The sequence below is a fragment of the Plecotus auritus genome (genome assembly GCF_963455305.1).
Source record: "Plecotus auritus genome assembly, chromosome: 9".
NCBI classification, from domain to species: domain Eukaryota; kingdom Metazoa; phylum Chordata; class Mammalia; order Chiroptera; family Vespertilionidae; genus Plecotus; species Plecotus auritus.
This window is the reverse complement of record NC_137783.1, coordinates 99,862,517-100,006,695: the sequence shown is the minus strand read 5'-3', so window position 1 is coordinate 100,006,695 and position 144,179 is coordinate 99,862,517. Positions and strand designations below refer to the sequence as shown.

General features: G+C 42.3%; 4 protein-coding genes across 17 annotated transcripts; 1 reads left to right on the top strand and 3 right to left on the bottom strand.

Annotated features, from left to right (window-relative positions):
• Positions 1 to 4,084: 4,084 nt before the first annotated feature.
• TMEM126A (transmembrane protein 126A) lies at positions 4,085 to 11,368 on the top strand. Of its 3 annotated transcripts, XM_080687130.1 has the most exons (6): positions 4,163 to 4,211; positions 4,682 to 4,781; positions 5,763 to 5,861; positions 8,290 to 8,483; positions 9,517 to 9,631; positions 11,120 to 11,368. In XM_080687130.1, the coding sequence occupies exons 3-6, from the start codon at positions 5,770 to 5,772 to the stop codon at positions 11,310 to 11,312; spliced, it is 594 nt and encodes a 197-aa protein (XP_080543256.1). In that variant the 5' UTR covers positions 4,163 to 4,211; positions 4,682 to 4,781; positions 5,763 to 5,769; the 3' UTR covers positions 11,313 to 11,368. The 3 variants fall into 3 exon arrangements, with proteins under 3 accessions (XP_080543254.1, XP_080543256.1, XP_080543255.1); XM_080687128.1 differs by lacking the exon at positions 4,682 to 4,781 and having other exon boundaries at positions 4,085 to 4,211; positions 11,120 to 11,367; XM_080687129.1 differs by lacking the exon at positions 4,682 to 4,781 and having other exon boundaries at positions 4,167 to 4,372.
• Positions 11,369 to 14,762: 3,394 nt separating this feature from the next.
• CREBZF (CREB/ATF bZIP transcription factor) lies at positions 14,763 to 21,882 on the bottom strand. Of its 4 annotated transcripts, XM_080687126.1 has the most exons (4): positions 20,573 to 21,882; positions 20,283 to 20,360; positions 19,112 to 19,180; positions 14,763 to 17,355 (listed from the first exon to the last, which is right to left on the bottom strand). In XM_080687126.1, exons 1-2 carry the CDS (start codon positions 21,622 to 21,624, stop codon positions 20,345 to 20,347), a joined length of 1,068 nt encoding a protein of 355 aa, XP_080543252.1. In that variant the 5' UTR covers positions 21,625 to 21,882; the 3' UTR covers positions 14,763 to 17,355; positions 19,112 to 19,180; positions 20,283 to 20,344. The 4 variants fall into 4 exon arrangements, with proteins under 4 accessions (XP_080543252.1, XP_080543251.1, XP_080543250.1 ...); XM_080687125.1 differs by lacking the exon at positions 14,763 to 17,355 and having other exon boundaries at positions 18,491 to 20,053; XM_080687124.1 differs by lacking the exon at positions 14,763 to 17,355 and having other exon boundaries at positions 18,491 to 19,180.
• Positions 21,883 to 38,180: 16,298 nt separating this feature from the next.
• On the bottom strand, positions 38,181 to 41,069 carry CCDC89 (coiled-coil domain containing 89). Its single transcript, XM_080642049.1, has one exon. The coding sequence runs from the start codon at positions 40,996 to 40,998 to the stop codon at positions 39,892 to 39,894; it is 1,107 nt and encodes a 368-aa protein (XP_080498175.1). The 5' UTR covers positions 40,999 to 41,069; the 3' UTR covers positions 38,181 to 39,891.
• Positions 41,070 to 43,699: 2,630 nt separating this feature from the next.
• Positions 43,700 to 114,373, bottom strand: SYTL2 (synaptotagmin like 2; the record flags this gene model as incomplete). Of its 9 annotated transcripts, XM_080641741.1 has the most annotated exons (19): positions 43,700 to 44,769; positions 45,802 to 46,007; positions 48,527 to 48,626; positions 53,209 to 53,287; positions 54,814 to 54,984; positions 57,041 to 57,143; positions 58,477 to 58,646; positions 59,947 to 60,066; positions 62,910 to 63,004; positions 71,956 to 72,003; positions 73,459 to 73,512; positions 75,501 to 75,602; positions 82,183 to 82,251; positions 85,706 to 86,506; positions 87,845 to 87,959; positions 88,861 to 88,942; positions 99,266 to 99,401; positions 101,246 to 101,397; positions 114,273 to 114,373. In XM_080641741.1, 19 exons carry the CDS (start codon positions 114,371 to 114,373, stop codon positions 44,624 to 44,626), a joined length of 2,850 nt encoding a protein of 949 aa, XP_080497867.1. In that variant the 3' UTR covers positions 43,700 to 44,623. The 9 variants fall into 9 exon arrangements, with proteins under 9 accessions (XP_080497867.1, XP_080497859.1, XP_080497860.1 ...); XM_080641733.1 differs by lacking the exon at positions 71,956 to 72,003 and having other exon boundaries at positions 78,376 to 82,251; XM_080641734.1 differs by lacking the exons at positions 75,501 to 75,602; positions 82,183 to 82,251; positions 85,706 to 86,506; ... (3 more) ...; positions 101,246 to 101,397; positions 114,273 to 114,373 and adding an exon at positions 73,729 to 73,954.
• Between the last annotated feature and the right edge of the window lie 29,806 nt (positions 114,374 to 144,179).

The following is a 144,179-nucleotide window of genomic DNA, read 5'->3' as shown; positions in this document are numbered from 1 at the left end:
CAGGGTGGAATTTAAAAATCTCAGCTTCTCCCTGGGACATCTAGTGTCTCCAAATTTAAGACTTCCACCTGAGGGAAGGGCCCCCAAAATACTTAGCTCTGAAAGCCAACAGTTTTGTTGTCCATGAGACTCACAAGACTACAGCAAACAAAAAAGCAGTTGTTAACGGGCAGAAACACTCCCTGCAGGTATCTCCCCAGTGCAGAGGGAGCGGGCAAAAAATGTCCGTCTCCCAGTTTTCCCTGAAAAATGTCCATCTCCCGGTTTTCCCCAAAAAATGTCCCTTTCCCAGTTTTGCACAGTTTAAAGGATACTGCCTACCGTCAGGATTCTAATTTAACATGTCTAGGAGCCAACTGCAAGTCTTCCTGGAGACTAAGGAAGCTTGGTAGACACCTCTCTACCTTCTTTCCTGAGGCCACTCCAAGTCACCAGTATCTCCCTGGAAGGAGCTAATACACACATCTGTACAACAGCTTTTGTGCTGCCACCCAAGGGACATATCCCCAGATCTGGCTCTGAAAACCAGTGAGCTTCCACTCACTAGTCCCACAGGACCATAGCAAAGAACCAGTACTTTTTTTTTATTTAAAAAAAATATTTTTTCCCAGAGAGGAAAGGAGAGGGAGAGAGAGAAACATCAATGATGACTGAGAATCATTGACTGGCTGCCTCCTGCACTCCTCCCCACTGGGGTTCAAGCCCACAACCGAGGCCCAGGCATGTGCCCTGACCGGGAATCAAACTGAATCTAACCATGGACTCCTGGTTCATAGGTCAGTGCTCTACCATTGAGCCACCACAGCTGGGCAAGAACCAGTTCTTATCCCAGCTAGTATATCCCCAGGGCTCAGCAAAGAGGGAGCAGGAAAACAAAACAAAACCATTTCCCAATCTTTCTGTAAAAGGGACCTATTCACATATTTTAAATGATACTGCCTGATCAGGTTTCTAACATAGCAAGCACTAGGGGCTACCTGCAATCTGCCCCAGAGAGCAGGGAAGCCTGCGGACACCCCTTACCCTCTTCCTCCAGCCTGCTCCAAGTCCCGGTATTTCCCTGGAAGAACTTTTCAGTTAGATGTAGTCCCACTTGTTTATTTTTGCTTTTGTTGCCTTGGCTTTTTGTGTCAGATCTAAAAAATCATTGTTAAGATCAATGTCGAGGAAACAATGCATTCTTAAACAACCAATAGGTCAAAAAAATCTAAGGGAACTTAGAAAATATCTGGAAACAAAAATAAAAGTACAACATCAAATCTTATAAAAGCAGTACTAAGAGAGAAGTTTGTAGCGATAAACATTAAAAAAGAAGGGTCTCTTGCCCTGGCTGGTTTGGCTCAGTGGATAGAGCATTGGCCTGTGGACTGAAGGGTCCTGGGTTCGATTCCCGTCAAGGGCACATGCCCAGGTTGCGGGCTTGGTCCCTAGTGGGGAGCGTGCAGGAGGCAGCCAATTGACGATTCTCTCTCATCATTGATGTTTCTATCTTTCTTTCCCTCTCCCTTCCTCTCTGAAATCAATAATATATATATAGAAGGATCGCAACTAAAAAATCTACTAAACCTACACCTCAAGGAACTAAAAAAAGAACAAACTAAACCCTAAGTTAGCAGACAGAAAGACATAATAAAGATTAGAGCAGAAATAATTGAAATAGAGAATAGAAAATCATATAAAATATAAATGGAACTCTTAGTTGTTTTTTTCTAACAGATTTACAAATTTGACAAACCCTTAGCTAGACTAAATAAGCAAGAAGACTCAAATAAATAAAACAAGAACTGAAAGAAGGGAGTTTACAACAGATGTCACAGAAATAAAAAGGATTATAAGAGAATCCATGAACAATTATATGCCAACAAATTAGATAACCTGGAAGAAATGAGCAAATTCCTAGAAACATGTAACCCACCAAGACTGAATCATGAAGAAATAAATTTGAACAGACCTATAATTAGCAAGGAGGCTGAAGCAGTAATTAAAATACTCCCAACAAAGAAAAGCCCAGGACCAGAAGAATTAACACCAATTCTCTCCAAACTCTTCTTAAGAATTGAAGAGGGGAAAAAAATTGAAGAGGAGGGAACATTCCCAAACTCAATTCTATGAGGCCAACATTACTCTGATATCAAAACCAAATAAAGACATAAGAAAATAAATATTAATTAATGTTCTTGATTAATATTAATATAAAAATCCTAAACAAAATACCAGCAAACTGAATTCAACAGCACATTAAGAGGATCACATACCATGACCAAGTGGGATTTATACTTGGAATGCAAGAATAATTCAATATGCAAAAATAATCAATGTCATATACCACATTAACATAATCAAGGACAGCATGAGTATCATAATCAATGCAGAAAAACTCAACGCTGTTTTATGTTAATAGATACTCAACAAACTAGGAATAGAAAGAAACTACACCACAGAATATAAGCCTCATATGAAAAGCCCACAGCTAATATCGTACTCAATGGTGGAAGTCTGAAAGCTTATCCTCTATGATGAAGAACAAGGCAATAACCACTCTTGCCAATACTATTCTACATGGCAATGAAAATCCTAGCAAAAGTAATCAGACAAGAAAAAGCAATTGGAAAAAAAAAAGTAAAATTGTCTCTACTCACAAATAACATGATCTTATATATAGAAAAAAAATCCAGGAAACTTACACCTAAAAACAATTTCATCAAAGTTGCAGAATACTAAATCAACACACAAAAATTGTGTTTCACTGCACTAACAATGACAAACCCAAAAGGAAAATTAAGAAAACAATCCCATTTACTATAGCATTAAAAAGGATAAAATACTTAGGAATGGATTCCCTGTCAGGGCATGCCCAGGTTGTGGACTCCATCCCTAGTAGGAGGCGTGCAGGAAGCAGCCAATCAATGATTCTCTCTCATCACTGATGTTGATCTCTCTCCCTCTCTGAAATCAATAAAAAATATATATATTTTTAAAAAGTTCTGTTTTTATTTTCTGATTCATTGACTAGAGAATATTTGACATCTGATAAATCCTTCTTAGCCAAGGAGTTTTAGGGACTCTTCTCACCCTGCTCTCTCGCCTTATGAGGTTTTTCTTTATCTGGAATACCACTTTCTCCTTCGATAGAGCTCAATTATTTTCAAAGCAACCTTGGTAAGCACTTTCATTGAACACTCACGTATTTACAAAGTAATCAGCGAAAATGTTATTTCCCCTGTTTTATAGATAAGAGGCTGCTAGGATGAGAACTGGGACTATTCAGAGGCTTGGCCCAAGACTTTCCTTCTCAATTGTTGACAAATGGAGCCCCCAGGCTCTCTCGCTCTCCTGTTTTTCCTTAGCCACATTCACCCACTCCTGCTTTTATAGCAGTAGGAGGCAGGGCACCAGGGAATCTCAGAGAAACAAGCTCCTTCTCTGCTAGGAGCTGCTGATTATCTTGAGGTGGGACAATCCACCATATTGCAAAATGGCACACGGAGCTAAAGCTCCAAGGGCAAAGAAAATCGAGAGTGCAAAGAAATCTCAGCTCTTTTTTTCTTAATTCAGAGAGGAAGGGAAAGGGAGAAACATCAACGATAAGAGAATCATTGAACGGCTGCCTCCTGCATGCCCCGCACTGGGAATCGAGCCCGCAACCTGGGCATGTGTCCCTAGCCTGAATCGAACCGAGGACCCTTCAATCGCAGGCCGATGCTCTACCCACTGAGCAAAACCAGCTAGGGCTCCGCTCCTTTTTAATATCTTTTTAACCGAGTATCCACCGTATGCCAGGAGCCGTGCTGTTTTCTAATACCCCATGTCCACATCAGGCGATATGTTCTATCGGTCAGGGTTAAGTAACGTGCCCAAGATAGGCGATCAGTGAAAAGGGCAGGTTTAGGGTCACTCGACTTTCCTCTGGAAACTTCACGGTCTACAGGCTCTGCCCTCGGAGGCAGGGGTAAGTGGGACAAATACTCCCCACGTTGCTCCGAGCTTCACCGCTCACACTCCCGGAACCTCTCTCGCTGGGAGCCCCTCGGCAGGAAGTCGCTAAGCTTGCGGCCTGCGTCCCGAGTGCCCAATCAGCGGCCGAGGTCCCGCCCCCCCAGTCACGTGCCTCCAAATATGGCTGCGCCCGCGCGAGCAGGTTGAAGGTTGCGGTGAGCCTTAGGGCCGAGGAAGGCCGGAGCTAGCACCGAGGGCGGCAGGGAGAGCATAAGGTACTGCATCCCGGGGAAGAAGTGCAGGAAGTGCCTGGGTATCAGAAGCACAGCGGGAATGAGATCCCGAGACTGGGTCAGAAGGGGAGGAGAGGAGTCGGCCCTGCGGCGCCTGCCGTCTCTTCACTTTACACCTTAGAAGAAAAGCCCTTATGTTTAAAGTAAGCCAGTAGGAAAAAAAAAAAACACCTGCACTTGAATTTAACCCCGGGTTTACTGCCAATGCATAGGGTATCCTGGGCCTAACTTAATTTTCCGAGGCCCTACTTTTCTCATTGCCTATCTCAGAGCTGTCCTGAGTGACGTGCGATGGCTGAATATTCAGGGAAAAAGTGATCATTCGCCATTGCCCTACTCTGACATGCACCACAACTAGTGCCTGGATCAACAAGCTACTGGCCTGTGGGCCAGATGAAGCCTGTAGTGTCTGTATGACCAGCCAGCTAACAATGATTTCTTGTATTTTTAAGAAGTATTCAACAAAGACTATTGGTGACCTGCAAAGCCTAAAATACTATTTGGCCCTTTAGAGGAAAAGTTAGCTGACCTCTGCTGTAGTGAAATTGTTGGGTATGTGTCTTCTACTTACTAAATAATACCAAATTCCCTTCCAAAGTGGTTTTCCCAAACTGGATATAATTTATGCTTCCACCTGCAACACGATTTACCCTACATTCTTGCCAGTAATTGAAATGGTCAGGGTGGGTGGGTGTGTGTTTTAGCTAACTTAAGTCCACATATTCCTATCACTCTGGTTTTAATTTCTATTTCCCTGATTATGAGGTTAAGCACATTTTTATGTGCATTGGCTCTTTAGCTTCCCTTTCAGCAAAGTGCTTGTTCAAACCTGTTTTCAATTTTTCTGTTGGATTGCTTGCTCTTTTCTTGATTTGTACTTTACACATCCTGGGTACTAACTACTCTTTTGTCAATTATATTGCAAACATTACTCACACTAGCTTATCTTTATGGTGTCTATTGATGAACACAATACTAGTTTAGTATTAATTTTATGTTTTTTGGTGCTATTTGCAAATTAAGAATATTTTTAAGGGTTATAAAAATAGCCTGTATTCCTAGAAGCTCTATCCATTGCTTTTCATGTTCTGATTCTATTTCACTTAGAATTCATTTTGGGAAGGGGGAAGGTATGGTGTGCTGCAGATTATGAATTCAATCTCTATATCTAATTCTCTTGAAATTATTAATGGTCTTCGCCAAAACCGGTTTGGCTCAGTGGATAGAGCGTCAGCCTGCGAACTGAAGGGTCCCAGGTTCGATTCCGGTCAAGGGCATGTGACTTGGTTGCGGGCACATCCCCAGTGGGAGGTGTGCGGGAGGCAACTGATCGATGTTTCTCTCTCATCGATGTTTCTGACTATCTATCCCTCTTCCTTCCTCTCTGTAAAAAATCAATAAAAATATATTTAAAAAAAAAAAAAAAGAAAAAAAGTAATTATTAATGGTCTTCAAAAGGCTTTTTATAAGCCCTTTTGTTGTTTTTTTCTCTAGATATACATTATTGAAAAGTGATATTTTTAATTTTTTAAGGCTCAAGATGGAAAATCATGAATCAGATGATACTTTCAAGAAAGAACACATTTTGGACATCATAAACAGAAAAATTAACCAACTTCCAGAAGCAGAAAGGTAGGCTCCCATCTTAATTTAAAACTTATCTTTTATTAGGTGAATATTTATTATCTCAAATTTACTTGGTTTCTGTGTAAATAACATAGAATATCAGAAGGAAACTGAACGTTTTCTTGCCTTGAGAAAACTAAGGCCCAGCACAACCATTTAGCTTGAAGTCAAGGCTAGAATCATATCTTTGGACATATATAATTATATGATGGTTCTAATTTTTCCTATTTGGCTTAGAGTATAGTCAAATGTACATGTGTGGACTCATTAAAATATCAAAACTTTAAAATAGCTTTTAATGTCTTTAATTCATATTATCATTATGCTGACCATAATGATAGAGGCCGTTTAACACACATAGCTAGACAAGGAATCTCAAGAGAATAGGATCATGGTTAAAAGATCTTTAAGGTGTTATTAAACAGAAAAAGGCTATGTAGGAAACATACTGGTCTGTGAAGACAACAGAGTGAACTACAGTAGTTTCTTTTTGGAAAACAGATTTAAGGTAGAAAAGACCAAAAGGAAAACACATAGTAATCCTGGTGCATGGTGATGGTAGGGTGGTGGCAGTTGAGATAAAAATTGAATGGGTTTGAAGTACAAAGTAATTTTACACACCATATTTTTATTGCCACTTGTTAAATTTGGTCTTGTATTTTATGTGTTTAGTTCATATGTCTAGTTATTTTGTGTATCTTATAAAATGTCATAAGTGGCTAGTTTTATAGGCACTTTTTTGGAAAATTGACTGGTAAAGGGTCTACCAGATAATTTTGTACTTACTGATTTATTAACTAAAAAATATAACTTAAAGCTATAGTAAGTTAAAATCTGGTTGGGAGATAACAAACTTTGCTATTCAGAGTCCAGTTGTACTTGATTTACATATTTATTATATTTTACAGTAATATATAATTCATATTAAAATATGTAAAAATATGTGGGCAAATTATTTACTTCTGAACATTCACTCCTATAATTAAAAGAGAGATGATAAATATTGAACAGGATTGTTATGAAGATAAAATAATATTTTAGAGAAAGTGTTGAGATTTCTAACTCTTACAAATACATTCGTGTTTTTTGTTGTTTGGTGGGTTCTTCTCTAGGCTCTCATCACTCTTTAAAAATTATCTTATGTACTCTAAGTTACTAAACTGCCTCTCTCCTGCTATTACCATTTATTAAGACGTGTTTTATCTCAAGTTTACATGTCTTTCATCCTCTAATAATAAAACTGAAGACAGTGAAGGTTGATGGTAAATGTTTTTGCCTTGAGCGGCAAGTCTGCCTATAGTAACATGATTGCATGAAAGGTTAAGAAAAGTAACACCTTACAGAAGCTCTGTTAGGAATTAACTAGGAAAGCTGTGCTAAGAGTATTAAATAAACATAGAAATCAGAGGGATCATTGTGTGGCTAGTTTGGCTAAGAATAATGGAATTAAGAAAAATAAATATATTAAAAGAGACTTTGCGTCAAGGGATGGGTGCACGATGCAGTGTGCAGATGGTGTTTTATTTACAGATTTCAAAACCGTACACTTGAAATCTGTATGGTTTTATGAACCATGTAACTCCAATGAATTCAATTTAAAAAAAAAGAGTAATGAGAATTTTGAGAGATCGGCACCACTGTGTTGTAGATGGCAAGGTAAGGTGGTAAAGTTTAACGGTAGGTTGAAGAGTTTGGCCTACTTTCAATATCCAGCAATAATTTTAGGCATTATTTTTTCCAAAACGAAAGGATGCTCAGAACATGTGTTTTAAATTCATCCATACCATAGCTTAAAAACCACTTCTTATCTCAAAACATCAATTTATTATTATTTCAATGGGTTGTTATAAGGTACCTGGCATAGGTTATTCCTTAAATGTTAGTCCTCTTCCAATCCCTGAATCCTGAAGCTAATGCTTTAGGGAAGAACGAACTGAAACGTTATCTTTATCTCTTTGAATGCCTTCTGTGTGTCAGATGCTATTGAAACCAAGAGGGATTTGTATCCATTGTGCTCAACTTGTTTACAGTGGGGAACACTAGTGGAGAACTCCTTATAATGTGTTGTGCTAGAGAAGGAGAAGTGTTGGGTATTTTGGGGGCCGGGAGGAGAGGCATCCAAATCAGACTCTTCAAGCTCTTCCTGGCTATCTAAAGTTGAGGGAAATTTCTATACTAATATCCTTTGCAAAATCACAAAGGATTCTTAGCAAAATCTAAATGTATCACTGTACCCTTAAGTGTTACCAAATTCAAAAGCCTTTTAGAATAAAAATTGGTATGGAAAACATTTTAAACGTTTTTGTTGTATGGAGCTATAAGGGATAAATGCTGTATCCTGTTAAGTCCTGGTTCTCTAACATGCCAGAAATGTTGGGAGCTCCCTAACACAGTAGAGCTGAAGAAATTACTATTTTGTTCTTCACCCACTCAGGAATATACTTGAACATGGATCAGCATATATTGGACTTAATGCTGCTCTCTGTGGCCTAATAGGAAACAGTCTTTTTCGACGCGTTTTAAATGTGACACAGGCTCGTATAGCTGCTGGTATACCAATGGCAGTGATCCCATTTTTGACAGCGGACGTATGTTACAAAACTGCTGTAAGTTTACCACTGAGTACAGGTAAATTCTATTTCACTATCCCCATAGTTTGATTTGGTATATATTATTTGCACCTTATATTCTTAAAATGGCAATTCATATTAGCATGGACTACCAAAAAAGTGCACATACATGGCAGTTCTAAATACTTTCCTTTATCTAACTTATCTTTCCTACAGTGCTTAGAATAAAGAATATTTTGAAACTTAATTTAAAAAAAAAATGTTGACTGCCTTGGTTTTTTAAAAAAAAATTTACAGAGAATTCCTTAAAGGGAAAAAGTATTTTTATGGGAATAGTAAACCTCTCGAAGCACTTCATGTACATACAAGAATTGTTAAATGTATGGAGATTTGATTTCCTTTTGACAGTTTACCATACTGTATGTGCCAAGTGCTTTGAGTATAGCTAATCATGAAAAAGGTTTTAATAATTTAAAATAAAAGTAGTACTACAAGTGGTGGTGGAGAGTGAGGCAGCTCATTTAAATTCTCTTCTGCTAAGTGCTGCTCTGAATTTGTTTAAATTGTATGACTATTTTGCTTGAATCCCTATAATCACTGTGGAAAGAACTTTTATGACATAGGGAAACTTATTGCCTAATGAATTGAACAGACTGAGGAAAACATAAGTTACAACTTACCTTTCTATTTTTAATATACTTTATACTAATTTGGAAATGAATAATTTCATAAAGTCACACTATGTAATGTAAAAATATAAGATGAAGTATAAATTGTAAAACAAAATGCCCATAGGTTAAAAGAAGTTTAATACAAGTGCAGCAAGCTGAATGCAGCACAAACCGAAATTATATTCAGTCAAGTTCAGAACAAATTAGAGAATTTTTCCTAGGATGGTTATCAGTTATTCCTAGCTATTTTACGTTATCTATACATGTAATTATACCTTTTAACATGCCTTGCAGAATTACATTTGCTCTATCACTGCCTGAAAATTGAGTCTGTGATACATATAAGGGGACCTTGCATTCTTTAAGTCGTGTTTGCTTGACTATCATGATCTTCATCACCACAACCAATTTGTTTTCTAGGTGATTTGCATTGTGAAACCTGTACCATAATACGAGGTGGATTGGTTGGACTTGTTTTTGGTGGTCTGTACCCTGTTTTCTTGGCTATTCCTGTGAATGGTGGCCTAGCAGCCAGGTAGGATTTTTTGTTTTCTCATAATCATTGAAAAACTTTATAACATATAAATGATTACTTAGAAAATATGTAACTTAAAACAGCAAATACATTTTCTAAGGCATTGTTACCTTTTGATTTGAAAAAGTTAAGACTTTTTCTTATAAATAAATAACTATTCTCAAGAATTTGAAAACAGTTCTTAAAACTTACCACACTGTACCTCTTGGGTGTATAGTTCAGGTTGGTAAGCTTAATTTACAGTTTATGTTAATTTAGAACTTACAAAGCTACTAATAATACTATTTCTAGCTGTAAAACCATCCTATCTAATAAAAGAGTAATATGCAAATTGACTATCACTCCAACACACAAGATGGCTGCCCCATGTGGACACAAGATGGACACCACAGGATGGCCAGCAGGGGAGGGCAGTTGGGAGGGACCAGGCCTGCAAGGGAGGGCAGTTATGGGCAATCGGGCTGGCAGGGGAGCAGTTAGGCATCAGTCAGGCTGGCAGGGGAGTGGTTAGGGGGTGATCAGGCTGGCAGGCAGAAGCGGTTAGGGGCAATCAGGAAGGTAGGTAGGCGAGCAGTTGGGAGCCAGCAGTCCTGGATTGTGAGAGGGATGTCCGACTGTCCGTTTAGGCCCAATTTTACCGGGATCGGGCTTAAACGGGCAATCAGACATCCCTTGAGGGGTCCCAGATTAGAGAGGGTGCAGGCTGGGCCAAGGAACACACACCCCCCCTCCCCCGTCACAAATTTCGTGCACCGGGCCTCTAGTCCTATATAATAAAAGGCTAATATGCAAATCGACTGAACGGCAGAACGACCAGTCACTATGATGCGCACTGACCACCAGGGGGCAGATGCTCAACCAGGAGCTGCCCCCTGGTGGCCAGTGTGCTCCCACAAGGGGAGCACTGCTCAGCTAAAAGCCCTGAGCCGGGTTCATGGCTGGCAAGTGCAGTGGTGGTGGCGGGAGCCTCTCCCCGCTCCACAGCAGCACTAAGGATGTCCGACTGACAGCTTAGGACCTCTCCCCTGGGCCATCCCCCAAGGGCTCCTGGAATGCAAGAGGGTGCAGGCCAGGCTGAGGGACCCTTCTCTCCTCCCGTGTCCTCCCCCCCGCCCCCCGTGTTCAGGAATTTCATATACTGGGCCACTAGTGTTATATATACAATGTTCTTCAGAATTTGAGCACTTCCACTAAGAGCATTTCCATCAGAATATGTCTAACTATAAGGCTTCTACTTCAAAATAATCGTTTTTCTCCAATGAACTCTTATATCAAGCACTCTATGCTCTATGAGCCTCCATTGGTGAACTGGAGAAAGAAGCAAAAAAAAAAAAAAAAAAATCCCCAAAGAGACAGTTTTGAGGAATAATAGTAGTAATGCCTTAATCTTTAAACTATTTAAGACTTCTGAGATTAATATATACATTGTATATTGGTTTGCCACTTGACACAATGATCTTTTCTAGTGAACTGTTTTTAATGTTACAGGTATGCCTCAGCCCTGCTACCAGAGAGAGGAAACATCTTAACCTACTGGATCAGAATTTCTCAACCTATCTTTAGAAAGATGTTATTTCCTGTTTTGCTCCAGACTGGGTTTTCAGCATACCTTAGTTCTAGGCAATATAAACTACTTATAAAGGCTCTTCAATTACCTGAACCTGGCCTAAACATTGAGTGATTGTTAAGCAAATGTGTACACAAAAATAAAACTGTAATAACCAATGTCTTCTGTATGAACATCTATCTATACCAGGGGTGGGCAAACTTTTTGACTCGAAGGCCACAATGGGTTCTTAAACTGGACCGGAGGGCCGGAACAAAAGCATGGATGGAGTGTTTGTGTGAACTAATATAAATTCAAAGTAAAGGAGCGGAGGGGAGAGCAAGAGAACCCTCTGCTCTTTCGGCTCCGCGGGCTGGATAGAACAGCCGAACGGGCCGGATCCAGCCCGCGGGCCGTAGTTTGCCCACGGCTGATCTATACACTGAGTGGCCAGATTATTATGATCTCTGAATGCATAATAATCAGAGAGAGAGAGAGAGAGAGAGAGAGAGTGTGTGTGTGTGTGTGTGTGTGTGTGTGTCAGCCTGGCCAGGGCAGGGGTAGGGGACATTGGTGGTTGGCCAGCCTGCCTGCTGGTCAAACTCCTGGTCGAGGGGACAATTTGCATATTAGCCTTTTATTATATAGGATATATAGAGTGGCTGGATTATGTGTTCAGAGATCATAATAATCTGGCCACTCAGTGTATATACAAAAGCCTAAGTGACCAGAACAACCGGTCGCTATGACAAGCACTGACCACCAGGGGGCAGACACAACGCAGGAGCTTCCCCCTAGTGGTCAGTGCACTCTCACAGCTAACCTCCCCCCTGCCGGCCAATCTCCTGTGGTCTCTTCCCCCCGCATCTGGCAGGCCCCGATGGTCTGATTGGGGCTGGCCCCTGAGCCGGGATGGGGAATTGGGGGTGGGTGGCAGCGGATGTGGCCCCTTTCCCAGGAGGGCAGGGGGCTGGCTCCCTCCTTGGGGCCAACAGCCAACCTCCCGTGCTCTGTTTCTCCCCCCTGCCAGCAGGCCCTGATCAGCCCACAACCTGCCCGCCAAGGTGGAAGAAGGGGAAGGGAGGGAACTGCACGGTGGTGGGGTGCTGACAATGGTGGCGGCAGTGTCTGTTCCTTCCGTGCCCAGCCTGGCCCTGATAGCCGGCCAGGCCTAGGGACCCCACCCGTGCACGAATTTTGTGCACCACCCTCAAGTAGACTTATAATTTATCACGAGGTACAACTCTGATGAGACCTACTGAATAACACTAAAGGCTACCCACTTAAACAAGAGCATAACTTCTCTAGTTTGCCCAGTAGTGTCTTCACCACACTTGCTCTATGCCTTTAAATTAGGCAGAGTTTGATCTTTAACAGAGAAAAAACAAAAACAACCATAAAACCGTTTACAGTGGACTTCATAAAGAATCCAATCAGGAATGAAAATGGGGGGTGAAGTGGGAATATCAGTACACCACCAAATGTTATTTATACTTCATTTTCCTAATTCATTGTTTCCACTGGTATTAATCCAAACTCTTGGAACATTTTCACTAACCTTCCTCACAGAGGGATCAATTCCAGTATTCTTTACAGATGGTTATTCAGGCTCAACTTGAGCTCATCTAATGATATAGTTACATGCTTCAAAAGTCACCTATTTATATCCTTGGAAAGCTATAGTCTTAGAAGACAGGCTGATCCTACCTTTGAAGTTCCCATCTAGTATGGAATAGTTCTTTGGAATCAGACTTGAGCCTTTGTTTAAGCTCTGTGATGCTAAGCAAGTTAGCCTCTCTGGCCCAATGCTCATCATTAACCTCACTCAATATTGGTATTACATAACATGTAATTTGCCTAACACAGGCACTCACATGGTAACCATATTCCTATTGCTATTGGTTTTATTTTCTAACCTGGAATCAAACCCTGACCTAGTTCATGGGTACATGGGAACCATACCAGCTGGGCCCCTTCCTAAAACTTATCTCAATTCTTTAAATGATTTTCTTTGGGACAGCATTTAAATCAGTATTATTCAACAGAACTTTGTCATGTTTTATATCTACTGACAATGTTAGCTACGAGCCATTGAGCACCTGAAATATGACTAATGCAAATGAATAACTTGTAAATTTTAAGTTTTTAGCCACATGTGGCTAAGGCTACAGTATTGGACAGCACCTATCTAGACCAACACTTTTCTGATGAAACAAGCCAATTGTACCAAACAAAATATTAAGTGATATCACAGATCGTATTCACAAGTATCTTAACTATTCCTTCCAAATACTGTATTTGTGACAACAGTTGTGATGTTATCTTACTTAAAATTAAATAAAAGGAGAACATAGTCTATCATCTAGAAAGAGTACCTTCATGAAATAGGTTTTCAGTGTCTCTAAAGAAAGCAATGCAGCTGAAGATTATTTAAGTGAAATTTTAAAATTACATTTTCAATTTTTCAGAAAGCAGATGATTTATCTTTAACAGGTACTTAAAAGGAAAAACGTTACCTGTTCTACAAGCTAAAATATCAAGATAAAGCTCTGACCCCAAATTATGTATTTCATCTGCATTCTGTCACTTTTATTTAAAGCAGAGTTCTGTCACAGTGAAAACAATAGATTAAAAGTTATTGCTGACTTCAAAAACAAGAAAGCCAAATTACTAAATTGGACTTCTTAAAAAGCAGAGAAGGGTATAATCAATTTGGATAACTTAAAACCCACTGATGCAACTAAATTAGTGCAAATTGTTTCCTTACATATCCTTAAACATTCCCACAGTATTTATTGCCAAGCATACCATCTATAATAATAAAAGCATAATATGCTAGTTAGACTGGATGTTCTTCTGGAGGAAGCCAGGAAGCCTGGATCCAGGCTGCCAGAGTAAAGTCGGTGCTGGCAGCCAGGGGAAGGGAAACCTACTCTTGCACAAATCTTGTGCATCGGGCCTCTAGTCTATAAATAAATAGAAAAATTCACAATGGTTTCAGGATCTCTTTCTAATATGTCCTTTACATCATGTATTTCTTAAATCATCTTTTCAATTACACTGAGTGGCCAGATTATTATGATCTCTGAACGCATAATAATCTGTCCACTCGTGTGTGTGTGTGTGTGTGTGTGTGTGTGTGTGTGTGTGTGTGTGCATGTGTGTGTGTATCTGAGAGGCCCGGAGCATGAATTCATGCATGGGTGGGGTCCAGCCAGCCTGGCCAGGGGGAGGGGACATGGGCAGTTGGCCGGCCTGCCTTCTGGCCGAACTCCTGGTCGAGGGGACAATTTGCATATTAGCCTTTTATTATATAGGATATACACTGAGTGGTCAGATTATTATGCATTCAGAGATAATAATCTGGCCACTCAGAGTAATAAAATGGGCAACATAAGCCAAAGAGCATGTTATTTCAAATCTTGCTATAAATCTACCTTACCAAAATTTTTGGTCCAGGAATATGACATGAATTTGCATTATAATTTAAGGAAAGTCATTTGTAGCCAAGACCTAAAGAACACTACCTCAGTCAGGATAATCATTTTTAATAGTTCAGTGACAGCAAACTATTTAAATCCGTCTTTTACAATTTATTATTTGGCTCTAAAAGGAAAGTATTCATATATATACTTAATATAAATTTGTAATATAAATTTAGTGTACTATAAGTACACGGAAATCCAGAGGGGGAGGTCTAGGAAACTGACCTCAATGGGTATATAATAGGAAAGATACAGAATTTGGAGGCACGTTCTAAAGGAAGTTGGCCCACCAATAAAATTCAAGTCTGAATATTAGCAGAAGTACACAAATGTTCAAAACACCATTTGTGACTGCACCTATGTATACCAACAGTTTTAATTTTTTTTAATTGATTTTTTACAGAGAGGAAGGGAGAAGGATAGAGAGTTAGAAACATCGATAAGAGAGAAACATCGATCAGCTGCCTCCTGCACACTCCCTACTGGGTATATGCCCGCAACCAAGGTACATGCCCTTGCCCGGAATCGAACCTGGGACCCTTGAGTCCGCAGACCGATGCTCTATCCACTGAGCCAAACCGGTTAGGGCAACAGTTTTAGACTGTAAAATTAGAATAACTAAAAATTGAGCAAAACATTCTCATCAAAACAAGTAATTATGGCACAATAAAATTTTAAAAATTATTAAAGCCTGCTGTGTACTGGCTTCTTTTAAAAAACTTGGGGAAACAGCTGAGTAAGAAAATCCTGACTGCACAAATTGGGGAAAAGTAAAAAACTAGTAATAAAAACTCCATTGTCAGTAACCAAAGTAATGAGAAAGGAAAGTTAATGAGCAACTTTCTGTATCTTAAAAAAAAAATTGTTTTTCGCTAATTTTACATTATGTTCCTAATGCAAAGCTACTTTCTGAATCAAATTTAAAATACCTCCAGGTTTAATTCTTCTTCACTTTAAAACAAAGTAAATGACCATTTGTAATCTAGATCAGAGCTCAATCTGATAAGACAACAGGGAGTAACTGGTGAACAGAGTATTGAGGTATTAAAAGTTCAAATATGTGAAATGTATTGTACTGGCCAAACAAAACATTCTGTAAGTTTCTAATGAAAAACCTCCCCCTTTTTAATTCCTGGCTTAAGTGGTTAACTATCCAGGTTGTGAAGAAAAAACACAGTGAAATATAAAAATAAACATTTGGGAGGGTCTCAAAACTGTATTGATAATGTGTCTGGGAAAAAAACTAAAAACTTGAAAATATATTACTACCTCATTATCAGATTGTTTAGCTTAAAAACGTAAGTTAGTAAGACCTTAAACTAAACCTTCAAAATGCTCAACTTGGTAATCACATCTTTTAAAAAATAATTACTCATTAAAAGTGAATTATTCACTGTGTTCCATCAAAGCAGAATAGTTGATGCCTAATCATTGGCTGTAGAATTACAGTTGGCTATACTATTGGTACTGTAAAAACACCTATCAGTCACTTTAGAAGCTACTGGGAATAGTCTGCTGCCAGGCATAACAGACACTGAATACACTTAGAATACAAGGAACTGAGTAGATTTAATAGGTTTTGTATAATACTATGTAATAAACTGTATAGTAGTTATAGTAAATTATTCTGGAAAAAAAAGAAATAAGAGCTAATGTCCTACACCATTTCCCACATCTATCATTTGCATACTTCTCAGATGTAAGATAAGATAGCATAGCTAGGTCTAGACAAGGTAAAAGAATGTATTAACACAATCCAACAAAAATGAAATAAAACAATCCAGAGTTTTGAGTGTTTTTTTCACACTGTAATAAACTGGAGAAATGTTTCAATTAAACAAAACAACCCCATATTCCATGAAAAAAGCCACTCCCATCATCCAGAATACTAAAAAGCCCTTGCATAACACTAGAGAAATTTTAACTTATATGAAATAGTAGAAACTAGTATACCATTCATTAGAAAACTCGAAATATTAAAAAAATTTTGTGTCAAGTACTCAGAGAAAGCACAAGAAGCCAAAACCTCAGAATCCACACATCCTGATATTACCCTGAATTTCAATTTACTACCCACACATTTTATCGTAAGTCAACTTTTTCAAAGATATACAGACAATGCTTCTATTTAAAAAGATTACTCTTTATAGTTAAGGACTTTACATTAACTTTCATATTCTATTGGCAAGATCTGTCTGTACTTCAGATTATCTTTCATGTTCCAGGAAATACAAACTCATGATATGCCTGTGATTTCTGATGGCTTGTTTATCAATTCTATTCCACTAAACATAATTCCATAGAATGTGCTCTTGATTATGTAAAGAATCTAGTACTCCTAGATGAAACATTATAATTCTCTTCTCCAATGGTTACAATTTTTAAAAAGGTATGCGAAGAACTGAGTATCACTCCTTTGAAAGACCAAAAAAAAGTATAATTTTGTTCCAAAATTAACTTAGTCTCATGTATTTCTATTAAGTCTTTCAAGGATTCCAGAGAATCTTTTCAAATCTCCATTTCTGGAAAGTGAAACCACTATAGAAGTAATTTGGGAACTTGAAAATGGCATTCATTTTTTTCAGCAGATGCCAAATTTTTGACAGACATGGCTCCCACAACTACTTTGTTACCATCAGTCCAGTCAGTTAACAGGTTGTAGGAAAAGATTCGCTTTTGCAGACACTGCTAAGCTGTTCAAAGAGAAGAGAGAGAGATTAATTTAGTGATTATAAAATGTACAAATATTTAAAATATTTTGAAGACTTTTTGTCGGCTTATATCAGAGGTGTGACTACATTTTAACAAACACGGACATTTTACTTAAGTCAGGTCAAGGAAGTGCAGAAATTGTAGTCAATATGATAGAAATAGTAGGTCAATATGATGTGTTAGTTCAGTTAATGTATGAATACCTATCACCATCAGAAGACAAATATTAAAAAGCAACATCTGTAGTCTAGTTCTATATAATTTTGCCATAGAGGCAAAATTTGGAGGGAAAAAAAAAAAGATTGCCCAAATACTATTTTCATCTATTAAATAGAACCAAACCAGAAAATTTCAAAACAATCCATATATTCCAGAAATCTCCTTTATACAACTATTATTCACCAGAACACAATTTTCTAAAAATAGTAAGACAACAGTTTCATATTAATCATAACTTTTTTAATTAACAAGTAGTGAATAGGACACTTTTAAGATATTTTTTACTACATACTGAAATAAACAGATCTGTTGTAAATTCAGAAACTCAAGACATTTACAGTAAAATGTGTTTATACATAAATATGACATTTATTTAAAGCCCCTGTTAGATAGGTCCTAAATACATGCAATACCATGTAAAACAAGACTATGAAGTTGATGTAAAAAATGACAAAAATCACTGAGTTGCCAAAATTAGAGGGGAAAAAATGAAATGGAAACTAAGAAAAGACAGTTAAAACATAAGTAACCTAACAAAGCAGCTTTAAAAATAGGTGATACTAATCTCCACTTTCAAAAGTTCTTAATCAAGTATTTTCAAAAACTGCCATTTATAAAATGACATTCTAAAAATCTACACTTGGAATTTCAAAACATCCCTATTCAGAAAGCTCTTGACTACTATTTTCCCCAGCCCCAACTTCAAATAATCCAGGAAAAGCACTGATGTTAGGAAGAAAATATTCCAAGGAATGGTATAATTTTTAGAAAAACGCACTTACTGCTTCCAGAACCTTTAAGACCCACAATCAGCATTAACAACAATCATTTTTCCTATTCTCACCCATTATTTTTCAATGTCATATTAGAGATGAAAAAATTCTTTGAGCCCATAACTGAAAGATCAACAAACCTGGTTTTATTATGACACCATATTTTTGTCATTGGTACTGCACAAAATTATATACAAAGAAATATATACAAAATGTTCAAGTATTAATTAAATTTCAATTCAAGACTTCTGTTTCAAAAATCTACATTTAACATATTTCATAATGATAGCACAAATTAGTCATTTTAAATAATTTTCCAACTACTTTTGGTTTATATATATATATGTATATGTATAATTCAGTAGGCACTAAAAATCCATGCAGCTGCATCGTGAGGGGCTTGCTCCTGCACTTAGGTATAAGCAGATTCATAACTCCAGGCTGTGAGTTTGGCTACTACCCATTCATGCTCAAGTGCAGTAGATGGTTTTACAAAATTGCTGTGATGCACTGGAAACCAGAGTTAAGTCTCAACTAGTATTATCTTCTTAGAAACAAAACATTTACAGTTGTGCAAGAACAAGGATTCCATTTTCATAACCAAATAACAACAAAATAAAACATTTTGTGTGTAAGATAACTTACATCTTTGGACTGCTGGAAAAACTTTTTAATCATGAACATTTTAAAAGAAAAGACAGCAGAAGCCCTGATATTACCTCTTTTTCCTCATTTCTTATACTACCTTTTAAAATAAAGCAGGAAATGTGGCCAGCAGCTGGTCCCGTCTCTTCTGCCCCAACAGCTGTATCCACTTTAGCACAAAGAAAAACAAGGATGCTAAATAGGTATATACTTTATCAAACAGTGATGTTTCACAAAGAATTTTTCTTTCTTTTTTTTTTTTTTAACAAAGAATTTCTTAATGCCTGTTACAGTGAAGGCCACCATAACTCAATTTATACAATTGGACAATAGACAATAGAGGACTTCAAGGGAAGAATATATCTCATCTTTGGAAAAAGTGTCAATCATGTCATTAAGTAGTCAGCACCACTCTTTTTTTAAAATATCTTTGAAATATGGAAAATAAGATTCTTTGTGAAGCCTCACTTTACATGTTTTCATTCACATTTCACAACCTTCAAAATCGAATCATACATAAATTTAACCTAAAATTTTAATACAACAAAAATAAAGGTGTCCAACAATTTATTCATACTCAGTGATAGGGTCATCACTGTGCTGGTCCTCAAAGAAGCATTTCATTTAACCATTCTTAGTCCTCCTTCAATTAACTAACACAGGAGTCTGATATGCATGTTAATTTCCAACTTCTCTAATAGTGAGATATTAAAATCTGTTAACCTGAATATTGTAGTTCTAGATCTTCTACTTAAAACTAAAAGGCATTATTGAATATTTAAGAGTTATTTTGTTGTCACCTCCAGCAAAATAACTATCACCTTTGTGCATGCCCCGAACACTTATTTGTCAACCTCTGAAAAGTTGCTCTAATACTGGAATTCCAATTTGCACCTTGTACAACTCGGAACTTCCATCCAACTTCACCTGTTTCACTGTCTCCAAACTGTATCTCTATTAGCAGCTTTCAGTGTACAGTTGGAATCGATGTCATCCAAGGCCATGTCCACACTGGGGACAGAAGAGCTAGGTACACGCAAGTCTGAACAAGGGGACACATTAACAGCTATTTCAACCATAAGAAGCATCTTAAATACATTATTGACCAGCACAAGTCTGTTTCCAGGGTGGACAGGGCCCAAATTACATTCCCCTCCCGCCTTCCAAAAAAAGAAAAAAAATCACACACACACACACAAAATTGAGATGTTGCCCATTAAAGTAGACTAAGCAGCAGAGCATGAGCGTTACGTGAAGAGATGGAACCTTACCAGGTGGTGAGGCGGGAACCACTGTTCTGTAACCCCTACAACGGAGCCTGGCAGGAAGGAAATCACCTAAAAAAGAAACTGTCAAGAGAGATTTAATAGTCACATGTTATCATTGGGAGTTGGTTACAGTGTCACATTCATGCTTTTAGCTAAACACTTAACGATTCAATATTACTTTTTTTTTTCCACCTGAAATGTGTCCAGTGACGATGTCCCACTAAGGTGTTTTACATGGTGTAAGGGAGTTGAAAGGGGAAAACGCGGATAAAGAGCAGATTACTTGACCCTACATTTTAAGAGAAGACGACGCCTTCCGGGCGCACGCCGAGCAGAACTCCACCGACACCTTATCCTTGTCCACATGGAGACACACTCCTCCCGCCGAGTCGTCCTCTTCCAGCAGGTCCTGCTGCTGCTTTCCCACAGGCAAAGCGTAGTCATGGTCCCCGGCGGGCGAGTCTCTGAAGAGCGAGGTGGTCAGCCGCAGTCCCACGCCGCTCAGCCGGCTCAGCAAGCGAGCCAGGCCGGTCTCGTTGGCCAGGACGGCCCGTAGGTAGCGACTCTCCTCCTGCAGTGCCTGGACGCGCTTGCCCAGCTCCCGATTTTCGGCCCGCAGCTCCTGGTTCTCGGCGGCCAAGCCCCGCACTCGACTCTCCAGCCCCATCACGTACTCCTTCTTCTTCAGCCGATTCAGACGGGCAGCAGCCGCCGCCGCCTTCCGGGGGCTCTTTGTCGCCGCCTGGTTGTTGTCGCTGCCGCTGCCGCCGCCTCCGGGGGACTTTCTCCGCCTCTTTTCGCCGCTGCCACTGTCACTGCCGCTGCTGCAGCCTCCGATGCCGTTTAACAGCCTCTGCAGCAGGTCAGAAAAGCGCTGCATCTCGGCAGCCGCAGACTCGTCGTCGTCGTCCCCTCTCCATAGGCCGCCGCTCTCCGAGCCTCCGCCGGACGAGAGGGGCCCGGGCGAGCTGAGCCCGGGTTCCAGGTGCCAGTCCGGTTGCCGGGGGTCCAGCAGATCGGCCAGTTCCAGCCCGGACAGGAAGTCCATGTCCTCCGTCTCCTCCCCGGGGACACCGGCGATCGCCTCCTCCTCCATCTCCTCCGGCGAGGGCGCGCGCCCCGCCCCGCCGCCGCGGCCCCCCCTCCCGTCCTCCAGCTCGGCCTCTTCGCCGCGCGGCTGCTCGCGGCAGGGAGATCTGGAGTCCGCCGGCTCTTCCTCCGCCGCCGCCGCCGCCCGGGTCCGGTCCGGGGGCAGCGGGCGGGTGGCGGCCTGCGTCGGGCTCTCGCTGCGGGCTGGGGAGTCGGTGCCCGAGGCCGCCAGCAGTTTGGTCAGGCTGTGCCTCATGGGGCCCGGCGGCCGGCCCACGTAGGCCCCGGCCTCTCAGACCGGGCCTCGCGGGCCCCAAGGACCCCAGGCCCCAGCGCGGGTAAGCGGTGAGCCGACCAGAACGAAATGAAGGGGAAGGTCCGAGTCGCCTCTCGCCCCACTTGGCTGGCCGACCCCCCACGTCCAGGCGGGGGGAGGGAAGAAAGACCCAGGCGGCGAGGCCCCACGATGACTCGCCCTCGCCACCCAGACAACGGCCTGGCCGGAAGGCAGCGATCTCGCCCCAGCCCCGCCCACGGCGTTTCGCGCTCTGGGCTCTAGTATCGCGAGAGTACAGGGAGGTATGGAGTGGGAGTCATTCCTGATTTCCAGTGATGTCATGTTAACAGCGGCAAAAAAATCAACAAAACCCCGAGTTTATTGGGGGGAAAAAAATGTCTGTCTGTATTCTGGCTTACACTTCCAGTGAAACCACTCTGTCTCAGAATTGATCTTCTAGGTAACAACTTTTTAAATATATATATTTTTTACTGATTTCAGAGAGGAAGGGAGAGGGAGAGAGAAACACCAATGATGAGAGAGAATCATTGACTGGCTGCCTCCTGCACGCCCTGCGCTGGGGATTGAGCCTGTAACCCAAGCAGCCAGGGCCTGTGCCCTCCTGGTTCAAAGTTCTGCGCCCAGCCACAGCCACACCGGAGGGTACCAACTTTTGAGTAAGTTTAAAGTTCTCCTGGACTGCTTTTAAATTTAAGACTGGTGGCCAGATTCTTCTTGACATTACGCCTTTCCCCTTCCGTTATAATTCAAGATCTTTTCACTCCAACACTTACAGAGTACTAAGAGAAAAAAGGTAAATAAGTAAGGCATTCATATATAACTTAATTTTTCCAACTTTTCCTTATAAAAACTTCCAAACATCCAGAATATAGTACAGTATTCACTCTAATTCAACCCAATATCCAGACTAAACAATTAACGTATTGACATATGTGCTTTACCTGCATATAAGTGTTTGTAAAACATAATTATTTTTGCTGACTCAAAAATCCCAAAATTGTAGGTGAGACACACCACCCCAACATACTTCAGTATGCATCTCTTAAAAAATAAGGACATTCTCTCTTATAGTTATAGTACCACTATCAGGTCTTGAGAAAATTAACAGTCATTTGTTAATACTATCTGCTACCCAGGCCCTATTCAAATTTTTTCAGAATAATCTTTTATAGCAAATATTTTCTTTTGAGTCTGGATCCAAACAAGAGTCACTTACTGCATTTGGTTGCTATGTCTTTGTGGGGCCTCCACCCCCCATTTCTCTTTCACTTTTTAGTTTTTTCTTAATATTGGTTTTTTGAGGAGACAAGGTCAGTTGTTTTGAAAATGCACCACATTCTGGATTGTTTCCTCATAGGGTTGTTTATCTTTGTTCCTTTAATCCCACAAGGTATTTGAGATTGGAAGCAGTTCCTAAATAAATTAGAAATAAAACCATTTAAATTTTTAACAAGGCCACTTATTTGAAAACATAGGTGAAATAGGAAGGAAGATAAGGAGTTCTTAAAGAGGGAAAGGTTAGCCGAAACCGGTTTGGCTCAGTGGATAGAGCGTCGGCCTGCGGACTGAGGGGTCCCGGGTTCGATTCCGGTCAAGGGCATGTCCCTTGGTTGCGGGCACGTCCCCAGTGGGGGGTGTGCAGAAGGCAGGTGATTGATGTTTCTCTCTCATCGATGTTTCTAACTCTCTATCCCTCTCTCTTCCTCTTTGTAAAAAATCAATAAAATATATATTAAAAAAAAAAAAAAGAGGGAAAGGTTAGTGTCCAAATAGCAGAGACATAGAGGGAGAGTGGAGAGGAAGGGAAGGAGTGGGGGGGGGGGGAAGAGAGAGAAAGAGAGAGAGATTTTCCTTTGTTTGTTCATGAGTAAAGTATAAGTGTATGAATTCCTTAACCTTTCTTCCACTTCTTAGGTTTTCAACTTCTCTAGGGAATAAAATAGCAGATAACCTCAACAACAACTACCTTTTATATGGCTGTTTCTTAGATGAATAGAAAGCAAGCACAAGGAAAGCTGGACACTGATCAGTCCCCAATATCCAGAACAGTACCTAGTACAGCTTAAGCTTCAATAAATATTTCTTGAATAATTGAATGAACAGGTCTCCAGTTTGGGCTGAAGGCATAATACTTAAGGCCAATTAATGAAAACAATTATGCCAAGGACAAAATAATTATGATCTATGGTAGCTAGAAAAATAAATAAATGGCCTCCATGTCCCTTTTAACCTTCCAACTAGGAAAGATTTTATTAAAATAGAATACTGTACAGTTCAAGGTGATATATGTTCTAACCTGCCTTGAGGTACAGGTGTTTTGTGTGACTGGTAATCCCATCCAACTGCATTTTCTCCTTAGGAAAAATTCAAAATCCTGGATTGATCTATTATATTTTCCCCAAATTACAATATTTTGGTCTAAATATACATGGCATAAGAGCCTTTGTAGTTGGTCTAAGAGATAAGTAGAAAACTGAAAGAGAAGGAAGTTTTTTAAAAAAAAACATTTAATCATTTTTATTTATTTTTTGTTTGTTTTTGTTAATCCTCACCGGAGGGTATTTTTCCATTAATTTTTATTATTATTATTATTTTAATAAATCTTTATTCAGATTATTACAATTGTTTCTTCTTTTTCGCCCCCATAACTCCCCTCCACCCGGTTCCCACCCCACCTTCTGCCCTTACCTCCCCCACACTGTCCTCATCCATAGGTGTATGATTTTTGTCCACTCTCTTCATGAACCCCCCATACCCCTTTCCCCCTGAGAATTATCAGTCCACTCCCTTTCTATGCCCTGATTCTATTATATTCACCAGATTATTCTGTTCCTCAGGTTTTTAATCACTTGATTTTTAGGTTCACTTGTTGATAGATATGTATTTGATGTTCATAATTTTTATCTTTACTTTTTTCTTCTTCCTCTTCTTTAAGAATACCTTTCAGCATTTCATATAATACTGGTTTGGTGGTGATGAACTCCTTTAGCTTTTTCTTATCTGTGAAGCTCTTTAACTGCCCTTCAATTCTGAATGATAGCTTTGCTGGGTAGAGTAATCTTGGTTGTAGGTTCTTGCTATTCATCACATTGAAAATTTCTTGCCACTCCTGTCTGGCCTGCATAGTTTCTGTTGAGAAATCAGCTGACAGTCGTATGGGTGCTCCCTTGTAGGTAATTAACTGTTTTTCTCTTGCTGCTTTTAATATTCTCTCTTTGTCTTTTGCTCTTGGCATTTTAATTATGATGTGTCTTGGTGTGGTCCTCTTTGGATTCCTTTTGTTTGGGGTTCTGTGTGCTTCCTGGACTTGTAAGTCTATTTCTTTCACCAGGTGGGGGAAGTTTTCTATCATTATTTCTTCAAATAGGTTTTCAGTATCTTGCTCTCTCTCTTCTTCTGGCACCCCCATAATTCTGATGTTGGTACGCTTGAAGTTGTCCCAGAGGCTTCTTACACTATCTTCAACTTTTTGGATTTTTTTTTCTTTTTGCTTTTTTGGTTGAGTGTTTTTTGCTTCTTTGTATTTCAATTCTTTGACTTGATTCTTGTGTTTCTCTAGTCTGTTGTTGGGTCTCTGTATAATATTTTTTATTTCAGTCAGTGTATGTTTAATTTCTAGTTGGTCCTTTTTCATATCTCCGAGGGTCTCGTTATATTTATCAGCCTATTCTAGGATATTCTTGAAAAGACTTATAACCATGGTTTTGAATTCTATATCCAATCGTTCGTTTTCCTCCATTTCTTTAGTTTGTGATCTGTTTCTTTGTCGCTGCATTTTCATTGCTTCCCTGAGTTGGTAGGGTAGCTTTGTGTGCTAGGTTTCCTATATGGCCCAGTGGGTCGGCCTCCCCAGTAAACCTTAGGTGGATACTCTTGGTGCACCCCTTTGTGGACTGTGTGCACAGCCTTGTTGTAGTTAAGTCTTGATTGTTGTTGGTATCACTGGGAGGAATTGACCTCCAGGCCAGTTGGCTGTGAGGATCCGCTGTGTCTACGCTGGGAGAAGTTCGGTGCTAGAGACAGCCTTATAGGATTAGACTTGCCAAATTGCAAAAGCCTCTGTGCTCAGCTTGGATGGGGTGGAGTCTCAAGGCAGAGCAGACAGTCTTGGCTTCCCGTCAGCCTTGCCCTTGCACGCGCGCTCCCTCAGACCTCTGCCTTCCCCGGATCCCGAGTCTCCGCCCGAGAGTCCACATTCCCCCCGCAAGAGCATGGGTCCCCAGGGGCTCGCCTGGAACTGGGGTTCAGTGCAGTCAGAACTGGGGTTCAGTGCAGTCAGGAGCTTCCGACTCCCTTCTGCTAGAGAAAGCCTGTGGCAACCTCTGCAGTCTTTGTGCACACTGGCGCACGCGCCTCCAGACCCTTGCCCACCGGGGCTTCCCTGGGTCTCCCCCGGGACTCCGAGTCTCCGGGTGCCTTTCTCTCTACCTGACAGTCCAGACTCCCCCTGTATGAGCCTGGGTCCACAGGGTTCCGCCCGGAACTGAGGTTCAGTGCAGTCGGAACTGGGGTTCAGTGCAGTCGGGGGCTTTCTTCCCCCTTCCGCCAGAGAAAGTCACCAGGCTCTCAGCCGCCCTTCCTCTCTGTGTGCACAAAGACCCTTTGCCATACCTCTAATTCTCTGTGAGTTTTTATCTTTCCTTCTAGTTGTAGAATTTTCACTCAGCCAGCTTTCCTGTGGTTCTGGATGGTGTCCGTTCTGTCTTTTAGTTGTAGTTTTGAAATTGTTGTGCGAGGCAGCAGTTTAGGTGCTTACCTATGCCACCATCTTGGTTTCTCCGAGAAGGAAGTTTTTACAAGGTAGCCTCAGAATACAAAAAAACAAGTGAAGCAAGATTACTCCCAACCCGGCTGGTATGGCTCATTGGTTGAGTGTTAACCCAAGAGTCTCGCTGGTTCGATTCCTAGTCAGGGCACATGCCTGGGTTGTGAGCCCCATTCTCAGTGGAGGCCATGCAGGAGGCAGCAGATTAATGATGTTTCTCTTTCATCAATGTTTCTATCTTTCCCTTTCTCTCTCTCTAAAAATCAATAAAAACATTTTTTTTGAAGCATAAACCTTCAGAAAAAAATTTATACATATAAAGTTTCATATATGTTCTAATTTTCCCCCAGTTGGTTATTTATTGGGGAATGGAAGTTACTTGTTTTGCTATAATTATTAAATAGTAAAATTATTACATTTGTTATCATGGGTTCTGGCTATAATATTAAGCTTAAAAAGGCTTCATTAGCCTAAAGAATACTAATATTTAACTATATGTTTTAGAACTTCTTTAATTACTTCTATTTATATTTTATTGGTTTTTAAAATATTAGTGACAATTTATTTCATTTTGATCCAAATAGAATTTACTCTGATACAAAAATGTGACATAGGAATAGAATTCGTCAAAAAGTGATCTGCCACAATAAAATTTATTAAACAACTCGTACTTGCTCTACTTGGTTTCCAACATGTATGTCATATATCAACTTCTTACACGCAGTTGGATCTATTTCTGTTGCTTTTTCTTCTATTCATTGATTATTCTCACCATTCTGGAAGCAGTTTTATAATATACTAGAGGCCCAGTGCACAAAATTTGTGCGCTCAGCCCAGCCTGTACCCTCTCCAATCTGGGACCCCTCAGGGGATGTCTGACTGCCAATTTAGCCCCAATCCCCGGGACTGGGCCTAAACCGGCAGTCAGACATCCCTCTCACAATCCAGGACCACTGGCTCCTAACTGCTCACCTGCCTGCCTGCCTGGTCACCCCTAACTGATCCCCCTGCCAGCCTGATCACCCCTAACTGCCTCTGCCTGCCAGCCTGATCGCCCCTAACTGCCCCCCTCTGCCAGCCTGGTCACCCCTTACTGCCCCCCCTGTTGACCTGGTTGCCCCCAACTGCCCCCTCCTGCTGGCCTGGTTGCCCCTCACGTGCCCTCCCCCCTGCCAGCCTGGTTGCCCCACATAGCCTGCTTGTTCAGTCATTTGGTTGTCCCTCACTACCCCCCCTGCCAGCCTGGTTACTCCTCACTGCCCCCCCTGCTGGCCTGGTCGCCCCACACAGCCTGCTGCTCAGTCCTTTGGTTGTCCCTCACTAACACCCCTGTCGGCCTGGTTGCCCCACGTAGCCTGCTGTTCAGTTGTTACTGTGAGGGCATCCTGACCAATTTGCATATTACCCTTTTTTTAGTATAGATTTAATATCTCTTAGGATAAGTCCTTTGTTAATCTCACTTTCTCAGAATTTTCTATCAATAGGTGAATATTTATTTTTCCAGAAATTCATAAATTTTCCAAGTTCAAAAAAAGCTGGAATTTTATGGAAATTGCATTAAATTTATTAATTTATTTTTTTCAGTTACTTAATGCACTTTTTTGCTACTGGAATAGATTATTGTTTTCTTTATATTTTTTTTGTTTGTTTTGTTTTCTTTATATTTTATAGTGATTGTTGCTACATAGGAAAGCTACTGATCTTTTTGTTAAATTTTTTTAAAAATATATTTTATTGATTTTTTACAGAGAGGAAGGGAGAAGGATAGAGAGTTAGAAACATCGATGAGAGAGAAACATCCATCAGCTGCCTCCTGCACACCTCCTACTGGGGATGTGCCCGCAACCAAGGTACATGCCCTTGACTGGAATCGAACCTGGGACCCTTCAGTCCGCAGGCCGACACTCTATCCAATGAGCCAAACCGGTTAGGGCTTTTTTTTGTTAAATTTTTAAGCCCCCTGAACTTTCTTAATAGTTTTTCTTTTAATATATTTTTATTTATTTCAGAGAAGATGGGAGAGGGAGTGAGAAATAGAAACATCAATGATGAGAGCAAGTCATTGATTGGCTGCCTCCTCCATGCCCCCCCACTGGGGATCTAGCCTGCAACTTGGTCATGTGCCCTGACCAGGAATCGAACCATGACCTCCTGGTTCATAGGTCGATGCTCAACCACTGAGCCATGCTGGTTGGGCAATAGTTTTTATTTTCATCTGATTCATTCATATTTTTCTGGTAGACAATTATGTCATCTTATTGTACTAGTACATAAGGACAATTTGCCTACTGTCTAGCTATTGATTTGAGATGGGTATTTTTATTAGATTAAGCTCAGTTATAGGAAACAGATACCAATCCAGCTATTTTAAGCAGAAAAAGGTGTAATACAGAGAATGGATGCCTGCAAAGTCATTGAAAGGACAGGAGGAGTGGGCATTAGGCCAAGGACAATGTGGCCAAACAGGCCTGATAAGGAATGGCTACCTCTGCCCCGGCTGGGAAAGGAGTAAATAGAAAGCTGGAATGCTGGTTTCAAGAGCAATGCTGCTGCCAAAACTCCCGGTCCCATATATTATGTTGCTGCCTAACAAGTTACCCAAAACCTTAAAAAAAAAAACACAAATTTTTGCTGATCATGTGACTTAAAACAACAGTATACATTCATTATCTCCCAGAATTTCTGTTGGTCAGAAATTTGTAATTGTCTTAGCTATGCAGTCTGGCTCCAGAATTCTCATGGAATTCAGTCAAATTTTGGTCGGGGCTTCAGTCATCTGAAGGCTTGACTCAGGCTAGGGGGTCCACTTCCAAGGTGGCTGGCAGGTTGGTGGAGAGGAGGGCACCTCAGTTCCCCCTCCATGTGGGTCTCTTCCCAAGCTGTGTGAGCATCTACAGTACATGGTGGTTGGCTTTACCCAGAGACCAAGGAAGCTGCAGCAATCAATGCTTTTATGATCTAGCCTCAGAAGTCACATATGATCACTTCTGTAGACTCTCTTGGTCACAGGAGTCAGACCTTATTCACTGTGGAAGGGGACTACACAAGAATGTGAATACTAGGAGACAAGAATCATTAGGTGCTATCTTGGGAACTGGCTACCGTATCCCATAAAACTAGCGAATGCACATTGGGATGCTATTGCAGAAAAATGTCCCCCAAAATACGTCTGGCAACAACAGCCAAAGCAAGGGAAAAGGGCCCCTGCCTTATTTGCATCTTCCAAATATAACTGCAGAGGAGTCTGCAAATACGGTTTGCTTTGTGTCTCTTTGTTTTAGCTTTTCCATTTCTGCAATACAGGAAAGCACATTACGTAAAAGAGGGATTAAAATAGATGATAAATACCAACCCATCAAATTCTCCACAAAGACCATGACTTTATGGTACTTCAGCACTCAGATGTACATTTATAGAATATTCTATAGCAGAGAATTGGAGCAGCGATGGCGGGGAATGAAGCTGAATCAGGGTTGCTGCTTTGCCGAGTGGATACAGCAGAAGGCCAATAGTGTTTCAGAGGGCAGAGTGCTAATTTTTTGAAAAGAAAAACTGTCATAGATTTAAACTGATATTTTTTATTCAAATTTAACATTAAATGACTCTCATTCTCTCATTTGTATGTATATGTAATATACTTTTAAAAATAGTTTTAATAATGCCAATATTACAACTAACCATAAAACTAATCAATGAAATTTACTACGATTTCTTTGTGGTTCTAATTCTCCTTAGAATATAACCCATGAAAGAAATTCATCAGCCCGGCTGGCGTGGCTCAGTTGGTTGAGCATTGTCCCATGCACAGACAGGTCACTGGTTCTATCCCCTGTCAAGGCACAAGCTCGGGTTTGGGGCCGGATCCCAGGTACGGGTCCTGCAGAGGTGGCCAATTTATGTTTTTCTCTCATCGATATTTCTCTCTCTCTTTCCCTCTCCCTTCCTTTTTCTCTAAAATCATATTCAGTAAAAGTGTTGTTCTCTAGAGTCATTTGAATAACTCTTTTCTCTATATGGTTACACCAATGTGAAATTCATACCATGTTCTAATCATATCTCTCAGTACTGAAAGTTTTAGCTGCCTGATTTCCTCTTCACCCAGTAAGACCTTAGTTAAGGTCATCCAGGAAGTGACAGGATTTGGATTCAGGCAGTCTGGTGCCAATGCATGCCTTCACACACTGCACTAACACCTTGACTAGTTCAGTGATCATAGATCTGGGTTTCTTACTGGATTTGAATGGGGATGGGGTGGGGGGAGGGTTGAGCCAGATTACAAAGGCTCACATATTTATGGAGGTAAATATGGATGTGAGTTAATGGGATTAATCTGGCCACAGAGTCTCTCATTAGAGTCTACTGTGAGTGCTTATCTTGCATCCTGGACGATGTGGCTCTTGGGAGAGGCATATTTCTTAACCAGGAACAGGTGGCTCTGTGAAGCCTTCTGAGCCACTGTCCTCTCATGTTTTTCTCATCTCTTCTCTTGTATGATTCTTACACATTCTACAGACTTTAGCCTAACTGACACTTCTAGGAAAAGCTTTCCCTAATCTCTTCTGCATTATGTTGGGAAACGCTGTTGTGCACTCCTATGGCATCCCATCTTTCAGCTTTTTTCTCTCTCACTAGGATGCAAATTCAGTGAGAAAAAGGTCTATCTTGCTCACATTGTGTCCCAGAGCTTAGCATAGTGCCTGGCCAATAATAGGCTCTCAATAAATATTTGATAAATCGGTAAAACATATTATAACAATAAATTATTAATTAAAAGTGAAAGATCAGAATGGCTTTGTCTGCCCTACCTTTACCATCTATTGTTTGTCTGTTAGGGCAAAATCTAAACCAACACCAAAAGTCTAAAAACTTGAAATGAGAAATTGGCTTTCTAAAATCTAAAATTTAGGTCTTACACAAACTTGTGAAAATCCACAAGAAACGTTAATATATTTAAATCTTTAAATTTAGGAGAGAGCTACTAATCATTCGGAGGCACTTCTTAGGGTAGAGAAAGATGTTGCCATTAGCCATACGTTGTTAAACATTTGTGAAAGTGGCAGCTTCCAGCCCAATGGTCTGACCCAGTTATGTCAGGCCATATTTGGCTCTACTAATAAGTTTTGTCTACTCAATTCTTGGAGAAAGAAAAAACTGTAGGCTTTCTGAGGCCATCTACTCAGAAATAGAGCCTACTAGGAAGTTAAGCAGTTACGTGCAAGATTCTTTTATTTTTGTTTTATCTTTTTGAATAGGAAATATATGCGCATGGTTCAAAAGTCAAATGATATAAAATGGTATACACTGAGGAGTTTTCTTTCCATTCCTATTCCTAACCACCATAGTCCCCACACCTCACATCACTGATAACCACTTTTATTATTTATTTTAATAATAAATAATAAATTTTAAGATAAACACATATTTTCTTAAATATGTATTTATTTTCTCAATATGGTTATGCAACTACCGTGTTTCCCCGAAAATAAGACAGTGTCTTATATTAATTTTTGCCCCCAAAGACACGCTAGGTCTTATTTTCAGGGGATGTCTTATTTTTCCATGAAGAAGAATACAGTACACATTTATTGTTAAATGAAAATAAAGGAAATTTATTACCTGTATACGGTACGGTAGTACAGTAGTTATCAACACAAACCAGACAAACTGTGAATCCTACAGTATCAAGAATTTACTCATTTATTCAATGACAATCATGTCATCATCTTCTGGAACATCATCATAACAATCCAATTCCTGAATTTCCTGGTGAATTTCTTGTGACTCCATTTCTTTCAGAATCAGTGGGCCAAATCTCTCATGTTTAGCAATATCACTGTCTTTAAATGAGTATTTTTTGTCAAGGTAGCCTGCTCGCAGTGCATTTGCAATGCAACTGTCAGTGATTTTCTCCCATGAATTCTTCACCCAAGTCACAACTTCTTGCAGTTTAGGTTTCACAAAGTTTCCATGCTGATTTCTCTGCATTCTATTTTCAATGTAGTCATTAATTTCCATGTGCAAATTGTCTTTGAATGGCTTGCTTATTGCAATATCAAGAGTCTGGAGATAGGCCGTCATTCCTGCGGGAATCATTATCTGATCTATTTTTCTTTCGTGAAGAAATGTCTTCATGTCTTTAGCGCAGTGAGTGCTGGCTACATCCCAGACTAGCAGACCTCTTTGGCTCCCTCGCATAACAAGCGGCAGCATTAAATCGACGCACTTCCTTATAACTGCTTGTGTGGCCCAGGCTTTTTCAGTTTCAAGAATAAAAACGCCCAAAACACGTTCAATCTTTTCCTTCTTGCCCTTAGAAATGATTAAAGGTGAGATTTTAGTGCCATCCAGACGAATTGCCAAAATACAGGAAACACGTGCACTTTCGTAAGCAGTGGAGGGAATGTACGCTAAGGAGGTACCCCGCTGTTCAATTTTTGTTTGAGGTGATTGGCCCATAAACACTGCAGTTTCATCCATAGCAATCATGTTGGAAAGATTGTATTTAGAGAAGTCAGCATCATCAATAAAGGACTTGAATGCAAGTGCTCGCTTAATAACTTGAGTATCTTCCAACCTAAACAATGTTGTAGATCTTCTTAAAGACAGTTCACTTCGCTGAAGGAAATTATCCAGCCAGTGTTGTGATGCTTTGAATTCTTCGGGGGCTATGTCAAACTGTGGTGCCATTGCAAGGGCAAATTCTTGAATCTGAGCCCTATTCACAACCAAAGCCTTTTCTCTCCTGTCAACAACCCATTCACAGATCAGGTCTTCCAGCTCGGAAAATAATGGTTGCCGACCTGATCCACACTTGCGCTTTTTAGCATTTTCCTTGTCCACTTGTTCGATGAGGTTACCATACTCTGCTCGCCATTTTTGGACCAATCGGATACTCAACATCTTCTCTTTGCAGAAAGCAGTAAGATTTTGGCCCCAAGAGTCTTCCACGATTCCTTTCTTGTACTCCACAGAGTAGCTTTTTCTTTTTGCGCTTATTTCTAGGGGTAAAAAAAAAAGGAATTGGGGTATCAAGGTGGGGGGAGGGGGATCACTCAAAATGACACGGGGGATCAGAGGGGGGAATCAAAATGGCACAGGAGAATCAGAGGGGGCATTATCATTTTAGTAACCCCTTTTGATCCTCCTGTGTCATTTTGATTATCCCCTCTGATCCTCCTGTGTCATTTTGATTGTCCCCTCTGATCCTCCTATGTCATTTTGATTGCCCCCTCTGATCCTCCTGTGTCATTTTAAGTGATCCCCCTCCCCCACCCCTGTGCCACTGAACAACTTCACCAGACATCCCCCCTACCCCTTTATCAGACATTTACCCCCTGGGGCCTGCCTGGGGACTGTCATTGGGCTTGCTGGGGCCTGGATCTGGGCTGGAGCAGGGTCTGCCACTGACTGAGAACCTTCAGTCATCATGAAGGCGGCCGCGAGCATCAGGTAGTGTCACCAGAGACAGACCAGCACTCACCACCTTCGCCGCGTCCAGTCCGCTCTAATCCTCCTATTCTTCTACACGCATCTGCGAAAGTCTCCTCCTCTCTCCCGCCCCGCGCTCACGCTCACTCCGACCTCCGCTCCGCCTCCACACAGCAGTGACTTCAGGACTCCGCTTAACGTCACTGGTTGCTGGACGCCAGTCGGGGCGGCCTTAGCGACCAGTTTATGGTAAATTAATTTTCATTCTGAGACAGAGCCTGGGGGCCTTATTTTCTTTTTCTTTTTTTTTTAATTTTAATAAATCTTTATTCAGATTATTACAATTGTTTCTCCTTTTTCCCCCTGTAGCTCCCCTCCACCCAGTTCCCACCCCACCTTCTGCCCTTACCTCCCCCACACTGTCCTCATCCATAGGTGTATGATTTTTGTCCAGTCTCTTCATGAACCCCCCATATCCCTTTCCCCCTGAGAATTATCAGTCCACTCCCTTTCTATGCCCCTGATTCTATTATATTCACCAGATTATTCTGTTCCTCAGGTTTTTAATTCACTTGATTTTTAGGTTCACTTGTTGATAGATATGTATTTGTTGTTCATCATTTTTATCTTTACTTTTTTCTTCTTCCTCTTCTTTAAGAAGAATACCTTTCAGCATTTCATATAATACTGGTTTGGTGGTGATGAACTCCTTTAGCTTTTTCTTATCTGTGAAGCTCTTTATCTGCCCTTCAATTCTGAATGATAGCTTTGCTGGGTAGAGTAATCTTGGTTGTAGGTTCTTGCCATTCATCACATTGAAAATTTCTTGCCACTCCCGTCTGGCCTGCATAGTTTCTGATGAGAAATCAGCTGACAGTCGTATGGGTGCTCCCTTGTAGGTAACTAACTGTTTTTCTCTTGCTGCTTTTAATATTCTCTCTTTGTCTTTTGCTCTTGGCATTTTAATTATGATGTGTCTTGGTGTGGTCCTCTTTGGATTCCTTTTGTTTGGGGTTCTGTGCGCTTCCTGGACTTGTAAGTCTATTTCTTTCACCAGGTGGGGGAAGTTTTCTGTCATTATTTCTTCAAATAGGTTTTCAGTATCTTGCTCTCTCTCTTCTTCTGGCACCCCCATAATTCTGATGTTGGTACGCTTGAAGTTGTCCCAGAGTCTTCTTACACTATCTTCAACTTTTTGGATTTTTTTTTCTTTTTTCTTTTTGCTTTTTTGGTTGAGTGTTTTTTGCTTCTTTGTATTTCAATTCTTTGACTTGATTCTTGTGTTCCTCTAGTCTGTTTTTGGGTCTCTGTATAATATTTTTTATTTCAGTCAGTGTATGTTTAATTTCTACTTGGTCCTTTTTCATATCTTCGAGGGTCTCGTTATATTTATCGGCCTTTTTTTTTTTTTTTTTTAATATATTTTATTGATTTCTCACAGAGAGGAAAGGAAGAGGATAGATAGTTAGAAACATCGGTGAGAGAGAAACATCGATCAGCTGCCTCCTGCACACCTCCCACTGGGGATGTGCCTGCAACCCAGGTACATGCCCTTGACTGGAATCGAACCCGGGACTCTTTAGTCTGCAGGCCGACACTCTATCCACTGAGCCAAACCGGTCAGGGCTTTATCGGCCTTTTCTAGGATATTCTTGAAAAGACTTATAACCATGGTTTTGAATTCTATATCCAGTCGTTTTGTTTTCCTCCATTTCTTTCGTTTGTGAGCTGTTTCTTTGACGCCGCATTTTCACTGCTTCCCTGAGTTGGTAGGGTAACTTTGTGTGCTAGGTTTCCTATATGGCCCAGTGGGTCGGCCTCCCCAGTTAACCTGAGGTGGACACTCTTGGTGCACCCCTTTGTGGACTGTGTGTATAGCCTTGTTGTAGTTAAGTCTTGATTGTTGTTGGTATCACTGGGAGGAATTGACCTCCAGGCCAGTTGGCTGTAAGGATCAGCTGCGTCTATGCTGGGAGAAGTTCGGTGCTGGAGACAGCCTTATAGGATTAGACTTGCCAAATTGCAATAGCCTCTGTGCTTGGCTTGGATGGGGTGGAGTCTCAGGGCGGAGCAGACAGTCTTGGCTTCCTGGCAGCCTTGCCCTTGTGCACCCGCACAGACCTCTGCCTTCCCCGGCTCCCGAGTCTCCACCCGAGAGTCCAGACTCCCCCCATAAGAGCGTGGGTCCCCGGGGCTCGCCTGGAACCGGGGTTCAGTGCAGTCAGAACTGGGGCCCAGTGCGGTCAGGAGCCTCCGACTCCCTTCTGCTAGGGAAAGCCTGTGGCAACCTCCGCAGCCTTTGTGCGCACTGGCACGAGCGCGCCTTCAGACTTCTGCCTTCCCCAGCTCCCGAGTCTCCGCCCGAGAGTCCAGATTCCCCCCACAAGAGCGTGGGTCCCCAGGGGCTCGCCTGGAACTGGGGTCCAGTGCAGTCAGAACTGGGGCTTAGTGCGGTCAGGAGCCTCCGACTCCCTTCCACTAGGGAAAGCCTGTGGCAACCTCCGCAGCCTTTGTGCGCACTGGCACGAGCGCGCCTTCAGACTTCTGCCTTCCCCAGCTCCCAAATCTCCCCCCGAGAGTCCAGACTCCCCCCGTAAGAGCGTGGGTCCCCAGGGGCTCGCCCGGAACTGGGGTTCAGTGCAGTCAGAACTGGGGTTCAGTGCGGTCGGGGGCTTCCTTCCCCCTTCCGCCAGAGAAAGTCAGCCAGGCTCTCAGCCGCCCTTCCTCTCTGCACGCACAAAGACCCTTTGCAGTACCTCCAATTCTCTGTGAGCTTTTCTCTTTCCTTCTAGTTGTAGAATTTTCACTCAGCCAGCTTTCCTGTGGTTCTGGATGGTGTCCGTTCTGTCTTTTAGTTGTAGTTTTGAAATTGTTGTGCGAGGCAGCAGTTTAGGTGTTTACCTCTGCTGTCATCTTGGTTTCTCTTCCGGGGGCCTTATTTTCGGGGGATGCCTTATATTTCACTCAGAAGGAAACCTGTGTGTAGGTCTTATTTTCGGAGGATGTTTTATTTTCGGGGAAACACGGTACCTCCCTCCCCACCCCACTCCCAGTGTTCTTCCAGACACGCCCTTACTCCTCATCTAACGAGGAGTCCCAGGAGCCAAGTCCTCTACTGGACTGCAACTCAAGTATCAGGACCCAAGATTCCCTTCCTGAATGACCCTCCACCCGCTTCCAAGACCCGCTTGGCTTCTGCCCAGGAGCCTCCTCTTCCTCCTTGAAGGCTGTGCACAAAACCTGGGTTGGAGAGACCACCCCCAGAAGGCAGATTGGCATGAGTGGGTGGAGCTTGAATGGGCAGGTGTGGGGGTGGGGGAGGGAGGGGCACTGGTAGCATGCATACCAGGCCCCAGGCAGGGCAGCGGCACCAAACCTGGGTGGGAAGAGGAAGGCTGGTTTGTGGCTCCAATTTGTGTGCTTGCCCCTCTCTTTCTCCTTCTCTCCCCCTAATATAAGGGGCCAGCCTGGCTTTATATACCTATAGTATGTTCACAGCCTACGATAGTTCTACGTGTAGTCTTGCTTCTCTGAACCTCCTCCCAACTACTTATGGTTTCCCCAGATATTCTGGACATTTCTATAAACCTCCATGACTTTCTCCCTTTCTCCCAAACCTTTCTCCCTTTTCTCTACCTGATGAAATTCTACTACTAGTTATCTACCAACCAGTTGGTATACCAGCTCCTGTGTTAGTGATGACTGCAAATCCTCCCTACCCTCCAACCCTTAACCCCAGGCAGAATTAGCTGCTCTACATGTGTGTGTGTGGCAGGGGGCAGTGAAGGGGAGGTTACCCAATGGGATCTTATAACACCCCCTGTGGAAACATACCATACTGTATGTAATTGCTTTTTGCCCCTAGACTAGACTGTGTGGAAGCTCTTCCTGGGCAGAAAACATGGTTCTTCATGCTTATCCCAGTGCCTGCCCCCAGAGCCTGGCACTCAGTAGACAGTCGACAAGTCTTTCAGTGTGGTAGTGTCATCGGAATCCCAGGTCCATCCAGGGACCACGTGGCTTCGGGCAAATTACTGAATCCGGGTTTCCTTTTTTTTTTTGGAAATAAAAATGAACATAATTACCTTCTTGAATGGCCCTAAGGATGAAATGAAACAACCATTCCAAGTACTTCAGCATAATAATAAATAGTATGGGCTCAATAGAGGATAACCATGATTAAGTTAGCTCCTATATTCTGATCCTAGGTAATGTGTAAGAGGAAGTAAATAGTCCTTCCAAGCCAGTGACGTGGTTCCCCAAAATTTGTACTTAATGTTGCAATCTTAATAAAACTATGAGAAAATCATTTTTTTAAATGCCCGAGGTAAGGATGAGGCTTGAAAATTGTTTATTAAAAAGGTACCAACGGCCCTAGCTGGTGTTGCTCAGTGGTTAGAACATTACCCCTCAGATTATAGGATCACATTCTGGTCAAGGGCACATACCTTGGTTGCAGGCTTAATCCCTGGCCCTGGTGGGGAGTGGGGGCGACATGTGGAGGCAACATCTGTCTCTCCCCCTCCCACTCTCTCTCTAAAAAAAAGGGGGAGGGAATGTCCTCAGGTGAGGATTAACAAACAAAAAGGTATCAAGTAATATTTTTTAATAAATCCAAAGCATTAGGAAACTCTTTGCACTCTTGACACAAAATGTGTGAGAAAATACTATATTACAATGTTTTGAGAGGTTTTCACAATAATGTTTATCAACTAAGAACGGGGAAATAAGGAAGCATAAAGTGTATTTTTTATAACTATGTCTTTAAGAACTTTATATAATTATAACTGTATTTGTTTTTATTACTACATACTTAGCTATTCCTATAAAAAGGCTGTAGGTATACCTATATACATTCTGTTTAGATGTTTTAAAAAAGGAAAAGGCAATTGCAAAACAACATGCCAGTAAAAACAAAACAATTATTATTAAGTTGCTGTATGTATCATATCTAGTCTGCTCTCACTTGTTTCTCCAAATTCAGGACTTTTGCCTATTAGTATACTGTACAATATTAAGTGAATTTGGTGCTATTTGCATTCTTGTACCTCTAAATCCTGTTTTTATTAAGGAGAAAGAAAACCCCCAAAAATGGAATGTGATCTAAGCTTGTAGGAAAAATCAAAGTGGGTTGATTACACTTATTTGAATCTTATTTTTAAAAAGTCTCACCTGAGGATATGTTTATTAATTTTTAGAGAGAGAGGAAGAGACAGAGAGAGGGGGTGGGAACATCCATCGATTGCCTCCTGTCTGAGTCCCAACCCTGAACAAGGATCAAAACCGAAATTTAGGTATGCTATTACCTAAATGATCCTGACAGAGAATCAAACCCACATGGAATGATGCCCCAAGCAAGTGTGCCCTCCGGCCAGGACCACTTATTTGAATCTTATTGCTCATATAGCCTGATTATAATAAAGTTTGCTTAATGATCTCAATCTTTGTCTTCCAAGCTAGGGCAAATAAAACAAAAAGGATACTGCTGTAAAGCTGGTGAAGCAAGCAATTGTTTGGCCTGTTATAAAATCAGACACTTTTTCTCTGCAAGTTTTCCATGCTCTTCGTATGCTATTAGCTGTCATAGCTTACAGTCGCAACTATGGGAGACTGCACACCTACAGTTTGCAAACCTATTATCCACAAGGGCTAATTATACTAATTCTTTTCACAACCAGCACATCTGATTGCCCATTATAGATTCACTTAAATCTATAGGAGCTGCTAATTTAAAATCTTTGGCTATATGAAGATATCTAAGGTTGAGAATATATATATATTATGGGAGAGCTAGAGATACTAATAGCAAACTTAGGAAGATTTTAAAGGAGTAAGACAAAATCTGGCAAATCGTGTATTCTAAGTGGCAGGAATGAAAATTAGTGTTAGTCTTACAAAGTTAACAATATCATAGTAAAGTAGCTTTTCTTTGAGTTGCCTTAAAAATATAACAAATTGAAAAACATCTTGACTCTTGCCAAGGCACACATATTTGAATTCTAAATTGGAGGCGAGAGGAAGCAGAAGCTTCCTTATGGAAAGAGATGGCGGAGTTTGGCATTGAGTTCTTTCTCCTTGCTTAAAAGATCCAGGCTGTGCTTTTTGAAGGCTTCTGACTGCAGCCTGAGCTCCTCGTAGGCCTTCTGGATCCCATCTATCCTGCGCTGGAGTTCCCGGACTCTCAAGTTACTGTCCACAGCCACCGCCTCTTGCTCAAACCGCTCTAGCGCTTGTCGCCTGGCCACCTCTGCTGCCTCCAACTTCTCCTCAAGCTGGCGGATCTCCGCTTGCTTGCTCTGAAGCACTTTGCCCCTGTCCATGGATAGCTGGAGCAGCTCCTCCTTCTCCCGCGTGACCATCTGCAGCCTGGCCTGCAGCTCCTGGCTCAGGCTGCTGTGCGCCTGCTCGGCCTTCACCATCTGCTCCACGGCCTGCTGGTGCTGCTGCTTGAGGCTGTGCAGCTGGCTGTGCAGCTGCTCTGTCTCCTTGGTGTGGGCGCTTGCCTGCTGGCTCTGCAGCTCCAGCAGCTCCTTCTCTCGGGCCTGTGCCCGGCAGGCATCCTGGGCACACCTCTGTTTCAGAGTCTCCAACTCCTTGGCCAGGACCTCGCTCCCGGCGGTGAGCTGCAGGACTTTGGCCTCCTGGTCCTTCAGAGCCTGGCTGAAGAGGTTGTTGTTCTCCAGCCTCAGCTTCTCATTCTCCTCTCTCAGCTTGACGTTCTCGCTCTTGTATTGGTCCTTGAAGCGGATCATCTCCTCGTGGTTGGCTGCCAGGGTCATGAAGCGATCCTCCAGCTTCCGGGCATGCTCGCTCTTGGCCTTCAGCTTCTCGGCCTCCAGCATCCCCTTCTCCTCCAGCTCTGTGTTGAGCAGCTCCAGGATCTGGCAGCGCTCCAGGGCCTCGTCGGCCCTCCGCTTCAGGATGCAGATGAGCTGGGACTGCTCGTGGATGCGGGAGCGAAGCATCGCCTTCTCGTTCTTCTCCTCCTCAGACAGGCCCCGGAGGTTTGCCAAGGCTTCCCTCAGGCCATCCATTTCCTTAAACCCCATCTCCTCTTCCTGGTTTTCCAGTGTTTTGTTTTGCGTATCTAAGGGTTTTTCAGAGGGTGGGGTGTCCATCCATCTCGAGAGCCTTCTCATTCTCAGGCACAGGTGCTCTCTCCACCATGGGCTGACTCCACACTCTTTCCCCCTCAGCTTTCAAAAGCCACCGTGTTGCTAGGGGCTCCGGGCACTGTCCAGCAGCAGTTTCCCCCAGTATGGAGCCCTACGATTGGTGGGCAGGTCTTCAGAATGCGGTGACGTAACAGGGGGCCAATCTGGCGGGGCTATGCTTGCCTTTCTAACCAATCACAGCTCTCAGCTCACAGCCCAGGGTCTGGCCTCTGCTGCACAGAGGAGAGATGACAACCCTCCGGGTTTGCAGCCAGCATCAGGGCAAGAAACCTGACTCCACCTCATCTGGTTGAAGTAAACAAATCGAGCTGGCAGCGACTGCTCCTCCCTCCTCTCCCCACCTCAACTGTCATGAGGACAGGTTACTCCTGTCTTTGGAAACACAGTTGGCTCCTTTGAAAACTGCAGTCTATATATACAAAGCAGCAGTGGTACGCTGAGAGCCGGGACCCTAAGTGCCTTGAGTTTGCATCTGTAGTGCTCAGCACAGTTCAGCAAAAGAGCAAACCCCAATGAAATAAATACTCTTTTTTTTAATTGGATATTCAGCACTCTCTGTTTTTACTCACTAGCAAAATAAGGTTACAGAAAGAAGCTTAATGAATGACATAGAGATGGCAAACATCCAAACAGAAGACAAAGAACCAAATGAAGCTTACCGTCATATAACGTCCATTTCAGATGAATTAAGTAGTTAACTGTAAAGAATAAAATAAAGCCTGTCCGGTATGGCTCAGTGGTTGAGCATCAACCTATGAACCAGGAGATCATGATTCAACTCCCCCGTCAGGTTACATGCCCAGGTTGCAGGCTGGATTTCCATTGTGGGGCATGGAGGAGGAAACGGATCAATGATTCTCTCTCATCATTGATGTTTCTATGTCTCTCTCCCTTCCGCTCTGAAATCAATTAAAAAAATAAAATAAAATAAAAATCAAAGTATTAGAAGTGGAAACTAGAAAAAATAAAGGAAACCATAAAAGTTCTGGGCCAGGAAGGACTTTCTCAGCTTAAACACTGTGTAAAAGACGAGTAAGGAAAAGCTTACTTTGACTTTGTTGAACAGTTGTATATAATTTTAAAAAATTGGGCCCTAGCTGGTTTGGCTCAGAGGATAGAGGGTCAGCCTGCAGACTGAAGGGTCCCGGGTTTGATTCCAATCAAGGGCACTTGCCTGGGTTGCGGGCTCAGTCCCCAGTAAGGGGCATGCAGGAGGCAGCCGATCAATGATTTATGTTATGTCTCTCTTCATTTATGTTTCTATCTTTCTCTCCTTCTTCCTTCTTCTCTGAAATCAATAAAAATATATTAAAAAAATTGTGACCTATGAGGTGTATAACTTAAAAAATTGACCTCTTAGGTCTATCCACCCTCTCCTTCCTCTGAACTTGCCTGGCATTTTACTCCCTAGCCCTAACCAACTACGGAAGGTCCCCTAACCAGCCAGCTCCCTGGCTCTGTCTGTAGGTGTTCTCTTTGCCTGGAATGCCTTTTCCCACCTTGTCCCGTGTTGCTCTAGTATTTGGCTCAGTATTTTTTAGTTCAGAATCACCTCCCCTGGGAAGCCTTTCCTGGCACCAACATGTGAAATTGACCACACACCTCATTCAATGCACCCACGGTAGCCTATTTGTACTGCTAATGGAACATGTCAAAACCTTATTGCATTCACTGTTTACCTGCTTAAATATATTTATTAAATATATTTAATAAATACTGTTTACCTCCCCTTATTAAATGCTGAAATCATTAAGAGCAGGGACTGTGTCTGTTTTATCCTTGATGACTAAACCAGTGCCTAGCACACTGAGAAAACTCAGATAAATGTGTGTTGAATGGATGTTAACTGCCTGGCCAGTGTGGTTCAGTGGTTGAGCATCAACCCGTGAACCAAGAGATCACCAGTTAGATTCCTGGTCGGGGCACATGCCCAGGGTTGTGGGCTCAATCCCCTGTAGAGGGCATGCAGGAGGCAGCCGATAAAAATTAGCCCTCTTTCACTCTTCCTCTATGAAAGCAAAAAAAATATATTTTAAAAATTAGACAATAATGTGTTTTCTTCAAAGCTTTCCAATTACTTTTAACAAGTACGGCCTTGGAAGCATAACCAATGGACACAAGACACTGGGGGAGGCGGGGGAGGGCATGTGCCAGGGGGTAGGAGAGGCTGGGGGAAGGTCAATGGGGAAAAAAAAGAGATATATGTACTATACTTTGAACAATAAAATTAAATTAAAAAAAAAAAAGTAAGGCCTCGGCCTAACCAGTTTGGCTTGGTGGATAGAGCGTCAGCCTGAGGACTGAAGGGTCCCAGGTTCGATTCTGATCAAGGGCATGTACCTTGGTTGCGGGTATGTCCCCAGTGGGGAGTGTGCAGGAGGCAGCTGATCGATGTTCTCTCTCATCAATGTTTCTGACTCTCCATCCCTCTCCCTTCCTCTCTGTAAAAAAATCAATAAAATATATTTAATAAATAAACAAGTAAAAAGTAAAGCCTCTAATAAAATAGCCAAAACTGCCCACTTAGAGGAAATAATGTCTAGTGTTGCAATAAATACTGGAGAAATATTAGCCTAGCAGAATTTCTTTAGCCTTGCTAGGGAATTTAGATTTTAGGATCCCTAACATAAAGTATTTCATTTAAAATAAGAAGTCAGATTAATTTTACAATACATTTAAGTCATAATAATTTATTTTAAGGATTTTTACAAAATACTTTATGAAAATTATACATATATAGGAAATGCAGTATAATTTAACAATTTACATTCTAATTAAAACATTGTTGCAAAGCATGTCTGTGACCACTATCGTGCTTCTTTCATATAGTAGAGTTATAAGAAAAACAGAATGTTATATATGCAAGGTTTTTGTTTTATATATATTCTATTACAAAATACAGGCTTGAGAACTAGCTTAGGAGAAAATTAAGCCAAAAACTGAATTCCACTTATGGCCAGAGGGTGGCACCAAAGCACATTCGAGACTGTTTGAACACTGGGAAAGGGAAAGCAGTTTCTCAAGACAGAAAGTACATGCAGTAAACTCAGTCTCGCCCTAATATGGAATTCCATATTTTATAGAGATTACAGAGTAAATAGTTTTCTTATGGTCAAATTCTTTGTCATCACTGATATTCTTCCCCACTCCCCCCAGGAGTATCTCTGTCACTGTTTTCCACAACCTACGTATTTGCAGTTGCTGAAAGGAATTTCAATGGTCAAGAGGCAGGCTTTGCTAACTGTAGCACAAGACTGGTGTGAAGCACATGATGGAAAACTACAAAACTTCTCCTGTTAACACCCCACATTTAATAATTTTTTTGGGGAGGCAGCTTCTTCTTTGAAGCAACAGGTTGGATTTTCCTAGCTTTCTCCAATATCTTCTTTAATGTTGGAGTCACAAGTACGTTATACATTTTGTTTTATTTAAATATCGTGGGCCTATAACCAAAGAGGCACATGCAGGTTGACTTTAAAATGAGTGTCGTCAGATAGGAGGTGCGGATCTTTGTCCACATGGTCAGATTTTCAAGATCAGATTCCACCTGGTTAGTAGTTTTCAGTGGAGGAGCCAATGGACTTTGGGCTCATTTGGAAATCTTGGCAATCAACAGCATTCTGAGAGGCAGGGTTGCTTCAATCCAAGTGTTGGGGGAATTTACCATCTTTTCCCAGAGAGCAACTTCCTCTGAAGTGGAGTCCATCCAGTCCACTTCAGTATCATAACTTTTACCTGAAAAAAAGCTTTGCATTAAAAGAGGGAGTGGGAGGGAACTTGTTATTCTTTTTTAAAAATATATTTTTTATTGATTTCACAGAGGAAGGGTGAGGTAGAGAGAGAGAGAAACATCAATGATGAGAGAAAATCATTGATTGGCTTCCTCCTGCACGCTCCCCACTGGGAATCAGGCCTGCAACCCGGCCATGTGTGCTGACGGGGGGTGGGGGGGAAAGGGGCCGGGGGGGGGGGCAGTGAACCAAGACCTCCTTTTTCATGGGCTCAACAACTGCCAGCCGGGCAGTCATTCTTTAATTATAAGCACCAATGGAAGTCAGCTAGGAAGCGTTTTAACGTCACTAGGAGGGCAGATCTGGGACTCACTATAAGAAAGCACTGTTGAACCATCTGAGATGAGTACTCTATTCCCAGAGTAATGGTTTCTCTTCTCAGTCATCTAAAAGCTAGATGACAACTGTCACAGGCATGGGGGAGTGGTAGGAAGGATTCTCACCTTGGGTTAGAAGTGACAGTAGATAATCTCTGAGGAAGCGTGACTACAGCTTTAGTGTTGAGCAGACTCAATTTGAATCTCGGCTCTGCCACTTACTCTGTTACTTAATTTCTTAGAATGCCAGCTGTTCTGGAGATAACATTAGTAACTACTCATCAAATTGCTGTTAGGATGAAGTGAAATAACGCAAATAAAGCACTCAGCACAGTGACCAGTGCTCCGTAAACGTTAGTTACTATTATTATTCAAAGCACTTTTAGCTAGGAAGGGCCATATGTGTTTTTTTTTCAGGAAAGAGTAGTGACAAGAGCTCTTCTGTTCCCCCCACAATAAGTTAAGCTCTGTGTGGTGAGATACTGCGCCCTGTTAATCTTCATATCCAGAGCCCGCAGCACACAGCTGGCACTCCTTCACTCACTCATTGCATTACCCTTATCAGAAATATCTGTTTGCATTAGGAAGGAGCAAAGCAACAAATCTCTAGCGTCTCCAGAAACATTTGGCTCACAGATTAAAAATGTAACACATATTACCGGTTCCAAAGCCGATCCGAAGACCTCCCAAAAACTGGTTGGTTAATTTGTAATGGTCCCAGACGGTAAGCTCCACGCAGGCTTCCGTCAGATCTTCAGGCCTGAACCCATCGTACACCATGGTGTGGTTGAAGACAGGGTTGGTGGTCTTCCCCACAGCTCTTGTCCTCTGGCGACTTTTCCGACTTGTATCTGGCAGGATGATACTACCAATGGAAACATGATTGTGAGAGCATTTTAATGAGATAGTGGACGTTTGTGCTTTCCATGCACTTCAACATAGCTAGCTACTAGTGGAAGGAAGGGAAGGGGCGAGTGTACAGAAACAGCACTGATGGTGGGAGCCGTCATGCAGGAAAGACGGCGCATTCGAGCGGACAAGACTTGCCTTGAACCCTGACTCTGCCACTCACTGGCTGTGTATTGCAGGGAAAGTTAGTTAACCTTTCAGACACTTGCTTCCTCATCTGTAAGATGGGAGTGGTAACGCCTACTTCATAAGGTGAGTATTAAAATTACATATTGAGCAAACGACTTAGCTCAGTTCCTGCATTTAGTAAGTGCTTACTATGTAGCAATTATTTGAGGATTCCTTTAAAATTTGGAAGCACAGTCTATTCCTGATTATCTGTGATAGCCTAAGGCAGTGGTCGGCAAACTCATTAGTCAACAGAGCCAAATATCAACAGTACAACGATCGAAATTTCTTTTGAGAGCCAAATTTTTTAAACTTAAACTTCTAACGCCACTTCTTCAAAACAGACTCGCCCAGGCCGTGGTATTTTGTGGAAGAGCCACACTCAAGGGGCCAAAGAGCCGCATGTGGCTCACAAGCCGCAGTTTGCCGACCACGGGCCTAAGGAATTAGTCTTGTACAGAATTGAAAAAGAAGAGAAACCTGCCCCATTTGTTAGATTTGATTTTGGAAATAAATTATATATTTGTAATCATTTACACTTAATTTGTGGTAATAGCTGAATTAACTTTTAATCTATCATGCCCCCGGTAAGGGCAACAAGGTCTGAGACTAGTCTCAAAATAGGAAACTGACTGGAGTTGAAAAATTTTACCAGCTGACATCTATGAAGAATGTGTTGCCTTTTTGTTTTGTTGATGGTTTCTTTTGGTGTGTAGAAGCTTTTCTGGTTTGATGTAGTCCCATTCATTTACTTTTGCTTTTATTTCCCTTGCCTTTGGGGTCAAGTTCACAAAATCCCCTCTGAGACCAAGGTCCATGAGTTTAGTACTCATGTTTTCTTGGATGTATTTTATTATTTTAGTCTCATATTCAGGTCTTTAATCCATTTTCAGTTAATTTTTGTGTATGGTGTCATATCCCTATGTTCATTGCAGCATTGTCCACAATAACCAAGACATGGAAACAATCCGTGTCCTTTGATGAATGATTGGGTAAAGAAGATCTGATACTATTTATACAATGAAATGCAACTCAGCCATGAAAAAGAAAAAAAGATGAACTATTGCCATTTACGACAACATGGATGGACCTTGAGTGTATCATATTAAGTAAAATAAGTCAGGTGGGCCTGGCTGGCATGGCTCAATGGTTGAGCACTGACCTATGAACCAAGAGGTCTTGGTTTGATTCCCAGTCAGAGCACATGCCCAGGTTGTGGCATCAATCCCCAGTGTGGGATATGCAGGAGGCAGGCAATCAATGATTCTTTCTTATTGATATTTCTATCTCTCTCTCCCCCTTCATCTCTGAAACCAATAAAAACATAAAAAAAATAATTCAGATGGGAAAGAATAAGAACCATACAATTTCACCCATATATGGGATATAAAACAGAAAGCAACATACAAACAAGCAAAACAAAATCATAGTCACAGGCAATAGTATGGTTGTTTTCAGAGGGGAAGGCAGGTGGAGGGGGAGGATGAAGAGGGTAAAGGGGGTCAAATATATGGTGACAGAAGGAGAATAGATTTTGGGTGGGGAGCACGTAATGCATTATACAGATGATGTATTATAGAACTGTACACCTGAAACTTATATAATGTTATTAACTGTTACCCCAATAAATTTAATTTTAAAAAGAACATCTAGAGGGAAAATCACAGATAATGTAATATAAAATTAAATAGCTACAACTGGACTTCTGGTAGAATCTATCTAGATAAAATTAGTCAGAGGGAGTTAGGATGTCACATTAATATCTGTTTAGCTACTATTTAGATACCAGGCATTTATATGTATAACAAAGAAAAAGGTTTGCCACTTAAGAACCAAAATTGTCTTAAATTCTTACGAGCTATTAGTACAGCTCTGCTTAGCAAATACTTTTCCAGATATTTGTGGCCTGATGCCAAAGGCCTTTTGAAAATGGGTCACAGAATAGGTGCTTCTCTAAGGAGCCAAGGGGTGTGACAACCCACTGTTAGAAACTGCATGAAGTCTTTAGTACTGAATATTGTTCTCACCAGTAGATGGGCCTCCTAGAAGACATTACATATCTGAGTGTGTGGTCTCTGGTTTCATTTTTACATATGTCCTCTTATCTTTATGATTTTAAAACTATATGTAGCCTTGGGGGAGGGGGTTCATGTCACAGATTCCCCTAGTTCATGGGGTCACTGTCTCAAGTTATTTCATTTAAACTATGAATGATGAGTTTCAGCATCATAGATATAGAGAACTAAATCAACCGGCAAAGGCCAGACTACTGTAGAACTGCGAAGGCAGACTTATCAATGCTGTTACCATTTTACAAAAGAATTCAGATGGCTGCCCCTTAGCATTGGTAGATCAAGGCATTCCTTCACCCAGATGTGTACTTCTCCAGTTGTAGGAAGCTTTTTACCTATATTAGAAAAAAGAGAGAAAATAAAATGTTAGTGCTATCCCTCTCTTGGCAATACTGCATTTAAAGATGCCAATCTAAAAATGGATTAGCACACATCTTAGCTATTGTAAATAATGCTGCTATGGACACAGGGGTGCATATATTCTTTCTGATTGGTGTTGCTGGATTCTTAAGAAATCAGAAAGAATATATGCATTCCTATGATCATAGCAGCGTTATTTACAATAGCTTAGATCTGGAAATAGCCCAAGTGCCCATCAGTAGATGAGTGGCTAAAAAAAGTTGAGGTACATTTACACAATGGAATACTATTCAGCTAAAAAAGAAGGCGCTCTGACCCTCTGCGACAGCATGGATGGTTATGCTAAGCGAAATGATCCAGAGAAAGACCAGTATCACATGATCTCACTTATATGTGGAATCTAATGAACAAAATAAACTGACAGACAAAATAGGTCCAGACACACGGATGCATGGAACAGAATGACAGATCTCAGAGGAGAAAGAGGTGGAGGGGATGGGAAGAGTTAACCAAAGAACATATATGCATAACCCATGGACACAGACAATAGTGTGGGGAAGGCCTGGAGGGGCATAGGGGCTGGGTGAAGGAGGTCAAGGAAGGGAAAAATGGGGGACCTCTGTAATACTGTCAATAATACATAAGTAAAAAAATAATAAAAATAAAAAATAATGCTAGCTAGTATTTGATGATATGATCCTAATAGTTTAAATCTATACATTCCTTTTTAAAAAATATTTTTATTGATTGCAGACAGGAAAGGAGAGGAAGAGAAAGATAGAAACATCAATGATGAGAGAGAATCACTGATCGGCTGCCTCCTGCACACCCCCTACTGGGGATCGAGTCTGCAACCTGGGCATGTGCCCTTGACCAGAATCGAACCAGGGACCCTTCAGTCCGCAGGCGGATGCTCTATCTACTGAGCCAAACCAGCCAGGGCTATACATTCTTAATTATATATTTTATAGTCTGGCTGTACTGAGCTCAGACAGCTCTATGAAAATAATTTATATTTATTCCAAGTACAGAGTATTACATCATTCTTGTCGGGTTTTGCTGGCTCCACAGGATCAGTTATAGATATCAAGCATGTGAGTCATCCACTTATACTTACATTCAAAATATCTCAGTAAAATGCACATACCTTTCAAACACTGATACCAATGTCAATTGGTGCCGACATATTAAACATATTACTGTAAAGCAACCAGAACAGGTACTAGCTAAGAGAGAGTCATTCTTTTTGTTAAAAGTAGAGTGTAAAAAGTTAAACATTTGCCCTAGCTGGTTTGGCTCAGTGGATAGAGTGTCGGCCTGCGGACTGAAGGGTCTCAGGTTTGGTTCCGGTAAAGGGCACATGCCCGGGTTGTGGGCTCAATCCCCAGTAGGGGGTGTGCAGGAGGCAGCCGATCAATGATTCTCTCTCATCATTGATGTTTGTATCTCTCCCTCTCCCTTCCTCTCTGAAATCAATAAAAAAATGTATTTTAAAAAGTTAAACATTTTATAAGACTATTATATAGATACACATAAAAGTGAATTATTATGGAGAGGGGATTACTGAGAAGTTGGTTTAGTCTGAAGTTGTCTGGGTTGGGTGCACCTGGTCAGAGGAATACTATCACATTTTTCTGGATGACTTAACCTATTTAGTCAACCAACCAGGCATCTATTATGTGGTCAGCCCTATTATAAAGAATGGCATTGCATATACAAGGAATACAAGAAAGACTAACTCAATAAAAACTATAAAAATGTACTAAGGAATGAAATGCCAAGTTATTACTGTAATGTTCTAGGAGATAATGTGATCAGTGAGGGGGAATATAGTCAGGAAAGTCTATATGGGGGAAATAGGACTTCATCTAAGACTTAGATAGGTTGAAGAGAAGGTTAGCCAACACAGAGAAGAGAGACTACATAGTAAAAACTCAGGGAAGGTGGAGCCCATCAGAACACACAGTCCCCCAGCTCCCACCACCAAGAAATGGTAGTGGAGAAAATGCGAAATGAGATTGGTACAATTTCTATGCATGTTGACCATAAATGATAGGATACAAATTATACATGAAAGAATCTGCCCTTTAGAAAGATCCAGAAGGAACAAGATGGTGGTTTGGCAGCCATTTGACCTAAAGATATGTTTGCTTTCCCTCCAATTCTTTTTTCTTTTTATTTAACTGAATTAGAATGCCTTTCTTTAGCTCAGTCACTGCCCTCACCATCCATTATGTCTTTCATCCCACTAGCTTCATTGCCTGGTTACTGAAAGCGTTTGTGTGTGCAATCCCCATTTCAGCCATAGTATTCATACAGATTTTTTTTTTCATTTTCCTCATTTTTTTTTGGACTTTTGAATTTCTTTATTGATTAAGGTATCACATATTTGTCCTCATCTCCCCATTCCCATCCCAAACCCCTCCCCACGCATGCCCCCACCCCCTGTTGTCTGTGACCACTGGTTAGGCTTATATGCATGCATACAAGTCCTTTGGTTGGTCTCTCCCCTTACCCCCACCCTCCCCTACCTTCCCTCTGAGGTTTGACAGTCTGATCGATGCTTCCCTGTCTCCGGGTCTGTTTTTGTTCATCAGTTTATGTTGTTCATTATATTCATACAGATTTTTAAGGAGAATAGGGGAACTTGCTTGAGAAATGAAAGGGGGGCTGGCATTCATTTCCTGCCTATCTCTTGCTTCTTAAAGGGGCTGCAGACTTGAGGCCCTAACATCAAGTATTAATAATCTTCAGGAAAGATTACAATGAGTAATTCAGGAAAAAGCTTCCTCTCCTGATGACCTTGAGAATGGAAGACCAATGAGCTCTAATTTCTTAGGGGTTCATATGAATTTTTCCAATTCCCACTTGTGAAAAAAGAACACATTCAGGTTCCATTCTTATCACAACACTGTCAATAGGTCCAAATTCTGAATACAGAAAAGGTCAGACACATAGTGCAGATACAAACTTTTGGGAGAGTGAGGAGCAAGTTAAAATAAAGACTGAAAAACTAGACTGGAAAAAAAAAAGAGAGAGAAACAGAAACTAGAATGGTGGTTACCAGGATGGGGGTGGGGGGAAGAGGGGATAAGGTTTTGTAGTTCAATAAGGTGAACCCTGAGAAGGAAAAAATAGACACCTACTAAAAAGGGCTTCTGGTGGCAATTTGGGCTCCAATAAAAAACAGAGCCTAGCCTTGCCAAAACCGGTTTGGCTCAGTGGATAGAGCGTCAGCCTGTGGACTGAGGGGTCCCGGGTTCGATTCCGGTCAAGGGCATGTACCTTGGTTGCGGGCACATCCCCAGTGGGGGGTGTGCAGGAGGCAACTGATCGATGTCTCTCTCTCATCGATGTTTCTAGCTCTCTATCCCTCTCCCTTCCTCTCTGTGAAATATCAATAAAATATATTTAAAAAAAAACAAAAAAAAAACAAAAAAAACAGAGCCTAGCCAAAGGGCCTCTCACACAAACTGCACTTCATGGAGAAGCCTCTGTGCTAAACCACCTGCCTCTGCACTAAATTGCCTGCCTGCCATCTGAGCCAGCCCTTAAAAAGATTGCCTAGAATCTTATTTCAATCAATAGGTAGAGGGTATCCCCCCATACAACCACAGCTGTGCAATTCCAGCCAATTGGAGTGGCTCTATTCCAACCATTCAGGACAGTGCCTTTTGGACCAATCAAACTATGAGGATTTGGAGTCCTCATTTGCATGAGGACAGACCAATCAGGGAACAGGGATGGGGACTTCTGTCCATATAAGCCAGCTTCCCTCTGGCTCAGGGAGCACCTTTCTCTTTCCACAAAAGAATGAAGACTATGCCTCCTTGGCTTAGCTCAAACACGGGAGGCCCCAGAGTTTTTCTACTGCTGTCCTGCCATACTGTATCACAATTGACTCTGTTTTTTTTTTTTTTTTGTTTTGTTTTTAAATATATTTTATTGATTTTTTACAGAGAGGAAGGAAGAGGGATAGATAGTCAGAAACATCGATGAGAGAGAAACATCGATCAGCTGCCTCTTGCACACCCCCTACTGGGGATGTGCCCGCAACCAAGTTACATGCCCTTGACCGGAATCGAACCCGGGACCTCCCAGTCCGCAGGCCGACGCTCTATCCACTGAGCCAAACCGGTTTTGGCGACTCTGTTTTGTAGTGAATAAAATTTCCTTCTTTACTGCACCCCAAATTGGGGATTCCTGTGGCGTTGAAGTGGCGCAAAGACCAACAGTTGACAGTGGATATGGAGTTTCAGATACATACAAGATGAAAACATTCTGGAGATTTGCTTCACAACAATGTGAATCTACTTAACACTACTAATGTCACACTAAAAAATGGTTAAGATGGCACATTTTATGTGTTTTTATCACAATAAAATATGAGAATTTTCTAGTTTACAACTGTGAGTTGACTTATTTGGTCTATACGATTACTAAGTTAATAAATCTATTTAGGGCTTCACCTTTGAAAATAGCATAGAACCCAAAGAAACCCTGGGAGTGTGGGGGATGAGGAAAGGGCATAAATCTGGACAGAAAATCATTACATACCAGGAATTGGCTCTGGGACGTACTGGAGAGCTAATTTCATTTTACCTCTGTTTTCTGCTTCAAGGGCAACTGGTGCTGTCTGAAAAAAAGAAGGAATGTCAGCAGATGTAAGACACAAACTATTTACTCTGTTTGTTGGTACTCTGTTATAGGACCTTATCTTCCCCATTTCTGGAACAATGTATCACTCCTGAGTGCCCTGGATTAAAATTTCCCTCCCCATCAGAGCTAGACTATTGTTTTTATATCTGGGAGAGTTCTACTGTGCATCTTGGAAAACTTTGTAGGGTACCCAGAACACGTTTCAAGGCCATTAGTTTCAGAGATAGTGGAGAAATCAGAATGGCTTTCTTGGAGATGTCTAAAGTGTTGTGGGATGCCTTGGTTTTTATGAAAACACATAGATTTTGTTAATCATTCATCCAGCACATAAAACAACTTATTTGTATTCTCTTTCTCTGAAGGAATAAGAAGAGTGTGGGAAGGTGGGTGTGGGGAGAAAGCCAAATATTACATTTTCAAAGTTGCATTAACCTATTTTAGACCAAATGAGTAGATGTCTGTAAGAATAACAAAGACTCGACAATAATTTTAAAATATATATCTATTATTTTCAAGTATATGAGAAATAGTTTTACTTTCAAAATCTTGTCCTTTGGAGCCTTATTTCCAAAACATGGCTATTCATCAGAAACATAAGATAAGTTAGTTAAAAATGAATGCTTTTGACATCTTCTGAGGAATTCAGATCCAGCAAGTCTTGGGTAGGGCTAGAAATAAGTGCTTCATGTGATTTTGATGTAATATTTAGGAAGCATTTCTTAAAATAAACTTTTCTTATGTGGATACTAACTAATGATTTGTATGAATTGTGTATATGTATCAACTCCAGCTATGATGAACTAGTTGGGATAACATCAACCCGCATACTGAGAACAATAAAAAAATCAATTATAAACTCTACTTGAAGGTACTAAAGAATTATTAAGATAAGACGCAAATGGATAAGATATTGGAGCCTGACATTTTTCTCTACTTTCCACTTTGAGGCATTAGCTGGTTTTTAAGTAGAGAATAAAAAGCCTAGCAGAAAGAGACTAAGAAGCTAAGAAGGGCTTTCGGTAGTCTCAAAGGGCTGGGGAGACAAAAATTGAAATCCATGGCCGGCTAAGGAGGAATGGCCTCTGATAATGTCACATAACTCTGATTAATATATTTATAAAGATAATGATAAGATGGAAAATTTTAGCAGAGAAGAGGCAGTTATAAAAAAGAATCAAATGAAAATAGAAACCTGAAAAATACTATAATTGAGAACTTGTAGATGGGTATCACAGATTAGACATAGCAGATAAGAAAATTATTGAACTATAAGATAGGTTAGCAAGAAATAGCCAACCTGAAGCATACATGGGGGAAGGAGGGGGAAAGAAAATATAGAAGAGAGAATAAGAGACATATGAGACAGAGTGGAAAGAGAAAATGATCCCAAACGATGGATAAGTATCCTGAATGAAAATTCAACTTTATAGGACCTTTCTCCTACACACCAGGCCTCAAAACAACCAACCAACCAACCAACCAATCCAAAAGTGCTGAACTTACCTTCCGCTTCAGAGGGTACCACTTCAATTGTTTATTCTGTTTGTTGTCCCAGTCCCAAGTTTCCAAATCAAGTTCCACTTCCCCAAGAAAACTATTGCGTTTAAATGTATCCCGATGCCATACAGACAGGTTCAGCTTCTGTGTCTTTAAGATTTGCTTTTCGATTTTATACTGCAGTTCAAAGAAGGAAATTAAAGGGGTGAATGATATTACTTTATGCCAAAGTTATGACATAGAGATGAAGAGAAAAGTCATCTGTGCAGATCAGATTTTCTCATCTGTTAGGTTTCAAGTCTTAAGAATACTGCAAAGTCATCTTATTTTAAGTGTCTTGTTTCAAAGAGCTAAAATCCATCTTTCACAAAAGTTGATTTTCTTTGCCCCTTTGGAAAAAGCAAAGCATGGCTCAAATATCATAGCTGGTAATAGCTCCTTAGAAACAAAAGCCAATTATTCAATTTTTTACTGGATGTTTTTATTTCTAACTAGGTATAACATAAATCAAACTCATTCTAAAAATGAAGTTTAATCAATGGTCTGTTTTCTACCTAAGGACAAGGTATATTTTAAAAATATTTTACTTTTTAGAGCAGTTTTAGATTCTCAGCAAAACTGAGTGAAAAGTAGAGAGTTCCCATAACCCACCTATCTCTATATACACACAACTTCTCCCACTTGATATCCTACAAAGATAAGGAGTTTCTCAAGAAAAGATAGACTTGTTTTTTCCTGCTTCATATGGTCCAGTGAAAAATATTTGGCATCCTAAAACTTTTTCATCTAAAATGACAGTCAATCCTTGATTATATGTAATCATGGAAGGGATAATAGTACTTTTAATCTAAAAATAATCTCTATTTGGCTTTATGATGTACTACTTGAATGCCCACTTGTTATTCTCTGAGTTTACTATTTAAATTATCTGGCTTTTCCTGAGTATAGGGCTGAAGTAGCTGACCTAGAAATAGCTAGGGGACTGAGGTATATCATAGTCAAATTGTAATTAAAAACTTGCTACAGAAAACTCACCCATGGATGACTGAGAATTAATTTAACTCTACTTTTCTCAGAGGATAACCAAATAGTTGGACAGAATTTTCAGAAGGAGGGTACTTCTATTTGTAGTTTTACATTTTCTATTACTCATGACTAAGATAGCATGATGCAGTTTGGTGGGGGGAGGGGGGAGAATATGGTATTTGAGCCAGGTATACTTTCCATTCTTATGCCCATCCATCTATCCTTCCAATAAACATTTGAGTACCTTTTTCAGACACTGTACTAGTAGTCAACATTTATTAAGTGTTTAATGTATACACATCTCATCCTGTATATAAACTCTTTTAACATTTACAACTACTGTGGTAGGTAAGTAGGTAGGTACTATATTACCTCCCTTTTGCAGGTGTGAAGTGCAGGCAGGCTAAGTCATTTACCCAAGGGCACATAGTTTATAAACAACATAGAGTTGGTCCCTGCCCTCGGGGAACTTACAATTTACTGGGAAAGCAGACAAACCAGTAAAGTGCTGAGAGTTAATATAGCCTACTGTAAAACAAGAAAACAAGGCAGCAGACAGCAGGGGAGTCTGAGGGGTATGGGCAGCCGCTCATAGGAAGAGGCATTTAAGGCTGTGGGAGGTAGTTAGAGATAGAATGTGGGGAAGAATACTCCAGCCTAAGCAAACACAGAGTCCCAGCAGTGTGAGAAAATGTAGTTCTTCCAAAGAACAGAAAGGAATCAGGGTATCCTGAACAAAGACTATGACCGTGAAGAGATGAGGCGGGAGCTCAGGTTGTGAAGGGACTGGTGTGCAGGGTAAGGATGGAGTTGACCCTAAGGGTAAAGGGAATCCTAAAAGCTCTTAAGCAGAGAAATACCACGATCAGAATTATGCTTTTTAGATCATTTTGGTTGCAATGCTCAACTTCATCAGTTGCGTATCCTTGAGCAAGTTACTTTATTTCTCTAAGCTTCATTTGCCGCATCTTATGAGATACAGATAATAATACCCGCCCAGCAGGGTACATAGGGAGTGAATGAGATAATGCGTACAACATTCATGGCATATCATCTCATACAAAGCGGTTTCTCAGAAAATGTTGATTCTTTCCTTCTCCTCTCTGGGCAACTGACTTCATCTGTAGAGATACTACTTAAGAAGATATGGCTAGATAAACATATAGGTCACCATTTAGGATTTTCCCAATCTAGAGTTCATAGATACCCGCAGTATCTCGTTATACACAGGATTCAAAGTTTTCTTCACAACAAATGTTTTCTTCTTGCCCATTTTGCCCTTGTCTGGTAACAGGTAAGTCTTTACATATCTAAAAGGAGAAATGAACAGACAAGAAGGTCAGAGAAAATTAAAAGTGATATTTCCACCTCTGCTTTTAAAAATGCATTGGAAATTGACAGAAATAAGTCTTTCATAATGAGAAAAGCAAATGTTCCACCAACACCTTTATACTAAAAGTTTAAAGCTATTTTAGTGGAATTGGTCATGAATTCCTTTCTTTTGGCCTTACGTCAGAGCGGGGAGGGGAGTCCTACAGACCTCTAACAGTGCTTAATTCCACTGGCTTCCTTTCTATTAAGAAAGGCTTTGGTGCTTGCAGAATTATTATTATTATTTTGTTAATCTTCGCCCAAGGATATTTTTCCACTGTTTTTTAGAGAGCGTAGAAGAGAGAGGGAAAGACAGAGAAAAACATCAATGTGAAAGAAACACATCAACTGGTTCGTTGCCTCCTGTACAAGCTCGGCCAGGGCACAGGACAGGGAGGAGCCTGCAACCAAGGTATGTGCCCTTGACCCAAATCAAACCCAGGACCCTTTCAGTCCACAGGCCGATGCTCTATCCACTGAGCCAAACTGTCTAGGGCATTGTGGAATTATTTTTAAAAGTTTTTGTGACTGTTTTTTGAAATAAAATTAATCTTAGCATGCACCTATTCAAGCCATATTCAATGTGGAAAAAAAAAAAGGATGTTGGGCTCAGTTGTTTTTGTAACAAAAGGAAAAAAGATTGGGCTTATGCTAGCAAAATAATTATGAATCAGACTTCTGCATAGGGATGAGTGGGGAATACCATTCCACTTTTGCAAATAAACTGAAATGCAATTAAATCTATGATCTAAAGATGAATTGGTAATCCCCCCTACAGTGCTTCTGCAGGATATAATTTCAATATGGAAACTACCTCATTTGAGAATCTTAACTGATTCTGCACCACTGAACATTAGGAAGTATACCCCACATGTTCCTAATTTTGGAGGCAGTTTTGAGAGTGCCGTGGAAAGAGACCAAGGTTCCAGCCCTCATTCCTCATTTTGCCACTGACTGTCTGAATTTACATAGACAGGCTGCTTATCTTCTCTTGCCCTTGTTTCTTTATTGGTCGAAAGAAGGACCTGGACAAGATGACCTCAAAAGTTCCTCCCAACCTGAAACATTTTGGGCTTCTCTGACATTTCTGCAATTTCATAAGTTTGGCATGTGAATATATGAAGTAAATAAGACAGCATTCCCCCTGCCACCACTTCTTTCAAACATTGCTTTTCACAGAGTCTTACACATCCCCTCCCTTCAATTCCATTCTTTCCTTCATGATTTCTACAAGATTCACTAGGAGAAAATAGTAATGTCAAATGTACTTACGGGTCTGAACGTTGTTTTCTAATGTCTGCGGCGGCTAAGTCTTTACACTGGGCCACAAAGATATGCAGCTCCTTCAAAGAGTCCACATACTCAACTGCGAACTGGATACTTCCTTTCACCTCCAGATTGCCAAAGTCTCCACTGTAAACGCTCATCACACTGCCGCTCACCTGAGAGCATTGGAAACATGCAGGGTTTGTCTCTATCTCATGCTTGAACTCAACACAGGGATCATGGCTATAATTCTTGCTTGCCATTATTTCACGAGTTTGCATATAAAAGCAGCTAATTTGATATGGCATAAAGACCTGCCAACACAGATAACCTGACGTGATATACACGACATAACTAGTGTTTTTAAAAAAATTGCCTCTACGAGACATAGGTGAGAAGTGAAATGCAAAGTTCCATAGATGCTGCTGGCTCCTTTCGCAGCAGGGTGATTTTAGGGTAAGGGGTTTCCAGAGTTCCATTTTTAGGCATGCTTAGTATTTAAAATGTTAAAGAAAGGGGATGTGAGAAACCCCAGGCACACAAATCACAGTGACACGTTGCTCTATCAAATTTCCAAGGCACTAAGAAGGAATTTTGCTATGTTACCCATCCGCTGAATCCAGGAAAATGCTTACTGAGCCATACGCTTTTAGAGGTCAGGAAGGGTAGAAAATGGATGATTGATGAAGGGAGTTTAAAGCCTTCCAAGACCATGTATTAGATTGTTGTCAGCAGAAATTCAACTTAAATAGGTTCTAAAAAAGCAGTCTGAGAAATGTGAGGCTATTAAGTATTTAATCACAGGTTTATCATTTGTTTAGCATAGCTGGCAAGATATGTGCATGTGCATGTATATGTATATCAGGGAAATATCTGGATTAGTGTATGCAGATATATTTACATATATATATATTTCTACACACATGCTACATGCACACAGAACTACCTCACTTTATGAAAGAAGTTCTTTGTGAAACAACCACACTTAGGGAGCTTTGCTTTGAAAACCCTGTTCAGAATCCTTTTATAAGGCAAAGAACCACCTCTCCTATTCTTTTATGTGAATCCGTACTTTTACCCAACAGGCTTCCTAAAAAAAGGGAGATACAATTCTATGTCTGCCAATGGTATATAAAAGTGTATCTGATACAAGCAGACTTGATCATAGTTACCCATTTTGCACAGAAAAATTCAGTGGTTCATTTTGTTGGTAATCTAGGTTTATTTTTATAGTCCTTACCTTCAAAAAACCATATTGATTTGTAATGGATATGAACCTTTATGCTTAAAAAAAAAAAAGAAAAGAAAAGAAAATGGAGAATTTAGCTAGCCAGCAGCTAATGGTGGGTGAGAGAAAAAGCTCATGCCCTTGGAATCTGAGAAACACAACAGGAGGCCATTGTACAGTAGCAGGAGCGTGGCAGAGCGAGTTCGCAGAAGTGGCGAGATATTAACACGGAGCCTTTGTTTACATACAGAAGACAAGGACGTCATGCCAGAGGAGCTGCTAAGATTGGTTAGAGAGCTTGGGCTCTTCTTGTGCCTGCTGAGGTGGTAACTGCTTTCTGACGCTGTGTCTGTTTCTCTGTCATCACTCTACAAAACATCATATAATATATACACAGTTTAAATTCAGAATGAGTCCAGATCAGAATCTCTGTTTAGACAAAGGTAATATCTTGGTATCGCATTGATCTATGACATTTCTCAAGGTCCAGGGACACTAGTGCTAATTGCCAGGGAATGGGATTCAGGGTGGGCGGGCTGCCTTGGACCTCACCTAAGAAGGAGAGCAGAGCTTAGCTACAAAATAACAGTGATTTTTCTTTTTTCACCTACAAGGGGCCCTGAGGTGCATCAGAAGACAGTACTACTGTGAGCTGCTCGCTGCTCTCTCAATATAACATACTTATGTTTCTTTAAGAACTTTACTGATATATATGAGAAATTAACTTTACTCAGACAATAAAAGCTCTAAGTTTTACTGTCAAGACATAAAATGTCATGCTTAATTCCTCTCATTATTAACATAAACTTAACTTCCCTAAAAATCAAACTAGGACAAATAAATGCTAGTCTTCTCTGTTTCAACAAAAAGTGAGTATTTTAAAAATCTGAAGTCACCTCTCATGTATTTCAATAGTGATACTGTGCTTATCTTTTTGCTGCGCTAGGGAAGTATATTAAATTATGCATTCTACCCACATTAAATTTTTAACACATTTAATGTGTGCCGGGGGGGAATAACACACTTAATGTGGGAGGGGGTGAATAACAACACGATACTTATTATATATGTATATATGTCCCAGGAAATATTTACTTGGGTCAAGAAAGAAAAATGGCAATAATAAATTTTATTATATTTAGGTCTAAAGTGTATTAGATGGTAGTTTTTTAAAAATTCATGATTCAGAATGATCTCCTTTGGGGGTTAGAGAGTTTGTGGGGCAGTTCAGTGGCTTCTGGGATTAGAGCAGCACCTTTATGGAGTAGTTAGTTCATGCTGACATATTCCAGGGCCATGCAATTATGTATTAAATAGTGCTGATTAAGAAAGGAATTAAAAAAACACACAAAACTTATGACTTATATGGATGAGGAAAAAAAAACCTCAAAGATCAAACAAAAATCCAAACCTTTACAATGTCTCTGTTGTCACACTCTCCTCCCACATGCTTACAGTCCATTTCCCTCTATTACAGCATGTACGACATTTGATCTAGTATATCAGATCATTAGTGAATTATTGGAAGGATGGGACCCTGTCTTGTTGACCTGGACCACGAATTTTCACATAGTTGGCACTCAACACATATCATTGATGCTAAGCCTCAAAGGGACCGTGGACAAAGGAGCAAGGCCTGATTTCATCTCCACTTCCTATAACATTCCGTCCAACCCCATGTCCTTTGAAAGGTAAAATGATACAGCTTAACTTGGCATGTCCGATGCACACTCAAATGATTTGGACTCTTTTGTGTGGAGCCGAGGAACAGGTTAAAACTAAAGGAAGGACAAAAATAAAAAAACCAGGAACTGGTATTATTTGCCTCTCAAGTTATTATATGATTAACTCATATGACCAATCAAGACCAGGAACTTCATGAGGTGTCTACCGTTGGCTTCCAGCCAATGAACTAGGTTAAAAAAATGAGTGGTTCTTCCCAAAGTAAGTGTAATGTGGGCTCTGAAAAATATTCAAGACTGACTGACTGTAGATACAGCTCATCTAAGACCCAAGACTGGTGCCCACAAAGTGGGGAGGCAAGGTGTAATGTACTAGTTAGTATGTGTTATCCAGAGCTTTGCTCACATTCTGTCTATGAATAAAATGCATGAGGATGAAGCTTTATATTTCTCCATCAAAAATCAGACCCAAACTGCTGATAGTAATAGCTAACATGTATTGGGTACTCACCATGTGTCAGGCACGGTGCTGTGAGCTTTCCTCACACTATATCACTGACTTCTCGCAACTTAATGAGGGAGGTACTAAGAAACTAGATTCAGGGAAGTTAAGGAACTTGTCCATAATCACACAGCAAATTAGCAGCATAGCCAGGACTGGGAATGTCTGACTCCAAACCTCTGACTCTGAATTACCTGGCTACAAGAACTTTAAGTCTTAATTAAGTCAAAGGACCTGAGTTACAGTTCTACTTTTTAGTAGCTGTTGGATTTTGAGAAAGTTGCTTAACCTCTCTGAGGCTCCCTCTTCTTTTATAAAATGGAGAAAATAGTACCACATTTAGTTAGTGAGAGTTAGGTAACAGAATCAATATCAAATGCCTGGCACTTCCTAGGTACTCAATGAGTAGTAGATAATAGAATAGTCATGTTAGTAGTTAATAGCATGGGAGTCAGATCTGGGCTCCAGCCCTGGTTCAACACCTTTCTAGCTGAGTGAGGTTACTTCACCTCTCTTAGTCTGTTTCCCCATCTGAATATCTGGGGATAATGATATTGCCCACCTTCTAGGGTTGTTGGAGGATTAATAAGATAATGTATATAGATATCCTTAAAGTTCACTCTGTCATTTTTTACTTTACTATTTTAACAAATGTTTTCAAGTGAGTCATGCAACCAAGATTAAGTTTTCACAAAACAACTGTACTCTAAACTACAAAGGAGTTGTTAGTCCATGCTAACATATTTCTGCCTAGATTCCTTATTTTGTACCCACTCTGAAACAAAAGTCACATTCCCAAATCTATGCAATTTGACTTCACTACCAAAAGGAGTTACTGTTTGAATCAAATGAGACATGCCTTGCCTTTTTCCAGGATCAACAACACTACCTCTATTGATATGAAAGGCAAGGGTCAGTCCTGCTGACCTCCAGTCCCTGCCATGGCTGAATACACACACACCAATCTTGGCAGAACAAATCCACTTATTTGGTTCCATTTTTCTGAAGGTACAAAAGATAAACTTGCCTCATCTTGGAGAAATGCTGGAACAGACTTGCTCATCCTTTTGAGTTTGTCGGGGTGGGAAAACTGATTATCAGGCTGTGAAGGCACTGTGGAAACTAAACAGCAGCATTTCTGTTCAAAATTATCTTTACAATTGTCAGACAAACACAGGCATAGGTTGAAAACACACTTTTCTTCCATCAGTGAACAGAGATGTTTCTGTAAAAAGGTTAAAGGCACCGTACTTCACATGCACAGGACCATACGGTAAGCAGCATGCAGTTTTCATAAATTAATTATATAGAAAAAAGAGCAAGGAGTTAAACCAAGTAGAAAATAAAAAGTAATTGAAAAACAAATAGTTTTTCTTGAACCTGGAGCTGGATTTGAATTATATTAAAACATGCTGTCAATGAGAATTGGTTTTAACTTATTTTTTCACATCAGTTTTGAATCCCACAATCTATAATTTAGTGGTTCATCTCCTTGAGATATTTATATTTTTAACATGCTTCAGGCTAAAAAAACTATTTCATCAGACAGCAAGGATCTTTGTACACAACTCAGTCATAAACGTGTCCTGGACGTTGAGTGTCTAAGACAGTGGTTCTCAACCTTTCTAATGATGCGACCCTTTAATACAGTTCCCTCATGTTGTGGTGACCCCCAACCATAAAATTATTTTCGTTGCTACTTCATAACTGTAATTTTGCTACTGTTAATGAATCGTAATGTAAATATCTGAGTTTTCCGATGGTCTTAGACTCTACAGCAGCGGTTCTCAACCTGTGGGTCGCAGCCCACAGGTTGAGAACCGCTAGCAGGGTCACCTAAGACCATCGGAAAACACAGATATTTACATTACGATTCATAACAGTAGCAAAATTACAGTTATGAAGTAGCAACGAAAATAATTTTATGGTTGGGGGTCACCACAACATAAGGAACTGTATTAAAGGGTCGCAGCATTAGAAAGGTTGAGAACCACTGGTCTAAGAGAAGGTTTGTTTGTTTTTTAGCGAGTGTGGAGAGTACCATGAAAGATCATTACAATTTCAAAACTAATTACTCTCTGAAGATAGCAATTATTTTTTTATAATTTTTTACTTTTCAATTATAGTTGATGTAAGTTTCAAGTATACAACCCAGTAAATAGACATTTATATAATTTTTGAATTACCCTAACAAATCTAGTATGCATCTGATACCATAGTTATTATAATATTATTCACTATATTCCCTATGCAGTACTTTGCATCCCTGTGACTATTCTGTAACAACCAATTTGCACTTCTTAATCTCTTCACCTTTTTCACCCAATCCCCCATTTCCCCTCCTCTCTGGCAACCGTCAAAATATTCTCTGTATCTATGAGTCTGTTTCTAATCTGCTCGTTTGTTTATTTTGTTTTTTTAGATTCCACATATTAGATACCTGTCAATTCAAAGAATTTTCAATAGAGATACCCAAGGCCAAGTTTGAATGATTCAAGTTAGGATATTCTAAGAATTTAATATAAAAATGTAGAATACAGTTTCTTTCTGATATAGTAAACATATGTATGGAAGTCACAATAGGATGACAAATTCTATTCTTAATTTGTGTAACTCTAGTTAGAAAGCTATTTTTTTCCTTTGTCTAAGAATCACAATGTTGAAGCTATTTTTGTGGTGAATTTAGAGCTTTTATATTTGAATGAGTTCACATTTTTCAAGATACTTCGAACAGTGCCTGGCACATAGTAGGCCCTATACAAGATTTGATAAACAAATAAATATTATCTGAAAGAGATTCTTTAAGTTAACTTTACAATGTGATACAAATATATTGACTTTATCATTGAAAGCTATACTAGGAAAGTGAATAAAAATCAACTTATAGTTCTATACATAACTCAAAAGGCTCAAATTCAGCTCTAAGCATTAGCTAAATTTATTTTTAGTTAAATGAAATCTAATTGAAGGAAAATGAAAACTAAACTACACATATTAAATATTTGCTTATTCACATAGTAGTTCTCACCTAGCCTTAGGCTTACAAATGTATCAAAAAAACATTTGTGGTATATCACAAGATGATAACCACTTTAATCACTTCCCATTAAGCAATAATGTGTATGTGTGTCTATTCGGTGACTATCACATAAGCAGTGTAAGATTAGGTCCCAGGAGGGCAGAGGAGAGCCCAAAGACTATGCAAAACCTTTTTATCACAACACTGCTCCCTATTATTTTCAAAGTATATATCCACTACTCAAACATACTCACATTTATTGGTCTTTAGTTATTTATGTTTTGATCATATATTTCATTTTTTTCAGGAAATCATTTTTAAAAATTTTTTTAAGTTTTTCAAATTAAAGTTGACATTCAATATTATATTATTTTTAGGTGTACAGATCATATATTTCATTTTGTCTTGTGTGGTAAGAATACATTCTTCACTAGAAAAAAAATTGGAAAATATCATAAAAAAGAGAGAATTGGCCTGGCTCGTGTGACTCAGTGGTTGAGTGTTGAGCTATGAACCAGGAGGTCACAGTTGGATTCCTGGTCATGGCACATGCCCAGGTTGCAGGCTCAATCCCAAGTGTGGGGTGTGCAGGAGGCAGCCAGTCAATGGTTCTCTCTCATCATTGATGTTTCTATCTCTCTCCCCCTCTCCCTTCCTCTCTGATATCAATAAAAATATTTTTTTAAATAATTTTTTTAAATAGAGAGAGACTTGATCCAGAATTTACCCCATGATTAGCCTATTTGCCTTAACCAATAACCAAGCTCATCAGGAGGCCACAAATGAAGATGTAGATACATTGGTTATATAGCTATACCTATATATACATCTACATCTATATAGCTGTGTATAGATACATCTCTATACTTTGTTTTCACTCCTCAGGCTAAATGTTGAACAAAACAGCAAAATGAAATCAGATGCTGTTTTCAGTATCTGCCAGTTCAAAAGCATCAGGAAAAGTCTCTTTACCTGCCACCCCTGAAGGACAGAGGTCTGGTTTCCTCTGCAGCAGCCAGACAGAGACTAACACCAAGGACAAGAGCCTGGACTGCCTTTTCCCCTGGGTGGTTCTTAAGAATTTGTCAGACCGTGTGCTAAAGCTCAGCACCTTCACCTCCGGCAGGAGGACCTCGTGAGCAAAGTTTCAGATTTCAGACAAGATGTCACTGCCTTCTAGCATTGGCACTTTGTTCCTCTAATGGCTCTTTCATTTAAGCTGCTCTTCTCATGAGGACTTAGGAGCACATCCAAAGAATGCTGGGAAACTGTTATTAAAAATCCCCTGGACACCTGGGGGCAGGCATGTGTATCATCTTCAGACTTCCAGTGCCTACAATCATGACACTGACAAACTGGGGAGCTAAGGAGACACAAATGCATATCCATATGCTTTGCTAGGCCCACAAACACCTTTCAATTATAGTCACAGTTAAAATGTTCAGCAATCTTAAGATTGAATGGAAAAGAGTGAAGAATCATAATCTTTGCTTGGTGGTGAATATTAATTAGCTGATGACATTAACCACTACAACTGAACATTTATTTCTTAAGATTCAGATGTTCAGGTGGAGAGAAACAAGATGGTAGAGTGTTTTTCAATCGGGAGGATATCTTGGCTACAGAGGCCTCCCCTGAGAAGAAAGGGATCCCAGTCCCACACCAGACTCCCAGCCCAGGGTTCCAGAGCTGGGAAGAGAAGTCCCCATAACTCTGGGCTGTGAAAATCAGCAGGGATTGTGCCTGACTGACATGGAGGCAGCTGGACACCCAGCAGTTCCTCTTAAAGGGCCAGCACACAGACTTACATGGTCCCGCTTCCTCTGAGTTCCAGTGCCAGGGGTATCGGGGCAGGAACTCGGGGGCAGCTTTCTCCCAGACAGAGGTGCTATCAGGGGTCATTGTTCCTATGCTGACACCTCCCTCATTGGAGAGCTGACCTGTAGCCATATCTAAGTTTCCAGCATCATGGCCCACACTGTTTGCAGCCCTCAATGCTCACTCCACCCTGCTGATTTCCTAAGACCCCACTCAATTTGCAGCCCCACCCAAGCTGTTTTCAGCTTCTTTTCCATATGAATGGCCTGTCCTGGCTTAGGCTTCAGTCTTTTCTAAAATCTCTCAAATAAGCAGCAGCAGGCATTAGCATGCCCCAAACCTATCAATAAGAAGCCAAAGACCCTGCACTAGCACCAGCCTGCCTTGCTTCACAGCTGGGCTTTGTCTGGGCATGTCTAAGCCAAATACAAATAGCAGGCATCTGCAGATCTCTCTGTAGCTCCTACTGGGTGGCCCCAGGCAGTGGCTGACTTTGCAACTTCCGGAAGACTTCAGAGCCAGTGCACCCTGTGGACAGCTTCAGGCCATACCAGATTACAGCTCTACATATCCACAAGCAACTTGGCTTGGAGGTCAAGTACTCCCAGTGACACCAATAGCAATCAAGGCTCAACTACAACAAGAGTGCACACAGCCCACACAGGGGTGCACCTAGAGTGCCTAGCTCAGGTGACTGGGGAGGCTGAGCCACTGGAAGAAATGGAAGCAAGGAAACTACTGGATACAGAGTTCAAAACAATGGTTATAAGCTTGCTCAAGGATCTTAATGAGAGCTTCAAGGGACTTAGTGAGACTTTCAAGGATCTTAGGGAGAATTTCAAAGATATGAAAAAAGACCAGTCAGAATAAGCACACATTAACTGAAATAAAGAATAATTTACAGGGATTCAACAGTAGATGATTCCGAGAATTAAATCAACAATTTGGACTATGAGGAAGCAAAAAACCCTCAATCAGAAGAGCAAAAAAATCCAAAAATATGAAGATAGTGTAAGGAGCCTCTGGAACAACTTCAAGTGTACCAACATTTGCATTATGGCGATGTCAGAAGGAGAAGGGAGAGAGTAAGATATTGAAGACCTATTTGAAGAAATAATGACAGAAAACTTCCCCTACCTAATGAAAGAAATAGACTTACAAGTCCAGAAAGCACAGAGAGTCCCAGAGAAACACAAAGAAGCCCATACTAACACACATCATAATCAAAATGCCAAGGGTTGGAGAAACCAAGATGGCGGCATAGGTAAGCACCTAAACTGCTGCCCCGCACAACAATTTCAAAACTACAACTAAAAGACAGAACAGACACCATCCAGAACCACAGGAAAGCTGGCTGAGTGGAAATTCTACAACTAGAAGGAAAGAGGAAAGCTCATGGAGAAGGAGCGGCAAAGGGCTGAGGTACGGAGACACGTGCGCGCAGAGAGGAAGGGCGGCGGAGAGCCTGGCTGGTTTTCTCTGGCAAGAGGGGGAAGGAAGCACCCGACTGCACTGTACCCCAGTTCCGACTGCACTGAACCTCAGTTCCGGGCGAAACCCCGTGGACCCAGGCTCATACAGGGGGAGTTTGTACTGTCAGGTAGAGAGAAAGGCACACGGAGACTCGGAGACTCAGAAACTCAGGGGAGCTGCGGTGGCAGGGGTCTGGAGGTGTGAGTACACACAAAGACTGACTGTGGAGGTTACCACAGGCTATCCCTAGCGCAGCCTTGGGCAAACTACGGCCCGCAAGCCGGATCCGGCTGTTCTATCCGGTTCTCTTGCTCTCCCCTCCGCTCCTTTACTTTGAATTTATATTAGTTCACACAAACACTCCATCCATGCTTTTGTTCCGGCCCTCCGGTCCAGTTTAAGAACCCATTGTGGCCCTCGAGTCAAAAAGTTTGCCCACCCCTGCCCTAGCGGAAGGGAGTCGGAAGCTCCTGACTGCATTGAACCCCAGTTCCAACTGCACTGAACCGCAGTTCCAGGCGGGTGAGCCCCTGGGGACCCATGCTCTTACAGGGAGAATCTGGACTGTAAGGCGGAAACTCGGGAACCGCGTAAGGCAGAGGTCTGGAGACTCGCGCGCAAGGGCAGGGCTGACGGGAAGCCAAGACTGTCTGCTCCGTCCTGAGACTCCACCCCATCCAAGCTGAGCACAGAGGCTTTTGCAATCTGGCAAGGCTAATCCTATAAGGCTGTCTCCAGCACCGAAAATCTCCCAGTGTAGACACAGCTGATCCTCACAGCCAACTGGCCTGGAGGTCAATTCCTCCCAGTGATACCAACAACAATCAAGACTTAACTACAACGAGGCTGTACACACAGTCCACAAAGGGGTGCACCAAGAGTGTCCACCTCAGGTTAACTGGGGAGGCCGACCCACTGGGCCATATAGGAAACCTAGCACACAAATTTACCCTACCAACTCAGGGAAGCAGTGAAAATGTGGCATCAAAAAAACAGATCACAAACGAAAGAAATGGAGGAAAACAAACGATTGGATATAGAATTCAAAACAACGGTTATAAGGCTTTTCAAGAATATCCTAGAAAAGGCCGATAAATATAACGAGACCCTCGAAGATATGAAAAAGGACCAACTAGAAATTAAACATACACTGACTGAAATAAAAAATATTATACAGAGACCCAACAGCAGACTAGAGGAACGCAAGAATCAAGTCAAAGATTTGAAATACAAAGAAGCAAAAAACACTCAACCGGAAAAGAAAAAAGAAAAAAAAATCCAAAAAGTTGAAGATAGTGTAAGAAGACTCTGGGACAACTTCAAGCGTACCAACATCAGAATTATGGGGGTGCCAGAAGAAGAGAGAGAGCAAGATACTGAAAACCTATTGAAAGAAATAATGACCGAAAACTTCCCCCACCTGGTGAAAGAAATAGACTTACAAGTCCAGGAAGCGCACCGAACCCCAAACAAAAGGAATCCAAAGAGGACCACACCAAGACACATCATAATTAAAATGCCAAGAGCAAAAGACAAAGAGAGAATATTAAAAGCAGCAAGAGAAAAACAGTTAATTACCTACAAGGGAGCACCCATACGATTGTCAGCTGATTTCTCAACAGAAACTATGCAGGCCAGACGGGAGTGGCAAGAAATATTCAAAGTGATGAATAGCAAGAACCTACAACCAAGATTACTCTACCCAGCAAAGCTATCATTCAGAATTGAAGGGCAGATAAAGAGCTTCACAGATAAGAAAAAGCTAAAGGAGTTCATCACCACCAAACCAGTTACATGAAATGCTGAAAGGTATTCTCTAAGAAGAGGAAGAAGAAAAAAGTAAAGATAAAAATTATGAACAACAAATACATATCTATCAACAAGTGAATCTAAAAATCAAGTGAATTAAAAATCTGATGAACAGAATAAACTGGTGAATCAGGGGCATAGAAAGGGAGTGGACTGATAATTCTCAGGGGGAAAGGGGTATGGGGGGGTGCAGGAAGAGACTGGACAAAAATCGTACACCTATTGATGAGGACAGTGTGGGGGAGGTAAGGGCAAAGGGTGGGGTGGGAACCAGGTGGAGTGGAGCTATGGGGGGAAAAAGGAGAAACAATTGTAATAATCTGAACAATAAAGATTAAATTTAAAAATAAAATAAAATGCCAAGGGTTAAAGACAAAGAGAGAATCTTAGAAGTAGTTACATACATGGGAGCATCCATATGACTGTCAGTTGATTTCTCAACAGAACCCTTCCAGGCCTGAAGGGAATGGCAAGAAATATTCAAAGTGATGAAGAGCAAGGACCCACAACCAAGATTATTCTACCCAGCAAAGATATCATTTAGAATTGAAGGTTAGATAAAGAGCTTCACAGATAAGAAAAAGTTAAAGAAGCTTATCACTACCAAACCAGTATTACATGAAATTTTGAAGGGTATTCTTTTTTATTATTACTATTGTCTAAAGTTTTACATATGTCTCCTTTTTCCCCAATTGCCCCCCCCTCCCAGCCATTCCCACCCCGGGCAAGCCCCCACCGCCCCAGTGTCTGTGCCCATTGGTTATGCTAATATGCATGCATACAAGTCCTTTGGTTGCTCTCTAACTGCCCCCCCCCTTACCATTTGTCTCTGGATGAAGGGTATTCTTTAAGAAGAGGAATAAGAAGAAAAAAGATAAAAAAATATGAATAATAAAATGGCAGTAAATACATATCTATCAACAACTGAATCTAAAAATCAAAATAAATGAACAAGAAATCTAATGTACAAAATAAACTGATGAATGAAATAGAACCAGAGGCATGGAAACATGAAACATACTGACTGATGAATCTCAGAGGGAGGGGTGGTGGGAAGAGTTTAACCAAAGATCTTAAATACATATATGCATCACCTATGGACACAGACAATAGGTTGGTGAAGGCCTGGGACAGGGCAGGACCTGGGTGGAGGGGAGCAATGGGGGAGGGGGGCGGCAGGAGGAAGGCATCTGTAATACTCTTAACAATAAAGATTTTTTTAAAAAGATTCAGATGTTCACTTGATTTACATATTGAATATATACTATTTGCATCCAGTTTTAAACCTCAGAGCTTAAATCCTGTACATCATAAAATTTGCTTCCACAGGTATAGAGAGGCATATACAACCATTTGACATACTAACTGTCAAGTACAGTTCTTTCTTAGATCCTAATAAATTATAAATTACTTCATATCTACAGTCTTGTGTAAAGGCCACAGAGATCCAATACTCAAGATCATACTGCAGGACACATATGTAATACCTTAATCAATAAAGGAAAAAATACAAAAAATATATATAACTAGCAAAAAAAAAAAAAAAAAGATCATACTGCAAAATAAAAGCCAAGTGATATTGGAAGGTGCTAACTTCATTTTAAGCAAAGACACAAAGAACAGAGAGAATGCCAAAAGGATAATATCCAGCATTAACATACATATATATATATATATATATATATATATATATATATATATATTTATATATATATAATAATTTTAAAAAATATATAACCTTTTCTCAGTAGAACCACCAATTAATCTTTCAACACAGACAGTAGTAAAATGTTTTTAATACCACCCTTGCCAGAATGAAATAGTTTTTTTAAGCTGCAAGAGTTTAGTACCAACAATAAAGCTGTGTTATTAATGAGGTTAGTCATTTCAGTATATTTCACACCAGGTACAGTGGCAACATATAGTCATTTGTGAGAAAGAACCTGCTACTCACTTCCTGGCATGCGTTCATTTGTATCTGGTTCCTGATCTGCTTTTTGATCTGCTCAGAAGAGCAACATCGAGAATAAATACCATTTTAACAGAAGGATGAGAAGAGACATGAAAGTAAAGCTCAAATGTCAGTTTCATGGCTGAGATAGCAGAATACACCCGACAGGCTTTCAACTTGCTTTCATCCCTTCCCCCGTATGACTCTTCGTTAGCCTTCTTAATGTCTCCTGTTCAACTAGAAGTCCTGCATCCAGCATTGGAGCTGTTTAGAGTCTTTCCTCAGTTCACTAAAAGCCACAGCTTTTAAATTGGAAAGAGCACTGGACTAGGAGTAAGGAAGCCGAGATTCTAGTCCCTACGCTCCCATGGACTGACTAGGATCTTAGACAAGTCACCTAATTCCTCAGAGCTTTTCTTCACTGTAAAACAAAGATTAAAACCCCTGCCCCACCTACTTCTTTCTTTTTAAAATAGATTTTAAAATTAATTTTTAGAGAGAGATAGAAAGGGAGAGGGAGAAAGGAACATCAATTGGGTGACTCCTGCACACCCCCTCCTGGGGATCGAGCCCACATGTACCCTGACTGGGAATTGAACCTGCAACCTTTCAGTGCACGGAAGGATGCCCAACCAACTGAGCCACACTGCCCAGGCCCTCCCCCACCTATTTCAATGAGGTTGTTGTAAACATAAAATGAGAAAGACAAGTCTGTTACATAAAAGTCAGAAATGACCTCTAAGGATCTCTTGCTGCTTTTCTATGGGAAAGCTCGGTGAATATACATTTTTATTATTATAGTGAAGGCAATTTAGAAAACAAAATTCCAGCATACAAATATAAATTACACATTCGCATCAATGCTGAGCTATAAATATCAAACTCATTTCCATCCCCCCCCATAAGGCATTATTAACCCTGTTCATTTTATAGCTGAACCAAATAATACCTGATCCACTGACAAGCTTCGAATCTCTGACTCCTTAATGTCCAGAATCAGTTACTATTCCCCTCCATCTATTCGTAGTTATTTACATGAGAGGAGGCAGGATCCCCACTTTTGTTCTGGGACCCTTCCCTTTGAATTTAAAGCTTTACTGGGTATGCCCAGAAAGATCTATATGTGGAGACATAAGAATCAAATACAAGAATAATCTAACCCAGAAACCCACTGTACTCTTCCTGCCTTCAAAGGGAGTTTTGCAGGTCAGAGTAGCAAAAATCAGCTCCTACTCATGGAAATACAATTTCCTATTTATAGAAACCCTCGCTTCCCAAGGGTCTCTGAGGCGATCCTCACAATGCTCTCACCAGCAGAAGCCTCGGGAATACAAACAGTTAGTATTAAAGGCACCAAATCAGAACCGTTTTATAATAACTTAGGCACCATTCATCACATAGTGCAAATGACGTATCTATTTTATCCAACCCCTGTGTCCCGGTGACTGCCCAAACCACCCAAAACCTAACACACAGACAGACATGCAGATACACAAAGATATTTACCATCTTCAGCACTACGTACTAATTCTTCTGGCAGATTATCTATTTTTGCTTGATCTGTTCAGGAGAAATTAACAAACGGTTAACACGGCTGACCCTGGGCGAGAAAGAACAATGAGATTGTCCCTGAAAGCCCCGGGAGTTGGAAGCAATTAGTCAAGATGCAGTGAGGGGTGCAACCAAGATGTCTCTCCCCAAATACTTTCTCTTTAGATTAGCTACTTGAGCCAGTGCCATAGCAGGAGCTCCCATTTCAGCTCCGATGCAGCTTACATCAGCACACTGCTGCACACGGACTCCCGAGGGTTAGGAGGTTAGTTCGGAGCAAGCAATCGGCGGGCAGCAGGAGAAAGCACGGGGCTGCAACAGCCTCTCTATTATTCTAGAAAGGGTAAGATGCTAGCCATGACTAACACCTTCCCAAGCGCACGGTCACTAACAAACATTTCTGTGCACGCCATCACCATTTGTGTACGCCCCTGGGAGCCTTGCTTGGGAAGCCAACTTGAAGAGATGTGACTGGGGACCAGCTGCTAAGTGGAATCTTGGCAGGCTACAGTGAGTGTGGGTATCGGTATTTGGAAGGGAGCGCAAGAATACCCGTCCGCTGGTGATAATTTTTTTTTTTTTTAACCCTACACATTCTTGAGTACTTTAAAGCTGCACCATGGAAATAGCCCCATGTTTCATAAATGAGAGGTTTGCCAAATTGAACAATTGTTGCTAAGTTTTGTTGATGTTTTTTTTTCTCCTCTCCTCAGGGCCCAATCACCAACATCCGGAAGAATAATCAGGGCTGTCCTAACAAAGGATCGGACTGCCTTCCCTGCAAGCATTCAGGCGGATGTGGGGGTTGGCCACCTGTTGAAGAGGCTTTGGAGGGAATTCCTGTATTGGGGGGAGTTTGGAATGGGTGACCTTCAAGGTCCCTTCCAACCCTGAGATTCCAAGATCTTTGGCAGGGTTAGGATTGCATGCCAAATTGGGAATACTGCCTTCGGAGCCCTGGGAATATCTGAATTTTTAGAAATTATTTAGTGGAGTGTCCCTCTCCCCACCCCCACCCTCGCTTTTTCTTTTCCTTTTTAAATTCTGACTTCTTAGTCTCAATTGCAGATGCATAAAAAGTATTCTGAACATAACAATGGTCCATTTTTGATCATATGAATTTGACAATGGTTAACTTTCACTCAATAAATTTTCTCATGACCATCTGTAATCCTGAGGGTGTATTTTAGCTTAATAACAATAAGAACAAAACCCCTAGAAGTCATTATTTCTACATCCTTTTGTCTGCCTCACAAGTCCCTATATTCATTACGTGCTATGTTAGTACTCGAGACATCCTTCACCCATTAAAGCAGCAGCCAGTGGGGTACAGTATGCCTCAAGTGTTGCATGTCTTTGGGCTTAGAGTTCCAGTATCAAAAAGAAATGCATGAAAAGAAGGGATAAAAGAGAAAGGAAAATCCTTAAAGCCAGGAACTAATTCATCTTCATATCATGCAAAATTCATCAGACATCCAACACTGTCATAAATGCTCTTGACAACATTCTGTTGATTTTGGGTCCCGGCTCTGCTGTGAGGTACTAAGCTAGTTCCTTTGCCTCTCTGAGCTTCACTGTCCTCGTCTATAAAATAGGGCTAACAACTTATCTTTCACAGGGTTTACTTATGCCAGATAAATAAAATGATGCATATAAAACACTTAGCCAAGTCTTGGCACACGTTACTCAATAAATGTTAGTTATTACTACTAGAATCACTAGCTACCACTATCTTTTAAAACTTGCTGTACTTGAGTAAACACTCAAACTGGGATTCTTCAATGCAAGGAAACCTGGTGTTCCAGGAACCAAACCTCAGGCATTACTTTAAAGGCCGAGTTCCAGCCTCTTCGGCTCACTTGGGAAGGTCATTCTCCTCTGCTAAGCCCCCTTAGGGGTTTCAGTGCACAAGAGCATGCAGTGAGGCCACAGAGGAGCACACAGGCATTTTTAAGCTTAGATGGGGGCACGGGCAGTGGGGCAAACTGTATTCTCACTTGATGGATCTGATGAAATGTCTTCTAGACTTTTGGAAGGCATTTTCCTAGCAGCACTCCTTTCCAAAGTTTTCAAAACAGGACTGGGTTCTTCCTCTGAACCTGTTGTAAGACAAAACCGATGAACACTGCACAATACCAAAAACACACACCACCAAACTCTTAATAACCAATGGATATGAAAACGGTAGGTTAAAAGGAGGCATTATGCCATACGCCTCTATACTTTTGTTTACTCTATGAAACACTTCACAGAAGAAAATAAAACTTCTTCATGAATAGGAGGTCCTTAAAAAAAACACCAAAATGATGTTCTTGGTCAAAAAATATTTGCAAACATAAATCATTCAGAAACAAGACTGCCACATTAATAGAAATGTGATCTTCCAGTCTTCCACACCTCTATTTTAGGCACATGATTTGTTCTGTGCCAGGCTTTGAATCTTTCCACTTCATTTCTAGCTTTTGAAGATTGCCACAAAATGGTTTTAGAAGCATTAAAAAAATTAGCTGAAAACCATAGAAGGCAGGATCCAGATGTTTAACATCTGCGTATAATCGAATACACAGATGGCTGAATTCTCCAGATCAACAGATGTAGGCTTTTTGGGTTTCATGAGCTCGTAAAATTTCCATCAAAATATTGAAAAATGACATGAGACAGTCAACTTTTTATTTTACTAAGGCATTTTAAAAAGAGGTGGTTGTGGCTCTATCACCTACTAATGCCTTTTCTTTATAAAAGGAGGACCAAAGGAAAGAAAAAGAGCATAACCTCAGAATATATATATATATATATATATATATATATATATATATACATATAACCTTACGAGAAATCTCTCTAGACAGTCCTTAATTGTTCTATTTTCATAGTAAAAACTCCATCATGGATGACCCCTGTCTGCATACTGTCATTTATCACTGCTATATTCTCAGTGCCTAGACAAGCGGTTGGCAAGAGGCACTTCAAAAAAATGTTTGCTAAACCAATGACTAGTTCCATTAATGAATCAATAAATTTGGAACCATTTCTCTAGACAATACTTTACGGAAATGCATCCCAGTTCCGCCCAATGTTAATAGGCTTTCTACAGCAAATGGATTCTAAGATGAATTAGACTTGGATGCTCTGTGTTCAAATTTAAAAGGGTTCTCATTACAGACCTTCTTGGAGACTTTAATGCTAATAATGTGCAGTCTCCCAGCATTTCCAAAAGTATCTGACCACAAAACTCCCCCTCAGCTCCCTTCCCCCCGCCCAAGGAGCACATAGAGGTATTGGTTAGTTGAGAGCTGAACCACAAGTCAGAGGTGTCAGGCTTTTCACCAAAATTGTGGTGCCTTTGTAGCCAGGTTCCCCTCTACTCTCACCTTACTCCACCTACTTGTTTTAAAATATAAAACTACAACTATGCCTTTTTTGTACCTCTTACATCACTTACAATTTTAAATAACTTCTCTGGGCTCTGTCCAGGCTGTTGTTTAATATTGTTATTTCATTTTTAGATTGACTTTTTGCTGTTTAGCCGGTTATGCTGGTATACTCTAAACACAGCTATACACACTAGGCAACAGTCTCCAACGTCAGTGCAAATGTTATAAGCTCTCCCCTTCCTGTGGGTCAGTTCACCATAGAAACTCATTGGGGGTAGTTTAGTAAAGGTCTACTTCAGGTTTAACATGCTGACTTACACTCCTTCATATATCTGGTTTCAGAGACTGGTATTTCACTTCCCCTTTCTTACCAGAAACACTTGTTAAAGGGGCTTCAACTTGATGAATTAGGGCTAAAGATGGATTCTTTGGTCAGTTTTCAAGAGGCCCTACAGCTACTTGCCAAGGAGCCCAAACTCACAAGTCAGCCACTCAGAAAAGCTTATTTATTCTGAGACTGAAGGGAGCTAGAAAATGAAAAATCCTACTAAACTACTAGGAAGGTGATCAACGTTACATGTGCAACTTTGGTTAACATGTCCTGCTAGGGAGCATCTGTTATCATTTCATCACTCTAATCAGGTAACTTCTCATTCCTATTTGCTCCTGGGTTTCTTGGCCAAAACGCCTGTGTTGATCAGAAGAGCAAAACTGAGACAACCCTATGTTTTATCGCCTGGCTGATACCAATACCCACAATTCCCCTTGGATGAATGTGGCAGTCGATTAAGATCTCCATCCACTTAGCCAAGGCTGGAGCCAAAGAAATTGTTCAGGCCAGGCAATGCCCTTGTGTGGGACCAGGTGAAGTCATTTGACCAAAGTCATACTCTAGAACGGGAAGATGCTGAAGATAATTGAAAACGAGAGGGAGAGCGTGGCAACAAAAAACCTCAGCACAAAGTATCTGAGGAAAAGAAAGTTCCAACTTGCACTTTGTTCCTGTTATTTAGCCACTACTGTGGTAAACTATTGCTCCGAACAGGGAAATTTGTGCTCATCTGTGGCAATTTCTTGCTACAAATCTTAGTAGAGACCTCTGTTTGGATTGGCAATTATGAAAGAAATTCTAATTACTTCCAGGAGGAAAACTAGCTTGAATGTTAGAGGTAGCTTCTAACCCTGCCCCCCCCCCCCAATTCTTTAAAAATATTTTTGAAACTTAAAAGTTCCATTGTTGATTCACGAGAATAAAGTAAAATTTTAAAACACTGCCCTGTGGGTAAAACTCTCTCTATGTAACTTATTTGATTAAAGATTATAAAAGGAAATGTAGTTTTTACGAAGAAAGACTAGGGAGAACTGAAGTGATAAGAAGAATTTAGCACTATTTGGCAGTGGCAAATTAATTCCAATTTAGAAAGCGCTATCATCCTTTACATAGTCATTCCATAAATCAACTAAGTAACCAATGGGTTAAAAACGTCAAAATGCTCACTGGAGGTATTTCTCCAGCTTTCTGCATTAGAACCGATGTTTCCATCTGAAAAATCAGAGTCAGAGACACCTTCTTTTTCTTCCTCTTTCTCTTGTCTCTTGTAAGGTGATTCCAGAATCAGTTCGACTTTACTTGTCTTTGTAGAATTTTCCTTGTTGGTCAGGAGAGGAACAGGTTGTCCCTTTCTGGACACACTAATTGTTTTGGGACCCTCTTCGCAGCCAGGCTCCTGAAAAGCCCCTTCTCGAACCCTGGCAACTTCAGTTTCACTCTCCCTGGGCTCTGGGAGCTTTGTAGTAACAATGATCCCTATTTCATGGTCCACAGAAAAGGTTCCAGGGATCTCAGCTCCACGCTCATAACCACAGACATCTACTGACAAATCACTCACAGCTTCTCCTCTCAACCCTTTATCCCAGGGGTTGACTCGAGACTTGAACACATTACTCTTAAGCTTCATTTCAGAGGCCTCTTGGGTTCTCCCCAGAAACCTGGCTTGCTCTGACTTGGAGGTCTCCTTCTCAGGAGTTCCTTCCTTCCCTGACACCTGGGGCTCATAAGGAGGAGCTTCAGATGTTTCTCTAAGGAGTTTCTCAAAACCAATATCAAAAGCACTCTCAGTTATTGCTGGAGCCTCAGCCTTTTGTACTGTTTCTTTTATTTCCTCGGGATGGAATCCAGAAGCAGCTGGCCTGGGCACCTCAGTACAACCTGCTAACTTGGATGGAGAGTGCATCCCTGTGTTGCTTTCAGATTTAGAGGAGAGAGTTTCAGTTGTTTCCTTCAGCAGTTTCTCTAAGCTGGCACTGAGTTCAAGGAGCTCTGACTTAGGTCGAATAATTGTTTCCCTCACAATTTCTGTCACTTCCTGAGGTAACTCTTTGCTGTACTGAGCGACAGTAGAGCCAAATGAGGAAGGGATTTGTTTGGATAGAGACACCGGGGCAGCTAAATGAGAGGCAGTGTCATGAGATTTATCAGGAACTGCTACGCTGAAGGAGTAAGCATCCTTTCTGACTGGAACTGTAATGTCCACTGTAGCTGACGGTGGGGTAACTCCGGGAGAATTTGGGAGGCTACCTGTTGCTTGTACTCCTTCAGGAAATTCTGCTTTTACTTCTCCAGGAACAACTTCCCTCCCAACTGGATAAGGCAACGTAGCTTCCCTAAGCAGCTTTTGTAATACAACATTTACATTATTCAAGGCAGATTTGGGTGGAACAACAACTTTTTCCACAGTCTCCAAAACTTCCCTTTGAGGAGGTAGTGCCTTATCCTGGGGAGCAAGATGAGCATTGCTGGAAGAAGGCATATCTTGGGGAGATTTGGCCTCAATTCCCAAAGAATCCTTTCTGTGAAGATGGGAAGATTGGCCCACTGGGTGAGAACCTCCTGCAGCCATCTGACACAAGTTTTCCGAGTTTAGCTGGTACTCACCACTTTCCTCTTGTTGGGGGAGAGCTGTCTTTCCGAGAGTTTCTTGCCCCCCTGGAAAAGGAGCGATGATCTCTCTCTGATGGGCTGATGAATTGTGACTCTGTTCTACACCTTTTTCAAAAACTCTCCTCTCTCCAGGCTCAGAGTTGATCCTCGGGGTGATGGGTCCCAACTTAGTTTGCAAGGGAGAGGGTAAAGTCCCAGTTCCTTCCTTCAGGAGTTTATCTAGACTGGCAGCCCAAATGCTTGGCTTGACCTTTGGAGGAGCTACTGTTTTGTCTACCTGCTCATTAATGATGTCCTGAGGTCCTTTGGCTGCTTCCTCAGTATCTGTCTTCTGAGGCCATGTCCCATTTTCAGAAGCACCTGGTTCAAGCACTTGTTTTCTGTGAACTTTTTCACCAGAAGGTTGGATTGCTGGTGACGAAGCTTCTGAAAGTAGCTTCTGTAAGCTGTCATTAAAAGTGTCTTTGTAGTCTTTAGACATAACACGTGTTTTCACTATGAATTCTTGAATCTCTTGGTCTGAGCAATCCTTTTCTTCATTGAACACTGGAGTAACCAACCATTCCATATTCTTTTGCACATTTTCTTTTGATGACTCATTTCCTGGCAACTGATGAGTGGACTTTGTGGGTGGTTTCAGTGGAAATGTGCTTTCATGTGGTAATACCTGGAGTGTGCATTTTGAATTTAATCCCTCTATTTCCTCTGTTGCTGGAAGTGTTGGGGGGCTTAGAAAGGTCTCTATTTCATGGGCATTTTCTCCTGAAGATTTGAGGTCATGGAATTCTTTGTGTTTCCGGCTATTAAAAGGCACAGAATCTTTTTGGCTTGTTTTGGTGGTATTTTTCTCAACATTATTCTGAATGTTTGAGTTGGCTCCTAAGTCCCAAAACTTTCTTAAATTCTCAAATTGAGAGTGATTATATACCTGTTCTGTACTGGGTTCATCCATTCTTTCTTTTAGGGACATAACTTTAAAGTTGGGATTTGTTTCAGCAATTAGTGATCTGTCTTTCTCCAAAGCAGCATGTATTTCACTCCCAACATTTGAAGGATGCTGCAGTACCGGCAAAGAGATGTCTCTTCCAGAATGCGAACTGTCTGCCACTGGCACTCTTTTTACAGGCTCATTTATCTTATTCTGAAACAGAGACACTTTATCTGATTGGTCAGCCGAAGGGTAATTTTTGGATGGACCTGATATTTGGGTCCCAGTCTCTTTAGGTTTATTTAAGGAGTAAAAACTGGAGAGATGAGCTACTTGGCCATCCTCATCTAGGACCACTTTTTTGGCAGTGACTTGATTATATTCATTCTGGCCTGTAGATATATTGTCCATGGACCTCCCTGGCTGATAGACTTTAGCAGAAGGTTGTCCCTGGCTGTGTGAAGATTTAGGTTCCCTGTGAGTGAATCTGGCTGCAGCATTCTCACCTTCCCAAAAGGATATTCTGTCACTCACTCTTTTGTATTTCTCTCTTTGCACTTGGTTCTCGGGAACCTCACCAGCTTCTTGTGGTAGTTGGACCTCAGGCTTCTTCTGAGGAGACTTGTTGCTGGCAGCCCCAGGGAGCAACTCAGTATTCTCTGGCTCTACCAAAGCTTTCAGGATGTGAGTATCTCCTCCTTTGTTCTCTCTCCCTGCCTTCGTGTTGTCTTTTGAACTTGGTTCTTTGACGATTTTTACAGAGTCAAAATTCACTTCTGAGTTTCCTCTCTCTTTTTCATAAACATGAAGCTTGGGCTCTTCTTCACCTAAGCTGCCAACATCCTTAATGTTGCATGGAACTTGGCCTGCTGCATCAGATTTACTGAGAGCACTGTAGGGATAGTTACTGGTTCGGTGAGGTATCCCATTTCCTGCGTCTCTGTTTTTTGAAGCTTGGCTATAGTCCATAGTTTTACTCCCTTGATTTGGACTGTAGGTTTCAAATGGTTGCAACATGCCTGGACCTTCCTTGCCTTGTTGGGACAAATTAATAGATTTGGGTTTCATATCCACATTACTATCTTGGCAATTTCCAGGAGGCAGCACATGTCCCTCTGTCCGGAACATCGGATCAGATCCCATAGGCGTCAATTCAACATTGGTGGATAACAGAGCCTTTGAGCCATTGTCTTTTAGACTGATATCATCTGTCACCAAGGCAATAGCAGCCTGTGATTTTGAGTCTGCTTTTTCTTTGGGCTCTATTCCTCGGGGATGTTGGAGAGGTGACTTATTGTCATCTAAATGAGAACTTCGGTTAAACCAGTCTAGGACTTTAGATATGGAATCATCAGTTGTCTTTCTTATCTCAGTGGCATGTGGACCAGAGTGTGAGAATGTCTTGGCTTTTAGAGCTTTGAGAAGAGGAGGCTTACCTTGCTGATGGTCTCTAGAGCTGCAATCTGGCACCTGAGGAGGCTCAGGCTCAACATGAGACCGTTCATCTGCAATATAGAAATGCTTTTCTAAATAAGAAAAGAGAATGCTTAAAGAATTATTATTCAACCACTCACAGTATCTTTAAAAAAGGCACTTTGTATTTACATGTTCCACACTACTAGTTTTTTATATCAGCCTTTTTCGGAGTTTATAATGTAAACCTTACTAATTAAAATATTCTGCCAGAGATGCCTCTGACACAGTAAAAGAAGAGACATGTAGACTACTGGAAGTATGAGGTATAGACCACAGTGGGAAAATTTCTTTGAAGTCTTTGGTTTATTTTAAAAATTCATGTAAATTTTGTATTCTGCTCCATGTTACATTTTATATATTCATTTTCTCTCACTCTCAAATATTTGCATAAAACTGACCTTCCAGGAAGATACAGGTTGATTTTATGACTCCACTTTATCACAGTCATAAACTCGAGGGTTTATACCCAAGTTTGAGGAACATAGACTTAGGAGATTTCAAGAGTTGGAAAAACAACTTTCAAGGAAGATTTAACAATGAGTTCCCTCCAGAATACTAGAATGGAATGATGAGGATATTTGCACTCCTGGGTCACATTCCTGATCTATTAAACCAGAATCTCTGAAGATAGGGCCCAGGAATCTTTACTAATAACTATCCCTACTATTGTCTTACATGCTGGAGTTTTAGGACCATGATCTCAAGAATTCCCTTCATTATCCCCAACTCCCCTCCTATAATTTGTGACTTAGAAGTAGTTTTTATGAGCCAAATAAACTAAAATGAGGACTGATGGAGAATGTGATCTCTATTTGATGTTGGCTAACCAATGGCTAAAAGGTTAGAGAAAAATATTGAACTTCTTTCTAAGCCATCAAAAAAGCAGAGAGAGTCCTTTCTGAGCTTTAATCACAGGGCACAGGGTACATTTAGATAAGGGAACTCAGACATTCTTCCTCTTTAGTTAAGATTCAGGTGTTTCTGCCTTTCTCCCTCTTCCTTATCAATGCTAAGTTAAGTAATGCTTGTTCCTGAAAATTATGTGAGCTGAAGTTTTATGAAGTCAGCTACATTTAAATGCACTAGAGGGCATATTAGTTAATAAAATTATATTTTTAATTTTATTCATCAACTGGTTAAATATTAAAAAAAACAAAGTCTTATACAATAATTGGCACATAGTAGGTATTGGTTTGCTTCTTTACCTACACTTTGCACTATTAAATATAGTAATAATTGTGAAGTTTATTTGAGAAATATATAAGAATTCTGTTTGTTTAACAGAAAACTACTCAAATATGAAAAAAATATCCGTAATATACTGTTGCCAAAAAAAGAATTCCAGGCAGTATAAACATAATTAAAAATTATATTCATGCCTGAAAATTATTGAAAGGCTCTACAACGAAATGTTAGCAATAGTTAATGGGTAATGACATCATAGGTGATATGTTTTATTCTGTGTGCATTTTTTCTTCTTTATTTTTTAAATAAAGTGAGTTACAGGGAGTGATGGTAAGAGGAGCCAATTTTGCTTCTATCCCTTCATTCCTGGATCCCATATATTTTAGCTATTGAGGTATTGCACCATTTATCAGCTGCTGGTTCTGTCCATCCTAGGGCATTTCTCCTTTTAAAATGTTTTACAATGAAAGTTTATGACTTTTAAAATAAGAACAGTTGTTGTAAATATTGGATGCCAGGTAATGTTTTGTTTCCTCTAAGGAATTCTTTTGTTTTGTGTTTTCTCCAGGATGAGTGTGATGTTTACTTCCTGAAGCTCAGAGCTACAGTCAAACCCTTATAATTTGCAGAGATTTCCCCCTTTTTTTTTTTTTCGGTCCTGATTCTTTTTATGCTCCATTTTTTACTTTATATTTTTGTGGTAAGCAGGAGAAAAGCAGGACTTTGTTTATAAGCTCTGAGGCCAGAAGGCCTGTCAAACTGATGATGCCTTCCTCCCAACATTCATGGTCAGTTTCTATTTAAAAGTCAGAAAGCACAAATAACTAATTAATATAAAATGTCGAAGATATTCTTTGAAAGCAGGTGCAGTCTGAAAAACAGAAAAAGTTTACCATATTTCATCTATGGGTTATAATAATGGAAAATATTGCCAAAGAAATATCCTTCATCTTTTGAATAAACATTTAAGTATCATCCAATTATTTGCTAATAATTACTCAAACTTTAATAATTTCCTTTAATATGAATTCCTTTATTTCTTGAAGAAGCACCTGTTGAATTTTTAATTTAAAAAATTCTGTTCTGTTCAAATGATTTTAAATGTCCAGGGGTAGTGGTGGTGAAAATGCTTTGACCTTTAAAATGTAGTTTTCTGAACAACTATGAAAACTGTAGAGCTTAGCAAAAATGACTCAGGGTTAACTTAATACTGACTAATAAGGAAGAGTGCGAGCTGATGGGTTAGAAACTTGACTGTTGTTACTGTAACTATTCCTGACAATAAAGAAATAATCACAGCCCTGGCCAGTTGGGCTCAGTGGATAGAGCAGCGGCCTGCAGACTGAAGGGTCCCAGGTTTGATTCCAGTCAAGGGCACATGCCCAGGTTATGGGCTCGATCCCCAGTGTGGGGCGTGCAGGAGGCAGCTGATCAATGATTCTCTCTCACATTGATGTTTCTCTCTCTCCTTCTCCCTTCTTCTCTGAAATCAATAAAAATATATTTTTTAAAAAAAGGGAAATAATCACAGGGCTAGGTGAAGACTTATTGAAGATGGGTGAGAGTACACAAAATGATTTTCATCATTGTTTCTGTTTTTTAAAGCATAAGAATTATGAAGTAATCATATGAATATGGGAAAGCTGTTTGAGGCATCCCCTGAGAGTTGTAGAATATTTGAGAGAGAGCTAGTTAGCTATTTGGCAGGAAAGGCAACATTCTTATTGCCTCTCAACTCACACCAGCTGGAAGAGAAAGTTCCAGCTGAAAGTTTGGAGCTTTTAAAGGACAAGAACAAATGGCTAGAGGCCCTGTGCAGGCCACAGTAAGTGCTCAACGTATACTTTCCTATCCTTTGAGGATAAGAAATTGAAGTTTCTCTTGCGATAAAAAGAGAAACCAAAGTTGGGTTAGATGGTAATTGACATTTGAATTAGGTAAGTAATAATAATATATATACTCCATAAAAAAAGTTATTAGCATATCTTTAAATCTCACCCTGTATAAAAACCTTGATATAACTCAACACATGGTAACCTGTTTAAATAATTAATATGATTACAGTTTCAGGTTAAAACATAATGGGCCAGAAACTGTGCTATCCGGGTTCTTTTCATTATTAGGTGGTTGAGGAAAACCTACAAACCCATGAAGAGGTATAAGCATCCCCTGGCGGCATCTGCCTGAATTCCAGCTGGAATGGCCAGGGGCCAAATGCAGCTTCTACAAGTCTGGCCGGCCTAGCCGTTGCAAGCCCACTGGTCAGTGCTTAGAACCTGGTAGTGACAACTCTCTTACCAGCAGGGCTTTTGGACAATTCCGATTCAAGCCTTGATAATTCTGATTTAGCTTTGTGTTCACTGATGGTGGGTGAATTCTCACTGGACTGTGGTCTTGCAGGTAAAACTTCTGAGGGAGAAGGCTGCCCGTTACTTGGGAAAGGACCAGAAGTCTTTGGCTGATGTGTTTCGTGTTTCAATGCACTCGGGCTTGAGGCTGATCGAGGTAAAGGCAAAGGCTCTCTGTATTGTGAGGGTATAGGGTCCTTCCAGAACTCATCCTTGTCCCCGACATCTTCTGTTCCATTCTTCAACCTGTTGGATTCTAAAACACTGAACTCTCCCACTTCCCGGCCTTGGATGAGCCCAGGACTCCGGGGGAGCTCCTCCTTCACCGCAGAGAACCTCACGTGCTTCAGTGGCTCCTGTGCGCTGGAGGAGGACTCATCTTCTAAAGAATGCTCCTTCTCGGAGATCCTCTCGTGGATGGTTAGGCCCGGTGACCCAATCTTGCTTTTGGGTTCAAAGCTCTGGTGGAAACGAACAGTGTCTGAGTCCGTGCTGCTGGAGCTGGAGTTGCGCTTCAGGATCCCTCTCGGAGGCCCCCTGGCCTTCAGGGAGTCTGTCCTTTGTCCAGGAAAGGACTGGTTATCATCCTGCTTTAGATCATGCGATTTGTAGATCATTTTCCTGGCTTTAGGGATTGGAGGTTTGATGTGGGACCCACTCTCAGGGCCTGGAAAAGTCTGCTTTGGTTTTTCTAACTTTTGGCTTGAAATATCCAGGATTGGTGACTTTTCTTTGGACCCTGATAATTCACCTGAAAATGTTAACACATTAGGCTCTTTTCATTATTGGTGGAGAGTAATGTATAATTTAAAATACCTATCATAAGCTTTATGTATATTTAGCAAAAGTATTAAAATATTAAAGACAATAAAGTATGTGGTATAAATGCCAACCTAATTAAAAAGCCTTTTTAGCATGCATGTACTTCATTGAACTGTACACTTAAGATTACTGTGCTTTACACACATACTTTGTGGTAGTTTATACTCAATAAAAACGTTTTTACAAAAAACAATTAAAAAAATTCCTCATGGAGGCAAAGGAAAAACACAGAAGTCACTTAAATAATTTATACATGAAAACCAGAAATATGAATGCAAACAAAACAAAACTCAATACCTAGAACAAAAATCTACTTTGTCAAATGTTAAAAAAGGTAATGTATTCCAGTGACTTTTTTTCTGTATAATATTTTATGCTATGTACAGTATTCCCAATGGACAGGGCAACATACACTAATATTGCCAAGGCTGGTATGGCTCAACTGGCTGGAGTGTCATCCCATACACCAAAAGGTTTTGGGTTTGATCCCTGGTCGGAGTGGGTACTAAAGGCAACAGATCGATGTTTCTCTCTATGTATTTCTTTCTCTCTGTCTCTGTCTCTGTCTCTGTCTCTATCTCTCCCTCCTTCTCTTCCTCTAAAAATCAATGAAAACATATCCTTGGGTAAGGATTAAAAAAAGAAAATACAATAATATTATAACAGGCTAACTGAAAGTTCTAACTTCACTTTCAATTGGTAATTTTCTACCCCTTGTCCAATCTTTAATGTTTGTGAAATTTTCTTACGGTTACTTTGTCTAGCATTTCCTCTTAGGAAGAACGGTAAAATTCCGTAAGAGGCAAACTTAAACTAGTTAAGTCACAAACCTGACCTAATGCTTCTGAGGGATTGGGCTCATGATTACAGGTTAGAAGATCATGACATTGGCAAGTGGCCTTTTTCTTTTGAGGCAAACTTTACATTTTCAACAGAACTGTGCCTGCATATGGTAGACGTCCAATAAATGCTGTCAATGAGTGACTGACAGACTCTGGTCCAAAAATTTCCCAGTTCACTGAGGGGGAACCCGAGGCATAAAGGTTACACCAGGGTGAGTTCCAAGACTGGAACGCACGAACCTCCAGCCTCTAAAGTTTCTGCTTCCTTCCCTCCGTCAGGAAACCAATGGGCATAGCAGAATAAGAAAACCATCAGGACCTTCCACCTTTGTCTAAAAAGTTATTTTAGTTAAAGGAACTCTGAGAATTTCCCTTCTCACAGATAACACTGATAAAAATATCTAGTCCATAAAAATAATATTTACCCCCTTTTGAAGTCTGAAAGAAACCAGTCCTTCCATTTCTTGACTGCTCGTTTTTGGTTTGTTGAGATAAGTGATCTTCTGGCAACTTGGAGCTATTAAATGGATTCTTCCTTTGCTGGGGAAAAACATTGTTTATTAAACTCATTTTCAATGTCATAACAGCAACTCAGTGTTAGCAAATGCTTCTTAGCTCCAATATTTGATAGTTTTATCCAGTAAAATCTATCTGGCATGTTTGAAAAATGTTTACCCTGGTTAATCAGGGTAGCATAAAACTATTATATAAATATACTCAATACCAGAGTTCTATAACGTTAGACCAGAACCAGGCATTCAAATCTGTATTTCACATTTGACCGAGGTGAGAAAACTTAGGCCTGGATATATCAAAGAGCTGGTCAAGGTCAAGGTAAACCTGAAACTCTAATAAGGGCAGGTTCCCTCCAAGTGCTCTTTCTACCAGTGAGACTCTCATTGTGCTAGAAATCTGTACTAAATATAATTGTAATTGAATTTAAAAGAAGCTTATCAAGATATTTTGAAGTACTTATAGTCACTACTATAATTATCAATTCTAATGAAGAATGGGTATCAGTAAACAGAATTTTTAAATTAAGACTAAATATCAATGTTTACCGTATATAGTTTCATAAATTGGCAATTCCCTCCCCCAAGCTGACCTCTAACAGAGAGTCAGGAAGCTATGAATAGGAATAAGAACTCACATGGCACTAACAAGCCACATTCCATAAGCTTAAAACAAGCAGCCCCCAATAGCTTCAAACTTTTTATTCCCTAGGAAAGAAATTTGGGTCTTCAACATGATATACCAATAACATGGTATTCATTAACTTTCCCAGCACAAGAATGACTTCTATGTTAAATAGTAAACATTATCTGTATCTGGTACAAAAAAGGATACTATAAAATCTTCTTTATTTCATATTGCTTTGATAAAATGAGAAAAATGGCATTCCTGCCAAAAGTAAGATTTCCGAAGTCTGAGCTCAGTCTACCTTAGCTGAAGAGGTAGTGGAGTTCCTGGAGTTTTCCTGGGACATATCAATCATGGTGGAAGCTGGATCTGCCATGCTGGGACTGCAAAGAAACAATGATGCAGAGAATAAAACCTCACCCTTTGTGGAAGCATAAATCATTCCTCTAAAGCCAAAAGCTATTAAGACAGGAGAGGAGAGGAAGTTTGTAAGATCAAACTGGCAGGAAGGGAAAGGGAGTTGAGCTTAGAAATAATTAAGCAGGGAAGCAAAGGAAATGGCAGAACAGAAATGAAAGATCAGCATGAGACAAGACAAAAGAACCCAGTGGAAGTCCTGAAGTTTATATCACGGTGCCAGGCGCACAGGGATTCACCATTTAAATTTGTAGAAATGAACTTGTCTCAAAGTCAGGAGCTAACATCAGATGCAGACAAAAGTGAGCAAGTGATCTCAAGGAGGGAACATTGTTGCTGAAATATAGCTCCAAAGAGTTTTAGGAAAGGATTATTTGCCTTCTTGAGTAGGCCCTGAGCATTCCTGGTGCTAGGCTGGATTTAGATATCAAAAACCCACTTCCCCACACCATGGGTACAAGACAACTCAAGTCTTGTTGCAGTGAGAGGGCAGCTGCTGTTGGCCAAGTCTCTGTCTGTTACCTGGGTCCCAATTTGAGCTGGGCATGGGAAGCGAAGCAGCCATGGGGGCAGGAGACCTCCCTCAGAAGAGGTGAGGGTTCAGGCCCCTGCAAAGTTGGGGGAGTGAGGGTCTGTGCCCCACATCTGTTGACCCCCAAGTTCTCTCCTGATGGCCCCTCTGCGACTGTGCCTGTCTTAGGTTGTTCCTTCCCTGAGGAATCTTACCCGTCTCTGGCTAACCAGCCATCCTCCGGGGCCAAGCAGGGTGATGTGAGGTTCAGTTCTGTCTCCTTGGTAGCCTATGCCCCCGTGGCCTCCACGCCCAGCACCTGCCTTGGGATCCCCTCGCCTGCTGGCGGGGCCCCAGCACTAATCACATATCTTGGGGAACCCAGGTTTCTTCTCCAGGGAAGGCCCAGCTCACCCCACTAGGCGAGAGACAGATCCATGGTTCCAGCCACCACGAGGCTTCAACCTCAGCATGAACAGAAAGCTCAGGCAACAGCTGTGGGCAATTGGATTGTGAGAAGAGGGTCCCTCTTGGCCAAAAGGGCAAGAGGATTTACAGGGTAAAATAAGATTGTTGTTAGAGTACTAAATTTGACAGTAAAATAGTAGTCAAGTTCTCAGACTAATTTAAATTGGCTAATTGAAATAAGCGAATATTCTAGAAAAATTAATGGTACTGGACAAAAAGCTGTTCCTAAAGTGGTAACTAAAATTTTTATTGGTAGTTCATCTCATGGCAAAATTGTGTAACATGTAATGAACCTAAAACAGTCATATTTTAGTAAAAAAAATTAAAATTTAAAAGCTATCAAGACTACATTATAAAATTTCCAAAAGCCTCCTAATATTTAAATCAAAAAAGGGGGAGAGTAGAAGAATATCGTGTAAGGAAAAATATCCTGTAAGTAAATTACATCTAGAAAATTTTTACTTTAGAAAATTAACTTTCATTTGTAATGCTAACAGCAAGACACCCATGAAAAACACACATGGTGTCAAAACAAGCCAAAGGAAAATCATGTGGGCAAAAAATGAAAAAGGATTCCAAGTCAAACTTATAGTAGAGATTCCTTTATTAACTTTTGGTCGAGAATATGTTTTTATATTTTCAGAAAACAACTCCAAGACCATGTGGATTCCTGCAACAGAGAGGAATTGACAGGACTGCTCCAGCCATGAAGACAGAAGAGAAATAGTCCAGAGATGGAAGACACTGACGACGCCTTGCCATACTAGCAGTCAGCAGCTGTGCGTTGCTGCAGGTTGCCCAGGACCAAACCAGAGAGGGTCAGACCTGCATTACCACCATTTGTCCACCATCCAGAACTGAAATATCATTGCTGACATGTACACATAAGGAACTGTTTGACATTGAAATTGGGACTCAAAAGAACTGTTGGCCCAGAAAGAAACTCACTACAGACTGATTCATTTGCCTCTCAGCATAACCAATATTGCTTGTCTCACTTTCGGTTCTTATAGGTGTATTTCTAGTATCACATGATCTCACTCATCTAGGGGAAATAATGAACAACATAAACTGATGAACAAAAACAGACCCGGAGACAGGGAAGCATCGATCAGACTGTCAAACCTCAGAGGGAAGGTAGGGGAGGGTGGGGGTAAGGGGGAGAGATCAACCAAAGTTCTCTCCTGGTGAGGCAGCTCTGTTCTGATTTACAGACTTGTATGCATGCATATAGGCCTAACCAGTGGTCACGGACAACAGGGGGGTGGAGGCATGTGTGGGGAGGGGTTTGGGATGGGAATGGGGGGATGAGGACAAATATGTGATACCTTAATCAATAAAGAAATTTTAAAAAATAAAGAATGAGAGGGGGAAAAAAAAGAGTTTTAGGGCCTGGTTCTGTAGGCCAGGGCCACAACAGCAGTGCTTACTCTAACTCAGGTAGCAAACATCAAAGAGAAGATGCAGGTGAGACAAGTGACTCAGAAGAAACAGAAGGAACAGCAGATCTAAGGGATTCTGTGCAGGAAGGCTGAAGGATTTGAGCAACTTACTGAGAACTTTCGGCCCAACCCTCCAGGCTAGCCAGGTGAGTTCTTATTCATATACAAGAGGGGCAAGGACAAGCACAGATCCAGAAGAGGATGGGAGGTTAGAAGCCTGGAGATGGCTTAGAGGAGTGGGAAAGATTCTCTAGACCATGATTCCCTCCTGGAAGGACTGGACAGACCCAGGGTGAGAGTAAGGTGGGAGTGAATGGAGAAAAATGAGTTGAGCAGTCTCTCTCCTGAATAGCCACTCCCTTCGCTATTTAGTAAGAAGGGCAAAAGAGGGTCACAGTGACTCTGGAGGGGGAGGAAAACCACCTGCTCAGACTTCCTGTTCCAGTGGCCTTGCCGCGGGCATAAGAGGTGAGGTCACTATTGGCCGAAACCACGTGCCCTATTAAACTCCACCAATTCTTAGTGACATCAGAGTAAAGAATATGGAAAATACCACTGAGGGTGCTGGCTTTCCACCATGCAGCAAAGGAACTGGAAGCTGGGGAGGGGAGCAATTGGCCCCAAGGCTACAAAGCCTTGCTCAAGATTATTGCCATGAAAATCATGGGCTAGATGTTCCTGCAGCTTCATTTCTTTTCCTTCCCTCTGCACTTCAACTGTTATTTTTGTGCAGAGTTAGACCCAAGAGCAGGCTGAAATTTTGAGGAAGCCATTCTTCCTTTTGTTACCATCCTCATTGTTCCAGAAAGGAATTACAGCAGATGAGGCAATGCATATAACATACATCTGATCACATGAATGGAGAGGGGGAGGATGGGGAGGGGAAGGAAACGGAACAAGAATAAGAACTTATAATAGAGCCAGAAGCAAGGCTAATAGAAAAACACATTATAGGAGGCTATTCTTACAATAGGTGGGCACAAGCTTGAATCAACTTCTTTAGCAGCCAATGTGAAGCAGAAATCTGGTCACTTATAGAACTCACAGTTTCCATTCGGTGGAAAACAATAGCTCAGGACTAGAAAGTAATTTCTCTTGAGTGTCATTGTAAGAAGCCAGTGAGTGTTGTGAGAGACCTTATGCTCAGTTTCTCAGAGGGTTTTGTATCATCTCCCTTAGTAAATAAAGCAGTCACATAATAATCAGACAAACCGAGCCAAGTGCTGATGGTCAGGGTCTCCATGGAACACCCAACTTCTCCAACTACCTTCTTCCTTTCCACTCACCAAGAACAAAGGATAAGCAGAGCCTCTAATTCTCCTTGCTCTGCTCCCTGAAAACCCAGCCCTGAGTGACCATCATGTTGTCCCCTCCTTCCCAGAGATAAAACCAAACTCTTACTAAAGTCTATCCAGCTATGTATTTTATGTCTATTCTGCAACCTCACCCTGCATATACATATCTTCTCTCTCATAATAAACTGGGAGATCCCTCAAGAGTATCTTGACTACCCTTATATCCCTGTAATGCCTTGTATAGTGGCTGGTACACAACTGGTGAACGACTGAACAAATGAAGGCCAACTGAGCCAGCCAGTGGCAGGCAAGGCAGCAGCAGACAGGTGACCATGTTTTGTTTTGTTCTTGAGATCCAAGTTATTTGCCAAACTACAATGAGGCCCATTATTTAGGTTTTAAACAAAATGTCTTTGTCCTGCTATTCAGAAAGCAAGAGAGAGGAAGAAATGAGGCATTCAGAACACATGGCCTGACACTAAAATACCAGAAACACACAAAATTCACTGGGTTACCTTGTAGTTGGAATGGGAGAAAATGGGATGAGTATGGGATACTTGATTAGCTTAATTTAAAAAAATTAAAAGAAGAGTGTAATCCTCAAGTTCTGTCTCTTAAAATATAGCTATTTCCTAGATTAAGCTCTGGCTTTTCTTCTCTCAAGGAATACAGCAATGGTATGTTCGCCTGTCTTTTATTGGTCAACCATCACAACAGTAACCCTCTTATTCTCAATTTATCTTTGCAACATCCCTATGAGGTCTATATCCCTCACCTCATTTTACTTGTGAAAAAACTGAGGCTTGGAGAGGTTAAGTAACTTGCTTAATGTCACAAAATTAGTTGTGAAAGAGTTGGGGATTTGAACCAAGTGTGTCTGACCCTGACCCCAAAGACAATCATCCTAACAACGAGGCTATACCTCCTATTTCTTGCATTAGCAAAGCAGTGGTATATGGCCAGAGGACTGGAGTTACATCTAGGTGATTCTTTCTTCCTAATGACTCTTACATCTCACCTCCTTTATTTCTGTCAAGTATATCAATCTCACATCTGACCTCTGACTCCAGAATTCCACTCTCCTGAGCCATTCAGCATTCCACCACTAAGCTGCAATTGTCTAAAGCACAATGGTGACTCTGTCTCTCTTCTGCTCATCACCTTTCCCTGGATCCCCAAGGCCTGTGGAACCAAGTCTGAACTCCCAAAAAGGAAATGGAGATGTTCCACCATCTCCCCAATATAACTTCTCATCCCTTCGTTCTGTTGACCCTTCCTGCCAGACAAAGTGGTCTATACACGCACTGTCCGCAAACCTCACCTGCCTCTGCTGTCTCCACCCAACCTGTCCCTCAGCTCCTCCCTCAAGTGCGTGCTCTGTTCTCTTTGCCCAAATCCTTGCTTTCATCTCCCAGCCCACTCCAAATCTCACCTTTGTAACACTGCTCCAGTATCAGCCCAGCTGGAGATGGGTCTCCTCATCTCAAATCTTACAGTGTTTTGGATTAGGAATTCGCTCCCTACCTGGCACTATTTGTTTTCATGTTAACAGATATTCTAATACAGATGCATTTATTTTTTATAAGAGAATATAGTCTCTTTATAGCCAGATACTATGTTTTTTGGGTATTAGAATCCCTCTCGGAGGGCAACAGACTGTGCCCGGCATATAAAAGATATTCAATACATTCCACAAGATGAGCTTTTTAAACTGTGAAGCATGCCAAATTCTACACCCTATGCTCTATAATTTCTTCCCTCAGGCACCCTTGAAAAACTCCCTGCAGTACTAAAAGGAACACTTACACCAAACTGTTTACTTTGTTAAGCTGATTATTAAACTATTAGGCTATGAACCTTGGCATTAGGATTCCCCACCTAAAAGTGTCTACATTTTAATGCAGGTCTTTGAAGACTTAATTGAAAAAAATAATAGTGTCAGGTACTGTGGCAGGGACTCGTGGGGAAGAGGTAGGGCTTTACAGAAGTCTTAACTCACCCCGCACAGGCACCTGGCCACTCCATTGGCTCCTGTGTCCAGCCAGCAAGTGCTCCAACTTTCAAACTTTAAAAAGCTTTTGAACCTTAACCAACCTTTCTCTCTAAAACAGGGAAAAATAACAGCACACATCATACACCTTCTTATGAGGTATTTTCCAGCTTAAATATTAACAGAAGACTGGAATCAGAAGCAGTCCTCAAAGTCATTTTCTTCCGTGTGTGTGTGTGTGTGTGTGTGTGTGTGTGTGTGTGTGTTGCTGACCTCTCCCTTTGGACCATGAGCTTCTTAGAAGCTAACACTGCATCTCATCCTAGTGCCCAGCACTGTGCCAGCACACGCTACACACAATCAAGCTTTAACACATGAATCAACACATGAAGAAACGGCTCAGAGGTAACTCGAGGGAACAAAATGGGGAAATATGCTATGCCAAGCCTTTCAAGACAGTCTTTTTTTTTTTTTTTTTTTTTTTTTTTAAATATATTTTATTGATTTTTTACAGAGAGGAAGGGAGAGGGATAGAAAGCTAGAAACATCGATGAGAGAGAAACATCGATCAGCTGCCTCCTGCACACCCCCCACTGGGGATGTGCCCGCAACCAAGGTACATGCCCTTGACCGGAATCGAACCCGGGACCCTTCAGTCCACAGGCCGACGCTCTATCCACTGAGCCAAACCGGTTTCGGCAGTCTTTTTTTTTTTTTTAAGTAAAATTTTACTTCTTTGGTGCTACCACCCTTTGTGCTGCAGTTTATCTACACAGGTATTCTCATCCAAGCACAAGGCACTCTGACGTCACAGTGAAACTATTCCTATCGCAACTGATCTGGGTAAATCCAAGAGCCTGGCAGATTAAGAAAGATTCTTTTAGGAGCTCAATGTAAATGACTCTGTGGGGCAGGCCTCCAAGAAATGAAACGGTCACATCACTGGATTGCAATCCATCCAAGGACAAAAGATCAAATGCATTGTCCACAGATAGGCTCATCACAAAAGAAGCTCAAAACTCCCATCCACACAGGCTTACATTATTGAAAAGTCAAATACTCCTTCGAGTGGAACGCATGTTAGATGGCTTCAAGGGAGGAAGGAGGCTACCAGGCAACTGAGGATGTGAGATGGAAAGGAGGTGAGAGGAGGAACCAGAAGAGGAAAAGAACTGGGAAGCTTACATCAGGAGTAACAAAGGAGGGGCTTCTCATCCCAGAACAGGCTACCTCCATAGTCGGGACACATTACACCTGGCTTATGGGCAGGGTCCTGACCACAGGGGAAGAGCACCTCACACTGTTATTCTGTCCTGCCCACCCGGCTCAGCCCTGCAAATTATCACGTACATGTTCTACAATTGTTTTTTTCTTGGGTGGGCGGGACACGACGTGCCATCACGGACCAGTGCCAGTCATGAACTGTCTTTACTGGTTCACAATTAGATAAGTACAAAACTGAAAGCATGCTGTGATAATTAGAAATATAATTTTTAAAAATGCACAAAAAACACTGGCTCTTTACCACAGTTTGTGCCAACACTGCCCACAGTCTAGCCAAGGGCATTGACCAGAACCAGAACTGTGAGAGTTTGGAGTTCTCCCTTTGCCACCCTACACGAAATCTCGTTCTCTGCTCCCTGTTCATCAGACCTGTCTGCTTCCTGTGTGGCAGGTGCAAACAAAGATGAGTTCCAAGTGAGCACAGGTGCTTCCAGGGGTTGAGCACATGCTCAGTACCCACAGTGCTTTCATTCTCCACAGGCTGAACCCCCCCCAGAACTGCACCCACAACAGAAAGAAGGAACTCAGCCCCAGAGACCATTAGAAAGCCTCCTTCAGAAACTACAACACCCGGTCACTGCTGCCTCACGCTCCCTGGCTCCCGGCTAAGAAAATATTGACAGGTATTGAGTCATTCTATTGAAGTTCACTTAGTCTAAAAGTGTGGGCCCCAAAATACACTTAACACACCCAGTTCCCAAAGGTTAAAGTATAGGTGAGAAATGCTGCAGGAACCTGATACTGAGTAAAGCAGTGGTTTCTGACAAGGAAAGGAGGAAGTAAACAACTGCTCAGGCTACAGTTCTGGGTGATCACCACCCACGCCATGCACTGAGCAAAGCATGCCAGGTTCATCTAACATTTTTTTAAAATATATTTTTATTGATCTCAGAGAGGAAGAGAGGGAGAGAGAAATAGAAACATCAATGATTAGAGAGTCATTGATCGGCTGCCTCCTGCATGCCACACACTGGGGAGCGAACCCTCAACCGGGGCATATGCCCTGATCAGGAATCGAACCGTGACCTCCTGGTTCATAGGTCAACACTCAACCACTGAGCCATTCCAGCCAGGCTCATCTAACACTCTTATTCTCACTTTCCCAACCATCCCTCATCTATGCTATAATAACATAATTATCAGACCACTTGGAAATTGCCAATTTTCTTTCTTCCTGAGAAATGCTAAGTGGTTCCCCAACCTCGTTGCATTTAACGTCACAACATCCTGGTGAGGCAGCTCTGTTCTGATTTACAGACGAGACCCAAAAGACTCACAAGACCCAAAGGTCACACAAGGAATGCGGCAAACAATGGAGACACAGGCTTGGAAACGCAATAGCCTCAGATTGAGGAAGAGGAGGGTAATATTCACCAGCCCACGTGGGGCCATGAGTAAAACGAGTCGGACTATCAGGCAGTGGTACCTCTGTTCCCCAGGCCCTTTGAGCTGAAATGAGTTACTGGGAGAAGGACAGGAAGTCTGACCCACATAAAACTGCAATGAACTAAGTTTGTCTCTGAAACTCCAAAAGTTTCTCCTTCTGTGGCACTTGTACCCCTTCCCTTAGTCAGCGCTGTGGTGCCCTCCACCCCATCAAACCAGGCTGTTAGGAGCTGCTCTGAGCTTCTTGTGGTTTATCTAAATGGCTGTGTTCTCACTCTCAGAATTTCCATCCTTTAAGGTCTCATCTCTCCCTAAGGAAGGAAGGAAGGCCTAACCTCATTAGGGGTGGTTGCAGGTGGTTGGTAAATGGGGTGTCACCAAAAGGAAAGGAGTATGGTATTCTTCACAGCCTTTCCTGAGCTTCCAGAAGTACCTGTGTGTGTAAGTGACAGCCCACACTTCCATTCCTTGAGCATCTACTATGTCCTGTGGGTTAGGGATTCTACATTTACTTGCTAATTAAATTCTCAATAATCTTGGTAGCAAACTATTATCATTCCCATTTTACAGCTGAGAAAACAAAGGCCCAGGAAGTAAGTCACTTCCAGTGCAAGGTCATAGAATCAATAAGTGGCTACTGTTAAGGTGTTTTAACCTCTAGCCAACATGAACTCTACAGACATCATGAAACATTACAAATCATCCCAGAGGAGAAGCAGTGCAGCCTCCACCCGTGGAAAACAAAGTGAGTCCTCTCCAACAGGGAACTGGATAAACAGTGAGTACCGTAATGGAATCAGTGTTCCATTACCCATGTGACATGACCTGATTCATGACTCTGAAAAGCCTTCGGGTGCCTATATTGTAGACCCCCTCCCTTGCCTATAAACTATGTTGGGAACATCCCCATTCCTCCGGTGCCTCAGCCTTGGACCCTGACTCAGTGAGCCCCACCAGCAAATTCATCGACTTTATCCCAGTTGGAGACTCTGAGGTGAACTGCTTTCACTGCGGAGCTAAAGATAAAATGGAACTGCCCTCACACCAAGGGGTTAACAACTATCCCTCCAAGGGACAAACATCAATAATGGCCATCCCTCATCTATGCTATAATAACATGATTAGCTTTTAGGTATTTAAGGATTTTTAATCATTATGGCTCAAAAGGTTTTCGGCAATGTGGCCCCACAACCAACCAGCAATTTCACAGGAAGGATGTACAAATGTACATGTTAATTGGCCAGATGACAATATGTATGGAAAACATCAAAAATCAAGACTGAAACATCAGGACAATCTACATCCTTAACAGGCATTTGCTGAACACCTACTAAGAGTGCCTTCCACACACATTATCCCTAATTCTCACCATAGCCTTTCCTGCTCTATATTATCATTCTTCTCAGCAGTTAAGAAAAGAGACTCAGAGAGGTTAAATGACTTGCCCAGGGCCAAATGGCTAATAACTGGCATGTTCAGGATTTGTATTCATAGCTGCCTGGTTCCCACGCTTGCGCTTCTCCAGTGTACCCAGCTACTATAATTTGCTCATAATTCATCTTTTTCCTGAAGTGACTCATTCCCCTATATTCCTTTTAGAGTACCTCTTCATTCTACTCTGAGGAAAAATCCTTACTTGGTAAAAGTAGAAAACAGTTATTGTTGGTGCTGAAAGGAATCACCACTTGATATTTCAATTTTATTTAATACTCAGATTTGTTAGACACTCTGGAAACTGGGAACAGCAATACTCAGGCTTATTTACATTGGGGCCCAGAATTTACCGGATACGTCCCTTGCCCGTGCCCATGAGGCCAGTCTAGCACTTGCACGAATAGCCCGCTCTTTTGCCTGTACAGCACACCAAGCCATGCATCCCACACACACCAGCTCTCCCATGAGCTCCATCTTACCTTGGGCTTGCCGGTCCTACATCTTCTTCTGGCTCTTCCACAGCACCGGCTAGCTCTGGGGGAAGGAAAGCATCTTTGTTGACATTATTCACCCAGCTTTCCTTTGCCCTGTTTTCTCTGTCCTTACTCTGCTCAGCTGAAACAGGAAACAATAAAGACAGGAAGGTTATCTCTCACCTCTGTGGCCTACAACTCTCATATGGGCACTTATCACGGAAGGCTGGAACCTGAACTTCAGGCCTTCCCTGAGTGCCTAGGCAATCACTAATGTGTCGGCGCATTAGGGATCAGAATTACATCTGCAGGAGAAGTCAGTAGATTCCTCTGGTGTTAGCTCCCTCTCCACCCAGCAGAGTCTCCTACGTGCAATGTGTAGGTAACTCCAGAGACAAAATTCTGACTGCCTCTGGGTGAATCTGACCTGAATTGGGGCCAAGACTGAATGTGCATGGCCACGGGACACCAAGGACAGGGAGTCCTCGTGGGAACAGAAGCACCATCATTACCAAGCACTTACTGAATTTACAGTGTGCTTGACTTGAGGCAGGGCTTTGGGGTACAAAGGGGAACAATCACTTTTAGTCTAGAATGCCCCTCCCCCCAGTCTCTACACACCCGAATTCCACATATTCCTTAATACCCAGCTCAGATGCCAGCACCCCACAAAACCTCTGTGCTCCCTTTTCAGGAATAACCTCTTTTACCTCTGACACCCAGGGCTCTTGACCTGCACCTCTCAGCTAATTAGCACCAAGGGAGTGATGAAGTTCTTTGCATGTGTTATCCTATGAAGAAGGAGTGACTTTCCAAGTTCGCAGATTTGGAAATTGAGAATCACAGAGTTCAAGAAACTTACCTAAGGCCACATAACCAGTAAGTGCCAGTAATACTTTCATCTGTGTTAAGAAGATGAAGTAATATAAAGGCTCCCAATTTCCAAATACACTCACATTCCAGGGTCTCTTTATGTTAAAAATCTAGTTTTTTCAACTGCAAAATGGAGTCCACAGGACAACCTGTACTCCTCAGGATTTCTGAAGGTCCGGATCGTTTGAAAATCAAAAGGCCTGTGAGCAATGCACGGCACATACTAAGCAGGCAGCCCTTACCTGCAAGGAGTGTGGCTCTTTCTTTCAGACAGATTGAGAGCCCAGCTCTGCCATTTGCCAGCTATCTGCCCTTGGGCATATAAAACTTTACATACCCCTATATATAGAATGGGGATGATAATACCTACCTTACAAGATCGCTGCTACAATTAGAAAAAAAGAGCGAGTAAATGCCTGTCACATATTAGATGCTCAAACGGTGATAGTTATTTTCCTTATTGAGTACAGGCTAGGCTAGATGTAGGCAGGGGCTGTTCTCAGGGATAAAGATTTACATCGACTAGCCCAGAGTTAGAGAGTAGGCACCAGGGAAATATTTAATGGACTCAACAGGATGCTAAAGAAGCTCTCAAAATACTGTCTTTAGAGTCCCTTAAATAATGCATTTGATTGATTAAAGAAGTATCAGAGGTCAAGGTCATTGAACAGGGAGGCTAATCTCTTACTGTCTAGGCTCCCATGGTATTCAGGTTCTGAATCTTCAGAGGAGGAGAAGGAGGAGGAGTAAGAGGGAGAGGAGAGAGAGGAGGGAGAGGAGGGGGAGGAGGGGGAGGGGGAGGAGGGGGAGGGGGAGGAGGAGGAGAAGGAGAAGATACTTATAAATCTCGGTTGTCTATGCTACTCTTCCTCACCATGGCATCTGAAGAACTTCCTTTTTCCTTCGACAGCACCCTAAGTCACTCAGCCCCACCCTCACCCATCCAAATGCAGGGCAAGAACATTTTGAGCTTGAGGGCTACGCATTATGAAAAGTGTACAATTACATAATGTTCCTCAGCAGATTTTCGTAACGATTCTGACACTTCCCATTTCCCACCTCCTCCTTCCCAAACAAACGCTGGCTCTACATGTACTAGCCACGTCAGCTCACCTGCTACCTGTAGCCTCTTCTTCCTCATGGATGCTCTGATGATATCTGTGCCATGGATTTTGTCTCTGTGCCTCTTGGCCTTGGCTTCATAAAACCATTGGCCACTCATATTCTTCAGCTGCTGGTCATCCTTAACTTTTTCAGGCAAATGTCTACAAAAGGAGAAGAGCTTTACTTTGCTGAGAACCCACAGAAAATAAATGAGTTCACTGAGACACTGCATGAAGCAGTTTGCAAACGTACAGTCAAAATGAGCTCTCGATGTCTTAGAAGATTCCACAAATCTCCCGGATGACTAACAAATGCATGTACCCCGTTGACTGAGAAGTCAGGGAAACCAGGGCCAACATTTTTTAAAAATTCAAAGATTTAATCCATGATCCCCAGAGGATGCCTGAAATTTCTCAAGGGCAGATCCACTTTTTGGCCACAGTCTTCTGTGTCCACTGTTCAAATGCAAATAACCCAGGCGGGGGATGATATATTAAGCTTCCCTAAGCCTTGGTATCCTTATCTGTCAAAAGGGGTTAATAATAGTAAACCACCTCAGGGGGTTGCTATGAAGATTAAATTAGTTTATGCATATCAGCCACCCTCTGCACATGCCTGGCACCTAATAAACACTCAATGACTAACTGGTGGGATAGTTATCGGCTTATCAGTCCTTTCCATTTCAGTGAAATGAGTTTATCAGAGATTTTCCTGGAAGCTTGTGGGGGATGGCGCATGATGTCTCCGGTTAGGGAAATGAATGCTGAAAAGGCCGACTGGAGAATCAAGAAAGATCAAATTTATGGGGTCGGGAGTGGAGAGTGGAAGCGGAGGCACAGGCAAATTCCTTTTATGCAAATACTGCTTTGAAGGTTCCACAATCATTCATGCTTACTGAAAAGCTAAAACCTAAAGAACAAACCAAGTACTGCCCTCCTGAAATGTCCCTAATTTACACCGGCTGGAAAAATTATGTTCTGCTTCACAAGTCTTTCTGTATCTCTCTATCCACCTCAATAAAATGAGAATCACAAAAATCTATATTTTCTTATTCATAGAGATGCACTTAGAATCAAGTGGAATAAAAGCCTTAAGGAGACTTTGAACTCTAGGAAGATAATGTGCTACATAAATCCAAGAAGGTTTTATGCTTATTATCCAAGATAATATGCATACTTCCTCAAGCAGTAAATCTAAGTTTTAGCCAGAGAGTGTGTACAGTGGCCACACCACCCTGATGGCAGGGCTGTGCATGAGGGCTGCACACAGGCATCCCTGGGCGTGGGAGAAACAGGAAGGGCAGTTGCCCTGGGTCTAGCAAGGTCCTTTCCTCTCTCCCAAGTGTGCCTGGAGACTGCCTTCCCACCCAGAGTCCAGCTCTCTGCTGGGACTTCCTCCCCTCTCCCAATTCCCTAGGAAGAAGTGAGCCCAGCCCAAAGAGGCCCAGTCAGAACCCTTGGACACACACTGTCATGACAGCCGGTCCCCAAATCCTACAGGGACAGTGTCATCATTTTGTGGTTCTGCATCACTAGAGAGGTCATGGTTTTTATTAAATGTTTCTGATAGCTTCCCATTGCCTAGGTTTTCCGCAGAGCAAACGACTCCCCTGGGCTGCTGATGGAGTTTTTGCCTTCTCCTCCCTAAAAGACCAACTTTGAATTCAAGTCCAGGAGAAGTCCTTCCAGCTTTCCCTGTTAGAGAGTGAGCCCCCAGGGGCAGGGCCTGAACATCATTGCTTGGTGTCTGAAAAGCAGTGGGTACTTATTCAGTGCTGTGGAGTGAAGGTATAGCATATGAGGCCCCCCTCCCTGACCACCTGGCTTCAGGCTACCTTTTGGGATTCATTTTCCAGCATTTATCCCCATGCTCCCCCTTGCCAGCACACTGGACTTCTTACTGTTCCCCAAATTGCTCTTTCATGACCCCTGTAAACATCAGAAGGAGGAAGGTGTGGCAGAAGGACTATGGGTTTTGGAGTCTCCCCAAAATTAGGTTCAAATCCTAGTTCTGATTTGTTCTGCATGAGACTTCGGACAGGTTACTGAACCCTCTAAGTGTCATCTTCTTGTTTTGTAAAGTTAGGGGCAAATAAGATCTCTTCTGCAGGGCTTCGGGGATGAGTAAATTAGGCGTTTACCGGACAGTGCCTGGATCTTGGTAAGAGTCATTAAGTGTGAATTCTCTGTGGATGTCTTTCCTTCACTTCTCCGTGCAGCTCCCATACTGCCTCACCACAAAGCCTTCCTCGATTCCCAAGGGCACAGTGCAGCTGGCCATTCTCCACGCTCCCACCGCACCTCCAGGACAGAACTCACCCCACTGCGTTCCAATGATCTATTTGCACATCTGTCTCATCCGCTAATCTGCCAACTCTGCAAACTCCTTTAAGGTGAGGCCCACATCCTAATCACCTTTGCAATGCCGGCACCCAGCACAGAGCCTGACACAGAGATGACAGCCCAAGACTGTTTGTTGAGTGAATGAACTAATGAATAAATAAATGCTCAGCAGCCACCTCAGTCTGAGTCTGAGTCAGGCTGAGATAAGAGAGATCCTGCCACTTCGGGGGTGAGTGAACCAGACTCCATCACAGGGGCAGTGCCTTCTGCTGAGGAGGCAGGAGAGCTCACCTCTCAGCTATGCAGGAAAACGCATAATGAACCATGGCATCAGTCATCATCTTTTTGAAAAAGACCACAAGCCCTCCTAGCATAATAGCTCAGTTTCTCCTCATGAGATTTATTCACCTATTTTTCTTGTTCAACTGAAATGCATTTTGTAGGGTTCTTTGTGTAATTCTTGATTTCTCCTGCCTAAATGACTATCTATAAGCCTCTTTCATGCTAAGCTCTCAGGACACAAGGGGAATCAGGCTCACTGAAACATGTGGCCCCAGAAAAGCTGGTAGCTACTAGAGTAAGGAATTAAGGTTGGGTTTTTGGCTCATTTCTTTTGTTATTGTTTTTTTTTTTTAATTTTTTTATTGCTTTTTACAGGGAGAGAGACAAAGAAAGATCAATGTAAAACATCCATTGGCTGCCTCCTGGGCATGTACCCTGCCTGGGAATTGAACCGGCAATCCCTCGGTACACAGGACAATGCCCAGCCAACTGAGCCACACTGGCCAGAGCATGGCTCATTTCTTTTAAAGTGGCAAAAGAACAGCAAATTCTTGATGCATTGGCTGGGTAGCTCAGTTGGTAAGAGTATCATCCCAATACACCAAGGTTGTGGGTTCAATGCCCAGTCAGGGCACATACAAGAATCAACCAATGAATGCTTAAATAAGTGGAACAACACATCAATGTTTCTCACCCTTCCTACCCCCCCAACTCTGGAAAAAAAAAGAGTAAGAAATTCTATCAAGTTCAGTAAGTGCTATTTATGTATATCTTAACATGATAAACTGCTAGATTTAATCAATTTCTTTTTCTATCTCAGTCATTTGAAATATTTTATAGATGAATTCATATGTGTGACATCAAAGCCCAAGTTTTATAAAGATGTAGATTTTAAAAAACCAAACACCCACTACCTAGGTGATGCTGTTAAAATCTTCTCTACCTGCCCACGCCGATGTCTCATTTTTCCTGAAGTCTAACCAACCAAATTAGCATTTGATTCTCTAATGTTATACCATTTAGTTGAAGTGGAAAAGGGGTAAGTTTCCTGGACTCACTTTTTTTTTTTTTTTAAATATATCCTTATTGTTCAGATTATTACAGGTGTTCCTCTTTTTTTCCCCCATAGCTTCCCTCCACCTGATTCCCCACCCCACTCCATGCCCTTACCCCCCGCCACTGTCTTCATCCATAGGTGTAAGCTTTTTGTCCAATCTCTTCCCGCACCCCTCATACCCCTTACCCCCTGAGAATTGTCAGTTCACTCCCATTCTATGTCCCTGATTCTATTATATTCACCAGTCCATTCTGTTCATCAGATTTTTTATTCACTTGATTTTTAGATTCACTTGTTGGTAGGTATGTATTTGATGTCACTTTGTTGTTCATAATTTTTATCTTTACCTTTTTCTTCTTCTTCCTCTTCTTAAAGAATACCCTTTTTACAGCATTTCATGTAATCCTGGTTTGGTGGTGATAAACTCCTTTAGCTTTTCTTGTCTGTGAAGCTCTTTATCTGACCTTCAACTCTGAATGATAGCTTTGCTGGGTAGAGTAATCTTGGTTGTAGGTTCTTGCTGTTCATCACATTGAATATTTCTTGCCACTCCCTTCTGGCCTGCATAGTTTCTGCCGAGAAATCAGCTGACAGTCGTATGGGTGCTCATTGTAGGTAACTAACCGTTTTTCTCTTGCTGCTTTTAAGATTCTCTCTTTGTCTTTTGCCCTTGGCATTTTAATTATGATGTGTCTTGGTGTGGTCCTCTTTGGATTCCTCTTGTATGGGGTTCTGTGTGCTTCCTGAACTTGTAAGTCTATTTCTTTCACCAGGTAGGGAAAGTTTTCTGTCATTATTTCTTCTAATAGGTTTTCAATATTTTGCTCTCTGTCTTCTTCTGGCACCCCAAAAATTCGGATGTTGGTACGCTTAAAGTTGTTCCAGAGGCTCCTTACACTATCTTCATATTTTTGGATTTTTTCTTTTTGTTTTTCTGGTTGGGTGTTTTTTGTTTCCTCATATTTCAGATCTTTGGTTTGATTCTTGGGGTACGTTGATCTACAGTTGAGTTTTTGTATATTCTTTATTTCAGACAGTGTATGCTTAATTTCTGACTGGTCCTTTTCCATTTTTTTGGTATTCTCATTAAGATCCTTAAAGGTCTCACTAAGTTCCTCAGCGGTTTTTAGAAGATTCTTGAGTAACCTTATAAATGTGGTTCTGAACTCTATGTCGTCCAGTAGTTTGCTTTCTTCCATTTCTCTCATTCGTGACATGTTTCTCGGTCTCTGCATTTTGCTGCTTCCTTGTGTTGATGGAGTGGCTTTGTGTGGTAGGTGACCTATAGGGGCCAGTAGCTCAGCCTCCCCAATCACTTGAGGTGGACGCCTTTGGTACACCCCTTTGTGGGCTGAGTGCAAAGTCTTGGTGTAGTAAAGCCTTGATTGCTGTTGGTACACTGGGAGACATTGACCTCCAGGCCAATTGGCTGTGAGGACCTGCTGTGTCTATAATGGAAGAACTGCTGCGCTGGAGACACGCTTATGGTGCAGGACTTGTTTCAGTGGGGCTTTGGTGCTCACTGAGTCTGCCTCTTGAATGTGTCACTTATGGATATGAGGAGTTGAAATCTGGTGTCTCACTCTGACCACTAGGTACACTGGCTTCTGGATCTCCAATGGGGTGCAGGTCAGCTACTGTCTGAGGCCACCCAGCAGGCGCTACAGCGAGAACTACAGTTTTCTCCTCTTTGCTTGGGGTTTGGAGGTTTTGGAGCTGTCTGACCCGGGCTGCAAGTTTGCTAGGTTAAGCTGCAATAGGGCAGACCATTCATATGCTAAAGCCGCTGCTTGGAGCTTGGGTGGATTTGTAGGTTGTGCGGGGCGGGGTCTCAGGGCGTCACTAGGCTAGGGCGTGGCAAACAGCGATGGCTGCCAGAAGTTGGCTCTGCGTCTCCGACCCTGTCCTAGCTTCCCGCGCCCCGCGCCCCAGCACAGTAAACAATTATTCCTGCGCGCAGCCCTGCAAGCAAGCCTCCCTCAGTTTCCGACCCCACAGCAGACAGTCCAGCTTCTCCCTGTAGGAGTTTGGGTTCCCCGCGTCTCCCCAGAAACTGGAGTTCGGAGTAATCGGGAGCTTATCTCCCTTCGGGTTGAAAACAGCAGTGCTCCCGATTTGCGCGTCTCCGTACCTCAGCTTTTCCGCGCTTGTGCACCCCTCAATGCTGTTTGCTCTTTCCTTCTAGTTGTAGAACTTCTACTCAGCCAGCTTTCCCGTGGTTCTGGGTGATAGACGTTTTGTCTTTTAGCTGTTGTTGTGAAATTGTTGTGCGAGGCAGCAGTTTAGGTGTTTACCTACGCCGCCATCTTGAATCCTCCTCTGGACTCACTTTTTATATGTTACTGTCCTCTCCCCACAAGCACGTTGTGCTTAGTGAGGCGCTGCGGATAGAAAAGATGCTAATACTCACCCAGGGGCTGGTGGGCAGATGTGAAGGAGGAGACGAGCACTCAGAGCGGAGACGAGCACTCAGAGCAGAGAGGGCACCGTCCTGCTTTCCTCCAGGCAGACCGCGGGTCCTCCCCACACTCCTTCAGCTAATACATATGAAGCCTGTTTTGTACTAGGTCCCATGCTTGGTACTTTACATGCATCATCTCATTGAATCCTTTCAATCTCACCATGATGTACAAAGACTTTAGTCAACTGCCAAAGACAGACATCTTGCCTCCTCTGTATGTTAAAGGCCGTATCTGTTTGTCTGTTCATTCACTTCATTCATTCATTCATTAATCCCCTGTCATATACCAGGCCTATGGTTGGAATTATGCATTAAAAAAATCAATCGATGGCCCTAACTGCAATGTCAGCTCCTGTGGTGCAGAGAGAGTGTGGGCACTTTCCGAGGAAAGCCAGGAGAGCTGTGAAGCCCTCCAGCCTGGCCTCAACACCTTCCCATGAGCATTCCTTCCCCCTTTTCCTCCTCTAATTACAAAGCACACCCCAGCCTCCAGCTATTCATCATGATGAGGCAAAGGCCTAGCATCAGAGGCAGGACCTGATTGGTATTATCTAGTCAACTGGATAATAAGAATCAGCAGGCTGGCCAGAGAGGCTGACTGGGCCATTTTCCAGCATTCAGATATGTGACTTGAAAGTACTCTTAGATATTTATTTTGAATGTGAGAGCTAGGAGGGACTTTAGATAGTTACAAATGGACCCACTTTATAGATAAAACAATGGAGGCCCCCAAAAGTTAAGAGCTTTGCCCCAAGTCACACAGAACTGGGCCAGCTTGACTCCTGGCCAATGTTCTTTCCACCACCCCAGCCTGCCTCTGGGAGCCAAACATGATTTTGGCTTCTAACATGGCTATCATGCTTCACTCTTTCTACAGAAGAATTCAACCTTTGATAGAGAATCTGAAAACCAACACACGTGAAAATGAAATGCACTGCAAATGATCCTTATTATGGCAAGTGAGAGGCAACGCGTGTCCCCTGCGTCACAGACACATTGCAGATCCCCACAATATGCTGAGATACAGCACAGCTTGGGGGAAGCACAGGCTTTGTCGTTTGATAGCAAGGCTTCAATCTCACAGGGCACTCAGTCTCTCCCACCTGACTTCCTCATTGCCGAGCAGGTTCAGCTACACTGTTATGCAGGTGAAAGGGGAAAATGCATGGGAAGCTCTGTGTACAATGTAGTTCCGTAACAAATGTTGGTTCCTTTCCTCTTTGCTTTGACAGAAACCACCACCAGAGGTCCTGGGAAGCAATGGCAACTGCCATCATTTCAAAGAAACTAGGTCTTAAGGATGCAGCTGAGAATCGTAAGATGTGGTTGCGGTTGAGATGGTATCGACTATGAGCACGCCCATTACCATAGATGTGGTTGTGTGTGCGTGGGGTAGAGGACGTGGTGCTGGTGGTGCTGGTGGTGCAGACGCACACGGGCAATGATTTCCTGCTGGCAGTGTGACGCAAAGCCCAGGAAACACCACCTCTGGAGTGTGTCATTTTCAAACCATAAAAGACTAAAATTACACATGTGTATATGATGGTACCTCTTAAAAAGTAAGATGGGGGAGGGGTGGGGAAGAGAGAAAAAGAATCCATCCTGATGTCTGCCTCACTGCTGGCTTGTGAAATGTCTCCAGCCAGTCGTTAGGGAAGCAAGCTGGGTAGAGATGCATCTCTTCTATCCGCAGCTCCTCACTGTGGCCACACATGCTAGTAACTGGGCTCAGCCTGTGTGGCCACAGGGAGAGGGGCAGCATGAAAGACAGTTGTGGTGGCAACAGTGACCCAAACTGTCATCTTCCAACTGTACCCCAGAGAACCACAGTGGAGATTCCCTTGGATTCCAGTCCATGTTCTACCATTAACAGTTGAGTGATTTGGGAACTGGACATTTCCCCTGTCTGGCACTCATTCTTCTCATCCATGAAATCAGGATGGGAAGTAACATGTAGACTAAATCATCTCCCAAGTGTCTCTGATGAGCTTGGATGCGAACTATTCAAAGCACTGGCTATCTCAGGCATGGCAAGCAGATTTCAGTTTGAATGCCAAATCTCATCTATGACCATACGGAAAAGGATTCTGAGGCAGAGTCTGGTTTTAATGAGGACATGCATTAGTGATGTCCTCATGGTTATAGGAGGATTATACTCCAAAGTCTTTAACAAGTTAGCATTGGAAGAACTGTCTCAATGTTAGAGGCAGGTTTGACTTTATAATGTTTTACTTAAGCTAATATTATAATTACATAATTTAATTTCTAAAGCCATATATCAAGCAGAATGACTGGGGCATTATAAAATCATGTGTAGGGAAACAAGGTTGAGATTTTAACTTTGCAATTGACAATCCATTGAATATATAAAGGCCATTACATGGTAAATTCCTTGAAGACTGAAACCATGTTTCAATCATTCTAGAATTATCTTCATATCATTGTGCAGAGCAGTTCCCCATACTTAAGAGGTACTCACTTAAATTTCACTGCATTAAATAATTGAGTTTTTAGGAATAATTTCCTCCTAAGGAATCAGACTACTAACCAGAGACTTGTGTCCTTTTTCAGAGGTAAGGGGGAGCGGTGAAAGGGAATTAAAACATATTCATCACCTATTATGAGCTAAGAAGATTAAGAAATATTTTACTTAATCCTGGCTTTAATCCTTTAACTTTGGTACTATGGTCATTCCCAGTCTCTGAGTTGAGGCCCAGAAAAGTTAAATAATTTGCCCAATAAACCATAGTTGATCAGTGGTGAGAATAGTCTGTTCTGACTCCAAAGCCCATGTAGGTAAGTTCTTTCCTTGTGTCATGATGAAACCCTTACTGTTCTTCTGAAACAATAGTAGCAATGAACAGTATGGGGCAGAGGGAATAGCACTGGACTAAAAACTTTTCTTATTATGGCTTTGGCACTGACTAGCTGTGTGACCCTGGGCAAATCACTTCCCCTCTCTGGGCTTTACCTTCTTTATCTATAAAGTGACTGATATGGACCAAAAAAATCTCGTTCCCAGAACTGTCAAGCTGTAACTCTGATGGAAGAGTCAAAAACAAACAGCTGGTGGATGGTAAGGGGGCTGGAAAACAAAAGCCTATTGAATAGCATTTTCAGAAACTAGACACCTAGCCCTGGCCGGGTGGCTCAGTTGGTTAGAGCATCATCCCATACACCAAAAGCTTGTGGGTTCAATTTCCAGTCAGGGCACATACCTAGGTTGTGGGTTCCATCCTGGTCAGGGCGTGTACTACGGGAGGCAACCAATCGATGTTTCTCTCTCACATTGATGTTCATCTCTCTCTCTCTCTCTCTCTCTCTCTCTCTCTCTCTCTCTCTCTCTCTCTCCCTCTTTCTCTAAAAATCAACTTTAAAAAACCACACAAACCAGAGACCTAGTTCTGGTTCCACCAGCCAAGGTGCAAAACAACCTCAGAACCATCCTCATAAGTCCCTTCAGTCCCAAAGGAAAGAGGGGATCAGAGCATGATTCCTCTTGTGTGAAGCAGGTTGGGCCTCTTTCAGTGCCCACAGGCTATAGGCTCATGCCCACCTGCTCCCCCTGCACAGCATCACTCCTCCCCAGGCCCAGAGTCCTGGACCTGCCCATGGCCTAGTCGACATGGACCTGACCAAAAAGTCCCCCAGAATGGTGGTGGTAGACAGGGCTTGGCTTACACCAGGTTTCAAGCCTTCTTCCTATCAGTTTTCAAAAGCAAAAATCAAGGGCAGCACCAGTAGCAGCTACTGGGGCACCGTCAGAAACAGTGGATGGAAGGAGGGTCTACAAACCCACTGTTACAAAGGGCTCAGTATTTCTGCTGTAGCCATAGACTGGCTGGTGCCAGAGGCTCCACACTCATGCCCCTCACAAGGCCTGGGCAGAACTATGCATTGTTGAGGATATTTTCATCAACTACTGAAGGGGCCCAAGAAACACCTCCACTCTACTCACACAGAATCACAGAGCTACAGGGAAGACTTAGCAGGCTGGAATTCCAGGGGCCAAGAAAATACAGAAGGTTGGGGGGAACAAATCTTTCTTGCAAGGTGGCTGGGTATATAGAGGAAGCAGAATTGCAGACCACACCTAACACTGTGGAAGTGGAAGGAATTGAAGGAACTTGCAGCAATCCAATATTCATAATTCAGGCTTCCTGAAGTAGGAGGAGGACCTGCAGCTTTCTCCATCTTGTCTTCTGAGAGGCTAACAGAATTCCCACTTGCTAGTATGCTTTAAGAATCAACTAATATTTTCTCTGTGCTGCCCCCTCCCCTTACTTCTAAAATAAAATGACAAACAAAATAGATCCAGAGACATGGAAGCATGCAACAGGCTAATGATTCTCAGAGGGAAGGGGGTGGGGGTGGGAGCAGATTCACCAAAGAACTTATATGCATACTAGAGGCCCAGTGCACTAATTCGTGCACTGGTGGGGTCTGGCTGGCCTGGCCCCTGATTGGGGCCAATCAGGGCCAGGCTGGCTGAGGGGAGGGGCTGTGAGCGATTGGCCAGTGGGCCCCGACTCCGATTGGGGTGGGGGGGGCCAATTGGGGGCATGGCCAGACATGTGGAGGGGCTGTGAGCAGTAGGCCGGCTGGCCCCACCCCCGATTGGTGGAGCTGGCTGGGGGGAGGGGCTGCGGACTGATCAAGGTGGTGGGGGCTGATCAGGGGTGGAGGCTGGCCATGAAGAGGGGCTGCGGGCGGTGAGCCAGCCGGCCCCACCTCCAAATGGGGTTGGGGGGCTGATCGGGGCCAGCGGCCTAGGGGCAGGGCCAAGGGTGGTTGGACAGCCCTGTCCCTGATCAGAGTTGGGGGGGCAGAGCTGACTGAGGGGAGGGGCCACGGGCCGATTGAGGTGGGGACCCATCGGGGCCAGGGCTGGCTGGGAGGAGGGGCTGCAGGAGGTTGGCTGGCTGGCCCTGCCCCCTATTGGGGTGGGGGGGTTATCAGGGATGTGGCTGGCCAGGGGGAGGGGCTGTGGGCCGATCGGGGTGGTGGGGGCCTATCGGGGGCAGGGCCAGCCAGGGGGAAGGGCCATGGGGGGTTGGCCGGCCACCCTGCCCTTGATCAGGGTGGGAGAGGCCGATCAGGGGCGGGGCCGGCTGGGGGGAGGGGCCCCCCATCAGACCAATATGCTGGCTGCAGCGGGTGTCATAGTGACTGGTCATTCAAGTTGTTGGCTTTTTATATATATAGATGTGCATAACCCATAGACACAGACAATAGTGTGATGAAGGCCTGGGAGGAGCCAAGGTGAAGGAGGTCAATGGGGGTAAAAAAACAAACATGTGTAATACTTTCAACAATAAAGATAAAATTTTTAAAAAGAATAATAAAATAAAATAAAAGGGGTGTAACAGTCCCACCTGGCCACAACTCAGGTTGCTGTAACATGAGGATAACATTCATGAAAGAACTTTATGAACAGTGAATGGGTACTGCATTAATGCTACCAAGAGGCTCTGATGGCTGATCAGTGTACTAGTAAACCTCCTGACCCTTCTGGGGAAACAGCTCAAGTTCCCTGCTGAGAATGGTGAGCAGTGGCCCATCCAGAGGACTGGGAAGAGGAGCATGACAAAGAACGAACCCCATTCTCATGATCTCCACTACCTACAGCCACCTCCTGTCACCATCACAGTTCAGTGCGCTACCTCACACCAAGACACCACCCCCTTTTCCATGGCCAGGCCCCGGGATGGCCTGTCTGCTATTACTTTCTCAGGACGAGGAGGTGGAGTTAGTGAATGGGTACCTGAAGACCAGGATTTGATTCTCACTTCGGACACCTATGGACTGTCTGAGAGAGGGCAAGTCACCTGACCAGTCTCAAAGTCAATTTCCTCACACATCAGAGTGGGTGAAATTAGAGCCTCCCACCTCCCCCAACTGCAGAAGAGTTCTGTGAGCTCAGAAGAAAGAATGAGCATGCAAGCTCTTTGCAATTCGTTAGGCACTGTCTCTATGTGAATTAGTGGTAATGGCCATAGTCAGACACTCTGGAGTGCCTAAGTGACTTTAGCATGTTCACTGATAAAGCATCACATCAGTTAGGGTCAGAATATGGGAAATGATGTGACTAAATCCATTATTCACGATCCTTGTGGGCCAGCAAATAAGAACACGGCTTAAGCTCCTTTGGGAGAACTACTGAGACGGGGATCCTGCAGTTAATACTAACCTATGTTCAGGAAGCCTTTCGCTGCCTCCAAAGCCCAAGATTACAGGCAAGGGTGGCAGGGCCTGGGCTCGAGCCTGCTCCCTCCACCACGTGGGCGAGTGAAAGTGGCAGAAATGTTGACGTGGACCATTTGGGCTCCTCCCAACAAGGACAGTGTGTCACAGCGGCCACTCCTCCTTGTGGGACACAAATGAAAAACTGGCTCCCGCAGGGCCAATTTTAATTGCTCTTTAAACCAACTTGAACTTTTCTGAAAGTATGCAGGAATGCGAGCTACTTCTCAATTTCTTTTCTTTTAAAAACTGTATAAATTTCAAATATTTCTAGTTTGGTTTATAATTCAGTTTTAAAAAGTGTATTTCACACACACAAAAAGAGATATAAACATACACATACCCGTATATGTGGATGTAGATGTATGTGTTGTATTTATTTTAGTTTTAATTCAGTGTTTAAAAAGTTCAAGGAATTTAGTTAGGTTTTGAATCAAGACTCTCTTTCTGGCAGGAGTCCTGTGGGATAAATTAAGAGATACCAAGGAGGAAAAAGTTCCATGCAGGAAGTAAACCTAAAATTGGAACCCATAAATTCAGGCTCCAAGTCAGAACTACCACTTATGGTTGAGGGGGGAAAAAACAAAGTGTCTCATTTTAGGAACACTGGCCCTCCATCCCCCTCCCAGGAGGGCCTCTGGGGCCCATTACCTGACTCTCTCATCTTCAACCCTCTTCAGGGCAGCATCCCGCTGCAGGACCTTCATGATGGTCTCCTGCTCCTCCTCTGTCAGGAAGCTTAAGTCGATCATTTTGAAAGGCATGTGCAAAAATAATAGTTACAAATCCAGCTTAAGATTCTCCAGGCTAAACAACTCTGACTGGAGCCCGGATGATTAAAAGATGCAAAAGTGAAATGCAATGATATCTTGCTCAGTTCTGCAGCAAACGTCCTGTTTTGGCTCAGCAAAAGTTTTAGGTGGCCGATTGCAAAACCCTAAGTGCCCCTTCCAGGGAGGCAGGAGTGGCCTGTGGGGCGACGTAGAGAAGAGGCTCTCAGAAGGAAGCTGCATTCCTTGCCTGGCAGGTCACTGGGTCCTACAGCAGCATTTCCACTCACGCCCCTTCTCTGGACCAGTTAATTCTCCTTCAGTCCTCATCACCAGCTCGAGAGTGTCCACAGCATCTGAGCACCATCTACCTGGGGAATCGGGAGACAGGAAATATCAGTGTGAGGTCATTCCTATAAGCGTTGCTCTTTACTGCAAGATTTCAAATATGCCTGGGGTTTGAGATGGTCTCTGAGATCAGGGAAACCAGTTCCGCTGGCTTCCTGAGCAAATGGCAAATGGGTTATGAATCATGCTTCTACTCAATGCCGGACCACCTCCCCGTGTTCACCATCCACTGAGGAAAGGGATGTTGGCACCAAGGATCTGGTTCTCAAACTCATGGGACACTAGGCTGAAAAGTCACAGTAAAAGTCAGCAAGACCAGGAAGACATGATTCCAGCTGCCAAGTGACTGTGGGTAAGAGATTAGAAATGAAAATTCCCAAACGCTCCCTTCTTCATGAGTAGGAATGTTCCACGGGAGGACATCTGTGCTCTGTAATGACAGGAGAGCTAGGATCAGGTAGAGGTAGTTTGCAAAGCAGTGGAAATTGTCACTATTCACCTAGTCCCGCCCCTAACCTTTGCTGGGCCTGGAGCCGCTCGCCAAGCTTGTCTCCCTTCATTTCTGAGCATGAAGAACACTTACTGGTAGGTGTATGTAAATCGGGGGAAAGAAAGAGGCAGAATTTCAAAACACCCTACTATCCAAAGTGAGCATTTTAAAGTAGGACAACGGGCAAGAATCCGATTTTCTCAGAAGCATCTTAAACCCATGTGCAATGGGAAGAAGGTGAGATCTGAAGAATGCCCCAACCAGCCAGGACTTCAGAGATGACCAACTCCAGGACTGAGGTCCCTTTACCAAACACAGCGCTGCACATACAGTAGAGGCTAAAAAACAGGTGTTCAGTACGTTTTAAAGTAGCCTCACTTGAGAATAAAATGGAGTGTGTACACTAGTGAGTGATTTTTATGAGTAGATTCTTTGTTTGGGCAACTACTGGGAACTCCCCCCTCCACCACTTGTTAGCTACGAACCATTAGGCAAGTTACCTCCCACTGTGAGGCTCCGGTTCTCTCATTGTCCTTGACAGTAGGACCAAATGAAATAGCACATACCTTGCATCCTGTACCAAAAAGAGCTACTGAAACTATATTCTAGCTTCCTTTCTGAATTCACTCTTTTGTTTCATCCAGCTGAGTCAGAGTGCATTTGGTTGTATGCTTCCCTTTTCTCTTTTGAACTATGTTTGCTAGCTCCCCCATGAAGTTTGGCCTTCACGGACAGGTACTCCGAAGACCTTTGTTTTATATTCCTGCATCTCTTTACAAAATGCCCAGAGAGACTGCTCAGATAAATAGTAAGACAATACTTCATTCTCTCTCTCTCTCTTTTTTTTTTTTTTTACATTTTGCATGCATTTGCCTGCTATTCATCTTGAAAACTATTCAACCTTCAAGATGGAAGTCTCCACCTCCAGGAAGCCTTCCTGAACTTCCATAGCCAGAGTTAAATGCGGTCATAGATTTGCTTATTGTTCCCGACTCTTCATTCCCTTCCTGACATAGAACTACACAACCATGTTGCCGTTAGAGTGAGCAGAGTATTCATCCCTACCTGCCTGATGTTGGGCTTGGCCTGTGACTTACTGTGGCCAATGGAATGTTACAAATGTGAAATAGGCATAGGCTGTCGATGTGCTGTGTGGCCTGGCTCGGCTTCTTATACTCCAGCATATGCCACAAGAAGAGCTTGCCCCAAGTAGCTATTGCCTCTCCAGTCTGGGTCCCAGAAAGAAAGATACAAGGACAGACCAGATCCTGTCCCACCTGAAGCAGGGTCACCCCAGCTGACCTGTAGCTATGGAAATAAGAAATAAATACTTGTTGAAAGCCACTGAAGTTTGGGGATGTTACATATATTTTTGTTTTGTTTTGTTTTTATTTATTTTAGAGTGGGAGGGAGGGGGATAGACAGAGAGAAACATCGATGTGAGAGAGACACATAGATTGGTTGCCTCCTCCCTGGACATCTGAACAAGGTACATGCCCTTGACTGGAATCGAACCCGGGACCCTTCAGTCTGCAGACTGATGCTCTTTCCACTGAGCCTAACCATCCAGGACAATACTGTTTTTGACTTCACAAAAACTTCTTCTCCATTTATATACCTCCACTGCTGTAATTATTTGTCTTCCTTTAGTCTCTCCCATTTGACTGTGAGTCTCTCAATACGAATAAATAAGGGAACAAATGGACTAATGCAAAGACAGAACTTCACCAGGGGCCGGCTATCTCAATTTTTTCATGCACAGTAGCTTTCTTTCATGCCCGGTAACTTCCTTAGATCTCAAAGGCTGGCAAGGAAGTGGATTCAGGCCACATTCTGGGAACCACGTCCCCGATGAGGCATTACACTGCTCGCCCTATGGTTCAGTGGAAGATTGTTGTTAAATTCAATGCAGGGCCGGGAGGTCAGGAAGAGAACAAAAGGGAAAAACCACTTAGGTTGTCCAGCAGTGTTAACTGGCAGGGTGCTAAAGGGGGAAATGCTGGTTTCCACACCTTCGGGCGTAACTATAAGCAAAGCAGTGCTTCCGTGTAAAAGCTTCTAAGGGTTAAACGTTTTCCTAAAAATAAACTTTCAGTGAGACAAAGGGCAATATCCTCATTTTACAAACAAAGACATGAAGGGCTGGAACCCTTGGTTCCTCACTGAGCAGCCAGGAGTCACTGCCCAGCCAGGTGGCAGGAGAGCCTGCCCTCAGATGGCCATCGAGGCTCTTCAATTCCAGGTGCTCCCTGATTCCCAATATCTGAGGTGTTATCCATCACGGGAGCTAATTGAACATTGCATCCACTCAACACACATTTACTGAGAGCCTTTTGTGCCTGGCACTGTTCTGAACAGTAAAGAAACGCAATCAATAAAACAGAAATAAACTTCCTGTCCTTTGTGGAGCTCACATGCTGGTTGCAGGAGACAATGTTCAAACTAAATAACTTTGGGGAGGTCTCACTGAGAAAATGACATTTGGACAAAAACTTGCGAGATGAGGAAACAAGCCACGCAGATATCAGGGACCTGAGGTGGGAGGGTGTCTGGTGTGGTCGGGAACCCTCAAGGAGGCCAGTGCTGAACTCTCCAACGGGCCAGGAAGACGGGACGAAGCAGGTCAGAAAGGAAACAGATCAGGCTGTGTTAGGTTCTGTATGGGCTGTAAGATCTCTGGCTTTTTCCCTGAGATAAAGCAGCCTTAAGAGAGAAAGGGGGGAAAAAAGAGAGAATAAATATTTACTGACCGCCTCCTATGCGCATGGCACCTTACATACATCATCCCATAGGCTCCTCATAAGATCTGGGCAGGTATTGTGTTATCTGTGGTTTTCAAACGAGGAGAGCAAGGCTCAGGGAGGTGTGTGCCACAAGCTTGTGCTCAGTGGGGCTGGTATCTGCTAGTGGTTCTGTCAGATCACGCCACCCCGATGCTGACATCTCATTTAATTCCCCCTCCGCACAGATTTCTCAAACTAGGGAAGCAGGACAAAACTCGTCCGTCTGGCTGTGGACCCTCGTTCTCTGCTTACGCATCAAAGAACCACTGGCCCACAGCTGGCAGTCAGCATGGGCGCAACCTCAGTGCAGAAACTGGGAGGGATGAAGTCTGGCCACAGGGATTCCTGATGTGTTCACAGGAGTAGCACCAGCGTGAGCAGAAAGTCGTCTTTAGGCTCAGCCCTCCTTCCCACGCCTCTTCTGCATGCTGCTGAATGATTTCCTCGCAAAAAATCTGACCGAGCTATATTCCATGCTTCAAACCCTTCAGCAACTTCCCACTGCCTCTGAGTAAGGCTCAGCATCCTTACCGTGGCCTGTGGGACTCCACGTGAACTGGCACCTGCTTTCTCGCCAAGCGCCTCTCCTTAGGCCCCAGCCACACTGGGCTTTGTCAGCTCCTTTTGCCGTTAGACCCCCACAGAGGCTGTTCCTTCCTCCTGAAACACCCTTCGTTGAGCTAATACCTCTTGAATCTCAAGTTAGAGGTCACTTACTGTGCAAAAGCCTTCCCTCACCTTTCAAGGCCAGGTTGGGTGTCCCTCCTGTGTACTCCTTAGCACTGACTTCCTCAGTGAGGGTACCTCACGCTGCCTCAAACCCCTGTCTATGCCTGTTTGCCCCTCACTAGTTTATGAACAAGGCCTGGGCCTCTGAGTGCTTGCTGTCCCCAGCACCTGGCCCTGTGCCTTGTTCCTACTGGGCATTCAAGTATTTAACACATGAACACAAGTCCCCTTAACAATAAAAAAAAAAAACACACAAAACAGGTCCACATTATGCATCAAGTTCCAGCTCCAGGTCCTTTGTGTGATGGTGTGGTCTCAGTTTTCTCCCCCGGATAATGGGCATATTCACTCCTACTTTCCCCTCCTTATTACTGTGAAGCTCTGGGGAGAATGCAGGGCACCAGCAAGGACAAATAGGGGTGAGCAGCAGTTGGAGCAGCAGCACAAAAGGGAAATTTGAGGGTTCCAAGCAGACTGTGATTATTTGGGTTTCCATGCGTCAGCCCTGCTATGCCACGTCGATAAAAGGCGATACTCTTCTACTGGTCCACTGTGCAGCAGTGAACCTGGAGAAAGAAACCAAGGCCCCAGTCAGCACTTGCTTCTGATGGCAGCAAAGAGAAGAACGAGGCTTGTAGCGCTAATCCCACTCACTCTGCCTGAGCAAGCCCAGGATAAAGCCTGATGAGCCAACGCATGTGCTCCCCCACTCACTCTGCTGCCAGGAGGCCAGATGGCACCCTCTCCTTTCCCAGACGGCTGCTGTGGTGCCAAAGCCTCAAACCCAAGGAAGGGGAGGAAAACTCGAGTAAGCAGTGACTCTCACATGATGAGGTTTTCAGAAGAGAAGCAAACTGTTCTGACAGTCCCATGACATCAAGAATGAAGGCTTGAAAGAAAAATCTGGGAGGCAGCAGGAGAGCAGGAGCAAATACGTGTGAGTCGGGGTGGGGCTGGGGAGAAGGGCGCTGCACAGATACGGCCCAATCCATGAAGAGGCTCACGCCCAGCAGTGGCAAAGCATCACACGCAAAGCCAGATGCTCTGGAAACTTCCTTGTTCCCAGAGGCATCAAAGGATACGTGGAATAACCCACAGATGGTTCAGGAAAAGCCTCGGAACAAACAAGTGGAGTGAGACAATCAGAGAACTTTTGCTCACCCCTTCCCTTCCCCCTACTGAACTGGTGGGCAGCAGACCACCAGCCACACTGCCCGGGCACCTGTGCCCAGAGCGGCAGGTTCCCCTGTTGGGCTCCTCTACTTCTCAAGCTTTGTTTGCACGTGGTTGAACTTGCCTGTGATTTGCACCCTTTGCCTCCAGTCTGCCCTGCCTGCCTCAGCTCACGCTCCCTTCCCCACAACAATTTAAAAGGAAGAAGGCTTCCATGCTCTCCGAGCCTCCTTTGTGAGGGTTAAGATGAACTTCCTCTTTTCTTCAGCTGTTCCTCACATGATGCTTCCTGAGCCTCTCATGATCTTGGTCATTTTTCTCTGGACTGAAAACTGAGCAGGTGGTGCTTCACACATGTAATCCCACTGAATCCCCCTGACCACGCCGTACAGCCCACACCAGGCTCGAGGAGTTAAATAACTTGTCTACAGTTGCTCAACCAGAGCAGGATTTCAACGCAGGGCTGTAAACTCTAAAGCCACTGGTTTTAATCTGCACTGTATCGCCATCCCCCTTATTCTCAGAGAGCTCACAGGGTTAGAGACAAAGATTAGACTAGAATCAGGTTCTGATGCCCAGGCTGCTTCTTCCCCCTGCTGTTCCTCCTTCTGTTCCTTCTTTCTTTTGCCGTCTCCTATGGGCACCATGCCTGGGCCTCAAAGCCAGGCATGCCCTTCTATGCACAACTTGGTAAGAATGGAAAAATGACTGGGCCCTTTGCGTTTGTTTTATGGACAGACCTGGGGGGGAAAAGGACAGGCATAGGAGAGACAAAAAAGGGGCGCCTGGGTCAACATGCATCCTGGGAGCGATCCCTGGAACCAGAAACTATTACTAAAGAAAATGACTTTATATGTTTACATTAAATCAGAATGTTTTGTTGTATGCTTATCCGGAAATGGGTTCTGTAAATGGCAAACTTTGTCCATAGCACTGTCAGGAAACAATGCTATACGAATATTTTCTTGTTTCTGCATGCTCGGGGCTTCTATCACTCTTTTAAAAACCATCCAGCCCTGCCCGGGTAGCTCAGTTGATTAGAGTGTTGTCCCGATACACCAAGGTTGCAGGATCAGTCTCCAATCAGAGCACATACAAGAATCAACCAATGAAAACACAAATAAGTGGAACAACAAATCAAGTCTCTCTCTTTTTCACTCTCAAAATCAATTTTTAAAAAAGAGAGAAAAAAACATGCACATTACTCAACCTAATGTGTTACCTAACTTAGTGGAGAAAGAATAGTGCATTGTCTTGTGACTGGTTTAAAGTAGTTCTCTCAAAACACACACACACACACACACACACACACACAAAAAAACAACAACAACAACAACAGTGAGTTGAGTGAAGAAATAAAATGAACTGAACCTATGAAGAAGTGAATAAATGAAAGAAAGTAGGTGGAATAGAAAGAAAAAGTTTGTTATCCACTGTTTCGTTTTATTTTTTGATTGAGGAACAACAAAACTATCAAAACTGACAGGCAACATCAAGAAACAAAGCTTTCACATTTGTGAGGATTCTTCCAAAAGTGGTTTTTCTAATGCATTCCACTCCTCCAGCCCCAGGCTGATGGGGCTCACAGCTAATGCTTCCCATAGGCCAGTGGTCGGCAAACTCATCAGTCAACAGAGCCAAATATCAACAGTACAACGATTAAAATTTCTTTTGAGAGCCAAATTTTTTAAACTTAAACTTCTTCTAACGCCACTTCTTCAAAATAGACTTGCCCAGGCCATGGTATTTTGTGGAAGAGCCACACTCAAGGGGCCAAAGAGCCGCATGTGGCTCGCAAGCGGCAGTTTGCCGACCACTGCCATAGACTGACTTGGCGATCTCAAACTAAGTACAGGGACAAGAAAAGACAGCTTATACGTGAGAACTCCCCCTTCCCCTCAATCTCATATTCAAACCTAATGATAATGTCCTTAGAGCAGTGATTTTCAGCCCTTTTCATCTCATGGCACATACAAACTAATTACCAAAGTTCTGTGACACACCAAAAAGTATATTTATTTGCCAATCTGACAAAAAAATAGGTATAATTTTGATTCATTCACACCAGACAGCCATTGTTGTGTTGGATATTGCCATTTTTTTTAATGTGACAATCTAAGGGAAAAGAGGTCAGTGTCCCTGACTAAATAGTCAGGTATTGCATCTTTTACAAATTCTTGCAACATACCAGTTGAAAATTGCTGCCTGAGATTTCTGAAAAGCTTTTTTTTTTTTTTTTTTTTTTTTTTTTTGCCATTCTTAGGGCTCAACTTTAGAATATAGTATCCACGGGAATCAAATATTTCAATCAAGCCCCAACCAAGGGCAAGATACTGGGCCATTTGAGGAAGATGGTATTTTTCACAACCAACCCTCAGACCAGTACTATGTTAAGTGCTGGGAAAAGAGGCACACACCAAGGGTTGGGGCCATAGAGATTTAGGAAAGGGAGAAAACACAGTGAGCCTGGAAGGCTAAATCAGAGATGCAAGTGGGCATTCTGGCCAAGAGCAATGGGCTATGAAACCACAGAGATGCTCAAAAAGAAGGCTAGTAACTAAAGTACAGGCTATAAATGGGGAAAGAGTACCTGAGTCTGAACCCAAGGGGCCTAAATGCCAAGAGGGAACATTGGAACCTAAATTTCACACATTTTCTAATCTTGATAAGTGTACCAGAGCTACCCTTTTCATCTATGTTTTCTTAGTTTTTATCCAAAAGATAAAAACAGTAAAGAAAGAAAGGCGCTGGGATAATGAGCAGCTGAAAATTCACTCTAAACTTCACACCTGGGCTGAAAACTCAAATCACTTCTGAAAAAAGATGACAGTCTACAGAAGGGATGGCGTAGCTCTGGCCACACATCAAGAAGGAACTTTAAGACACAATAGAACAAGGTTCATCTGCCATTGCTTAGAGCTGCTGTAAAAGCCACCCATGTATGCGCTCGTACTGGTGTCCCAGCTTGGGAAGCCCCAGGAGCCTCGCCTAAGTTCACAGCGCCGGAGAGAGGCCTCCTCTGCTCTTGGAACGGCAACATCCTCCACAGTCCCAGGTCACAGTTCTGGAAGAGGGTAAATTGTATGTCTTCAAAGTTCTGATGGGGAAAGGAGTTAGACTCTGGGAAGGAGGGCAGGTGTGAAACAGGCCCAAGAAGTCCTACCAAGCAGAGAAGCAGAGTGCCATAAAACTTTTAACAGGGGCAGGGAGGAGAGGGGACATCAATGTAGTCTCCAGGGCCAGGGAGGGCTTCCTAGAAGAAATAGGACGTCTGTCAACTGTAAAGTCTATAGTGCTATCTAAATTGGGAGATCAACCACTTTAATTGTATCATTATTGCTTGTATCCAACTCTGGCTGATGAGCAGCAGATTCCCAGACACTGATTGCTCAAGACCTTCTGCATCAGACCCTCAGGGCTGAGACCCAGGAATGTGCATTTGCTAAAATGATGCAACTGTTTGGCCAGGTTTGGGAATCACAGCTACCAAGGATTCCAACAGGTCGGAAATGGCCGCTGACTGGTGAAAGGGCAAGCCGTTTGTCAAGTGAAGCATGTTCATTTGTATGTCATTTGCTTTCCAGCTGTGACAAGAGCCAACACAAAAATGAAGTAACAGCTGAATCAGAGTCATAACTAGTTCTTTGTGCAGATGAGGAAGCTGAGACGCAGAGGGGTTAGACCAACGGCCTAAGGTTACACAGCTACCTAATGTGACAGCCGGGACACTCAGAAGAAACCACCTTTATCTACTGGGACATATGCCATGTCAACCTAAATAAGGATTTGCAAACGGGCTAATAAATGGGTTGGGCTGCATTTCACAGTACCCCTGAAACCAGCACACTGACAATAGCAGGCATTACAGATGAATTCTAGATTTAGTTATTTTCCAGGTTTCAAATTCAGAGGGAAGGAGGGGAGGAACCAACGGACTTATTAACCAGGCTGGAATTAAACCCAGGATCATAAAGTTAACTGAACTGTGGCAATCCCCAACTCAGACTTTACAAGGACCGTATAAAGCCTCACTTTGGATGTAGTCATGTACATTCCTGTCTGGCCTGGGAGTGAGGGACTCTCTCCAAATTACTACCTCAGGGGTTCCCAAGCCTCACTACATTCGAATCACCTGAAAGCTTTTTAAAAGGTCTCTTCACTCTCCACCTCCCCGCAGCTATTCTGATTTAACTGGTCTGGGGTTAGACTCCACCTGGGATTTTTATTTTTTATTTTTTATTGCCTAGGACCTAGGTGATTGCAACATGCAGCCGGCATTGAGATCACTGAACCAACGGTCCTCTCCTCTTTGGGGCCCCTGCTTGAATCAAGGACCTAGGGGTTAGGCAAGCAAAGTACAAGGACACAGAATAAGAAGGCAGGGTTGTATCAGCATAGCACCCACACCTGAGGCACCCTGAGGCCTCCTGGAAAGTGAGGCACCTCGGGCACAAAATTTAAGGTGACACCCACGTTCAGGGTGCTCCATGTGCAGTGTCAGCCCTGGCATGTCCTTGTCTCCACAGATTTTGTTCCCAGGGCACCTCACTTGCCTCACCCTAGTCCCAGACATGCTCAGATCCCTTTGGCCAGGCCATTAATTATCCCAAAGAGACATCAAAATGCTACCCTGTGCAAGGTCCTCCTTGCTCCTCTCCATCCTCTAAAGCAAGAGTGGGGAACCATTCATCTGCCAAGGGCCATTTGGATATTTATCACATCATTTGGGGGCCACACGGAATGATCAACTTAAAAATTAGCCTGCTGTATTTGCTCAAACATTTAATTAACTCACCCCTAATGCCTTGGCCATTAGGATTTCTCGGGTCTTCCGCAGCCCTTGGGCTGGACATTCCCTACCTCTGCTCTAAAGAGACATTTTGAAACGGACATAGGTGGATAATGCCTACAGCATCCCAGACATAAGAGCGGGATAACAGAGGGGGAACACGCTACTATACCCCTACTATACCCCAGACATAAGAGCGGGATAACAGAGGGGAACACGCTATTTTTGGAGTCAACAACTGGAAGGGGATTCACCTTTTACTAGTTCTTGGGCAGCTCCCCTAAGGACACTGGGTTTGTTTCTTGGTCTGTACCATGTGGGCTGCAACGTCACAGGGTTACTGTGAGCATGACGCTAAATGTAAATAAAATGGGGTGGGACACAGACGTGCTCCTAAACCCCTGGTGACAGTGCATCTCCTCCATCACTAACTCCATCACCTCCCCACGCTGCCTGCAGGCTGGAGTGTTACTGCTGCTGCTTCACCTATTCTCCTCATTACACAGTCTCCCACCTCCTAACCTTCCACCCCACTGTAAGGAGTCCAATTCTTGGTTTCTGCAAGCACCCTTCTATCTTTCCCACCGGGCCTTTGAGGAGATCCAAAGAATATTCTAAATTTGGGGATGGCGGTTTTGGCAGTGAAGAGGTTGAATGGGAGGATCTCATTTTTAAATTACCAAGAATTCTTCTAAATCTTCTCAGTTTTAGAAAATCAAAAGTCAAGTGTTTGACATCTTGGTCTCTGGTTCAACATTAATAGCCCGCATCCAATTCTGCTTCCTCTAGTGGTGGGCAGAGAGGTGCCTTGGCATCCCTGTGTTCCCAGCACCTGGCATGATGCCTGGCATACAGCCAGGGCCTCATTTATTGAATAAAGGAAAGAAAAAAATACATTAGAGGGGAAAGCAAGACAATTCAACAGCACAGAGGAAAAGAAAGGTTACAAGAGTGGGACTAAAAAAGTTTGGCATGTTATCTTCCATAGAGGTACCGTATTTGTTAATTCTCTGCGGTAGGCAGAATAATGGTTCTCCAAAGATGCTTGCATCCTAATTCCTGAACCTTTTGAATATGGTACTACATGGTAAAAGGGACTTTACAAATGTGATTAATCTTGGAATGGGTTTGCACAGCAAAGGAAACCATCAACAAAATGACAAGACAACCCACTGAATGGGAGAACATATTTGCCAATGACACATTTGATAAGGTGTTAATATACAAAATTTATAAAGAACTTATAAAACTCAACACCAATAAAAACAAACAATCCAATTAAAAAATGGGCAAAGGACCTGAATAGACATTTCTCCAAAGAGGACATATAGATGGCCAATAGAAATAAGTTAATATTCAAGAAAATTTAATTGTACTGGACAAAAAGCTGTTCCTAAAGTGGTAACTGAAATTTCTATTGGTAGTTCATCTCATGGTAAAATTCCTGAACATGCAATGAAACTAAAGCAGTCATATTTTTGTGCAAAAAATTAAAATTTAAAGTTATCAAGACTGCATTATAAAATTTACAAAAGCCTCCATTAATCAAAAAAAGGGGGGATAGTAGGGTAATATCATGTAAGGAAAAATATCCTATAAGTAAATTACATCTAGAAAATTTTTACTTTACAAAATTAATTTTCATTTGTAATGCTAACAGCAAGACACCCATGAAAAACACACATGGTGTCTAAATAAGACAAAGGAAAATCGTTTGAGCAAAAATAAAAAGGATCCCAAATCAATTATATAGAAAAGATTCCTTTATTAACTTTATTAACTTTTGGTCGAGAATATGTTTGTATATTTTTCAGAAAACAACTCCAAGACCATGTGGATTCCTGCAACAGAGAGGAATTGACAGGTCTGCTCCAACCACGAAGACAAGAGGAGAAACAGTCCAGAGATGGAAGACGCTGACGACGCCTTGCCACGCTAGCAGTCAGCAGCTGTGTGTCGCAGCAGGTTGCCTAGGACCAAACCAGAGAGGGTCGGACCTGCATTGCCACCATGTGCCCACCATCCAGATATCATTGCTGACATGTACACTTAAGGAACTGTTTGACATTGAAACAGGGACTCAGAACTGTTGGGCATTGAAATTGGGACTCAAACATTTTTTGTTATTATATGTTTATTTCTAGTCTGCAGAGGCAAGATTTTTTAAAGGAAAGAAATGGGGGGAAAAATAGATACAGAGGTAAAGAAGCATTGAACAGACTGTCAAACTACAGCGGGAAGGCAGGGGAGGTTGGTGGGGGGGGGGCTGTAAGAGATCAACTGAAGGACTTGTACGCATGCATATAAGCATAACCAATGGATACAAGACACTGGGCGGGGGAGGGGGGGCAGGTAAAGGCATGTACTGGGGGTTAGGGGAGGCCGGGGGGAGGTCAATGGGGAAAAAAAAAGGAGACATATGTACTACTATTTGTAATACTTCAAACAATTAAAAAAATAAAGAAAAATCATGAAAAAAAAGAAATATGAAAAGATGCTCAACATCAGTAATCATCAGAAAGATGCAAATTAAAACCACAATGAGGTGTCACCTCACACATTAGAATGGCTATCATCAATAAATCAACAAACAAGTGTTGGGGAGGATGTGGAGAAAAGGGGAACCTCGTGCACTGTTGGTGGAAATGCAGATTGGTGCAGCCACTGTGGAAAGCAGTATAGAATTTCCTCAAAAAATTAAAAATGGACTGCCTTATGACCCAGTGATTCCACTTCTTGGAATATAGCCAAAGAAACCTGAAACACTATTTCGTAAGAATATATGCATCCCTATGCTCATTGCAGTGTGATTTATAATAGCCAAGATTTAGAAGCAGCCCAAGTGCCCACCAGTAGATAAGTAGATAAAAAAGCTGTGGTACATTTACACAATGGAATACCACTGGGCCATAAAAGGGCAGGAAATCTTACCTTTTGTGACAGCATGGATAGACCTGGAGAGCATTATGTTAAGTGAAATAAGCCAGTTAGAGAATGACAAGTTCTATATGATTTTACTCATATGTGGAATCTAATGAACAAAAGAAACAAAACAGAAACAGACTCATAGATACAGAAAACAGACTGACAGCTGTCAGAAGGGGAGAGGGAAGTTGGGAGGCTGGGTAAAAAAAGTGAAGGAATTAAGCAAAAAAAAAAAAAAAAAAAAAAAAACAAAAACCCTCATAGACAATAGTACGGTGATTGCAAGAGAGAAAAGGGGGTGGGGGAGGTAGAAGAGAGTAAAGAGGGGATAAATGGTGATGGAAAGAGACTTGACAATATACAGATGATATATTATAGAATTGTACATCTGAAACCTATATAATTTTATTAACCAATTAAATTCTATATAAAAAAGAATCTTGTGATGGGGAGATTATCCTGGGTTGTCTAGGTAGATACAATGTAATTATAAGGTCCTTATAAGGATGGTCAGGAGGAGAGAGAAGAGATGTGAGGATGAAGGCAATTGTAGTGATATGTTTTGAAGATGGAGGAAGGGTCCATAAGCCAAGGAATGCAGGTAGCCTCTAATAGCTGGGAAAGGCAAGGGAACAGATTCTCCCCTAGAGTCTCCAGCAGAACTCAGTTCTGCCAGCTTCTTGATTTTAAGACCCATTGATTTTAAGACTCTTGAGCCTTTCAGACTTCTGACCACCAGAACTATAAGATAATAAATTTGTGTTGTTTCAAGTCACTAAGTTTGTGGTCATTTGTTACAGCAATAAAAGGAAACTGGTGCACAGCCTGAGGACAGATTATGTGCCGTATTCATCTCTGAATCCCTAGCTTGTTGCCTGGAGCTCTGTTGATGAAACACATCCTCATAAGCAACAGTGAGGAGGATGCTTTCCTCTCCTTGCCCCATAGCCAATCAGTTGACTGAACCTCTGTAATCTCCCTCCAGTTCAACCCTTTCTCTCCTTTTCTACCATTCATTTTTAGTAATTGTCTCTGAACACAGCTTTTTCATTTCTGGGTCTCCGCCATTTCTCTCTACTATACACAATTCAGCTAGATTTATACTCCAAAGCCCCACTTTAATATGCCACACTCTGACTTAAAAACCTTCCCTAGCTCTTCCCTAATGGCAGAGTAAGTCCAAATTCCTTGTTCTAGTATAGACATCCTACTGGTTCCAAGCTTCCTATTCAACATTCCTACCTCATGAGCTCCAGCCAAACCACTTAATATCACCTCTGTGGTATCCTTGTCAGACCTTTGTTCTTGCTGTTCTCTCCACCTAGAATGTCTTTCCCTTATACATCACTCATCCAAACCTTACCGACCATTCAAATCCCAGCTTAAAAGACACCTCCTCCATGAACTGCTCCTGCAGCCCCCTTTTCCCCTTACAAATATTCCTTCCACAAGCTGGCAATAGCTACTTCTTTCACTGAGCCTTCAGCGCACTTATCTGTACACTGTCATGTGAAATAGGAAAGAGCACAAGCCCCAGAGTCAGAGAGACCCAGGTACAATGGGACCCTCTTATGCTAGTTACTTAGTTTCTCTGAGCCTCAGGCTTCTTATCTGTAAAATGGGCATCATACCTATCTTGCCAGGTTGTTAAGAAGATTAAAGCTCATACATAGGTGCTCAACACAATAAGTATTCAATAATTACACAAACATTATAGTAACTTACATACACATCAAATTCCCACTTCTAGACTCCGGATTTATGTCCACCTCATTTTAGTAACCACCCAGTACCTTGCACGTAGCAGTGAAAAAAACTTAAATATCGAATAAGTCAGTGAAATGTTGGGAGCATCTCTTCAGGCTTCCTGCTCTTTGTGTAGTAAGGATGGCCTCCTTTTTCTCCAGTTCAGAGAGCAGGGAGACGTACACTGGCTCTTTCTGATCATCAGTGGCAGGCAGAATTCTTAAGATGAAAACTTTGCAAGACCCACTCTCTTTGCTTAGTGCAACTCAACTACTATTCATCCCAACCAACAATAAATGAGTATTGTTTTCATTAGCATAAGTTATACATTGTTATCGTAATGTCATCGGATCCTAGCTCAGAAACAGCTGTTGTTCCCCCAGCTAGTGGAACAAAGTTCCCTTTTACTCCATCTGTTTAAAATCCCGTGCTGGAGATGCTCCTACATTCCTTGGCTGGATACGCAACAGAATTACCTTCCTTTAAAGGCATTCCTTACACCACTTTCCGCCAAAGCAGAATCATGGCCCTTTCTCCCCTCCCTCTAGTTGGCATCACCGTGAAATTTAAAATCAAGATCTGGTTTGAAATCTAGTCGTTCACTTACTAGCTTGGTGACCATGAACATAGATAGCACTTACCTGAGTCTCATTTTCCTCATTTCTAAAATTGGGACTAACCCCTGCCCATCTCCCTTGCTGAATCACTGCAGGGGGTCAATGAGACCATGTACAGAAAGACATTTTATAAACTGCAAGATGATCTATTTATATAATTATATTTATCCATTCGCCTTCTAACATAGCATGAGCTCCAGGCTGACATCCATAGACTGGATAAGAGAAAAGGTTCATGTGCATTCTAAAAGAAATGAAGTGTGCTTTCAATTTACCTGCCTTCATATAACCCCCCAAACACAACAGAAAGTAGTGTTGTAATTGCAGGTGCCGAATAACCACAGGCAAGTTCCCCGCCCAGGAATCTTAAGGAATTTCTGACTTGCTGTCTGTCAAGTGTTCGGAGGTGATATTCCCACATGAAAGGTGCCATGTAACTGGTCAGCACCACCTCTGCTCAGGCATCATGGCAGGCTCTTCATATACATGACAACATGCATCTTCAGAATCCAGCTGTCATTAAGGTCGTCGTTGTACTCCAGAAGGACCTTGGTATGAGAAATGACCAACCACATCTAAGATAGCACTTAACATTCCTTAGCACTTAACACGAAAAAGGGCAACAACCATCCCAAACCCACATGTAGTTGTCTCCAAACTTGGGTTCCCTTACTGATTCCCCAGGCCAGGCTGACTCAGGATTCAGTACAATGCCTCACAGAAGGGTGAAAGCCCTGATGAGCAAGTCTCATAAAAAAATTCAGCTGGTCTTTTCGAGAAAAATAACTGGAGCTGACCTTAGGAATTCCACTAATTCCCCCTACCACAGAGCCTAAAAATAGCCAGAGCATTTCTAACTAGCAATGACCTTTCCTTTAAAGGGAATAATATGCAAAAAGGCATGCTAGGGTCATTAGCCCGAACCCTGCAGTCCCCATGATAAATCCTCGTCTGAACATTCCTATGAGAATCTGCCTTCACAAGGTCAACACTGAACTTTCACCGTGAAGGCTCCCCCCTGCCCCACTCCCCAGGCACCACTGGGTCTGTATAGAGACGTACACTATCAGCCACTAACTGCCCGTGTGGCCTTGAGGAAGCCACTTCCCTTTCCTTGGCCTCAGTTTCCCAAATCTGTAAAATGAAGTGCTAGACGCTGACCCCTAAGGTCTCCTCCTGGTATAAGACTCTCTGGGAGGTACATTCAATGGCTCCTCATTGCCTTCATGATAAAATCCAAACTCAGTGTTATACGGGCCTCTCCCAATCTGTACCGGCCTTCCTCTCCATTTCCCCTAACACCATACCTAAGGTTCCTTATATTTACCTGATACCTCTGTGCCTTTAGAACATGCAGCTCCCTCTGCCTGTCATACCTTTTCCCAGCTTCTTAATTCCTACTCATTTTTCAAGACACAGGCCAGGTGCCACCACTTCTGGGAAGGCGAGTCTAGCCCCTTCCTCACAAGTTGGGTTACAATTGTCCCCTCTCTGGTCTCACGGGACTCTGCATTCTATAGCGACGGTCTGTTTGCTTAGCTGTCTCCCTTACAAGCCTGGGTGCTCCTTGAAGGTAGAGCCTCCCCCCCCCCCACACACATCTTCCCTGTACTCCTAGTATCAGACCCTGAGCCCAGCATTCAATGTTTGTTGACACGGTACCAGATTCCACCAGAGGACCAGATGCATTTTATAGTGCTATTCCAAAAGACCCAAGATTACTTTTTTTTTTTAAAGGAATACTTTCTCTATTCAAACAGTGAGAAAGAAAACAATCTCCAAGCCTTCACCTTATTAGGAGAAATATATATAGCTATTCAGGATTGTGACATAATCTTGTGGAGTTGAAAAATATACATTTGTCCCTGAGGAACCCCTCTTTAAATCAACTGAACCACAGTTTTTTAAAAAGCAGATTCAAACTTAGAAATGATGTCCAAGTTGGTGAGGTTTTGGCCTTTTTTTTTTTTTCTTACTAAGAGGAAGGAAGATCTCCAAAAGGGATAAATTATACAGTAAGCTTTCTGAAAATTCTTAGCCAAGTCCTGGAACATCATGAAAAGCAGAAAGAAAGAATGAAATCTTGTACAGAAATACAAAATGCCTTATAAATAAACTACTAATAATGTTAAAAGATATATGCATGCTCTATAGGAGGTAAAGAACTAAGTTCATTGATAGGTAGGACTTGAACTTGATGGAAGAGTTGGAGAAGAAACAGACATTATCTCTCTCCAATACCTTCTTCCATCTTTACACACATTATATCGCTACACAAGGCAAACCAACGAAGTAGGCGGTACCGTCTGTGCTTTACAGATGAGGGAACTGAAGCGCATGGAGGATAAAGGACCTGCCTAACCTACTGAGTTGGGACTTGAACCCAGGTCTGCCTAACCTCGAGGCATGCAGCCTGCCGGCCGAGAGTTTGACATTCTTGGCTAGCCCCAAGGTTCTGTCCAACACACAGGAAAGCTATGGAAAAGGTAGAAGGAAGGGCCAGGCACACAAGTGCCCTGAGAAGGAACCAAAGATGCAAAGAGGAGCTGGGGTTTCCTGCAAACCCTCGCACACCCAGAACACTAAGCTTTGCAGTAGAGAATGTTGTGAAACTTGATGTGTAAGGCAACCAGTAACAAAGGGGTTTTTATTCTTTATGTGATTCCAGTTTACCAACATATAAAACAAACTCCTAAAGTGTGGAGAGCAGGCAGAGTTGTATGCTGTTGCAGCATTAGCAAATCTTTTTTTCCTAAACCCTCATGAACACAAAAGTCCATGCACTAACCTGGGAAAGAGCCAAATAGTATCAGTCAATCCTTAAAACACCCTCCCAAGGCAGGCAAAATGATCATCGCCACTTTATAAGAGTTAGTCTGTGTCCTGCCTGCAGGAGCAGCTGAAGATGGGGCTGTGGCCCTTGCTCTGCCACTAATGACTGAAACGCTGAGGTTCTGAGTGACCAAGCCTGTAAAATGAGGCATTTGGTCTCTGATCTCTCAGATATCTTCCAATTGTGAGATTTCCCCCCCTCTCTCATGGGCATAAAAGCCATTGGTCAGAAAGAATTCCAACACCAGCTAGCTAGCAAGTTTGCTGAGGGAGAAGGAGATGTAGAGGAAAGCTATTGAGTCGGGGGGACGGGGGGAGAGAAGGTCCACCTGCAGCCCAGTATTAAATGCCTTTTTAGAAACTAAACATTTTTTCATAAGCTATAGCTAAACTGAAGGAGAGAATAATAGGAAAATAGGATATAAAAACTGCCAAAAGTCTTCCTTCCCTTCTTTCTGTCCCTCCTTCCTTCCTTCCTTCCTTCCTTTCTCACCGAGAGTCCTCTGTTTGGGGCCGGAGCAGGCACAATGGACACAACTATTCAGTAGTAAGAATTGATTCCTGCAGAGAAGATTTTGGCTCCCAGCAATAACAACAACTCCCAACTGTACAATGTTAGGGGTTTACACTATATGCTAGCTTATGCACTCTTCTTGGAAGTAGGAATCAGTATCATCAAAGTCCTCCTTTCATTGATATGAAAACTGAGGTTCTGCAGGGTCAGGGGGCTTCCAAGGTCACACAGCTGGGAAGAGAACACATTTGCAAGTGGGCGGGGGGTGGGGGGGGGAAGGACTACAGACAGATAAAGGCGTATAGTTAAGTGTCAATGGTGGGGAAGTAAATAGATCGTGGCAAGAACCAGGAAGAGGTGGGAGTTGAGTTAGGCTTTGAACATGGGCTCAGATACAGACAATTCAAACCCTGCACTCATTGAATGTAATGCAGAAGACAACACTGTCCTGCTTTAGAGAGGGCGGAGTGCAGAAAAACAAAAGGATGTCTATATTTATATACACACAGAAGCACATTGTCTTTCATTTAAGGAGTGGACATTCTTTAGGCACTGTCAAGAGTCAGCATCTGAGCTCTGAGTGTTTTCCTCAGGAGCAGAAAGGGGTGGCTCTGAGCCTTTTCCCTGGTGCTCACAGTGACTATCAGGGAGAGGGTGCACATGCGGTGAGGGGTATGGGATCTGTACCAATGAACTAGGGTGAAAACCCCGACCTTGGCACTCTCAACCAAGATTGTAACTACCTGAGCTAACTGGCTTTCTCCAAGTGTTCTTCTCTGTGGGTGTGACTAATCACATGCTTCCCAGGCTGCATGCATTGCTACCAAGGCTCAAGAATGTAATTAATGAGCAACCTGGACCCGCTCCTGAGGTAAGAAGGGAAAGGAGAATGCCTGGGAAAGATTTCAAGGTGATGATAGAGCCTCAAAATTACAGGAGGGCTTAGTAAAACAGGTACGGGCTCTGTATATCAGACAGAATGGGATTTAAGGCAAAGAACAGGAGTCAGGGAGCCAGTGGAATAAGGCTGGAGGTGCTTGAGAGGGGAGACCTCAGACACACACAAAAGTGAGATTCAAGTTAAACTGCAGACCTCTTTGAGGTAAGGAATTTAGGTGACAGGAACTCTAAGGTTTACTCTTAGCAGAATTACAGGTTTTACTTCTTACTATTGAGACTTTAGTCAACCCTCTAGAATTCTGATTCCAATTTTATTTCTTCAGGTAATCTATGTCATCAGGTGTTATGAGATAAAATTCACAGATATAGCTCACACAATATAGGATACTAGAGGCCCGGTGCATGAATTTGTGCACAGGTGGGGTCCAGCTGGCCCATCCCGATGGGGGCCAATCGGGCTGGGCCAGTGGGGGGGATGGGCTGAGGGAGGTTGGCCAGCTGGCTCGCCCTTGATCGGGGTCGGGGGGCCGATTGGGGGCAGGGCCAGCAGGGGGAGGGACCACAGGAAGTTGGCCGGCCAGTCCTGACCCCAATCAGGGTGGAGGGGCTGATTGGGGGCCAGGCTGGCCGGGGGGATGGGCTGTGTGTGGTTGGCTGGCCAGCCCCGGCTCTGATTGTGGGGAGGGGCCATTGGGAGGAGGGACCACAGTGCACGTCATAGTGACCAGTCATTCGGGTTGTTCCGGTTGCTTGGCTTTTATATATATAGATAATGAGATTAAACAATCTCCCTCATCCCCAACCCCAAGCAACTGGTAAGCAGTGGGGATAGGGTGGAGGCAGGGACTAATTGATGGTGGTACCCAGGAAGTGGTTTTGGAGTTTGGACTTGAAGCTGAAAGGGACTCTTCCTAACAAAAGGACTTTAAACCTTCTCTTCCATCACATTGGAACCTACTGCAGAGTGAATGCAATGAACAAAGAGAAACAGGGATCCTAAGCTCGAGGGCAGAACCAGTTCCGGCATCTTTTCAGCCTCCTGGTCTCTTGAGAAGCTCATCAGAAGCGGACATCCAGCCATGGAGACTGGAAGTCTGTCCTTCAGCAAGCAGCTCGTAATGACTGAGTTTAGTGAGGAGGATCAGGATGCACACACCACACTCTGCCTATTTAAAGTATAAAATATATCCATTCTAAATACAGAAGAGCTTGCATATGGATATATGTGGATACATGTAACATATGAATATATTAGTTCTCAGTCATCTGCAACCAATTTATGAAATCCTGAGAATCCTCGCCCTATTATTATATAGAGAAAAGATGGTTGCTAAGTGACTATAAAGCCGTTTCTGGTACCCAAAGGGTGGGTACATTCAGGCACCCTCCCCCTAAAAGGATAGTCTAACAAAGCTTATTTTGGCTCAGATGTAGCTGTTTATTGGGAGGGGGACAGCAGGATTATATGTGAAGTTATCGCTATTGCTGCTGTTTCTATGATGATCCACCAAGCTGGAGCACTTACAAACCCTCAGTCCAACACTGTACAGAAAGTGTCATTATCATTCCTATTTCACAGAAGAGGAACTGGGCTCAGAAACATGAAGTAACTTCACCCCTGTCTGTCTTCTTAAATACTATGTCATATACAAATGTGTGTATATGTGCATATAATATAGATATCAATTACTTTCTACAAACTGAGATAATACAATTTCAAGTTTTCATTTTAAAAATTGAAAAACATATGGGGGTCAGGTAATATGCACAGAAATCATGTTATTCTTTTTTTCCTAGCAGAAGTAGACCTTAAATAATCAAGCTATCATGGAAAACTGAAATTATTTAGGTAAAACAATCTATAACTTGGATTTCAGAAGAAAATAAACTTTCACCTTATAAATTTTTATTCAACAAAGATCGATCAATAAAGACCTCCTAAGTACACGCTGTGTGAGGGAGACTCATTAGGTACATTACATGGCATGGAGAGGCTGGGATTGTGGCAAACCCGTGTTTCAGTGAAAGAACAGTGTCCTGGGAATTAGCATGGTCGTTTGCTCCCAGCTCAGCCACTCCCTAGCTGTGTAATGCTGGGCAAGGCACTTCGCCTTCTGGGGCTTCATTCTCCTCATCTGTAAATTTCGGTGCTGAAAAAAAGATAAACTTACTCCTAGACCCTGCGGTTGAAAGAGCCAAATTCAGGTCACAGCAGAATTTGGCTACAATGGACCATGGCCCCATAACTCAGGAGCACACTTCTCATTTTATCTCAAAGCCCCAAATAACACCAGCCCGATCTTGCAGGAGCAGGTTAACACAGTCTCCCCTTTCCGTAGGGATCAGGCTCCTCTAAAGAGCAATCAAATGAAATACCCCTTAGACTTGACAATAAATAACAAACTGCGTGCAAAGACTTCCTATTAATCACAACAGTAGGACTATCAAAGGCTCACATAGCACTTACTATTTGCCAGGCACTGTTCTAAGCCCTTTGATTCATTCACTAAATTTCTCACGCCACCACCCTAAGGCAAGTGTTTTACAGGGAAGGAGAGACTGACTAGTAAGTGGTGCACAGGACTCTATTTAGGCAGTTGGGCCCCAGTACCCCCACCCTTGACCAGCACGCCACCTGTCTTTCTCGGACAAAGGTGTCACCAAGTGCAACATCTTTCTCTGGTTTGGCCTGGTGTAGACGGCCTGGTTGTGCTTTATACTAGTAAGTCATGAGCTCTTCCTGCCCCCGTCTCTCTGCTCTGCAAACTCTCTGGCTTGACTCATTCCTAACCGCTGGCAGATTCAGCTCCCAGATGTCCTCAGACTGGACTTCCCCAATTGGCCCCAGGAGGCCCAATGGGCACCCGTCAGCCACAATAGCCATGGGGCCATGTGCCACAGGCAAACCTCTTGGTACGACCTGGAGCAATGTCCTAAAATTAACCTTCACCAGGTAACTGAAAGGTCATCTTTCTGAAACTCAGGCAGAACTCTGACCCTGTCAGAGGGCAAAAGAAACCTTTTCCCAGGAAGAGTGATCGATGAGCTCAAGATAAACTGAGACTAAGCTTTGTGAAACTTTAATGGCGGAGAGGAAGCCACACGATGGTCTGAAAACAGAGGGTGGACTTTAAGGGCTACTTAACCACTAAATGCCTCAAATTCCTTCTGCCGTATTCTTCCGTGAGAAGGGCCAAAGCCACCGAGAGGAAAAGAAGAGTGTGGTGAACCTCATGAAGGTGCTTCAGAGAGTAATAAGCAAATTAACAGAGATGTGGGGGGAAATAATTTTATCTAAAGATATAATGTTCTCTGCCTTACCGATTTTTTCTCATCTTAGACCCAAGAGGAGAAAAAAGCGGAAGGAGACACCAAGGAGATCAAGGAGAACTAGTCTGCCAGGATTACATTATTCCCCCAAATAATGGCTTTCAAATGCCACTACTATCTAGGCTGAAATAAATGGAAATAAATGATATCATCATGGGGCTTAGCTTTATCACATGTTCATTTTATTAAATTTGTGCACATCAGAAGCATAAAAGATTACCAGTCTTCCATATTCACAAAAAAAAAATTATGCAAAATAACCCCAACACATCATCTTAAATCTTACTATTAATTTCTTCCCACAATTCCACAGAGCTGGTAAGGGAACAATGTATCCATCGTCTGGGTTTATAACTGAGTTTCTACCAGCCTGGTTCCTCACACCACACCTTCTACCGCTGCAACACAGCAGCATTTGCTCGTATCTACTGGAGCATCTTCTTATGTGCATATTACTTTTTAAAAAAATATATTTTATTGATTTTTTACAGAGAGGAAGGGAGAGTTAGAAACATCGATGAGAGAGAAACATCAATCAGCTGCTTCCTGCACCCCCCTACTGGGGATGTACCTGCAACCAAGGTACACGCCCTTGACCGGAAGCGAACCTGGAACCCTTGAGTCCACAGGCCAACGCTCTATCCATTGAGCAAAACCGGCCAGGGCTGCATATTATTTCTTCATGCAATCAGAAGAGGCTTCAGGGTAGGGAGGGAAGGAGTGGGAGGTGAGAAAAGGGCAATTTAAGCCCAGAGAAGTCCCCCACCCACTCCACAGTGAAATCACAACCATGCAGGGTCCATGCTCAAGGGAAAAGCCCTGGAGTGTCCCCTAAAAGCCAGAAGGCACAAATCCAATGAGGTCCACTCTGTGAAATTTAGTGTCACCTGAGGGGAGAGGTGTTTGTCATTCTAAACAAAACTAATAGAAAATATGTTTACTAAATACCTAAATGCCAGAGTGGATAGAGCATAGTTTCCGTCTGAGCTCCAGGAAACAACACAGCTTGTTTGAGGGCAGCTGGAAATAAACCTCCCTTAGGGATGGCAAACAAGGGGAAGTGGGATTTCACCTCTCGCCTCGAACAGGCAGTATCTAGCAGATGCCTAATATCCTCCTAGGAAGAAAAGGCCTCGTCTACCAATTTTATAAAAAGAAAAGCAGATCTTTAAACAATTTCTGTAGAAACTTCTTCCATTCTTCTATTTCTAAAATAATTCAAAAAACGGACTTAAAATTTTTAAATGAGTTTTTAAATCATCACGTAAAGTTATAGAAACTCTGAATTGGTCCAGGAGAATTAAAGAGAGTAAAACCCCTATATTTTAGTACTTGGGGTCTACTAGAGTCCACAGGAGCTTAAAGGAGGCCCACAAACTGGATTTTTATTTTGTATTTATCCAAAGCAGATATATACTGAGGGCTGTAGGTCATTGAAGTACAACAGTCAACAAAGGGAATGCTCATTCATCTGTTTCTTAGTAGAACACAAGTAGTACAATACCTAGCTCAAAAAGTACTTCATGAATGAGTGCTAAGTGAAAGAATAAAATATCCCCAAGGAAGGAGAGACAGTGACCCCCACTTCACATTCTGCTTCAGATTAGACACAACTATGCCACATAAATAGTATTAAAAAATCCTGTTCATAGCAGTTTTATTTGTAATGCCAGATATTAGAAATAACCCTGATGTCCTTCAACAAGGGGTAGTTTAACTGTGGTATATCCATACCATCGGATACTTCTAAACAATAGCGGAACAAACTAAAAATACATGCGACAACTTGAATGAATCTCAAAGGAATCATACAATCCCAAAGGGTTACATACCACATATGATTTCATTATGCAACATTCTTGAAATGGCAAAATTATAGACATGCAGAACAGATTGGTGGTTACCAGGGGCTAGGGATGGGGGTAGGGGAGGTGGGAGGGAGATGCATATGGTTGAAAAGAAAAATAAGAGGGATCCTTGTGAGGATGGAACTGATCAGTAGCTTGACGATGATGATACAGGCACACATGCACACATACACACACACACACACACACACACACACACACACACACACACCAGTACATGTAAAACTGGGAAATCAGGACTGTATTGATGAAGATACCCTGGTTGTGACTCTTGTACAGTAATTATTGTACTATAGTTGTGCAAGATGTTACCATTGGGGGAAATAGGTAAAAGTACACAGCTCTCTCTGAATTATTTCTTATAATTGCTTAAGAAATATTTCTTTTATTTTTCAATTACAGTTTACATTCAATATTATTCCGTATTAGTTTCAGATGTACAGCATAGTGGTTAGCAAATCATGTTCTTTACAGAGTGGTCCCCCAGACATTTCAAGAACCCACCTGGCCCCTTAGATAGTTAAAAATAAATATCTTGAAGCAACTGCTCCTCTGTCACCATCAGCACCACCAATTTTGCGCACACTTGTGGGTGTGTGTATGTATGTAACACATTAATCTTTCCTAACCACCTACATAGAACTCTCCCACCTCTGAACTCCCAACACACCAATTGTTTTTGTATCAGATGATCTAACTGCTGTTCTTACATTAAGGACAAACATTTCAGGGCTTTCATATCTCCCTATCTAGATAATAAAAACTCCTGAGACAGGGTCTTGCATCTTGTTTGGTATCATCCGAATGCCCAGCACAATGCTGAGCCTGGGGACTGAATAAAGGTTTTTTTAAATAAACGAAGGAAGGAATATATGCATTTTTCTACTCCTCAGAGTAGAGCTGGATAAACTGGAAATTCACAATGCTTTTGCTCCAATTTTCTCAACCGAGTCCTCCTGCCTTAGAGGCCTACCGTGAGATAAAAGCTCGCCTCCAGCTGAGCTTGCGGTGGTAGCAAGCACACACAGCTGCGGTTGGAGATCTGCACTGATTATCTGCTGTGTGAGCTTGAGTTAATTTCTCTGAACCTCAACTTTCCCATTTGTCAAATGCAGGGGGCGGGGGCGGTAATACTTAGTTCTGCAAGGTGGCTATGTGAAGGAGACATGATGTACATAAACAGCCTAGCTCCCGGTCAACTGAAATAGATGCTCAATAAAGGCTTTTATCCTTCCACAGATACTTCCAGGCCCCAGTTCTCTCTATAAAGTTGAGAATGATGGCCAGTTGTTAGTAAGCTTACATCTTTTCAATAAGTAAGTGCTGTTTTATTCATTTAGCACCATTCTCTAAAGATCAAACTTTTCCTCCATATCACAAAAGGAATACGGGCAACATAAATGGAGATAGAGGCTGGAGTAAATGGGAGGAGGCCAGTTAAAGGGGAAGATAATAAGGGCATTTTTGATAGCAGTGAGGACAGTGTACACAGGTCCCTCTCTCCACAAGTCAGTATGGAAGCGGGCTTGCCTGGGGTTTGCGCTCCTCCTCCATGGCTCCATGCAGTGGTCCTGTCCAACGGCAGCCCACACACTAGTGCAGTGGTCGGCAAACCGCGGCTCGCGAGCCACATGCGGCTCTTTGGCCCCTTGAGTGTGGCTCTTCCACAAAATACCACGGCCTGGGCAAGTCTATTTTGAAGAAGTGGCGTTAGAAGAAGTTTAAGTTTAAAAAATTTGGCTCTCAAAAGAAATTTCAGTCGTTGTACTGTTGATATTTGGCTCTGTTGACTAATGAGTTTGCCGACCACTGCACTAGGGGAAGACACCCCCAAAAGCCTACTGATTCCTAAGAACCATGGGCTGGTGGTACTGGGAAGGAGGGAGGGCCTCTGTTTATATCCTCTGCAAGGGAAGTGTTTGTTTTCAGGGTAAGTCCACTGCTTCCTTTTCGGGGCTGGGAGTGCCTTGGCCCGCTCTTACCCACAGGATCATAATTTCCCCCTAAGTGGGCAGCTGTCTGCAAACATGTTTGCTCTGGATGTGTCACTGGGTCATGAGGAGTTCTCTGAGAAATACTTTACACATGGGTGTCTCCAAGCACAGGCAGCAGAGATGTTTGCTGACCCATGAGGCAGGGATGGACAAACACTGGATGTGGTTCCAGGGTCCAGGTTTTAAAAGAATATACTAACTCAGTCAGCTGAGCAGTCAACAGCATTTTGAGCCCGGACTCTACACCTGGCCTCTGCTAGAGACTGAGAAGGACTTATCCGTTACAGGGGACAAAACAGGTGCCCCCCTTCGCAGATCGCTGGTCTAATCCAGCATACTCACACATGCTGGCGTTACTTCTACTGTGATGACCTTGCATGTACCACAGCTCATTTGTCAAATGAAAGGGTTTAAAAATAGAATATCATTCCAAGTGTAGTCCTATAATCAGCAGAGCACATGAAATAGAATATAAAGATATGTCCACGTTAGATGCATAGATGTGACATGTCCCGTGCCATCGGTTTCAGAAAAGACAAATGTGCTGTCTGGAAGAATTGTTTTTTAATTTTTAAATATATTTTTATTGATTTCAGAGAAGAAGAGAGAGGGAGAAATAGAAACATCAATGATGAGAGAGACTCATTGATTGGTTGCCTCCTGCATGCCCCACACTGGGGACTGAGACCACAACCCGGGCCTATGCCCTTGATTGTAATCAAATCCAGGACCCTTCAGTCCAAAGGCTGATGCTCTATCCACTGAGCCAAACTGACTAGGGCTCCAGAAGGATTTTAACTCTTCAAAGCCTATGAGTTTTATTCTCTTCCTTATTAATACGGTGAATAATAGCATAATCATAATTAGGTAATTACCTAGTGCCAGGCACTATACGAAGGCCTTCAAAGAATCACCATCTCACTAAGCTTTGAAATAGTTTAAGAGTGATGCATGTAATATTTATATAGATAAGGAAATTCCAGCTTACAAAGACCAAGGATGTAAAGCCAGGGGCATCTGATTCAGAACCACTATTCTTGATCTTCACACTAAGCTGCACTACCATGTGTTTGCTTGGTTTAGAAAGAAGGCCAAGGTTATTCAGAATGTATACAGTATTGAGCCTTCAAACATAAGTTGAACCGCACAAAATTGCCAATACACAAAAATTTTGACCTATACAGATGGCCATTTCACTTGGTTCAACCTAACGTAATAGAAAGATACAGAATGACATAGGCTTAAATTAACCCCAGCCCTGACTAGATGTATGACTTCGAACAAATTACTTAACATTTTAAATCCTCACTTGCTTTACCCCATAAAATGAAGAGGTTGAGCTGAATTTGTCTCTTCCAGCTCTATACTTGCAAGGGAAGAATGGGAGAAGCACCACAATTCTTTTGTCCAATAATTATTTATTAAATGTCTACTACACACCAAACACTTTTCTCTTTTATTCTAAATTCATCCACATTACAAGGACAGCTTCCCTGCAGCTTCCTCTGATCCCTGGGCTCCCACATGTTAGAGATAAAGAGCAAGCTTGAGGGTTCTTGCTTGTCTGCTATTTAGGGAAACTGGAGTATGCCCCATGGTGGTGGCAGCTCCTGCCTCATCACAATGCCACAGCAGAGGAGAAAACCAAAGGACCTAGAATACACTTTAGGCTGAAGAGACGAAGTATGGGTGTGGCAGAAGAAATGGTATAGTTGAACAAATGTGTATCTTCCAAAACAAAAAAAAATTCAGTAAATATTCTGGAGCCACCTCAAATTTTTATAACATTCATGAAATGTAAGCTGATATATCTCATGGCCAATAAAAAATATTCCACTCTTTTCTGGACTTCATGTACACTCCTTAGAAAGACAGTCACCTAGTCTTAAAAAAAATCCAGAAAGGAAAAGCTCTCAGCTTTGCTGGATAGAACACTTGAGCATCTAATCACAACCTTTGCAATGGTTAAGGAATGGATATAGAAAATTACAGGAAAACACCAAACTGAGAACCTGAAAATCCTGATTTAACACCTGGCCATGCTACTTATTAGCTTTGTGATCCTGGACTTATCACTCAAGCCGCCCCTGCCTAAGTTTCCTCACCTGTAGAATAACGATTGGGATAGATGACTTCTACACATCTTTCCTATCCTAAAGGTTGGCCAGTCCTTTATCATCTAAGTCTTTACCAGCTAATCTGCCATCTGTTCCCTTTTGCACTGCCCACTATGGACACAGCAAACAGCTGTTTTCCAATATGCCTACAGTTGCTCTTCAAATACATACTTGAGAACTCCATGAGTGCCCACTTCACTCCCTCTCCTCTGGCCTACATCAAAGTCCTAGATGAAGTGTGGTTAGCAAGATGTTGACAGTAACTATGTGGGAGTCATATGCCTAAACTTTGAGTCCATAAGGAAGGGAATACATGCAGCTAATCACAGTTCTCTCTTCTCTCCTCTCTCTCTCTCTCTCTCTCTCTCTCTCTCTCTCTCTCTCTCTCTCTCTCTCTCTCTCTCTCTCCTTCTTGAAACAAAGAAAGACTAGTCACTCCCAACCTCATTCCCTGGGAATTCTACCAGCTGTTATACGAATACAAAAGCTGCAAGAGAAGGGGATTAGGAAACTGGACAAGCTGACAGTCGACATCAAACCCACACACAGTATGTATGTAATCAGTGAACTCTATAGGACAGATTACTATTATATACTAAATTGGGCATGTACCCAGTAAGAGTATAAAGAAGC

Excerpts from the sequence above, each read along its gene's own strand:
- TMEM126A (XM_080687130.1), top strand. The coding sequence starts at position 5,770 with ATGGAAAATCATGAATCAGATGATACTTTCAAGAAAGAACACATTTTG. Across the intron at positions 5,862-8,289 it reads CAACTTCCAGAAGCAGAAAG|GAATATACTTGAACATGGAT; the intron begins GTAGGCTCCCAT and ends TCACCCACTCAG. Across the intron at positions 8,484-9,516 it reads AAGTTTACCACTGAGTACAG|GTGATTTGCATTGTGAAACC; the intron begins GTAAATTCTATT and ends TTTGTTTTCTAG.
- CREBZF (XM_080687126.1), bottom strand. The coding sequence starts at position 21,624 with ATGAGGCACAGCCTGACCAAACTGCTGGCGGCCTCGGGCACCGACTCC.
- CCDC89 (XM_080642049.1), bottom strand. The coding sequence starts at position 40,998 with ATGAGAAGGCTCTCGAGATGGATGGACACCCCACCCTCTGAAAAACCC.